The sequence below is a fragment of the Sturnira hondurensis genome, unplaced genomic scaffold (genome assembly GCF_014824575.4).
Source record: "Sturnira hondurensis isolate 20B ecotype Veracruz unplaced genomic scaffold, ASM1482457v3 Scaffold0006849, whole genome shotgun sequence".
Lineage (NCBI taxonomy): Eukaryota > Metazoa > Chordata > Mammalia > Chiroptera > Phyllostomidae > Sturnira > Sturnira hondurensis.
Genome location: NW_028079480.1, coordinates 1186121 through 1306735, shown reverse-complemented (window position 1 = coordinate 1306735; position 120615 = coordinate 1186121). Strand labels below are relative to the sequence as shown.

The 120615-nt window shown below is 41.7% G+C and overlaps 2 protein-coding genes and 1 non-coding gene across 5 annotated transcripts; 2 read left to right on the top strand and 1 right to left on the bottom strand.

Moving 5' to 3' along the window:
• Positions 1-47406: 47406 nt before the first annotated feature.
• Positions 47407-87170, top strand: R3HCC1L (R3H domain and coiled-coil containing 1 like). 2 transcript variants are annotated; one of them, XM_037050788.1, is made up of 7 exons: positions 47407-47489; positions 50227-52022; positions 71617-71792; positions 76851-76921; positions 77817-77912; positions 78417-78557; positions 86379-87170. In XM_037050788.1, the coding sequence occupies exons 2-7, from the start codon at positions 50244-50246 to the stop codon at positions 86444-86446; spliced, it is 2331 nt and encodes a 776-aa protein (XP_036906683.1). In that variant the 5' UTR covers positions 47407-47489; positions 50227-50243; the 3' UTR covers positions 86447-87170. The 2 variants fall into 2 exon arrangements, with proteins under 2 accessions (XP_036906683.1, XP_036906684.1); XM_037050789.1 differs by lacking the exon at positions 77817-77912.
• On the top strand, positions 48142-48305 carry LOC118990327 (U1 spliceosomal RNA). The gene has a single exon (XR_005067202.1). It is a non-coding gene; the product is annotated as a U1 spliceosomal RNA (small nuclear RNA).
• A 3235-nt stretch (positions 87171-90405) lies between the features above and the next one.
• On the bottom strand, positions 90406-110277 carry LOXL4 (lysyl oxidase like 4). 2 transcript variants are annotated; one of them, XM_037050786.1, is made up of 15 exons: positions 110125-110277; positions 105401-105715; positions 104638-104816; positions 103588-103793; positions 102193-102231; positions 101801-102020; positions 100833-101016; positions 100496-100650; positions 99633-99800; positions 98163-98325; positions 96392-96635; positions 95241-95356; positions 93770-93906; positions 93235-93346; positions 90406-91245 (listed from the first exon to the last, which is right to left on the bottom strand). In XM_037050786.1, the coding sequence occupies exons 2-15, from the start codon at positions 105681-105683 to the stop codon at positions 91175-91177; spliced, it is 2277 nt and encodes a 758-aa protein (XP_036906681.1). In that variant the 5' UTR covers positions 105684-105715; positions 110125-110277; the 3' UTR covers positions 90406-91174. The 2 variants fall into 2 exon arrangements, with proteins under 2 accessions (XP_036906681.1, XP_036906682.1); XM_037050787.1 differs by lacking the exon at positions 110125-110277 and adding an exon at positions 109928-110005.
• Between the last annotated feature and the right edge of the window lie 10338 nt (positions 110278-120615).

The window sequence follows — 120615 nt, the reverse complement described above, 5'->3', positions numbered from 1 at the left end:
ATTCGGAGTGGGCAGTGTAGAGATGACTTGCCTGGAAAGACTTGAAAGCTGGTGCTGACTGGGCTGGGAGTTAGAATCTGGAGGCTTCTTCACTTAGGTGCTTGCTGGTTGATGTTGGCTGTCCACCAGGACACCTACATACCATTTCTTCACATTGGCTGATTTGAGCTTCTTCGCAGCATTGTGGCGCCTGTTTCTAAAAGTAAGAATCCCAAGAGAACCGAGTGAAAGCTGTGTTGCCTTTTGTGACTTAGCCTTGGAAGTCAGGTAGTGACATAAGCTTGCCAAATTCAGGGAGAGCAGTGGTTACACTGAACCCACTTCTCACCAGAGTGTCAGAGTCACATTGTAAGACAAACATTATAGAGGGGATAGACTGTCCTGGGAAAGACAGTCTGTCTCAAGCAGTTACTGAACTGAGAAATGGTAAATTGAAAAGTAAGTTAATAAAACTATCACTTTTAAAAATTGTATTTTATTGTTTATGCTATTAAAGTTGTCCCTGCTTCACGCCCCCTGCCCACCTCCACCCAATCTGCTCCCCTAGACAATCCCCATACTTGTCCAAGGGTCATGCATGTACCATATTTTGCTATGCATAATGCACTTCTGTGTGTAATGTGCAGGCACGTGTTTGGCCCAAACTTTCAGGGAAAAAAATCTTCCATTTTAATTTTTTAATTCAATTATTCATTTATTTATATTTAGAAACAAAATCTATTAATGTGTTCCGGGGTATTTTGCATACAGTTACTGCTTTCTAGAGTTACACTTTTAATGCATAAGTATAAATAAAAGAAGTAAAAACATTTATTAGATACAGAATTACTACTACCCATTTATAATGCACATCTTTATTTTTCCCTCAGAAATTTGGTTAAAAACGTCTGCATTATATACTCAAAATACAGTATATTCTTTGGCTAACAGTATCATTTTTTGAATATTGGTGAATAAATATCTTTTTTAATATTAGTAATGCTAATGGTGCTTTTATTAGTTAACTTAGTTTAAAAACTTATACTAAATTTATAAAAACTTTTAAACTCAAGGATATTTAAAATTTTTTTCTTGACTTGGGCTCTGAATAAGATCTTACTTCTCTTTTCAACCCAATTTGCAAGTTGGTCAGTTTCTATACCTGGCTCTTTCCCATCCCCTTTTAAAACTCAAGTTTGCAAATAATCTGATACAAGTAAATAATACAGTAGTGTAGAAAATTTTGGAAATCAGGAAAGAAATAAAGTCTATCTATAATTTCACCTCTCAAAAAGTTTATCTATAGTTTCACCTCTCAAATGTAACCAGTTTGAGGCCTATAATTTCTTATCCATGCTTCCAAAATTTAAACTGTTGTGAAAAGGGAAAGTCGTTTTTTTTTTTAAGATTTTATTTATTTATCTTTAGAGGGGAAGGGAAGGAGAGAGGGAGAGAAATGTCAATGTATGGTTGCCTCTTGTGAGTCCCCTGCTGGGAACTGGCCTGTAACCCAGGCATGTGCCCTGACTGGGAATCAAACCTTGATCGTGTGGTTTGCAGGCCCGCGCTCAATCCACTGAGCTACACCAGCCACGGTGAAAAGGGAAAGTTTTTAAGAAAGTTGGGGCAAACTCATTTGGCAGCAAAGCCCAATCTGCTCTGATGTAAGTCTGTTTGTAATCTATTTATTATACATAGTACAATGATTCATACTTTTCCCCCACAGAAATATTAACGTGTTTAATTGCAGAGCATTGCTCCAGCCCCTGGTTGGACTATTTTGTAACATAAAATATGTACACATTAACATTAAAGTGTGGGGAAAAAATCCAATTCTGTAGCCTAATTGACCCTAAGAGTTTTGGGTAAGAGGTTTTAGACTGGATTTAATAATGTAGTGCTAGGAAAAGATGAATTTATTGGCTTAAGTGGTTCTAAACTTTTTTCATATGAATCTTCCCAGAACTTTTGTGCTTTCATTTTATGAAAAAATCCAGAAATAAAAGAAATAGTCTTGATTTGTTTAATGATCAGTAGTTCTCTTCAGCCAGCCCAAATAGGTGTTTCAAACCCAGTGTGACTGCCTTTCAATACATTAGAATTTGCAGTGACTTTTTAGACCTCTTAACCCTTCCAGTGTGAGTACCAATGATTTGTTAAGAACTTGAATTGATGAGCCCCAGGACCCATGTGGCCATTGTTTTTTGCCACCAATGTTGTAAATGTGACATTGCTGTTCTTTCCCTTTTTGCAGTAGTGTTTCTTTTTTGTGTTGTGCCTCTCATTTGTTTCCTTGAGTAGCCTGAAACTTTTCTTTGCCTTTGACACTTGAGTTCAAGGATGAGGAATTTATCTTTGGCTTCATAATGTCATATAGTTAACTTTAAAGTATTTCTTACTATTTTATCATAAATTCAACTCAATCTTTCTAGAGGGTTTAGTAAATACAGTTATATTTTAACCTCCTAAACAATTGGAGAATTTATAGAATATCTGTGGGCTTCCATTCTGTCAGCTGTCAAATGAACTCTCCAAGGCGTTTGACACCACACTCTGGTGGAAGTTAACCCTGTTCTCAGAAAATCACTCACACACAAAACAAGTTCTAGACTGATCAGTCTTTGAAATTGTTTCATTTCTCCTACTGGATGATCTCTCAGTTGAGGAATGCAAAATATAGCAATGTGTATGTGACATTGTCACATATATTTAAGACTTTGTGGAAGAGGAGGATCCTGAATGAAGTAATAGAATAACAATTTGGAGAAGATAGAAGAAAATTCCACATACAGTGATGAGAAGTTAAAAGCAAAAAGGGGTACAATATGTGAATTTAGAGACAAAAAGGGAATAGGTGTTGCACAATGGAAGGGATGATTTTACTGATGATGAGTACTAAAGAGATGTGATTGATTAGCTTTCTCTGTGTGTGGGGATAATGAAAAAGAATTAGGGGAAGGCTTTGAAAGCTCAGTTCTGAAGGTGACAATAATTCTGTTGAAAGTCATGTGATGTAAAAAATAGTCTAGACAGATTATCCTGGTAACTTTCTGGGATAACCTCAAGTAGGGAGCAGCTGGAGAGTATTTTGATAGGACAGCTATGAAGTAATGTGCAAATAGAAACCGTGATGCCCTGGCTGGCATAGCTCAGTGGATTGAGCACGGGCCTGTGAAGCAAAGGGTCAGCGGTTCGGTTCCCAGTCAGGGCACATGCCTGGGTTGCAGACCAGGTCCCCAGTAGGGGACACATGAGAGCCAACCACACATTGATGTTTCTCTCCTACTCTTTCTCCTTCCCTTCCCCTCTCTCTAAAAATAAATAAAGAAAATATTAAAAAAAAAAAGAAACCGTGATAGTATTTGTGGAGAAAGAACAGTAAGGATGGGATTAAAAGAGCTGTGTAAGAGTCAGAATACCTTAGTTTTGAGTCTGACATATCAAGTACATTGTGGTGTCATTGATGGTGACACTGGGAAAGGATCTTAGGTAGGTCTTTGGGAGAAACATAATGAGTTCAGTTGCTAAGATTTGGGTATTAGATAATTTGAGTGGTAGTTTAAAAAAATCTGTTGCTTTAAAAATAACTAATAGTATAAGTGAATGCTCTGCCTTTTAAAGTAATTTTTTTTGAGTCCATGCGTTTTTTTCCTAGCAAATAAATAATCTGAAATTTCTCTTTCGGAGCTTAACAGAACCATTAGAGCCATATAAGAAAACTAATCTCATTTCTTGGTGGTCATATACCTTGTCCCCCAAAGAGTATTGTCTTGCTTGATTGCTCATCTTATTTACCATACTTGTTTCTAAGTGATATTCGACAGTGTTTAAAAATTAATTTTCAGATGCATAAAATTTATTACTATGATGGTTATCTAAATGACTATCATGGTTGCTGAGAACAATTTTAAAATGTCTTCAGCTGTGATAGCATCTTTAGAATAAAATGCAAGTGCACTCTAGTTAAGAGGATGGGTTTGGATGCCGTCTTTAGTACGTTAGTTACGTGTCTTGAACAAGTTATTTAACTCGTCGGGTTCTCAGTTTCCTTATTTTTAAAGTGGGGATAGTGATAATACTCCCTACTTCCTAGGATTGTTGTGAGGACTCAGAACAGAAATTAGCTATTAATTACCATTACAGTAACTTATATTATTGCTACCATGACCTATTTATCTGTTTTGTTTGTTTTAAAAACTACATGTTCCTGTGTAACTATATCTCATAAATGGAATGGTAGTCAGCCTGAGATAAAATTAGAGCTCAAATAAAAGATAAGACTTGTAAAGTTACGGTGTTTTAGAATGGCCTATAATTTTATGAGATAAGAGTAGAAAAGGCCAAGGATGAAATACTGAGGGAAAACTCATAGTAAGGGAGTGGGAGGCAGAAAAGGAGTCTGCAGGAGAGCAGCAGGAGTTTGTTTAGAAAAAGAAAAAAACACAAGGAGTATATATTAGTATAGAAATTATATTGCTTAGGATTAGATTTGGTTGCAACAAATAAAAGAGACTGATGGAAATTTATTTTTCTCAATGTCAGGAATTCTAGAAGCATTCCAGGACTGGTATTGTCTGTCATGGTGTCCTGTTGTTTCTGTACTATGTATTGATTCTATTTTTTTCCAAAGTCATATTATTGTCTTGAATAGCTACTGGGGCTTTTCTTCTCCATTTCATCCACATTCCAACCAGCAGAAAGGAGGAAGAGAAGAGTACATTTACCTCCCTTTAAGGGTATTTCCTGAAAGTTACATACCGTATCTCTTTTGCTCGTATTCCATTGGTGAAATTTAGTCACATAACTAGCCACACTGTCCTGCCGAAGAGGTTGGGAAATGTAGACTCTTTCGAATGATTAATGCTTGGGAATAAAGAACAGGAGCAATGAGGATAATCCAAGGGTATCTAGATGAACAATATAGAATAGATAACAGAGTTGTCTTTAGAACAGTTTAATTATTGATAATCCTTGATAGAGTTTCTATACGTCTTGAAACAGTATAAAACTACTCTTGTCAAATTGCGTCAAGAATACTTTGTTTTTAGGGTGTAATGCCTTTGTGAATCCTTGTTTAATTAGGATTACCAGTCTCATAAGGAAAAAAAATAGGTGTGTGTGCACGTGTGTATACATGTATACACAGATACGTGTGTTTATATGTGTGCATATGTCCTCATTTAACATTAGTGTGGGCCAAAGTTACTTCTTATGGCAACATTGTGCAGTAAATTGTTGGTAAATAAGCCTCTGGTATCCCTTTGTTGTTTTAGGCCTAGAATTTTACCTACCTTCTATTCATTCTCCAATTTGGTTGTTTTGGGGCAGGGTTTTCAATTTGTCTCTGTGCTTTTATATTCCTACTGTTTCTCGCTGCTGTTAATCTTACTTCCCAAAGCAGATAGATGCGTGAATTTAATTAAATGTGTTACTTGCACTGGCCTGATCGTTAATGAATTTGTAAGGAAGGTCTGACCTACAATCTTACTAGTATTACAGTTACTCAGTTCTCTCCACTTAATTGGTAGTTTTTTGCTTAACATTTTAAAAAATTTTAAAGCATCTGTATTTTGTATGTTTATGTTCTTTCAGTATTAGAAATATGAAGGTCTTCCAACAAAAAAGGAAGGACTTTTTTTCCTAGGATTTTTTTGTCCCTTTCAGTTGAAAATGTTTTTAGGTATTTTTGAATGATGAGCAATGTATTTTAAGATTAGAAGTTCGTATGTTATTATTATATTTTTCAACAGACAATATAGTTTAAAATAAATATAGTTTATAAAGTCAAGTAGTTAAAAAAAGGATTTACAACAAAATATACTTCTTGTTCTATTCCTGCCGATTCTCCCTACTCCCTTTCCTAAAAGTAACCGCTATCATCAAGTCTTTAGGCTATTTCTTCTAGCATTTACATATAATATATGTGTAATACTGATATATGTGTAATACTGATCTTTTCACCAATTTATTATAATACTTAGTTAAATAAAATAGTTAATGTTGTGTTTATTATGCCTGTGCAAATTTTGTTTGCTGATAGTATTTTCAGTAGTAGCCTCTCAGAGCAGTTTTCTACAAGGTCAGTCAAGAAATCTATCAATTCCAATTTTCTTCGCTTTTTAAAAAAAATTGTGGAAACTTCTTTTCCGGAGACCTTCATTGTTCTAATAGGCCAACTGTCTCAGTCTGTCACACAGTAATTTCCCTTTATTGTCATCCTTAGACTTTTCTTTCCTTTTGGGTTTGATTCCCAGTGTTGTTGAAACCCTTATTTTTCTCATTCTTCATTTACCCTCTTGCTTAGGTAGAGCACATTCTCTAGTAGTTGTGTCAAATTAAAAAAAAGATGGTGCTTTAGCCAAGAGCAGGGGGATGACAGCCTCCGACATGCCTGTCTCTGTCACATGGCTTCCATCTGGGTTGGTTGCTTTCTACTCCTGGTGCACAGTCAGCATCCTGGAATCACCATTTAACAGTATTCCTTCACTTCTTTTGTGTTGAATATCCTGTGTTCCCATACCTGTGTCTTTCTTTATTTTGATTTATTTCCTCGTCTGGTGTCAAAGGATGGTGAGACCATCACTCACTATGTAGAATATCTGATCAGGCACAATCTCCCTGAACAAAGCAGATTGTTAACCATACATAGTATTTTGGGGGGCGGTATGGAGTTCAGGGCTTGGCCAAAAAGTCTATTTAGTTTTTTTCTTAAAATAAAAGACACATTTCATTTTCACCGATAACTTTATTGATTTGGGTATTTTGAGTATGTCGGTTATCTCCCATGTAGTAGAACATGGATGACTGTTCTCAGTGTCTCTGTTTGGAGCACTATCAACTTCAGATGGTCTACCCAACTGTGGAGCATCGTCCAGCAAGAAATACCCAGCGTGAAAGTTCTCAAACCACTCTGACACATTCAGTCAGTCATAGCACCTTCCCCATGTACTGTGCAAGTCTTTTTTTTGCATTTCAGTTGCAGTTTTACCTTTCTTGAAATAATAAAACATAATTTTTTCCATCTTCAGTACTAAAGTGGTTATACAAAAATTCACCCATTTGGTAAGTTTTTTTTTAATGCATGCTGATATATGATAGCTGTCACAGTAGAGTCTGACAAAATTATTTCTAATGAAGTTAAAGAAAGCTAAGTGCTCACTAGAGACATCTTATGGAAAAAGTGAACTTTTTGGCCAACCCAATATTAAGAGGCAGAAATGGATTAACAACATCTGTAGATAGATGCTTGGCTACTTGGTTGGCATTGTTGATTGATTGGCACTCAGGGGTGTAGTTTTCTATCTCTGACTGGTTGGCTTGTACAAGAGTGCCTGCTGGAAGATCGTGACGTAGGCAGACGTGGCTTGCGTCTCTGTGCAACCACATCCAAATTACAACTAAAACCGAACAGCCATCACTCAGGAACGTCAGACATTGAGCTGAGTTGGAAGTCTGACAACTATAGAATTAAAGAAACCACATGCACCCAGACTGGTATGAGGGGCACAGATGTGGAATGGGCTGGTCCCACACTCACATGGATCAAAGTTTGGGAGGGATATCTTGGGAGCAAGGAGTCCCAGACTCACACCAGGCTTCCCAGCCCATTTTCCGGTGCCAGGAAGGTAAGTCCCCACAAATTCTGGGTGCAAAACCCAGCAGGGATTGAGTCGGTGGAAGAAACTTCTAGAGCCCCAAGCAGTTCCTCTTAAAGAACTCACACATGGACTCACCTACTCAGACTCACTCCCTCTGAGCTCCAGCGTCAGGGTGGCAGCTTGAAAGGCACCAGTGGTAGACAGGGAGAAACTGAAGTGTCTAGAATCAAGTTGAGCAGAGGCCATTGTCCCTTTGCTAAACCTTCCTCCCCTTCACAGAGCCGGTGCCATATCTGAGACTCCCATCAACCTGGTTAACACTGATTTGCCTTGGAGATCTCTAGAACTTTTGCCTCACCCAAGCTGCTTTTCCATAAGAATGGCTGTCTGGCTCCAAAACCCTATCAAATAAACAACAGTTGGCTTCAGCTAGCCCTAGTGGCAGCCCGTTTAGATTCACAGCTTCACTTCTAGGAATCTCCAATCCCAGCACAAGTAGCAGTCATCATAGATTGTTTTACAACTCACAGGTTGCCCCAGGCAAAACACAGGTGTGGGCTAAATTTAGCCTTCACCACCCAGGAAACCCCAGGGCCAGCACACCCAGTGGACAGCTATAGAGACTACATTGGAGCACCACCACCTTGCCCCTGCACAGCTGATCCTCCGTAGAGGGTGGAAGTTGGTGGTAAGTGGCCACAGCCAGTCCTTGTAGCTGACAGGCCTGGGTAAATCCCTCCCATTGATCTGCCAACAGCAACCAAGGCTCAACCAGAAGAGGAAGGTGTACTGAGCCCACACAAAGGGCATACCTTGAGTACCCAGCTTGGGTGATAGGGGAGGCTGTGCCCTATAGGAAACATACTACGTTAGATCACACTACCAAGACATGGAGTCAGAGCAGTTTGACCTAATACATAGAAATAAACACAGGGAGGCTGCCATGGCTCAGTGAAAAGAACAAATCAAAACTCTGGAAAAAGAGCTGAACAAAATGGAGATAAGCAATCTATCAGATGCAGAGTTAAAAACACTATTTATAAGGATCTTCAAGGAACTTAGAGAGGCCTCCAGCAGCATAAAAAAGATCTGGTCAGAAACAAAGGATTCACTAACTGAAATAAAGAACAATTTACAGGGAAACCACAATAGAGTGGATGAAGCTGAGAATCAGATCAATGATTGTGAAATATAAGGAACCAAAAAGTTACTAATCAGAACAAAAAGAAGGAAAAAATTTAAAAAATGAGGATAGTATAAGTAGCCTCTGGGACAACTTCAAGAATTCTAACATTTGCATCATAGGGATGCCAAAAGGAGAAGAGAGAGAGCAAGAAATTAGAAATTTATCTGAAAAAATAGTGAAAGGAAACTTCCCTAATTTGGCAAAGAAAATGTCCATGCAAGTCCAGGGAGCACAGAGTCCCAATTATGAATGCAAAGAGGCCTACTCGAAGACACATCATAATTAAAATGCCAAAGGTTAAAGATAAAGAGAAAATCTTAAAAGCAGCAAGAGAAAAAAAGTGTAGTTACCAGAAGGCTGCCAGATGGGAAGGGGTGGAGGAGAAAAGGAGAAGAGATAAGGGGATTAAGAAGTACAAGTAAACAGTTGCAGAATAGCCCTGGGGATGTAAAGTACAGTGTAGGAAATGAAGTAGCCAAAGAACTTATGATGCTTGGACATGAACAATGGTGGGGATTGCCTGAGGCAGTAGGGGACACTGAGTGGAAGTGGGCAAAGGGGGGAAAATCAGGACAACTGTAATAGTATAATCAATGAAATATAATTTAAAAGAAAGAGTGCCTTATAAAGTAAGTTGTCCTTATCAGCTGAATGGATTTAAAACTGGTTCTGACAGCTTTTTACTATGGCTACAATTGTTTTTCCCCCTAAATTTGTAAGAACTTGAAATTCTCAATCCTCTAGTAGTTTTCTAAGAAAGAGTAGACGGGATGTAATTTTTTTGAGCCTTTCTATGTCAGAATGTGTTTTTTTTGTGTGTGTCTTCACATTTGATTTCGTTTGGGTAAGTGTAAAATTCTAGATTGAAAGTTTTTTTTTCAGAATTTGAAGGCATTTTTTTCTTCTGTTGTTTAGAAGTCCTAAGTCAACATGAATAATCTTTTGTTTTTGGATCTCATTGGAACTCTGCTATGTTCCTCCCCAGTAGTTCAAGATTTCACAGTGATGTGCTTTGGTATAGGACTCTATTTTTACGCTGTGCTGGGTATTTGTAGTACTTAGAGGGCCCTTTCAATCTAGAATAGTTTGCATTTTTCTTGGAGCTGGTTTGTGGGAAGAGGGGCAGTAGATATTAGTGTTTAATGTGTTCAGGTAATCACCCAGTTTTAAAGACCTCTGTACTTCTAGTCAGTCTCCAAAGTAGGGATAATCTGTTTTACATTCTGCAAAAACAACTTCAAGTCCTTCTTCAGGGATGAGGGGGGAATATGAGGATCTAACTACTCTTCAAACAGCTTTCACCCGTGGCCCTTCCCCACTTCACTTTCAATTCCAGAGGCGAATGCTGGCAGGGCAGTTCCTGACTCTTGTGCAGATTTCTGTGTGTAAACTAGTGGGATCTCAGCTTTCTCTGCTGCTGGGTTGAGATTCGATTTGGCTCTCTAGGATCCGCTATACAGTTGGCATTCATCTGTATATGTTCCGGCTTCCAAAGTTTTGTTACTTTTTTCTCTTCTATTCTGACGATCCTTGTTAATTTATGCCTTAAAAACTTTACTGTTATTTCAAATTTTGGAAAGAAGCAAAATTATTTGTGTATGTCCATTCCACTCTCTTAACCCATGAGACTGACATGATTTGATAAGAATCATGAATATTTTTATGTGAAAAATAATTTTACTATGTGAAAGGCAAAGTAACAGAATATTTAGGTACTTACACAGTAACTAAATATAGGTCTGCTGAGAGGGCATTGTTATGGAAAAGTAAGGATGTTGTGCCTTTCTTGATTGTGTACTATACTTTTCATTTCTAAAAAGAATTTTTGGAAAAGACCAAAAATGATTCATCTTCATTATAAGAAAGTTAGTAAATACCAGTAAGTTTGAGGATGAAAATAGGAATCATTTTAATTCTACTGCCCAGAACTAACCGCTATTAACTGTCTAGTGTATACTTTCTAGTCTTTTCTGTGCATTTACCTGTATATTTGTACAAGTATGTTTAAGCGAAACAGAAACATATCATATATATTGTTTTGCTCCTCCTCCATTTTTTCGCACCATAAAAGATATAATATATGTCTTAAGAATACTTTTGTACAGAATCTAGAGATAATATTCTCATTAACAACATCTAACAGCTACCACTTATGCAGATTATGTGCCAGGTACTGTGCTAACATCTTTTTTCCCCTGTTTAATTTATTTTGACATTTCAGACTACAAAATGTACAAAAAAATTCACCCAGGTACCTCAGGTGTTAATACTGTCTCTCTCTGTCTCTCTCGCTCTCACGTATCTTGAACTGTTTGAGGCTAAGGTGCACACCCATTCCGCTGTATACCCTAAGTACGTGAGAGTGCATTTTCTTTCTGTTTTTAAAATATTTTATTTATTTATTTTTAGAGAGAGGGGAAGGGAAGGAGAAAGAGTGGGAGAGAAACATCAATGAGTGGTTGCCTCTCATGTGTCCCCTACTGGGGACCTGGCCTGCAACCCAGGCATGTTCCTTGACTGGGAATGAACCAATGAGAGTGCATTTTCAAAAAAAAAAAAAAAAAAAAGGACATTGTCTTATGTAACCACAGTACAATTGTCAAAATCAGGAGATTAACATTAATTTAATATTATCATCTAATCTGTATACTTGTTCAAATTGTACCCATTGTCCCAATGATACATTTTTATTACAGAAGAAAATTTTGGATCCTAGAGTGCATTCAGTTGTCATATCTCTTTTGTTTCCTTTAGTCTGGAGCATTTCTGGTCTTTGTTCTTTTTTTTAAAAAATATTTTATTTATTTATTTTTATTTATTTATTTTTTAAAACAGATTTTATTGATTTTACTGATTATGCCATTACAGTTGTTCTATTTCCCTCCCTTCATTCCCCTCCACCCTGCACACCCCCTCCCCCACCATTCCCCCCCTTTAGTTTATGACCACGTGTCTCAGGTACTTTAGATTCTATATTTCCTCTACTATTCTTGCCCTACCCCCTATCTATTTTCTACCTACCGTCTATGCTACTTATTTTCTGTGCCTTCTCCCCCCTTCTCCTCCTCCCACTCCCCTGTTGCTAACCCTCCATGTGATCTTCATTTCTATGGTTCTGGCCCTGATCTAGCTGTCCTCTTGGTTTGCTTTTGTTTTAGGTGTGGTTGTTAGTAACTGTGAGTTTGCTGTCCTTTCACTGTTCATATTTTTTATCTTCTTTTTCTTAGATAAGTCCTTTTAACATTTCATATAATAAGGGCTTGGTGATGATGAACTCGTTGAATTTGATCTTATCTGAGAAGCACTTTATCTGTCCTTCCATTCTAAATGAAAGCTTTGCTGGATAGAGCAATCTTGGATATAGGTCTTTGGATTTCATGACTTGGAATACTTCTTTCCAGCCCCCTCTTGCCTGTAAGGTCTCTTTTGAGAAATCCGCTGACAGTCTGATGGGAACTCCTTTGTAGGTGACTGTCCCCTTATCTCTTGCTGCTTCTCGGATTCTCTCCTTCATTTTAATCTTGGCTAATGTAATGATGATGTGCCTTGGTGTGTTCCTTCTTGGGTCCAACTCTTTGGGACTCTCTGAGCTTCCTGGATTTCCTGGAAGTCTATTTCCTTGGCCAGACTGGGGAAGTTCTTCTTTATTATTTGTTCAAATAAGTGTTCCACTCATGGCTGTTTCTTTTCCCCTTCTGGTACCCCTATAATTCAGATGTTGGAATGTTTAAAGATGTCCTGGAGGTTCCTAAGCCTCTCCTCATTTTTTTTGAATTCTCATTTCTTCATTCTTTTCTGGTTGGATGTTTCATTCTTCCTTCCGGTCCACTCCCTTGATTTGAGACCCAGTTTCCTTTCCATTCAGTATTGGTTTCCTGTGCATTTCCCTTCATTTCAATTAGTTTAGCCTTCATTTGTTTCTCTAATTTGTGACTATAATCAACCAGTTCTGTGAGCATCCTGATTACCAGTGTTTTGAACTGTGCATCTGAGAGGTTCGCTATTTCTTTTTCGCTTAGAGTTATCGGCTCTGGGGCTTTGAGTTCTTGAGCCATATTTTGGACTGTTTGGGCCTGTTACGTATGAGGAGCGGAGCCCTAGGTGTTCACCAGGGCGGGGCAACTCAGTGGCTGGGTTGTGATGCTGTATGTGGGCGTGGGGTCAAAGAAGAGCAATGGCGGTTCCCTCTGCTGCTTCCTGCCACTGGGGCCTGCTCTGTCTGTCTCACTGCTCTCTCCTTTGCTGGTTTATCTGTGTGCGAATGTGTGACCTCGGTCAGCCTGCTGCCTTGCGCCCTCACTGGTTTCGCCCGTTGCTACCCCACACCTAGGATCCGTCCAGGGCTGCCTGGGCACCTGGGTTGGGGGATCTTTCTTGCCTGACCCTGCTCTGCCGCTGCCTCCACCCCTCTTACCAGTCTGGCTGAACGGTTCCTTGTTGTCAGACTTCCATATAGTTCAATTTTCTGTGTTTTGGCTGTGTTTTTGTTTACTAAACCTTTGTTGTATTTAAACTTGGTTGTGGGGGGGAGGCACAGTGTTTCCACCTATGCCTCCATCTTGGCGGAAGTCCTCGGTCTGTGTTCTTGTCATGACATTGACATTTTTGAAGACTGCAGGCCAGTTATTGTGTAGAATGTCTCTAATTTGGCTTTATCTGATACTTTCTTTTAATTGGTTGATTCAGATTATTCATTTCTGGCAGGAGTACCACAGAAGAAATGTTATAACTTCATTAAGGTAGTGTCTGTTAGATTTTCCAATGTGAAGTTATTATTTTTCCTTTTGTAGTTTTTTGGTGGCAAACTATATATAACAAAATTTATCATTTTAATTGTTTTTATTGGGATTAAATATATTTACATTTCATTTGTAGTTTTGAAGTGTCTTTGACAAAATACTTGAGACTATGAATATTCTGTTATTTCTTGAAATTTTACTTACTAATTTTAGTATCCATCAGTGATTTCTGCCTGAATCATTTTCATGATGGTTCCTAAATGATGATTTTCTAATTCCATCATTTCTTCTATGCTTATTTATAATACTCCTTTATTTCATTACTTTTTTTAAAGATTTTATTTATTTATCTTTAGAGGGGAAGGGAAGGAGAGAAGGAGGGAAATATCAATGTATGGTTGCCTCTTGTGAATCCCCTCCTGGGAACTGGCCTGCAACCCAGGCATGTGCCCTGACTGGGAATTGAACTGCTATTGTGTTTTGCAGGCCCGCACTCAATCCACTGAGCTACACCAGCCAGGGCCATATTTCATTACTTTTATGCTGTTTTTGGTTGGCCAGTAGGAACCCCTTCAAGTTGATTCCTGTCTCCTTTTGGCTTGCTCTTGTCATTAGAGCACTTCCTCACTTTTTTCCACAGCAGGACATTCTAGATCTAAAACTTTTGCAGCCTGAGCTTTGGAATGAGTTATTACTTCCTTTTAGTAGAGAATGGCTTTATAAGCCAGGATCTGGACTCTAGATGTCTTCATTGCTTCTGCGTGTCATTGCTTCTAGGCCCTCTCAGCAGGTATCTAGGAAATAGATACATGTGATAGATGTGTGTGTCCACACACATTCATATACATTTTTATCTTTCTGCAGAAAGGAATGAATTTATATTGATACCACCGATTATAATCCAACAGTACAGAATTTATTCTGTCCTTCGTTTTATATTTATAACTCCCTCTCTTAACAGTGAGAAACCTAGCCTCATTATTCATGTTTTTACTTATTGGCTCAGTTCTAGAATACCAGAAAATAAATTAAGAATTGCTAACTCATACCACTATTTAAAAGATGCTTTATAAGTAGAGTTCAATATTTGTTGATAGTTTTTTTCCCTTTAGCATATAATCTAACTCTCCATTGTCCAGTAGGGTAGGGTAGCCACTAAACACACAAATTGAGATGTGTCGTAAGTGTAAAATATATACTGGATTTTGAAAACTTAGTATGAAATAAGAAATTAATATTTTAATACTATATTATTATTTATATTTTGAAATATATTAGCTGTATCAGATAAAATAAAGTAATAAAATTAATTTTTACCTGTTTTTACTCTATTTTAACACAGTCACTACAAAATATTAAATATGTATATGGCTCTTAGTATGTTTCTTTTGGAGATTGCTAATATAAAAAACCGTGTTTAAAAGTTACATGGATTAGTTAGTTTTCTCTCCCCAACATTCTTCTCTCCCCAATGTTTTTATGTTAGTTATTTGAAATACACTTCAGTTCTATTTGAATTCTAAGTTTTTCTCTTCATTCTAGTTAATCTTACTTATTTTTGAGTATGTGAAACATTAATGTTGTTCCAAAGGTCAGAATTATATTAAAAATATATCCTTAGAGCATTGTCACCCAGTTTTTTAGTCCTTTCCTTTCTACTCTGTCCACCTACCTTCTATAGGTATCCAGTCTCATTTTCTGAATTATCCTTTCTGTGTGTTTTTCCCTAGAAATGAAATACAGCTATATTTCCTCCTCCTCTTCTTTTTTTCTAACACATAAAAGATAACATGCTATAGATACTCTTTTGCACTTCCCTTTTTTCACCGAACAGCATGTTTTGGAATCCATTCCATATCAATTTTTAGAGTTTACCCTCTTCCCTCCCTCCCGTCGTCTTTTCCTTACTCCTAGAGTCGGAAAGTTCTCTCTTAGGAGATGTTATCCATTTTTTTATGGATAACACCCAGTGTTTTGCATTTACAAACAGTACTGCAGTGACTAATAGTTTTAGTTACTTTGTTTGGATCCCTGATTCAGTTGGAGATAATTTTAAATAAATGTTGTGTGACCTTAATAATCTTTGTACAAATACTAATTTGTTGTCTCAGCATATACTCTTTAAAAAGTGCGATTTTGGCCATGGCTGGTGTGGTTCAGTGGGTTGAGTGCCAGACTGCAAAGCAAAGGGTGGTTGGTTTGATTCCCCGTCAGGGCACATGCCTGGGTTGCTGGCTAGGTCCCCAGTAGAGGGCGCAAGAGAGGCAACCACATATTGATGTTTCTCTCCCTCTGGTTCTCCCTCCCTTCCCCTCTCTCTAAAAATAAGTAAATAAAAAAAATTTTTTTAAAGTGCAATTTTACCCCAGTGTTTTGAGATGTCACCTTTAACATATATTAAGTTTCCATTGAGTTTATTTTTGAACTTTCTGTTTTTCTTTTTTTGTTAGTCTGTCTATTCTGGAACCCTTATCACAGTTTTAATTATATGTATATCAAGAGGTAGTTTTTAAAATTTTTTATTGTTTTATTGGCTGTTCTTACATGTTTGTTTTTTCCATTGAACTTCAGTAGAAGCTGTCTCCCAAAAAAGTCTGCTTATATTAAGATTTTATTGGGATTATGTTAAATTTATAATTTAATTTAGGGAGAATTGACATCTGTATGATGTTGAGTTGTGGTGAATTTTCTATCCTAAAACAAGGAATATCTTTCCATTTATTCAGTTCTACTTTTGTGTCACGGGACTGTTTTAAAGTTTTCTTTTTACTGGTTTTGTACACTTGTTAAATTTGCCATTTTTATAAAACTTATTAATATGTTTTATAGATTTTTATTTCAGTGTTTGTAGAGCTACACTATTCTTTTTAATGTATATATTGTTTTAAATAATACATAGGTGTACCATAATTTATTTACTCTGACCCATATAGATGGACATTAAAGTTGTTTACTCTATATAATTTTTCACTCTACATTCACCAAAACAGGGACTTACAGCTTTTTAAAAAATATTTGCCAGTTTGATGGGCAATAAAGAATATATTTATTTTAATTTCTTTGCTAACTGATGAGGCTAATTTTTAATCCATCCATTCAAACATCCATTCAGTGTATTTTTACTAAGCATCTACCATGTGCCTATAAGAACTATAGTAATAACTGGAAATTGGATATCTTTTTTTGTGTGAGGGAGGGGTTTGTTTGTTTGTTTGTTTGTTTTTAAGAGAAAGGGGAAGGGAGAGAGAAAGAGGAAAAGAAACCTCAGTGTGAGAAAGCAATGTCTACTGCTTGCTTCTTCTAGGTGCCCCGAGTACAGGTCAGACCTGCAGCCCCAACATGTGCCCTGACCAGGAATCAAACCTGCTACCTTTCTCTTTGCTGGTCCATGCCCACCAAGCTGAACCACACCAATCAGGGCTCATTTTGTCTTTTTGATCATTTGTATTATTTTGTTTGATGTCTGTCTCTTTTTTTTTAAATGACAATAGGAATTTCTGCTTCTCAGAAGACTGAGAATGAGAGATGACATTTCTTTACTCTGTTTTGTTGATGAGCTCCTAAAATGTATTTTTGTGTGTATGTATTTTCATTGCACAGTATATGCTAAATCACTGTGTTAAACTCTTAGTATTCACGAAATGAGTATGTTAAGTGCACAGTTATCAAAGAAGTGATAACTACATATTTTTATAAAAATAACTCATTATTTTTCAGGTGAGGCTGCTGTGTTGTCTATCAGAAGGGAACTTTTATATCATTTTCCTTCAGACAGAGTCTATTTGTTCTAGAGTTTTATTATTTGAAAAATGTCACTTATTTGGTAAGTCCGTTAAGTATACTTATGCATGTTTTATAAAAATATTGTTCATTTACTGTAAATATTTGTTTGCTTATATTGTTTCTTCTCCATCATTACATTTTATAACTTTCATGTATAACAAGTTTTAAAGTGGTAATTTCCTAAAAGATCCAGGCTCTTTGGAAGATTTTCTTTCTTCGCTGTCTCTTTCTTAATTTTGATGTTTGGTATAAAGAGAAAGGAGGATGGTTAAAAAGTGGAATCACTTCTCAAAGGTGGATCACTAGTTTTGCTTCCTTCAGTCTCCTTCCATTGAAAAAACTGAGAATTAACATCCTTCCTTTTAAGCTCTAGCTTCCCTATAGTTCATGTAGGGATCAGCAAAGATACATTGGTACTGTAAGGATTAAAGAATAGATAATTAAGCTTTTAGTAAAGCATAATAAAGGAGAATGAATCTATCAGAGAACTTGGAAATGAAAAATAGATATTTAGTGAAATTGATTTCAGTTTTTAATATTACTCTATAGGTGTCCATTTTCAATTAAAAAAAATTTTAAGAGCCCTGGCTGGTGTAGCTCAATGGATTGAGTGCGGGCCTGTGAACCAAGGGATTGTGGTTCGATTCCCAGTCAGGGCACATGCCTGGGTTGCAGGCCAGTTCCCAGCAGGGAATGCGTGAGGGGCAACCATACATTGATGTTTCTCTCCCTATCTCCTTTCCTTCTCCCTCTAAAGATAAATAAGTAAAATCAATAAAAAAATTTTAAGAAAGCTTATTAAATTGGTAGGAACTGCTGTTTTGTGACATGTTTTTCTGACCCACATCCTCTGATGATCTTTGCAGTCTATTTCAGCTTCTGACTCTCATGTGTAGCCAGTGGCAACTGGGAAGCTGATGTGTAGGGTAAAGGTTTTAGTAATACAAAAGGGTCAGCCACAGCAACTGTTAGAAGGTAATTGTACTTGTGTGCTACTGAAGCACATGGCAAAAAAATTGGATAGAAACCATAATGGAATGTTATTGTTGATTTGCAGAATTTTCTTTTAAATGATTTTGCATAGCAAGTGAGAAGTAAATGTTGGTGTTGACAGCTGAGCTTAAAGTATTCTCAAATGGACCCTAACACTGAGAAGCCATAGGAACAGAAAAAGGGGGAAAGAAGATTCTCTTTTGATATGTGTTTTGGTAATCTCTTTGCTTTTGTTAGCCTCAGAAAGCTGACTTCAGGTGTTCCTAGATGGTGTGTATGGTTCATATAAGTAGAGGCGTGGAATTTCATTATGCATGACTCTGAAATGGTCCAGATTTCAGAGTAGATCAAAGTGGGTTTTAATCTTGGTTATTTAAAATCTCCTTGTACCTGTCTTATTAGGAGTATTATTTTTTTAAGAGGTAACTAATTTGCAACTGGCTATAAAGAGTGACATTGTATCTGGGAAAATGCTGTACTAACACACTGCACTGTCCCACAAGAGTACTTCCCAAGTCCCCAAACACAGTGCTGACAATCTGTGACAGCCTGTGAATTGTTGTGGAGCAGTTGGGGGAAGATGGGCAGCAGCCGAACAAGGTGGTTGTGTGGAAATTATAGAGGAGATGGGGAGAAAGAAAAAAGTGAGGCAGTTCGGGTTCTGTGGGCAATTTGAATGGAATCTACTCTATTAGCTCTGATAACAAGATGAAATAAACAGAGTGTATGTAGGGGTTCAAGGTGTTACTGTTTCATTCTGTCATCAAAATTGTAAAGTTAGGTGTTCTTTTGATGAGAGTATGGATTGGATAGATTTAAAAATTTTGAACAGACTAGAAATAACACTTCATCCCAGGAAATGAGACTATAAAAGTCAGAGTAGTAGGGATGGGGTTTATCTTTTCTAGGCATTATTGCAATGGTAATAAGGCCAGTTACCATATCTAGAGCCAAATGTGTATCCTCTTGTTTGTTTGTTTAACATGTGTGTGTATATACACATACCACCAGCTGTTATTGTTTCAGAGGCAGCCAACTATAACAGTATTCATCAGACATCAAGCCTAGAATTTCTGGATATTATTTGGATCATGGAGTAGAACTTAATGTGGGGCAGATTGTGGTTCAGTCCTTTCTTTGATTATGAGAATGGTTATACAAAGTAAGTGTATTTGATGGTTCCACTAGGTATTATGTCTAATTCTGAAGAAGGGATTAGACTTGGGACACATCCTTTGGAGCCCATCCCATCTTTCCTGTTGATCTTGTTTCTGATTTTTGGTTAAAATATGTGTTTTGGTTAAAATATGTGCTTGGTCATTTGATACCATTAGATTAAGTAAGCATAAGAGATGTTAGTGTGAAGATTGTGTGCTAGCTTGTCAACTCTACACAGGTGGTTCATATTCAAAGAGATGCCAGGGTAAATGAAAGGGCAAATGGAGTAAGGGAAGGTATGGAATAGTATCATTCTGTAATAGTATCATTTCTCAGGAGCTATCTATAAGGTCTAGACTCAACTCTCCATTGCATAGGATATTGAACGCCTAAACCTGGTGTTGCAGTCCCTCCAGCTGAAAACAGTCTTTCTAGCAGAATCTTACACTACTTCCCAACACTGAACTCTATCTAGGCTAGTTTCTATAACTGTCTCCAAAGCAAAAGTTTTTGACTTATTGCCTCTTACTGTATTAGGCTATTCCTTCTACTTGGGATGTCTCCCTTCAGTTCTCTGTCTTCTGAAGGTCTAGTTCCTTACTGTGTGAGGAACATGTCGCAAGGTATATAAATGTCAAAGCACTATGTTGTATACCTTCAACTAATATAACATTGTATGCCAACTATACTTTAATAAAAAATAAAATAAATTTGGAAAATGAAGGTCTGGTTCCAATTTCACCTACTTTATGACTTATTCAACCATTCTAGGGCCTTAGTGATTTTTCTTTCTGGCTGTTTATCATTTACTGCTTTTCTCTTTATTTGGCAATTACATACCACCTTAAAACAACTTCAAAAAATTCTTACCCTCCCAATTAGGTAGAGACAACTTAAAGGGAAGGCTACATTATTCATGTGGTTCAAACCGTGTTATTACTTGTAGTCCTACATTACAATCTCCTTTGCCCCTAACATAGATGTTAGTACAATATATGCACTTAATCTTTGTTTGTGAGAAAAGGTAATTACCTAGTCTTAGCTCTTACCAGTCTTATCTTTCTTTTGTATCATTAGAATACTAGATAGATTAGAATGCAGTTTAAGTACCTCAGCGTGTTTTTTCAGCAGATTATTCTTTTCTGAAAGCTTTCTGCAGCATTCTGTGCTGGCCTCCTGATCCTTAAAGGGGCATTTCTCTGAAAATACTGTTGTATTCTAAGGTAAGTATTTATTATTATTGAAACTCTAATTAGTAAACTTTTAATTTGCATATAAGAGAAACTCTTATTTATTAATTATTTAATATTTTCTTTGCCTGCTTTAAAGTGCCACTTGCTTTGAAGTCTTGGGGTCTCAGTTTCTTACCAGCCGCATTTGGCCTTTACATTTGCTAGCATAGCTGCAAGGAGGGAGACTATAGAGTTGTAACTGTAGCTCTAACATATGGTCTCCACCTCTATTATAATTATTCTCTTGTTTCTATTGCACTTGAGTGTTTTTTTTTAAATTATGCTATGCTTTATCCTGTTTTTTAGAAGGCATGCATTGTAATTAACAATAGTTTAAGTGCAGGGACTTTGAAATACTAATCAACACTAAAGCTGTAACTTAAGTTTCAGATATGTAATCTGTAAAATTGAGATAATTGCTACTACCTGCTAGTATGTTAATATATATGTAAAATATTTAGCACAGATTAAGTCTGTGCTTTCAAAATTTCCTCAGTGGTTTATTAGCTGTAGTCTCTGTATCCAGAATGAGGGGAAAGATCAAGTTTAATGCATGTCAAGTTTGAAGCACAGCCCCCCAAAACCTTATCCGTTTCAACTCTTTTATTGTTACTATAGGATATCTGTGTAACTGAGGATAGACCCAGGAGAGCCACTGATTTCAAGTAAATCTAGAAACATAGACCAACCTTTAATGTGTAGTGAGGGAAAAAGTTTTAAAAGCAAGTTTCTGACTTCTCTTTTTATCCCCCCAATCCCTGCCCAGGGTAGATACACTGAGTAGGAAGCAGACTTTTCTCTCTACCTTTCTATTACATATTATATTGCTATCGTTCGGTTATTTTAAAGCTTTGATCTGACTGCCTTTTGAGATGGCCTATAATAATAGGTGCTAACATTAAACTTGGTGAACCATGGGGTTACCATATCAATGGAGTGTGAAAGAGACTGAGCTGCAGGCTGGTTCCCAGCCTGTAAGGCATGAAATCAGTTGTTGCTGGTGCATGACTATAGCCAGTGGAGTGTAAAATAAGTTGGGGCATGAATTGTGTTATGTTTTGAGAAAAACCTTTCATGCCATAGTTTGTTTATGTATTTTGGTGTCCCCAAGATTCTACTGGAATCATGTATTCTGTATCTTTCATTTGTTGATGCTCAAGATTTTTCATGCAGTGTTTCTTCCAGTTATATAAGCTGTATTCTTTGTCCAACTGCTTGAAGAGAGGCAAAGGCTATAATTTCCAAGGAAGACTAATAATAAAATCCTGCACCTATTATAGTCTGTTTAAGATTACATTTGAAAAACCATCTGTAGTAGGTATTTGATGTACAAGTTTCTGGTTTGAAGCTTCTTCCAGTCTAAGAACTCTGTTATCAGTTTCACTGGTCATTGTTCTCAGTGAACAATGCTCTGGAGAAAGGGAAGTACGCAAAGAAGGGTAAGGTTTGGAATGATTGGGGGTGTGCTACTAAGAAGTATAGAGATTATTCCAATGGGGAATAGAAGAGAGGGAGTCCTCTCCTGACACCATATGGCTTTGAGGGTGAGGCAAGGTGAATGAGGAAGTTTCAGAGACAATAGCGAGTTTTTATTATCGGCACTTTTGTCTGGAAGGTTATTTATTGGGAATAGGCAAGCCATGAAAGCATGAAAGTTCTTTCATTGTAGTTACTGTATTTTGCTGTGTATAATGTGCACTTTTTTGCCCAATTTTTGAGGGAAAAATAAAGATGTACATTATGCATGAGTAGTATTACTTCCATATCTATATAAATGTTTCTAATTCTTTTATTTATGCTTATGTGTTAAAAATGTAACTCTAGAAAGCAGTGATATCCATATGCAAAATAATATCCTAGAATATGATCATCGGTTTTGTTTCTAAATATAAATAAATACATTGAATTTAAAAATTAAAACAAAAGATTTTTTTTCTCTGAAAGTTTGGGCCCAAAATGTGGATGCGCGATATACATGGGAGTGCATTATACATGGCAAAATATGGTAGTTTTCTTGTTTCACTGCCACAGTCTTTGAACTCTCTTTGGTTGCTTTGCATTTATATAGATTGTAATCAAATTGTGAGTACTTATGAAATGAAAATACTATTGTGAGAGACCATCTTGCTGACTGTCAGGCAGTCTAGGATAGTAGTTAAATGCAGGGTCTTTGAAATCCTAACCAACACTTAGAAGCTGTGTGATATTAGTTGTTTAAGCTTCAGATTTCTCATCTGTAAAATTGGGATAATAATAGCCACCTCATTGTATTCTAGTGAATCAAATGAGGTAATATATGTAAAACATTTAGCACAGTTCCTGTCATGTTGTAAGCACTCATTAGATGGTAGCTGGTTATTTTTTCCTCTTTCTGTTCCTCTTCTAATATTGATACTACTCTACCACTAACTCACTTTCGCTCGTAGGGCCTAAACCTTAATGAAACAGAAAATGTAATTAGACATGGTTCACAGCAGCAGATTTTGAAAAATATGTCATTGTTCTCTAGGCATTGTTTAATAGATCTTTCTTAACCAAATAGAAACTCTATAAAAATACTTACTTTTTTAATGAAAGGAATGGATTGTTGTGTTGGCTTTAAATAGTTTTGCAAGTGTGTATAAAAATTGATTATTGTTAAACGTACTTGGCTAGTACAAGTAAAACAGCCTTTTTATGAACTTAGGGAGTATATAGAAATAAGAGTTCAGAGAATTGTCATTCAGTATTGTTCACCTAACACAAGTTATTTTTTTCTAGGCAAGCGCTTTTTTGGGATTCTGAGGAGAAATGTTTTATCTGGTGCTAAGAATAGCGGTAGTAGAGTTCTTGTCCGGGAATGAGGCACCTTTTTGTGGGAATGGGATGGGGAGGTCATCCTGATCAATGATATTAATGAGGGTGAGCATTACTGTGGATAATACATTTGGTTTTGATGTGCATTATGTGATTATTTTTGCAGCACAATTAACTTTCTGATTAAACTGTGCTCAGCTAGTATATCCTGAACACATAGTCTGTGGAAAACTGGTTAAACAGTTATGGTAGTGATAAAACTACTAAGTTACCAATTCAGTAGCTGTAAGTCTTAGATAAATCCCTCAATCAAAATGAGGTTGTTTGAGGTGAGTTTCAAAGATTAGTACGGAGGCCTGGCAATTAGGGAATGCAGCGGTGACACGCTTTGGCCGCCAGAGGGTGAAGTCCAGTCAGCAGACTTGTGCTCTGCATTTGACCAGAATGTGGCATCCTTGGGAATGAAAAGGACATGTTGGTCATCTGTCCATTTAGTTTAAGATATGGCGACTCTTGCTTTTTGGTTATATTTGTATCAAATATCTTTCTGCTTTTTCCTTTACAGCCATCTAGATAGGACTGGGACAAATACATAAAGAAGGGAAGATTAGAGGTTTTTAGTTGTCAGGGATTAATTTAAAAAAAATTTTAAGGTTTAATTTCAGAGAGAGGGGAAAGGAAGGGGGGGAGAAATGTCAATTTGTGGTTACTTCTTGCATGCCCCCCCACCAGGGACCTGGCCTACAATCCAGGCATGTGCCTCGACTGGGAATTGAACTGGTGACCCTTTGGTTCCCAGGTCCACACTCACACTCAATCCACTGAGCTACACCAGCCAGGGTGGATTCATTTAATTTTGTTCTCTAACAGTGAGTGACTCTCAAGGGATCCCATAGGCAACTTTGATGGCAAGCACAATAGTGTATGGATGACCAAATTTAATTACTTGCAGCCGTTTTCTTTACCAAAACACGGCTTACGCACAGGTGTCACTCTTACCCTCTTTCCCTGTGAAATTTCAAAGATGCAAGTGAAATGTCAGAGAAGTGTGATAGAATGAACACAGCACTTGTAATTGAAATCTAGGTTCCAGTCTTGCTTTGCTACTTAGTATTCACCTAACCATGGACACCTTAGATCCTCAGTTTTCTTATTCAGAAATTTAGGGCATTGAAGTCTGACTTCAGTAATGTAATTCTAAGATTCTACAAAAATTCTTTAATGTTTATGTGAGAGGCAGTACTATTTTTGATGTATTATAATTAAATAGTATATTGTATAAATAGAACATAATTTCTTTTTTGCCAGGAACAGGGCTATAGGTATTATTGAGGAATAAATATTGAAGTATTAAACTACCATTACAGCATGAATGACAGTTGCCACTCCGCTGAGACATTGTTTTGACCCCACAGACGAATACAGACAAATTCCCTGAGTATTAGGCCCCAGGTAGCAACAGGTCAGTCAAGAGGGGGAAGCTTAGGAGCCATCCCAAGCTGATTTAGGTTATAGTTGGCTGTGAAGCATTTAGAGAAGTCATTTGGGATATATGAGCTAAGAAAAAAGAGGGCATATGGGTTCTGGGACTTTGTCACAAAGCTGGAGTCAGTCCATTTCTTCCATTCACATAAGTGGAAATAACTTTGATAGAGTCCAGTTATATGAGTCTGAATTGCTGTCTCAGAGCACAGGATAATGTGGAAGGAACAAAGAGGGCATGGAGTCCAAACAGTCAAGCTGAGATGAATGTTTAGAAGGTGACAAAGCAAATGGATGCTGAAGTGTGCTTATGAAAACAGGTAAGGGTTAGTACTTATGATTTGATGTATACACAAGAAAGTAGAAGCCAACCAGGCAGATTAGATAGAAACAGCATTTTAGGATTATGTGCAGAAGACAAAATTTTAATCTATTCCAGTTTTATTCGCCTTCCTTGATGTTGGTAGTTCACTTGGTATATCTAAAGCACTACATGTTTGAGATTAGTGATTATATCACAGATAAGCTTCGTAGTTTGTCTGATTCTAATAGCTTCACACTCCACTGGATACACAGATTCGCAGATCTTGCTCACTAGTACTGCAGAGTTCATTTCACAAAACTGGCTACTAAAAATTTTGGCAGGCAAACTAGCTTTTCAAGTGCTCCTAGGAATGAAGCCCAGCTGTTCCCTTTGGGCTTTGAGCTTTGAGCTATTGGAATTCATTGGGTTAGCAGCTAGATAGAATGAAACTAACATTTTCAGCCTAGTTCTTGACAGCAAAGCAGAGGTGTTAGAATTTCTGTTTTAGAGGTTTACACTGCAAGTAACTTAACCTGATTGTGTGTCTTAATATTACTGGGCTCTGACCACTGAAATATGGCTTGGATCGATGGTGGTTTGGAGAAGGTAGGAAGAGGGCTATCCATCATTCAGAGGCTCCATCTGATAATGCTGCTTTCACCAAGCAGCCATCTGCCCATCTATCCATCAGTAGGATGAAATGAGATTTAGCGGAACAGGCAGCTGTAACTCTGAGACACTTTCTAACCAACAATTGCAGTTCTGCCCCAAGTCTGACCACAAAGCACAGTGCTGGGGTTTGGCGGGATGTGGCAGCAAGTACAGTCTCATTCCCGTTACTGCCAGCCTAGAGGGTGTTCAATATGAGGCTGAAGCACAGCCTTATTTCCCATACAAAATTGACTAAATTTGGCGTGCTGATCAAACAGTAATTCTCTTTCAGCTCCATACTGTTTTACAGGTTGAGCAGACCTTTCTGATGGATAATTTTTTTGTTTTACTTGAAGAAGAAATGGAATTAAGATGTGATTTCATCTTGCTGGAATCCCATCACACAGTTTAGCTTTTAACCTGTATATTATATTGGCAGAATGCTTTGTAAATGGTAGTGAGTCCGGAAGACCACCTTTTTCTTAATTGAGGAATTGTGGGTACTTCTGCTGTCAATTTCCAGTTTGTCATGGTAATGAGAAAATGAGGCTAAATTAAACTCACGGATAATTCAGTGATTTTATTTTATACAAATTCTTTTTCCTCTTGAATAGAAATTTTTTACCTAGGTTGTTACGTAGCAGAAATTGAATTTTCTTTCTCTTACTCTCTACTCTTTATTAGTGGTACCAATATGAAAGGAAAGAAAATGTGGACAGAAAAATTGGTAAAAGATTAGAAGTAAGAAGCTGGATTATACTAAAATGGATGGATAGTCAGGCTCTGTTAACTGTTACCCTCCTGGTTCTCCTGCTTTTTCAGGGCACTGAGCCTTCTGAGAGCCTCCTGGTGGGTATAGTTCTGTGCTCATGTTGCTACCTGGTACCTTCCCTAATCATTGGCAGCGTCCTCTACTGTTTTTTTCAGTGGCCACGTCAGACCTCAGCTCCTGCTTTTTGTTCTGAAGCCTTGCTTTTCATTTCAGATTGGGGGAGGGGTCTGGAAGCCTAATGTACCGGAGATGCCTCGGAAATGAGTGCCTTGGATGAATTCCTGGGCCTATTGATCCACCGGCAGTTTATGCATCCTGACATTCATAATCTCAGTAGGCTGCTGATGTTCCTGATTAATGGGCCCAGGGGCTGTCCATCCGTCACTTCACATTAATTACTGAAGAGGTGTTTTTCCAGTGATTTACCTGACAGTGGGCTGTGATAAATACCCCTAAGTAGAGTGGGCAGTGATTAATCATGGGGCCACACCCCTCTTCTGCTTACCCTTCACCCTAACCACAGGCCAGCATTGGGACCTGACCAGAGAGTACCCCCTCCCCATAAGCTATCTATCTTCATAATTGTTTGTGGATGCATATTTATTAGGGCATGGGACCTGGCAGATAGCATTCTAGAATTTGTGCCAAAGATGATGAAAAATAAATCTTCCCAGTAGGAAGAGTAACTGATGTGTTTTTACATAGGGCAGAGAAGTGTTATATAAGCTGCCTTTATGTTACTCTAAAGAAATCTGATAGAAATATTGCCTACCTACTATGCGTGGACTCAGCACCAGGATGGTTACTCTGTAAGCTTTAAAGGGAAGAGAAAACAGTTTTTGTTTTTGTGATATTTGTGGTCTATTTAGGGAGATTCTGTGAATAAATATGAATCATAAGAGAGCATTTCAAGGCACTAATATAATCATTGGGGGAATTGGGATAGAACTCCAGGGTTCCATTTCTTACTTTGTGGCCTTAGAAAATAAAATTTAGTTAAACATGTGAGTTTTTTTCATGTGTCATGTCAGGTACTGTATTCAACAATATAAAGATAAATGTGACCCAGTGGCAGATCTGAGTGAGCAAAAGTCCACTGTTCATGGCTTAGGTTTATCAAGCTATAAAATAAGTTTTCCCAGGAAGTTAAGTACACGAATTTAAAATTAATTAATTTAAAATTTAAGGTGATTTAAAATTAAAATTCCACATTAATTTTTTCTCTCTGAATATTTATTGAGCTCCTGTTGTGTTCCTGGGGATGCAACAAACATGAGAAACATCATCTGCCCTTAGGAAACTGTATTGAGGAGGATAAGATGACATTTATAAGTGAAACATTTAAACAAGAATATAAGGTAGTATTATGATGACAAAAGCATACCATAGATAATGAATGCATAAGAAATCACAGAAGGGTGAAATCAGTGTGTCTTCAGATAGTTAAAGGAAAATACTGGATTTGAGATACGCTTTTTGAATAAGTAGTAACTAGAATTTTTTAAACTGAGATAATTCAAAGAGGGCATTTCAGAAATTGGCACGAGCCCTGGCTGGTATAGCTCAGTGGATTGAGCGCGAGCCTGCGACTCAGAGGATCGTGGTTCGATTCTCAGTCAGGGCACATGCCTGGGTTGCAGGCCAGTTCCCTGCAGGCCAACTCCCAGCAGGGGACGCACGAAAGGCAACCATACATTGATGTTTCTCTCCCTCTCTCCTTCCCTTACCCTCTAAAGATAAATAAATAAAATCTTAAAAAAAAAAAAAGAAATTGGCACGAACAGACTGTGAGGCCACCCAGTTATAGAGGGGAGGATTTGTGTCTAAGAGTGCTAGAAATAGGATTGGAACAGTAGATTGACACCAAACTGGGGAGAACCTTGAATGCCAGGAAGGCTTAGTTTATATCTTGTAGACTCTAGTGAGTCACTAAGGTTTTTGAGCAAGAAATTATGAAAAAAGGTGTGTTTTAGAAAAAAATTACTATGCGTGGACATGCTTAATGTCATTTGGGCTTGCCATAGTAAAACTACCCAGATTGAAAATATAGTTTCATATAGCTCCCTGAGTGCAATGCAAAGAATTGTGTGGTTTGGTTGTATATGAAGTAGATAATAGAGTTGATAGTTAAAGGAGACTAAGTTTTATACTCTTCACTCATGTGAAGTTGAATAAGTCATGGAAGTTTCAAGTATTGACTGCAGAATTAAATTAGGAAAGACTATATAGCCTCAGGTTTAAGAAAGAAATTGATCTTTAGTCTTAATAATAAAACTTCATTAAGATTGTACTAGTTACTCACATTAGATAGGTATATTTTCAAGCCAAGAATCAGAAATGAGTCAGTGCTGTCAGCTGTATTTTAGTATGAGTTTCTATGGAATGTGGATTTTTATGAAGAGTGAAGATATAATTTATATACAGTAAAGTTCATCTTTGGAAGAATTCTGTGAATTTTTATTTTATTTTATTTATTTATCTTTCGAGGGGAAGGGAAGGAGAGAGGGAGAGAAACATCAATGTATGGTTGCCTTTCGTGAGTCCCCTGCTGGGTGTTGGCCTGCAGGGAACTGGCCTGCAACCCAGGTATGTGCCCTGACTGGGAATCGAACCGCGATCGTCTGGTTTGCAGGTCCGCGCTCAATCCACTGAGCTACACCAGCCAGGGCTGAATTCTGTGAATTTTGACAAAAAAATACAATCGTTATATAACTCTCATATAATTAAAATATAGAACAGTTCCATCAATCCAAAAATTCCTCTGTGCCTCCTTGTTGTCAACCCCTAAGTTTCTGGCAAGTACTGATGTATTTCTTGTCTTTACAGATTGCCTTTTTTAGAATTTTATATAAATGGAATTATATTTCTCTAGTGATAATGATGTTAGCACTTTGTGGTGTGCTTATTTGCTATCTTTATAACTTCTTTGATAACGTATTATTGTTCAAATTGTTGTGTTGTAGATATTGAGTTTTGAGTGTTTCATTATATATTCTGGATAAAAGTCTTTTATCGGTTACATGACTTGCAAATATTTTCTCCCATCTGTGGTTTCTTTTCACTTCCTTAATAGTGTCTTTGAAGAGCAGAAATTCTTAATTTTGCCAAAGTCCAGTTTATTGATATAAACATTTTAAAATTTATGAATAATAAATTAGGCTTAATTTTATTATTCATAAAATTAAGTTTTTATTTATACAACTCCAAAATTAGCTTTTGGAGTTGTATATAAGAAATCTTTGCCTAACCCAAAGTCACAAAGGTTTTCTCCTGTATTTTGTCTAGTAGTGTTACAGTTGTAGGTTTTACATACAGATCTTTGATTCATTTTAACTTAGTTTTTGTATTTATTATGAGATATGGATAGAAGTTATCTTTTTTGTTGTTACATACCACCCCTTTTTAATTGTTTTAGCACCATTAATTATAGATACTGTTATTTTTCTTTGAATTTACTTTGTATCTTGTTACAAATCAATTGATCGTATATGAGTCTATTTCTAGACTTTTTTTTTTCCATATCCACCCTTTCTGCTGTACCACACTGGTTTGATTACTTTTAAGTTTGAAATCAGATACTGTGAGTTTTCCAACTTTCCTTTTTTTTTTTCAAAATTGTTTTGACTATTGTAGTTCCTTTGCATCTCTGTATCTATTTTAGAATCAGCTTGATAATATCTGATTGAAATTTAATGTCACTTTGGGGTGTTCTGTGGAGAAGATTCTGTGAGTGGGTGAGAATTCTCCTTGTTTCTGTGGTTGTCAAGGGTTCTATATACTCATGGTAGCCCACATTTGGCCTTTCGCAATTTTTAAAATGTTTCAACTGAGTTCTTACTGGCTTATATGGTGTCCAGCACTTAATACAGGTAAAGAAGTGAGCCTGTCTTCTTTCTTTAGATTTTGAGTTAGTTACTTCTTTGATGAGTTAAAAAAAAAAAAACTATGATTTTGCACATTATCCACCTTTTATTTTGTTTTAAGGGTAAAAATGGTATTCTTCACTTTTCCATGAAATAAGCAGAATCCAGAAATTCCAGTTATTTATTTGAGGATGTGATTTTGATACAGGATTTTTGTTGATCAGAATACCATTTAAATCTGTCCCTTTTCAATTTCTACCTCCATGTTGTTTTGTTTCCTTGTTACTTCATTTATTCATTCTGTAGAAAAACAAACAACATTGAGTCTGTGCTATATACCCAGGCTCTGTGATAAAGAGGTGGGGATACGATGATGAGTAAGAAGACATAATTCCTTGTCTAATAAGCATATAATGTGCTGGGGGTGACTAGACAAAGAAGTAATTACAATAAAATATAAGAGCTGTAATAGGAGAAGTATATGGCAGAGGCACCCAGTCTCATCTAGAAAGATTAGCTAAGGCCCTCAGACAAAGAGCTGTGGTGGAGACCTAAAGGTTATGTAGAAATTAGATACTTAAGATGGTTAAGAGGCTGCGGGGGATTAGACTGGTTAAAGGGAAGAGACTGTGGAGAGGCTAAGATGAGAAAAAACTCCATAAAACAAACAACGTGGAGAGTTCGGGAACCTGAAAGGAGTTTGATGTGGTTATGCAGGGTGTGTCAAAGAAGGTCTGCAGTTCTGTGTATGCGAGACACCAAATTTATTTTTGTATTATTATTGTATTTTCCATACAAACAACTATAAACCTACTTTTGCCCCACTCTGTATAGCATATAAGTACAGGAGTGACAAAAAACTAAGAGAAATTGTTTGTAGCCACATCAGGAAGAGTTTTGTAAGATATATTTAAAATGTTGATTTTATCACAAGAATTATGGGAAGTCATTGAAAGGTTTGGGAGGGGGGGAATGTTTGAGCAGCTAATTGTTTTTAAAAGGGTTATTCTGGAAGCAAGGTGAAGATACATAGAAGGAAGCAAAACCGACCAGTTAGGTAGGTTTTACAGTAACGTAGGCAGTTGTATATGTTCTTGTAACCTGGAGTGTCATTAGAGATGGGGAAAACTGAACAGATTAGACAATCCTGGGTATGAATATCAGTGGAACTTGTTGAATATGGAGAGTGGAGGGAGAGGGAAAACTTGAAGTATGGTCAGTAAAATGAAAATCTTGGTATGTTCCTGCAGCACTTCCAAGTTTCCTTTCTTCCTCAAGAGAGAGAGAGAGGAAAATATCCTTGGTTTACTTTAATAAGTACAACCATTCTTGGTCCATGATTCAAAATTTATTGAGATTTTGGGTGGAAATAAGTCAGAAGTGGGGAAAAAGAAACAATATTTCAGTAATGGGTAAGTCATGGTGAATAAAATTCTCTTCCCTGGTTGGTTTTTTTTTTTGAGTATTGAGAAAAACAGAAGACAGTTTGAGTCTTTCAATGTTGATGTTTAGCCTGTTGGCATATAAGCAAATAAAATCTGCCAATCAGCTTCTTTGCTCTTTGGGAACAAAAATAACATGTAACTGATCTTACCAAAGAACTGTTCCATGCAGAGACAAACGTAGTATATTTAGTTACGTAATTTTCTTGGTTTTCTCAGATGTTTTTACTCAATATTTATTGTAGGGGATAGTATAGAAACCTTTCAGAACTTGCATTACAGAGTTCAAGTTTTCTAAGACTCCATAGTCATATAAGGTAATGACCTCTACCACTAATAGCTGTGGCAAGTTTTATGCAGAGGAAACACAGTGGCGGGTGCCAACAGAGTTTTCATGATATTGAGAGGGCAAAGTCTAATTTTCAGAAAAGGGAAAGTTAGTGATAAAAAGTCCCCATGTGATTCAAGATTTCAAAAGTGGTTAAGATGGGAAGGTGGGTGTGGAGTTCAGGAAGGGAAGTAATTTTCTTTTACTTCTCAAAATGATGAATTTAAAAATAAATATGGAGACTTCTGCCAAGATGGAGGCATAGGTGGAAACACTGTGCCTTCTCCCACAGCCAAGTTTGAATACAGCAAAGGTTTGGAGAACAAGGACACACCCAAAGACCAGAAAACTGAATTGTACAGAAGTCTGACAACTACGAACTGTTCAACAGGGATGGTAAGAGAGGCGGAGCCAGCAGCGGAGCTGGGTCGGGCAGGACAGATCCCCCGACCTAGGCGTGCAGGCAGCCCGGAACCAGTCGGGGTGTGGGGCAGACTGACCGCGGTCACACATTCGCGCGCAGTGAGACGGACCGAGTAGGCCCCAGGGGGCAAACCCTGTGGTGGAGGGCTGACGGTGGTGGTACACTCGCCTGCAGTGGAACGAAACACGTGGGCGTGGTGATGGTGATGGCTGCTGCGCCGGGGCCTCGGCGGCAGGTGGCATATGGGAAGCCATTGTCCCTCTTTAACCCCGCCCCCACATACAGCGTCACAACCCAGCTACTGAGTTGCCCTGCTCTAGTGAACACTTTAGGGCTCCGATCCTGCTATAGAACAAGCACGAACAGCCCGAAAGATGGCGCAAGAAGAACTCAAAGTCCCAGAGCCGATAACTCTCAGCGACCAACAGATTGCCAGCCTCTCAGAAGCCCAATTTAAGACACTATTTATCAGGATGCTCACAGAATTGGTTGATTATAGTCACAAATTAGAGGAACATATGAAGGCTAAACTAATTGAAATGAAGGGAGATGTCCAGGAAACCAATAGCGATGGAAAGGAAACTGGGACTCAAATCAATGGAATGGACCAGAAGGAAGAACTAAACATCCGACCAGAAAAGAATGAAGAAATGAGAATTCAAAAAAATGAGGAGAGGATTAGGAACCTCCAGGACATCTTTAAACGTTCCAACATCCGGATTATAGGGGTACCAGAAGGGGGAAAGAAACAGCCACGAGTGGAACACTTATTTGAACAAATAATAAAGAAGAACTTCTCCAGTCTGGCAAAGGAAATAGACTTCCAGGAAATCCAGGATGCTCAGAGAGTCCCAAAGAAGTTGGACCCAAGAAGGAACACACCAAGGCACATCATAATTACATTAGCCAAGACTAAAATGAAGGAGAGAATCCTAGAAGCAGCAAGAGATAAGGGGACAGTCACCTACAAAGGAGTACCCATCAGACTGTCAGCGGATTTCTCAAAAGAGACCTTACAGGCAAGAAGGGGCTGGAAAGAAGTATTCCAAGTCATGAAATCCAAAGACCTACAGCCAAGATTGCTTTATCCAGCAAAACTTTCATTTAGAATGGAAGGACAGATAAAGTGCTTCTCAGATAAGGTCAAGTTCAAGGAGTTCATCATCACCAAGCCCTTATTATATGAAATGCTAAAGGGACTTATATAAGAAAAAGAAGATGAAAAATATGAACAGTGAACAGTGAAAGGACAGCAAACTCACAGTCATTAACAACCACACCTAAAACAAAAGCAATCTAAGAGGACAGCTAGATCAGGAGTGGAACCATAGAAATGAAGAACACATGGAGGGTTAGAAACAGTGGGGTGGGAGGAGGAGAAGGGGGGAGAAGGCACAGAAAATAGCACAGATGATAGGTAGAAAATAGGGGGGAGGACGAGAATAGTGGGGGAAATATAGAATCTAAAGAACTTGAGACACGTGGTTATAAACTAAGGGGGGGAGAATGGTGGGGGAGGGAGTGCGCAGGTGGAGGAGAATGAAGGGGGTAATAGGACAACTATAATGGTATAATCAATAAAATATATTTTTTTAAAAATAAATAAATATGGTGTATTATAATGTTATTAGGCAATTGTGATCTGGATTATTTAAAGTTCTTTGCTGAAGATATACTTTGGCATGCAGAGTTGTGAGCAGTGAAGAGTTTGAGTATCAGTCAAAGATGGGTTTCCATTCTGGCTCCCACACTTACTAGCTAGATGTGTGACCTGAGTGTTAACTACCTTATCTATAAAATGGTAATAATAATTATACATACTTCAAGGACTTGTTATGATGATTAAATGAGAAAATACATATGAGTGCTTAGGACAGTGCTTCATTCATTAACTTTGTTAGGTGGGGGGGGCTCTACCCGCAGGGCCCACCCTCCCTCCCCCCACCCACCTGCCATGGATAAGAATAAGTCTACCAAGACATGATCTGCTTGGGGAGGAAAGGTGGCTGATCTCTCAAAGGAGAAGGGCCAAGAACCCTTTCCTCAGTGGATTTTCATTGGATTCATTTTGCACAGGAATATAGGTAAGGTTCATTAATCATTGTCAGACAGTAAGGATCAAACAATAGATAACATACAAAGAACTATGAGGGCTTATTCCGAGTCAGGGTCTGTTAGCTAAAGGGCTACAAAACTATGGGAAACAAACTTGTTTCCTGCTTCGGCCTTTATCATTTAATTGAGAGTATTCTTAGCAAACCAGGTTTCACAGGAGTTTATATATTTTTTCTTAGGCCTGATTTCCCTGGGAACCCACCCTTTCCAGCACAGGACTGTATCGCCCTCTGTCATTGTTTCAGGATTAAGTCAGGCAGGGGAAAGTAAGGCAGCCAAGAGATTAGGAGACTTCTTGCAGACAGAATGAGGACTCAGGCTATGTCAAAGCCAAGGGGCGAGGGTCCATCACCCCCTTTTTGCTATAGCCCCCCAAGTTCTCTGGGGCTCCCCATGATCGTGCCTGTCTTAGGTTGTTCCCCCCTTGGGGAATCTTACCTGTCATTGGCTAACCAATCAAGCATTGGGGGCCAGTTATGGATGAAGTAAAAGGAACAGAAGTCGAGCTCCTGTCAGGGAGTTAAGCTTTGTCTCTTTAGTGGCTCATGATCTGAAGGTCTCTCACTCAGCCTTAGCCATGGGGCATTACAGCTTCTGAAACCAGGCAGGGTGGTTCCCAACAGTTAGGGTAGTATAAATTATATTCCCATGTACAATTTGTTAAATCTAACAGACTGCAAGGTTTTGGCATTCAGAGATTATTTAGGGCTACGTCTCAGAAGCAGTGGTCCTGAACAATCCTTGGCAAGTAGATCCTCAAATGGCAGTGGAGAGTCTTGGAGAGTCTTGGGTTTAGCTTCACAGACAGGACAGACACAGTCTAATCATAGGCAAGGCCAGACCTCTGAAAACTTCCTGGTCAGTCTTGCTGACCCACTGATGTTCCTCTGGCTTTTCATTTTTATGACTTTCGAAGAGGTGAAGGGAGGTAATTAGGGTTTCTGATCTCCTAATCGTTGCATTTATTAATGTCTTTCCCAGAGGATTGTCAAAGGTATTAAAGTGGTTGGCACTAAAACCCACTGGTATGTTCAGAGTGCCATTAGGCGGTTAGAGGCACAAACATTGGAGTCAGACGATCTAGATTAGAATCAGCCACATTCTAGTTTTTTCACCTTTGGCATTTTATTTAATATCCCTATGCCTTGTCTGTACGATTGGACTGGTAATATCATTTTGTAGGGTTGGGAGGCTTAAATGAGGATGTTACTATTTTGAATGTCACCAAGTAAGCAAATAATATCTGGTAAGGGACCAAAATAGGTATCAAAAAGTTCATATATTAAAGTTTTTATACTTTACTCAAAGGAAAAGCATCTCAGATCTTTAGTTAGAAATCTTTCCCCCACTATTTTGTATATAATTTGCACATGCTGGAATTTAACAATACTCATTAGATTGAGAGAGAAAAATGCTTAGAGTAGCAAGAAATGACAGGTGGGGAAGAGAAAGAAACAATAAAAAGCAGGTACTCTGCTTAAAAAAATAGTAATTTGGATGTCCTGATATAGTTGTGTGTTGGTGGGAACAGCATGTCACAATAAGGCTTTGTCACTGTGTACATGGCCAGTTTAGTAATTTGAATAGAGCTGATTGTCTCCTCATTCTGTTTCCCATTAATTAATGTTTCCTGCATTAAGGAAGGTCTGTATAAGATCCTCTAAATTATACCTGGTTTAAAACTTTTTTTTCTGTTACTTTAAATTACAACATGTATTTTATAAGTCTGGTTTGAATAGAAATTAGAATAAACCTCCAAGTAGATGTAGGAACTATTTTACGTTTTCAAGTATGAAATATGTCATTGCATTAACTAGTGCAAGTTCATTTACGGAAGGATGCATTAAGAAAACTGCAGGAGAATCAGTTGTTGGTTCATTTGCAGATTTTATAGTTTTTAAAAATGAAGCCATTTCTCTGCTATCCAAGTGTAATTTTTCATATTATATTACAAGTGCCTCTGTGTTGTGCTGGATAAAGTAAAGTATATTTTAAAGTGAAGCTCTTTTGCAGAGGAAGGACATTTCTTGGTTATTTGCAGAATGTACTTGACTTTGGGAGTGGAGGATCTTGAAAATGTGGAAATTGGATATATTCCTAATTTTATTATTTTGATAAAGACTCGTGATTAGGTGGTATAATCTCCATTTTTTTACTTATGTTTTACTTTTCCTTTATTTTGTTCTACAGCCAGAATTCCAAATCATTTAAAATAGAATTGTTTTCATCCCTGATATGAAAGTTTCTGATGTTGGCTATGCTGTTTTAGTAAAATGTTTTAAAAACAATCAAGTGAAACAATTTAGCGAGTAAATTGATTTTGAATTACAAGAATCTAAATTTTTTTAATTAAATGAAATAGATTTAAAAAATAAAAGTACAAATAGTATTTTATGGAACTTTTTCAGTCACATTGTCTGTATGAATCTATATGTACTGTCTGGTGATGTGAAATGTTTTTATGGAGGGCAAAATAATTTTGAAAAAAACTGGCTTAGAAAGTCTTTCTGTACAGAAATCTGTTTTTAGCAGATAAGTCTCATTCATAGATGTTTTTAAAAAATAGAAAAAGGTCTAGATACAGCAAAATGTTAATAGTGATTATTTTTGTGAGGCGAGGGTACAGGTTTAATAAAAATGTGTATTGTATAGTGCTTTTGTGTTAGGGAAAATATAGGTATTTGACCTTTTTTGGTTAGTTTTATACTTCATTAAATTATTTCATAAAACTAGATGTCCTCTATTATAGAGCTTTGAGCCATCTATTATCTTTAAAAAGGGTAACTTGTTTAAAGAAGTCCTTTTTTCCCCCTACTTAGAGACTTCATTCTTCCGGTAGTAGCCCATAGTGTCCAAGATAAAGAACTTTGTAATCTGTTTTGTCATTAGAACACTGAGCCCTCTATAAAAGTTTGTAAGTGAATTTAACTGCATCATTCACAAGATCACCCAGTACTCCAAAGATATACTATTGGCATTGCTAAAGAAGCAAAATTTGTGCTCCTTAGACTGATTGAATTCAAATAACTAAAGAACTGATTTTGTGCAGGCTTTAATGAATCCTGAACTTCGCTAAGGCAAAAATAACTTTTAAGAAAGATGTTGAATGTGTGAGCTTGATTTATGTAAATTCTGAGGCTCAAGGTGCCTTAACTGTCCCGAGAATAATTGAACAATTCAGAATATCATATTCTATTTAATACTCCCCTTGCATTTCTAATAAAGATATGACAAAGCAGGAATTGATAGACTTTCTAATCTTATAGTTGCTAATTTTTGTCCCAGTGTTCGAAAACTATAGGAAATATGTATGTCGTCTGTTACTACCCTAGACATGCTGCATGTCTGTTACTACCCTAGACATGCTGCATGTCTGTTAGCTTTTAGACTTCTTTACAGATTTTCCTCCTTCTACTCTTACTCCTTAGTCAATGCCTCACACTTTTGCTAGAGTGATCTTTAAGTCAGATCATGTCATTCTCTTGGTGAAACCTTTCAGTGAGAGTCAGCATGTTTGAAATAAAAGCTCTTGCCTCGGCCTGCAAACCCCTTCTTGTTCTGGCCCTTAGCTATCTTACTGACTTCTGTGCCCTTCTTACTCTGCTGTTGTCACACCTGTTTTCCTGTTATTCTATGGACATTCCAAGCTTGTCCTGCCTCAGAGCTTTTACACTTGCTCTTATTTTTTCCCCCTGGAATTCTCTTTTCCCTGGATAACTTGTGTGACTCACTGACTCAATTCAAGTATCGGCTCAGGAATTAACTCCTCAGAGTAGTCTTCACCGTTTTACCATGTTGTGTTCCCTTCTAAAATAGCCACATACACCATCACATTGATCTCTCTCCCTGCTTCATTTTACTCCATTGCCTTTATCAGTGTCAGACATTATATGTTAAATGTATGTTTATTTTTTTGTCTCCGCCATTACAGAGTATGCTTCTTGAGGCCAGAGTTGTTTGTTCATTGCTTATTTTCATAGTGCCTGGATGGGACTTGGTATAAAACAGGTATTCAATAAATGTTTGTGGAATGAGTGAGGCCTCCAATCTTAATTGGAGGTTGGGGTACATCACCTATTGGAAGTCTCAGTTGCCATGATTTAACATTTGGTGCCAAATTCAGTGTTATTACATTGTAGATACAATGACAAAAAATAACCTTACATTGAAGAACTTAACAGTTTAGAAGAGAGCTGGCCATGCAAACCCATAATAGCAAAGCAGTATGATAATTGCTTTAATGAAGGTGAAGGTGTATACTGGGAACTTGTAGGTAGGACCTTAATGTATCAGGGGAGTTAGTGACAAAGTTATAGAGGAGGTAACCTTTATGGTAAGAATTGAAGGACAGGTAGAGACTTTCAGGTAGGTATCCAACTGAGAAATGGTATGCCTTAAACCACAGGGGTGTAAGAAGGCAGCTGGGTATGTTTCCTGTGCGACCAGAAATCGGAATTGATGACATTGAAAGTTTGAAATCAGAAGTGGCGAGATGAGGTTGGGCAGATGGGCAGTTCTAGGGGTGGCAGTGGAGCTAGATCACGTAGGGTCAGATGTGCTCTGCGGGATACTTTAAAGTTTGTGCACGCTGAAGAGCCGCTCAAGAATTTTGAACAAGGAAATGACCAAATCTGATTTGTATTTTAGAAAAACACTGGAAGCAGTGTAGAAGTAGAATGAACAGTGCTTGGTAATTGGTTGAAATGTCAGGGATAATGACTCCTAGGTTTCTGGCTCGAACAACTGGGTTGTTAGTGATGCCATTCACAAACTATGAAATTAAGGAGAGAAGAACAGTGAATCTTTCTGAGGGGATGGCTAGAAATTAAAAGTATATCATCATCTTAGTGCTCAGAAATCTATTGGTTTACTTGTGTCACATAATATTTTATATATTACACTTAATTATAAATGTGCTAAATCTACTTTTCAGATATTTTTAATTCCTTTACAGATAGATATATGTGCTGCTGAATTGAAGGATGTTTGCATCTCTTAGTTTTGCCTGTTTGTAAATAAACCAATGACAATAAGAAATGTTTTTGATAGTATAGTGATACAAAGGAAGTTGTTTTATTAATAATATGCAAAGAAATGATTCTGAATCTAGGGTCCTCCACAGTTTTAAACTTAATAAAAAAGCCCTCTTTTCAGGGAAAAAAAGTTACATTAGAAAAAATGGTCCTAAATTTGTTGAGGGTAACTTTTTACCACATACAGATTGTTCTCTAATCTGTCTTGTTTTCTGATTTATGAAACGTAAGTAGACTCTACTTTTTAATGCTTTGGGGGGGAATCATTTTGAACATATGAAATAAAAAAGTGTGTGTGCAGAGATAAGCTTATCTATGCATTAATTTTTTAGTTCTTTTCTTGGTTTGGCATATTTCCTTGTTTCTAAAAGTGAAAAAATATGAAACAGGTAAAGCACAAGAGAAAAAAGCAGACTGTTCATTCTTGTGACAGTACAGATATGTCACAAGATCAGAACTGTCCCATTAGAAATATAACATGGGCCACATAGTATTTAAAAAAAATTTTTTTCTTTAAATTTGTGACCCCATTCTTGTCTCTCTTTTTTTTTAGACTTTTTTTTTTTAATTTATTTATTTATCTTTGGAGCGGAAGGAGAGAGGGAGAGAAACATCAATGTATGGTTGCCTTTTGTGCGTCTCCTGCTGGGAACTGGCCTGCAGGGAACTGGCCTGCAACCCAGACATGTGCCCTGACTGGGAATCTAACAGCAATCCTTTGCTTCGCAGGCCTGTGCTCAATCCACTGAGCTACACCAGCCAGGGCTGTATTTTGAAAATTTTTTATTGATGTATTTTTAGAGAAAGGAGAAGGGAAGGAGAAAGAGAGGGAGAGAACATCAATGTGTGGTTGTGTCTTGCACCCCCCGCTACTGGGGACCTGGGTGCCCAACCCAGGCATGTTCCCTAGACTGGAAATTGAACTAGCAACCTTTTGGTTCATAGGCCTGTGCTCAATCCACTGAGCTACACCAGCCAGGGCCATGTATATTCTCTAGTAGCCACATTTAAAACTACAAAAATAAATAGATGACATTAATGTGCTTGTGTAACCCATTATATCCAAAATAGTACCATTTCAACATACAATTAATACAAATATTAATGAGACGTTTTACTTTGGGGGGGCAGTATACCAAGTCTTTGAAATCCAGCAGTATTTTACATGCATAGCACATTTCAATTTAGACTAGCCACTTTTCAAGTGCTTAGTAGCTATGTGTGGCTAGTGGCTATTGTATGGACATTGTATATCTAGATCCATTCTTGACCAGAAAGTAAAGATTGCTCCAACATTCTGTAACATTTGAAGGTGTCTTTTCAACATCAAGTAATTTATGTGCTGCTTATTTTATTGTCTTGTCAAGTATGTTAAAGAAGTCATTCTTTTCTTCATTCATCTTTTCCCTAATTATAGCGATTTTGTCTAGTAAAGATCTGTTTATCAATTTTCATTGCCTTTGCTTTCTTCTATAGCAATTTATAGTAATGGTCTCATACTAAAACAATAGCAAATCTTTGAATTTTAGTGATTTTGTTTGTAATTACAAAAATACTCCATTTATGGCCCCGGCTGGTGTGGCTCATTTGGAGCAGTATCCTGTAGACCGAAGAGTTGCAGATTCGATTTCCAGTCAGGGCACATGCCTGGGTTGCGGCTTTGGTCCCTGGTCGGGGATCATACAGGAGACAACCTATTGATGTTCCTGTCCTCCCTCTCCCTCCTTTCCCCCTCTCTAAAATCAGTGAGTGTATCCTTGGATGAAGATGAAAATAATAATAATAATAATAAAAATACTACATTTATGTTAACAAACTTCAACAGTGCTGTGGTATATGTATAAAAAGTTAATAATTCTTAATTCTTTTCCCTTATTGTTTTACTCTACCAGTTTTAACCACTGTTAAGAGTTTAGATAATAGCCTTTCTCCACTTAGGATATACATTTATGAGAAATTCTTGTGAAGTGAGAAAATTAGTACTCTGAAAATACCTTCATTAAAATGAAGACTAAAGTTTTATAGTTATTAATGAAAAAAAGATTTGTTAGGGACAATTTTCTGAAATGAAAACATTTATTTTACTGTATATGTAATAAAATTTATGTTGTAATTACAGCTGTGCTAATTCTTAGAATTAACAAAGAATGATGTACTTTCTTGGTATAATTATTCCACTAAAATTGTGAAATAGTCTTATAGCATCCTTCACTTTGTTTGATTTTCTTAGGATTTATCATATAGACTAGACTAGTGCATCAGTTTTACCAAAACAGTGGGAGCTTTAGCAATTTCTCAAGAGATTTTTCTTACTCCCTTGACATTTTCTTCCTTTTTTTTGCTGGGTTTTCCCTTCTTCAGTCATTCACTGGTGTGATTCTGCCTTGTCATTATTCCCCAAGGGTCTTGTTGTAAGATGAGCACTTTTTTCAGTATTATTTTCATAGACTTCATGAAATCCTGCGCTCTTTTCAAGTTTTGCATTTTTCACTTTACAGTTGAGTTGCATGTGTTTACTTTGTATTATTGGATTTTTATAACATTAGACTGTTAGAGACTGGTGGGCAAAGCCAGGATACATAGTTGAAGTACATGTAAGTGTCAAGTAGAAATGGGTTCTGTATTACAAGGGCTTTTGATTCCCTGTGCAAGCTTGTAACTTAAGGAACTCAACAATAGCTAACTTTATTGAGACTTTTACCATGACTGGCAAATATCTGTATGTGCATTATTTTATTTAATCTATTGATTGTCCTTGTGACATAAATGTATTATTATTGTCGTTTTATGCTTTGAGTAAGGCTTAGAGTGGTAACTTTTCCCACAGTAAATTTAAGTAATATGTCTGAGGTCGAAGCTAGTCAAGTCTGGAGCTATGTTTCTGACTCAGGAAGGATAGCCCATACTTGACGTCACGCTCATGTACACACATACACTTGTGTGCAAAAAAATGAATTGGATCACAATTTTTTTCATTTAGGATTATGTTTTGGATATCGGTCCATTTGGATATATGAATGAGCCATAATTTTAAGATATTTCTCTTTTAGATTGTTTACATTTTTTGCTTATTTTTTATTTTACTAAGGTTGCTTTTCTTGGTAACTGAAGGTTTAGATTTTAATAACCATGTGTGATATCGGAGTGGGGGCATTGGACCTGGGAGCAGTGAGTTGGAAACTGAGTTCACCTCCCAGAGCCTTGAATCTCAAAGCATTGTACTCTCAGTTATAGAAAGAAAATACAGAAGCTTGTCTGTGTTCATCTGGGTTCTGAGTGAAAGAGAAAGTTTCCTGAGATTTTGTAGCTATTGTTTTACTCTCCTGTGAGTTTGAGTTTTATAATTTATACTTACTGCATGGGTCCAGGCCAGAAAACCTCAATCTTAATGCAGAACCACTCCATAGAGGAGCACTTGTCTGTCTGTATGGAATTCCCGTTGCTGTTGATAATTCCCCACTGATGTTGAGCTCGATACTCAAAGTTACAAAAAAAAAATTGACGGTGCCTAAAACAAAAGCCGGAGACCCAAGAGACAGCAGAATTAAATTCTCAAGAACTTTAGAAAGTAGAACTATTAAATAAGAAATGCTTAGCACTTATTATACAAAATCTAAGTAAAAAATTAACTTTAAAATAAATGCCACAATTATACTATTATATATTAAATAATAAGTGTTAAAATATTAAAGATAAAAGAAGATAACAAATATAAGAACAACAACAAAACTATTTATAAGACCAAAGAGATCAGGGCAGGGTAGGGGACAAATAGGACTTTAGTCACTAAAATTTAAAAACTGAATGACTAGGATAAAATGCAGAGTAGACGAATGTGAAGAGAAAACTGTTGATGTTCTAGATGAATATGAGAATACTGCCCTGAATGACTAGAACTGGTAAGACTCAGAGCTAAAATACTCAAAATAGTGTTGCCCTAGTAGAGGGCAGTCTACAATGCTAAACACACAGTAGACACTTGAGAACACCAAATTTTTAAGAGAATATCTTGAGAATTACCAAAGAGGAAAAAGAGATACCTGCAAAAAGCAATGACAAACTGACAACAGTTTTTTTAACAGTAACAATAGAAATAAAAATTTATTAAAGGATGGGAGCATTTATTAAAAGATGAAAACTAAGTACATGTGGCCCTGGCTGGTATGGCTCAGTGGACTGAGTGCCAGCCTGTGAAGCAAAGGGTCACCAATTCGGTTCCCAGTCAGGGCACATGCCTGGGTTGTGGGCCAGTTCCCCCAGTCGGGGGCATGCAAGGGGTAACCGCACATTGATGTTTTCTTCCCTTTCTCCTTCCCTTCTCCCACTCTCTAGAAATAAATAAATAAAATCTTTTAAAAAATTTATGTATAAGCCTGGGCTTACTTCTCCTTAAATGTTTGGTATAACTCATCTGTAGTACTGTCTGGGAATGGTAATTTTTGGTGAAAATGTTTAAAAATGATAATGTTAAAGGTCTATTGAAGCAGGCTTATACATAAATCTTTAACTTACATAACATTGATATGTAAGTTAATAAATGTTACAGTAACCTTGATAACCCAATCATGTAATTCCCAGTACTAGAAAGGAAAATGATACATGAACATACACACAAAATTCTCAGTAGAGTATTGGCAAGCAAGTCAGGCAGTTTTCCTGACATTGGATATTCTATATTTTTCCGTGAATTTGAAGTGCCACATTTGTCATACAATGAATTCCCAGGTAAGTGTGGGTCCATGTGAGTTTTGAGCAGGGGAGGGTATATTTGCGTGCTTCACCTGCCATCTTGAATTGAAATTTGAATTGTTGAACCTTGCATTCAGGATATTTGCATAGGTATTTTAATATATACTGTACATAAATATTTTTCTATCGTATAGTTTTGCAAGTCATTTGAAGCAGATGTCAGGGTCAGAACTCAATATATTCCTCATTTGAGGCATTTCATTGTACAGAATATTTTAGTTCAAACAAATGTAAGTTGAAAATAGATATTAAATATATTGTCTACGTATTTATCACAAAATATGTTTTTCTCCCACACTTTCTCACATGTATGCTTGTTAATATGAAATGACTGTGCCTCGTCTCCTTCCCAAAGGAATTTGAAATGGCTTTAAAAAGGGACAGAGAAATAGACATTACCAGACACTTGGAATGGGTTAATCATTGTGCTTAAACACCAAACTTAATTCTGTGCTTTCTTCCTTCTTTTTATAAATGGGACATTTGATGAGGTGATAGTTACTTTCAACTTCAATTTGTAAAAGTTAAAAAATGTTTTTAGTATATTGACCAACTATGAAAGCTAAGATTGGGGGGTACCTAATTGAGGGAATCTTAATTTCTGTGGTGAGGAAGGATATATAGTTTCCTTTTTTTTTGTGAAAAATGCCAGGTGTTGACTAGTAAATGTGAAGGGACTTGTAGAGTTGGAAAATCATCATTTTGCCTCCATTGTAATAAATTTTGGATCAGACTAGAATCATTAGTATATGTAAAATCTAGGGGAAAATTTTGTTGAGGAGCAGGATATTTACATGCTTATTAAATGTTGCCCCACAGACTATTTATTAATTGCAAGGGGGAGAATATAACACAATAATTATACAGTAGAGAAATTGGACGATACCTTGACCAGGTGATCAAAGTTGATATCACCACTGGAGGAGAGATGGAAATCATGTTCCTCCAGATGTGATGCCTTGATAAGAACACATGACCACCTCTGTACTACAGTAAATGAGGGGTGTTCAATTAAAAGGGAGGAGGAGCTAGTCTTTAGAAAATGTCAGAGTCGTAAAAGACAATGAAAAGCTGTGGAAACTTGCTAGAATATGGGAGGCTAAGGAGACATGGTAACTACCCGATTCTAAACTGGATCGAGTATTGGAGAGGGAGATAATGTTACAAAGGAAAGTAGAGAGTCATCTAACAAAATCAGAATACTTACATTAGATCTGATAAAAATGTCAGTGTCAGATTTGCTGATATTTTTAACTTGTAATTGTTTAAGAGGATATGCCTATTTATAAGAAATATACTCTGAAGCATTTCAGGGTAAAGGGTCGTGATGTCTGTAATTTGTCCTTAGAAGGTTCAGGGGCAAAAATTGTGTGTAGAGAGAGGGGCGAGAGGGACATGCATGGTTGTGAGAATGATAAAGCAAAAGAAGTAGTTGGACAGGTACTGATAAAACCACTTAGAACATGGTAAACAAGTTAAAACTTTTAAAAGTGAGAAAGAAAAGATTAAGTGCTTTTAGTAAATACCTGGGTGGGAAAATTTTAATCCAAGACACATTTTAAAAATTGCATATGACAGGCACTCCTTCTCCCAGTATTTTAAAGGCCTTTCATGTCTACATTTGTAAAAGAAATTTATGAAAACACAACAGGTTTTTAAATTGAATTGGCATTATCTTGAAAGTCCACAGGGTGGGGATGCTACTCTTTTCTGTGTCTGAATTATTATGAAAGGATTGTCACAGCCAGTTTTGTATTAGAGCATCTCCCACTTGACTGAGAAAGGTGATTGTTCGAATTTAGGAATTTTGCAACCTGATTGTTAAACATAGCTAGTATTAAAATTTAAATTGCATAGCTTACTATTATTAATAGATGACATTTATAAAAAATAGTAAATACTCAAAGTTCATTGCTTTATAGTTATTTTACTACATAATACTATGATCAATGACCTTGAATTATTTTTGTATATTGTACCTTTATAGTTGAAATACTGTATCATGTGCTACTGTGAATCTTTTCCTGTTATTGTGTTGAATGATATCACAGTGATATCTTAAAATTAGCCAAGGTGGGAATATTTACACCACAGAATTTGGCAAATGTTATAAATCCAAGTTTGATAATTGTTTATTGATTGCCTAGACTTTAAGTGATGGAGAAAATTATAATAACACAAACTTAAATGTGTCATGCCTTTAGTTATTACATTGTGCATAGCTCAGAAATTGAGGATATATTTGATTCAAAAATGATTATCACTTCACATTGTTGATATTACTGACATAACAAAAATATCAACCAGTTCGCCAAACTAGACTTGGAAAAGCCAGTTGCTAAACATTTACTAGCACACTGCTGGTCATGGCATACTTGAATTTAGTGTTTTGATAAGAAATAGATAAAAGTATAAATTTATTATTTTGTTATTCAGCTCTAGGAAATTGTATCATGACAATATGTGGGCATTAACTTAAAAAAAAGGAGGATTGGGATTTACAAGTTATTAGCTGTAGCATCTAATGTTAAATTTGAAGTCTTTGATATGTGTCTGTTGCAGACGAGAAATAGAATCGTAGAATTTAGTTTTAAGAATGCTTAAAATTGATTCAGACCAACTTATCTTACAGACAGAAATTCGTTCACAATGTATTTAAATGATTCTAGATACAGGGTTTGTTACCTAAAAATAATGTTGGAGAACTCTAGAGGTGGATGGAGTTCTTTTTATATTGAGCTAAACTTTTTTCCTTTCTCCTTTTTAAAATTTCTACCAGTTGGTTCTGGTACTGCCTTCTAGAGAAATACAGAAGCATAGAAACCTGGAAGAGAACACTTGTTCTCTTTATCAGGCATAAAGGTAACTGTGATGTTTCTGTTTAGACCTCTCTGGGCAAGAAGTAGACAGCAGACCACTCAGTTCCTTTAAACATACATCGTATCATATATTTTCTAGACTCTGTAATCTAAGACTGTGTTGCCTTTCTAAACTTCCACGATAGTTTAACTCTTACTGGCTTTGTAGATGAAGTTTAAAAAAGCCTTTAGATTTTTTTTGTGTATGGGGAAATTGTATACAAGTCAAGTCTTTTGTATTAGATTCTTTTTAACCCAAAGCAGATCTTGGTGTTTATTCATTCTTTTGTCATGATATTTCTTTCAGCACAGCATTTCAAATTGTAAAAATGATACTGAATTGTGATTTTACAATTTTTGGTGTCTATTAATCCTGTTATGTATCAGTTACATACTTGATAAGCATTCAATGTCTATTGTTGTTTAACAATAGACACCCAAATTATTTAAAATAATTGAACTTCAAAGGGCTATGGGGACATAGTCCTCCTTTAAATAACCTTTTCTAAATTTACCTCTATCCATTATCATTACTTTTTTGTTGTATACCTATCCACTTCTGTTTAGTATATCACGTTTTACTGTCTTACATACAAAAGTTCATCATAATGTATTTTTTCAGATGTTTGCTAACTGAGATCAAGATACACTGTGTCCTACTTACCTGGCAGGGGAGTTACCATGATCCTGGAGGTGGGTTTCCCAGGGAGAGGTTTATCCATTGCACTTGGGATGTGCTGACCCCTGTGATTTCCCCCAGTGTGGGAAACTCGACTGCATAATTTGTGGTATTGGGAGATGGCGTTTGTGCTGACCCCTAAAAATAAAAGATACACTGTCTGTGGCATCGCCTCCAGTACACATTAGTATTTCTGTTTTTGAAAAGTAGGCATTTTTAAAAAATCCTGGGATGGCTCAATGTTAAAGCCCTATTCTTCCACAAATGGAAAAAAAGATAGAAAATCTATGAAGATTGATGGGCTAGTTAATTAGGACATCAAAAGAGAAAAGGGACGTGAAGAAAACTCAGGGCAGTTGATGATAAGGGTCATGCTATATATTTGGACTGAAAAGAAAATAGGCTGTGTTGCCCTGGATGGGTGACTTGATTGGCTGGAGCACCGTCCCATACACCAGAAGGTTGCAGGTTTGATTCCTGGACAGGGCACATACCTAGGTTATGGGGTCCATTGCTGGTTGGGACACTTATGGGAGGCAACTGATTGGTGTTTTTTTGCTCACATCCATCTCTCTCTCTCTCTCTTTCTCTCTCTCTCACATCCATCTCTCTCTCTCTCTCTCTCTCACACACACACACACACACACACACACACACATTCTTTTTCTCTCAAATCAATAACTATATCCTAGGGTGAGGATTAAAAAAAGAAATCAATCTGGACCTTGAGAGCAGAAGTTTTTTTTTTTTTTTTTTTACCTGAGGAAGTACATGTATTCTGAATCAGGTAGAATCTTAGGGATCTGGAAAAGAGTGGACAGGGTTTGTTGGCCTTTCTTTTCCTATTATTATCTCTTTCCTTTGAACTGTACATGGTGAATATTAATGGGTAAATTGAAAAGTGTATGGTTATTTGTGTGTGTGTGTGTGTGTGTGTGTGTACTACCTCTTACTCTTTTTGCTCTGGACAAACCAATACCTATTTCACTTTTTTGAAGATTAAAAGAATAGCCCTGGCTGGTGTGGCTCAGTGGATTGAGCACGGGCCTGCAAACCAAAGGGTCACTGGTTCAATTCCCAGTCAGGGCACATGCCTGGGTTGTGGGCCAGGGCCCTATTTGGGGGCATGCAAAGGCAGCCATACACTGATGTTTCTCTCCCTCTCTCCCCCTCTCTTTCTAAAAATAAGTAAAATCTTAAAAAATAAAATTAAAAAATTTGTAGTTAAAAATATAACTCAGTATGAATTGTGTAGCACATAGATGAAGCTTTATTTAACCTTTGTTAAATTTTTCCCCTTTTTAAATTCCACTGAGTACCTTATGGTAGAGCTTGTCAGGGAGTTACTAGTGTGAGCTGTCTCATCACATTCCTTTGTCTCCACCCTCCTTCCTCTCCAGACCCGTTTTATTGCTTCTGGAAGAAAAAAATTTATAGTAGGTCATTTGATTAAATAGTATTAATAGAATAATGGCTTTCTCTCTCTCCCACTATTTTTTCTTCCTAAAAATCATAGTTCAGAAGCAGTCCCTGATTCATTGCCTCATTTTCTAGCCTGCATTCAAGTTATTCCCATTTAAGTTACTCTTTAAATTTTTTATATATATAAAAATATGTTGAGCAAATGTGTTGTTAGGGTCCTCCTTGAATATATTCTTCAATGAAAATTCTGAGCTCTTAGAATATGGAGATTGTTGTGTTTTTTGAGTACTTGATAGGTGCAAAATCACTGCTATAATGATCTATTTTAATTCAGCCCAAAAAAGGCTACTTGTTTAAAAAGTAGAGAGCACTCGAGAGGTAGAGATAAATGATTTCTTCATAAAATGATATGAAGAAAGAGGATACATGGATGAAATTCATGGACTCATGAATTATTTTGGAATTTATTCTTATTACTTGCTTACCTAATGCATGAATTATTTTATGGCATGTTTTCTTCTTTTCAGCTTCAGGGTTTCTATAGGATGGATCAGTAGGACCTCTGTTTACTCTTTAAGAATCTCTTGATTCAATACAGTGTAATTAGTTTCTGGTGATTAAATCAGTCTCTCTCTCGCAGATTGCGGCGGCGGCGCCATGCAGCAAGAAGCAGCAAGATGCAGGGTTCGAACCAGAAGGCCTGACATGGCACTTTATGTTCCTAAAGCTCGAAGGGGCGTAGCACTTCTCAAGACAAGAGATGAGGGGAAAAAATATGGTCTGCCTGACTCTACGGGGAAAGAACAAAAAGAAGATTGCCTCTCCCCAAAGGAGATCTTTAGAGATAAACCCGAGGCTCAAAGATTAAGTATTTATCCCGATAAAAAGGAGCATAGTCATAGAGAAGGAAAGAAATCTTCAACAAAATTAAGAAAAGACACATGCTTTCAAGACAACAATAAAGATAGGGTTTGTAGTAAGAGGGGAGCGACAGAATCCAAAGAAATATTATCCCAAGAACATCAGCAAGGAGTGCTAAATTCTGGGACTGTACCTAGTGAACTTTTACAAAGACATTTTAAGCCAAAGAAGGTGGAGTGTTTGGGGGTTGAAACCACAGATGTGACAAGACAAGAGAGGTTGCTTCTGTCTCAGTCTTGTTCAGAAATTGGTGAGTCTTCGATTCTAAAGAAGCCATTCCAAAATGTGGAATTCTGTGATTTCAGTAGGCCTGAACTAAATGGGGAAACATTTGAAAACAGAGATTTAGAAAGCAGGATTGAAACTGATGCCAAGGTTGTAGAGATGCAGTCTCAATTTCCTGGAGTTTATCATTCTGTTTTGAGACCTGAGAGTGTGACTGCACCAGTAAAACTAAGCTCTGATTCTGGAACTGTACAACAAGGCATGCAGACATCAGGTGGAATGTTGAAGCTCAGCAGTGCAGGCACGACCACTCTTCCTGTTCCTGGAAGTCCAAAGGGTGTTGCTGCTCAAACTTGTGTAGACTTTGAAGCTGAGAATGTTGGTGATACAGCTAATAGTACAGATTTCACCTTGGGTCAGAAAAGCATAGATTCCATTCCTGAGACAATGAGTCACATCTCTCATAAAATGACTTCAGTCAACAAGCTAGAGAGCACAAATGGCATTTTTGATTCACCAATGATTAGAGACTGTGAGGAGAATGACAGCACTGCTAATGAGTTATGTGTAAAGTATGAACCCTCTGAGTCAGCTGCCCTTGCTTGTAAAACAGACACAGGTGATGGGTTTAAGACTGTAGGTGACATTACAGGTACCATATCTGACCAAATAACTATAGACAATCCTTGTGTCATTGCAGTTAGAATAGCTGATGAGGGCAGTAGCAACACAAGTAGTTTCTCAAAATATTTAGAAATGAGTACAGATATAGCCCCTCTTCATGTAGCTAGAAGTGGGAAGGACACTGAAAATTTCAGCAACCTGACTGCTTGCTCAGATACTTATGCTGAGAGTATTTCTTCTAGTTTCACCGAGTCAACAGGAAAGTTGATAGCGAACTCGTCAGATTTTGCTTCGGCCTTGCCTTTAAAGAAGATTGCCAGTAGTAATTGTGACATCTTTTTGGACTCTGAACTCAGTGTGTTAAATGGGACAAATGCACTTTCAGATAGTGCGTTGGGCAATGATCTAGATGGTACTGATGATATAACAGAGGCATTGCATGAACTGAAAACTGCTGAAGAGTTCAAATCAAAAGAGGGAGATGACTCAGAGAATATAGAACTTGGTACATCCTTTCCTGATATAGAATCAGTTTCTATAGAGACATCCATGGACCCAAAAGCTACTGAAACTTCTCACGTGGAGGGAAGCGCTGCTACTGAGGAGAGCTGGGAGTCCATGTTTAATGATGATGGTGACTGCCTGGATCCACGCCTTCTACAAGAGGTATATGTATAGTGGAAATTGCTTGTTGCTTAGATAATTTGTAGATTCATAGAACTTTGGATTTGGGGGGTAATTTTGCAGACATTTGTGTACCTTCACCAATTCATTCATTTACAGCCAGTGTAAGGGTTCCTGCAATAAACTTCTAGGACTGTAGATTGAGAAAAGAATATCTGGTAGATCTTTAAAAAATAAAACATACAGAGTTGAGTGATATCTATAATAGCCAAGTTCTGAGTGATCTTAGTGAACAGATTAAAGATGAATTTAGTGAATACTGGCTGTCTGTTTGGGAAGTACAGAGGGAAACCTCTTCAAAGGGGCTTTTCTGTGTTGACAAGATGTATCTTACACAGGCCTGTTTGAGGAAAGGAGAATAATTTATTGTTTTATTTTTCTAGTCAATGTTCAGATTTTTTAGACACAGTAGAGCAAAAGAAATAGAGAAGACAAGAGAAAACTAAAGGAAGATACGGGTTTTTTAAAAAAGTTGTCTATGCTGAGTTAAAGAATAAGTGATTATTGAGTCTGTATAGAAAATATAAGTGAATAATGACATGCTTGCTGATTAGAGTTCATAAATACAAACTGTTAAATTCTTGGAGGCCTCTTGCAAATTATCTAGTTCAATCTTTCCATATTCTTAATTTAGACCTTCGACATTTAAATTTCTTACTGTAAATAAGAACCACTCCCCTTTCATTCCTTATAGTGGGTTTGTATAACCTTTGCCTGAAAAGGGAAAATAAATGATTTTCCTATAAAATCTCTAATTTTATAAATGAGGAAATTAAAGCTTAGTGGTTATATCTTTAAGAAAGGCAGAAACAGGACTATAGTCCAATTCTGTTTTAATCCAATGTTTATGTTCTTTCTACCAGACTACTTCCTCACCTCTAAAATAGAATTCTGTTTGAGTAATTCCAAAGAGGCTTTTAAATAAGTGATGCGTCTTTGTTTCTGAGAGTTAAACCAGAAATATGGAAAAATGATGACATGCATGTTAAGGAGAGACATAGACTGAAGAGATCAGCCCATTGGACAGAACTTACTTTCCAGCACCAAGCAGTTCCCTCTCACTCGTAGGGGGTGTTGGCATGCAAACCTCCTAATACCAGCACTTCTTATATTCAAATCAGGAAACACTGTGTCCCTAGCATTTCTCAGAAAGATACAGAGAGCAGAAAGTATGTACAAGTGACAGTCATGAACCTCCTGAAGATGCATGAAAATTCTTATATGTATGTACAGTTCTTAATAGCTTTCATCAGATTCTCAAAGGGAATGGTTCCCGTAGTATGGTTCCTGGACTAGTAGCATGCGCATCAGTTATACTAGAAATGCAAACTCTTTAGCCCAGCAATGTGTATATTTACAAGTTTTTCAAGTGATTCTGATGCACATAAAGTAATAATACTGCTAAAAGGTAATACCCATACTTAAATATATCAGAAAGTGAGTGTGGTAACTAGAAATGGCTGTCAGCCCGTAATAAGAAAAGCAATATTCAGCAGAGATTTTAGACTCAAATTAGATTCAGAAATACCAGTAATGGGGGAAGTTGGATGAATATATAAAATTTATTAAGGATTCAAGCATTAAGAAAAAATTTTAATCTGAGTCAGGAAGGGCTGTTCACAGGAGTTGGAAAAGGGGCTGACTGCCTAAATGGAGTAGAAAGCACAGGTACAGACAGGAGAGAGAGAACCGTTTTCTACAAAAGAAGGGCATGTCATATAGAGCCTTTCCCACATGGTAGCTCTTAAATATTCACTGAGTAGATGTAGGTGATACGGCAGAGTTAGACCTCTGTTTTCAGGGTGACCTCCACGCACTTTTAAAACATCATTGCTGCTAGAACTTGGGTTCTGTGTGGTAGCTTAGGAATATGGGTTTTGCACTGAGGGGTGCAGGGGTTCTGGCGAGTGACTAGTGTTTCAAGTCTTAACACTGTGTAGGTGCAAAAGAATTTAGGCAATTACTCAGTATTTTGGAGAGCCATAGTAGTATAGCTGAAGAGGACACTAGTGTGACCAAAAGCTGGGAATGGCAGGAAATGGAGTATGTAGTGTTGTAACTGAAGACAGCCAGTGTTTGAGTGTTGTATTTGGATCTCTTTGCAGGTTCTTAGTGTAGAGAGTGAGTCTATGTTGAGAGATGAGGATGGATGAAAGGACGAAAGAAGGATATGGATTCAGAATGTTGAAGTGGATCCAACTTGTGACTTTATTTTATATATATATATAATTTTAAGATTTTATTTATTTATCTTTACAGGGGAAGGGGAGAGGGAGAGAAACCTCAATGTATGGGCTGCCTCCAATTCATCCCCTGCTGGGAACTGGCTTGCAACCCAGGCATGTGCCCTGACTGGGAATCGAACCCTGATCCTCTGGTTCGCAGCCCTGTGCTCAATCCACTGAGCTACACCAGCCAGGGCCAACTTGTGACTTTTAAATTTTGGTCTCATGTGCTTTGGGTATTAGAAGATGTAATAATAATAATGTTATTTTTAAAATGTCACAATTCCAATTATTAATAGTCCTTTGAGGACTATTAACACTTAATTTATTATTTATATTACTCCAAACATACTTCATTAAAGGCTAAACCAGAGTGTCTGCCTACCTTGAAAAGTGTCCAACCTAAGATTTTGGCTTTTCTCTCCAGCTTGCCTGTTTCTTTGTTGACAATGGCTAGACGTGTGGAGGATTGTCTAATACATCTAATAGGCAGAAAAGTATGCTGTAGAGCCGGGTGTGGCAGCCATTGGCATGTGAAACAGTTTCCTGTGACGTTTGAACCTCTAAAACTGTGTAATGAGTGTAGAGAGCATAGCTAGGTCGTTACTGAAGTCCTAGAACTGCAACTCTTGATGAGTCTCTGTAGATTACATTTAATTTTCTAAAGCCATGGTATGGGTTGCCCAGAGACTTAAGTAATTGATACAGAAAGGATTGTGGCAGGATGTCTTTTAACCCTCAGGTCTTGGTATAAGAATAAATGAATTATTATTGTCTGGATGAAACCTCCACAGTCCCTGTGCCTCTGCTGATCAGCAGACTTACCGATAGCAGGGTTAGTAGGATACCAGAAATGTCACAGCGATATTGACAGGCACTGGCATCTGGTCCCTTCACTGGCTGTGGCTGGCCTTGATTTGAATATGTAGATGGGAATAAACAATAATGTAAGAGTATATTTTTGTTACATAATGTATACCATGTATAAAAATGTAACAATGGAAAAGAGAAAAGTAAAGAACACCGCCTATGCCTTCTGCTTGTGCTATCCATTTTTATGTAGGCAATCCAAAATTGGAAGGGAAAATTCATAATCCACTAAAGACAAATTATATGAAGTACAAAGGGAGTAAAGTCCTTCATATCCCACCCTTACTAGTTAGTAGCCCATCACTTGGCAGTTAAATAACAAATGTCGAGCACTTAGAGTTTGATAAACTATAAATTATAAATAACTAGATATACAAGGTCTGTCCAGAAGGTATCTAGCCATGTAATATGAAAAATAAGAGACATTTGTGGAAGAAGATACAAGAGAGAGTTCCAGCCAAGATGGAGGTGTAGGTAGAAACCCTTTGTTTCCTCGCACAACCAAAAGAAGGATAACAACCAATCTAAAATCAGTAAACAACAAGAAGTGCCAGGGAATTAAACTGAATGGAACTCTGACAACCACAGAATTAAAGAAACAGTCTTACAGAACAACCAGACGGGTAAGGTGAGGATGGAGAGAACCTGTGTGATGCAGTGGACCATGGGGGTGGGGCTGGCTGCTGCCAGGCACTGGGCGGTGTGGGTGGGGCTAACTTAAGGGGAAACTGAGACTCAGAGCTGGCCATGGACTACCGTGGTTGCTGCGTGGGAGAAACTCCCAGTCTCACAGAAGAGTTGGTTGAAAAGTGGGCTAGAGAGAGCAGCAGAGCTGCCTTGTTCCCTCTCTGGCCCTTCCCCCACAAGCAGCGCTGCAGTTCAGCAAGGAGGGTTGCCTTGCCCTGGTGAATACCTAAGGCCCCTCCCCCTTACAACTTAACAGAAACATGTGCCCTGAACAAAGAAATATGGCCAAAACAGAGCAAAACTTCAGAAAGAGAGCTAAGCAGTGAGGAGATAGCCAACTTATCTGATGGAGAGTTCAAAGCCCTGGTAATCAAAATGCTCACAGAAATGATTGAGCTTGGTGAAAAAATGAAAGAACAAATGAAAGATACCCAAAATGAAATAAAGCAAAATATTCGGGGAACCAGTGGTGACAGGAAGGAAACCAGGACTCAAATCAATAATTTGGAACAAAGGAAAGAAATAAATATCCAACTGGAACAGAATGAGAAACAAGAATTCAAAAAAATGAAGAGAGACTTTTGAACCTCTGGGACAACTTGAAATGTTTCAATATCCAAATTATAGGGGTGCCGGAAGGAGAAGAACAATAACAAGAAATTGAAAACTTATTTGAAAAAATAATGAAGGAAAAACTTCCCCAATCTGGCAAAGGAAATTGACTTCCAGGAACCCCAGAGAGTCCCAAAGAAGTTGGATCTAAAGAGGAACACATCAATGCACATCATCATTAAGTTACCCAATATTAAAGATAAGGAGAGAATCTTAAAAGCAGCAAGAGGAAAGGAAAGAGTTATCTATCTGCAAAGGAGTGCCCATAAGGCTATCAGTGGATTTCTCAAAAGAAACCTTACAGGCAAGAAGAGGCTGGAAAGAAGTACGGTATTTGAAGTCATGAAAAGCAAGGACTTACATCCAAGAATACTCTATTCAGCAAAACGATCATTTAGAATGGAAGGGCAGATAAAGTGCTTTCCAGATAAGGTCAGGTTAAAGGAGTTCATCATCACCAAGCCATTACTATATGAAATGTTACAGGGACTTAGAAGATAAAAAAATATGAACAGTAAAATGACAACAGACTCACAACTATCAACAAATGAACCTGAAAACAAAACAAAACAAAACAAAAACCTAGCAAACAACTAGAACAGGAACAGAATGATAGAAATGGGCATGACATGGAGGGTTTTCAGTGGGGAGAGGGAAGGGAGGAATAGAGGGGAAAAGGTACAGGGAAGAAGAAGCATAAATTGATAGGCATTAAATAGATGGGGAAAGGTAAAAAATGGTATAGGAAACAGAACTCAAAGAACTTAAGTACAACCCAAGGACATGAATTAAGGGGGGGAAATTGGGAAAACTGTAGTAGATAATCAATAAAATACATTTAAAAATAAATAAATTGTTTATAAAACCATCCAAAAAAAGAAGAAGAAAAAGATACAAGAAACATTGTACATAAGACAGTAATGCCTAAGTTCCCTTCAAATTAGGCATCTTGGGACTTAACATAGTTCTCCCAATTGCCATCAGCTGCCCTGTTGTATTTTCCTTAATGTCATTGACAGTCTGAAATCTCTTCCCTTTCAAAGTTGATTTTAGTTTTGAGGAAAGCCAGAAGTTGCAGGGCACCAATTTTGGGCTGTATGGGGGCTGAGTCATGTGGGTGATTGGACGTTTTACCAAAAACATTCATGAAATGTGATGAATGTAGGCACGTTGTCATGATGAAGCTGCCAATCACCAGTTCCCATAATTGCAGCAATCATCTGAATAGCTTCTGCAGAGGAATGTTCAAGGTTAATGCAAAATTTCATAAAGATTCATTGCTCTACTTGCTCAGTCATTTTGAATGTGATGGCCACACAGTACACATGCTCACTCATTGGTGTCTACCGCCCCCACTGACTAGTACAGTGAAGTTGTCATTGTTCATGCATGCACATTCAAGTCCACTCTCCTTGGCTGCTAGGTTACATCGATGTCATGCACACTGTTCTCGTTATATTGACAGTGGTTGGACTTTTCTGGGCAGACCTCGTATATTGCTATCATCACTAACTACTCTGTTAAAGGCCAACTTTTTTCCTCTGCTCAAAGATTGTTTATATTTTAGAGAGACAAGATGTAACCATGTGACTGAATAGTCACATAAAATCTGAAGAACAGTTAATATAAAACAACCATATAAGAGATGTCCGTACACTGAATTTGATTATCTATGAGTAATCTAGACATTGGCTTCAAAAGAGGAATAAATCTTGAGGGCTAAACTGACTGATACTGTTGGTGAGGCCATGGAATTAGATAAGAGATTATAATTCCCCACTTCCGTTAGATTATTCTATGTTCCTAATTTCTATTTCTATTTTTTTATAACAAATATACTTTATTTTTTCAGCAGTTTTAGGCTTACTAAAAATAATTGAGTGAAAAGTATGAAGACTTCTTATATACTCTCTCACTCTTCTATTGCTATTTTAATTTCTGTTATTCGTGATATCTTTTGTTAATAGTTCCAGCTCATGTTAACGGACTTAATATTTGATATTTATATTTAAATGTCTGAACTAACATGTTATTGACTGCCTAAGTGGGGATTTATAGACTTACCTTCCAGAGGCTGTATATTCTAATGGAGTCACTTGGGACATCCAGAGAATAATTTTATTAAATTTGTTTATTGTTCATTTCATTAGTGGATAATATTCCCTCTTTCTGAGTCAACATTAACTAGAAAGAGGGAACATTAACTGGATTCCATTGTTCACAGTTTTTTTTTTTAAACCTGGTAATCCTAAAATTAAAAATCTTCTTCTGAGTTTTGTTAGATTTGTTATATAATATTTTTTCCCTTTGAATCTACATTCAAACCAGCATCATTTTAATTTATGACCCCTTTTCTCAAAACTAAAGAAAGGTATAAACATTTCTGGGCCTACAATGTCATTAAAAGGAGGGATTCTTGTCTAAAACTTCAGAGATTCCTGATGTGCTTACTCTATCCCTGGCAATATTTTAGTGAATCCCATGAGATGTGGTACGTGGGGTATGGTTGGGGCAGATGGTATTAGGATCAGTGATATAATTCATAATATTCATTCATTCAATTCATTCACTGTTTAGTGACTGTAGTTAAGGAGGGGAAATGGTAGGGTTGGCAAAGAGAACCAGAGTGTATATCCTACCTTTATCGGGGAAACAAATAGACAACAACTATATTCAAAAATTAGAAATGTGTGTTAAAATGCCTGGTTAAAGATCAAAACATACCTTTTGGGAGAATGAAATCGCACCCATAGTTTGATTTGAATTCATTGAATCATTTGTACCAGAAATTGCTCGTCGGCATGCTGGATGCCTTCAAGGCATGCTGGGCTTTGGGATGGAGTGTTAGGAAGGAGAAAAGTGACTCAGCTACAGGCTTGACAGTTGAAGTTGGTAGCCAACAGTGTAAATATATTTAAGTGTAGACTTGTGTTGTGATGAATTTGGGGTTAGATTTTAGGTAGGTGTAAGTTTGCAATAAGGCCTAAATTTGGGACAGGATATTTGTGTTAATCAGCAACCTTGTATAGAAAGTCTTTGTGGATTGACCAAGGGCTGAGCTTGTTAAGAAAAAGTCACAGGGATTGCCCAGGCATAGTAGATACTCATCGTAAAGCACCAAGACGACATTTCTGATCCTTCAGATGATGGGTCATACTATTATATTGCCTACCTGGAACAAGAGTGACTCGTTTCTTAAACCAGTGGGTTTGAGTCTGCTTTTTGAAGGTTAGAAGTACATATCTATGCCTGTTGCTGAGAGGATCAGGTAGTCAAGGACTAATAATCTATAAAGTAATAAACAAGAAATAATTTTGACATGGGAGAACAAGCCTGGGTGTGATGCAGAATTTTAAATAGCTAAGTAAGGGGAGCATAGGAAAAAATGAATTAGGGACTAGAGAAATCAAGCAAGAAGTGGAATTACAATAAATGCTAAGTTTGTGATTTTTCTTAGGTCCAGTGGACCAGAGTTAAGTTTGTCAAGCTTTGGAAAGTTTCAAACTTCTAGCATCCCCCCATTTGACTTAGTTTTATTATTTCAGGCTAGTCGAGTCTTACGTTTCTACTTCATCAAGAGTCCCTTTTCATACAGTCTTTCCAAACATGCTGGGAAGAGGAGTAAGTACAGATAGGTCTCCCTGCCTTCTCAGTCTTCCTCTTGACTATAAATTTAATCTACTACAGCATTTTCACTATTCAGTGGGTCTATATACATCTTTCAAGAATGTAGCATCGGTCTGCCATGTTAACCTTTCTGTCCTGTCTGAGTAGGAGCTAGGTCTGTGTCAAATCAGGATACTCAGTCCCTGCCCATTCATGTGTCACTACATTGCCATTCATGGGAGAGAACCAGGCCTCAAATTTATCCTCTGGTATTGGGGTCAGCCAAATGATCATCTAAACCAATTGCTGGGGCACTCTACCTGTCTCATTATTGTAGCTAGCTAGCTTCTTACTGTGTTTTTTGCCCATCTCCTTTTCTGTTTGATGTTCATTTTGCTCCTTTCTTCTCTTCTACTGTGCCTTAATCTAAAGCTATGCCCATGGCTTTCCCACACTGGTGATAACCAGTATTGAGATGTTGCTGTTAGCTGTTGTAGAGAAATCATTGCATGGCACCTTTCATGGCATTCTCCCTAGTCATTTTTATAAACGGTTTGAAGCCAAAGTTTGAATTTGATTGTATCTAAGGCATTATCTGAATTTGAGTGTATCTAAAGTATTACCCTTGTACAGTTGAAAAGGACTAATGCCCAAAGGAGTATAGAAGAGGACTGGAAGCTATAACTTACGCTGTATATTAAACATGGTGGTATTATCTTTTTAGGGAACTTTTTTTGGATGTTTTTGAAATTTGGACATGAGAAATTTGAAAAGACTTAAAATACATTTTACTTTTTAAAAAGATTTTATATATTTGTTTTTAGGGAGAGGGGAAGGGAAGGAGAAAGGAAGAGAAACATCAATGTGTGGTTGCCTCTTGCACACCCCCAACTGGGGACCTGGCCCGCAACCCAGGCATGTGCCCTGACTGGGAATTGAACCAGTGACCCTTTGGTTTGCAGGTCGGTGCTCAATCCACTGAGCCACACCAGTCAGGGCTACTTTTAGTTTTTTAAATGAGTAGTTTTACTTTCCTACCTGGCAGAGTTGGGAGGTTAGTTGGTAAAGTATTTTAACATTCTAGCTTTCATTTTATTCATATTATCATAGATCAGTATGAAAATTATTAGCTGTTATTCTCAATTTTCTGTAGTATTGGAGCACCTTAGATAGATTAAAATTCAAATAATCAAAAGCCTTATTTTTTGTTTATAGCATATGGCTATTCTCCAACCAAATCTTTTGATTTACCAAGGTTTATAATAAATAATGAAATTTAAAATTGATTTTCTTCAATAGAAAGTGATTTAATGAGCAGCTAAGAAGCAACAAGATAATAGTGGAAAAAAAATAGAACCAAAAGACTTGAATAACTTAACCTTGGTAATTGAGAATCAACTATATATGGGCTAATTCTATAAATAATTATGTAAGTAGACATGGTGACATTTGAAGCAACTGCTGTAATGTTATACCCCCCAACTTGTGGTCAAGTCTCTGTTGTCTTTGTCCCTGTAATCCCCTCATGCTCTCTATATTTAAATTTGTTAACAGTCATAACTGTAGTTTAAAGTGGTTTATTATGTTTAATTGTGTATAAGTAAAAGTATCCACAGGGATGTTTTATTCCTGCCTTCTAAGATCTGAGCTAGGATTCTATAATAGCCCTTGAACTTTAAGGACTAGGAACTAAAACTTTAACTTGTCCAAGAGATAGAGCTATACAAGTCTTTTTTAAAAGGTGGGATGATAGCATTAAGGGGGAACCTGTAACATAATGTAGTCTAGCCCTTTTGTTTTATAGGTAAGATAACTGACGCCCCCCAAAAGTTGTTACTTACTTAGCTAAGGTCAATGCCGAAGTTGGCACTAAAATCCTACTCTCTGGGTTTCATTGAACTGAAAATATGATATTGTAGAATAAATATGTCATTATTTTATGTATTCCTAAGAAAGAAAAAATTTAAACTTGCACACAATGCTTACCCTTTAGAATTTTAATTTTCCCATATTGGAAGGACTCTTTTAGACTTAAATTAGTTTTTTTTATCATATATCATTTCTTACATAAGGAAAATGTAGGTGAAATTAATTGGTTAAAGTTTTCCTAAAAGTTTATATTCACAGTCCAATTCTTTCTAATAACTTCTTCACTCAGTCATTCATCTTTATTCCTTTCTATTCTTAAACTGCTCTGTTATCAAAAACAGAAGATACAGCAGCACTTTTTAAAAGAATACATAAAAGAACCAAAAATCATTGTTGCTGGACTTTTAAGTCACCTTTTCACTTACATACATCTAGCTATTCTTTTATCTGGGATTTGTTCCCACGCCGCTAACCACCCTTTGTGCAGTTTGCAGTTTTCGTACTGATACTTTATGCTCATGCATATGAATCTTAGCAATGTGCAGTATGGTAAGATGCATCCTGATGTCTAACATGTGAAAATGTGAAAAACTGTGCATCTTAGAATTGATGAAGTATGGTATATATCCAACTGCTAAGTGTTATGATGTGGTATAGGGAAGGGTGAAATCACCAAATATGAGTCAGTAGGGAAAGCTTCAAGAGAAGAGATAGATTGAAGGTTCTTAAAGGAGAAGAGGATCAGGAGCAGACAAACCATTCTAGGCTGTGAGAACAGCTTGTAAAAAATACGGTGTTCCCAGATTTAGGTCCTACATTTGTCACTATGAGAAGTTTAGATGATTTATTTTGAAATTTTGTTGTTTTCCTTTGATAATTTCTTTATTTTAAAATTTAAAAAAAATTACATTTTATTGGTTCTGCTATTACACTTGTCCTGAATTTTCCTCCTTATTCCCCCTCACCAAGTGCCCCCTACTCCCTCAGGCAGTCCCCCCAGTGTTGTTCATATCCATGCATCATGCATATAAGTTTTTGGCTACTCCACTGCCTATACTGTGCTTTACATCCCCATGGCTGTTCTGTAACTGTCTATTTGTACTTCTTAATCCCCCCACCTCTTCACCCATTCCCCACACTCCCCTCCTCTCCGGCAACCATCAAAACACTCTCTGTATCCATGATTCTGTCTGTTTTTCTTATTTACTTAGTTTGTTTTTTAGATTCAATTGTTGATAGATATGTATTTTTTGCCATTTTATTATTCATAGTTTTGATCTTTTTCTTAAATAAGTCCTTTTAATATTTCATATAACAATGGTTGGTAGTGATGAACTCCTTTAGGTTTTTTTTTTTTCTTGTCTGGGAAGTTCTTTGTCTGCTCTTTGATTGTAAATGGGAGCTTGCTGGTTTTTATCATTTGGCCGTAGGTCCCTGCTTTTCATGACTTTGAATATTTCTTGCTAGTCCCTTCCAGCCTGCAAATTTCTTTTGAGAAACCAGCTGTCATAATCTTATGGGAATTCTCCTGTAGGTAACTAACTTCCTTTCTCTTGCTGCTTTTAAGATTCTCTCTTTATCTTTAACCTTTGGCATTTTAATTATGACATGTCTTGGAGTGGGCCTGTTTGCCTCCATCTTGTTTGGGACTCTGTGCTTCCTAGACTGTCATGTCTATTTCTGTCACCAAATTAGGGAAGTTTTATTTCATATGTTTTCAGGTAGGTTTCCAGTTTCTTGCTCTTTCTCTTCTTCTTTTAACACCTCTGTGATGTGAATGTTGGAATGCTGAAAGTTGTCCCGGAAGCTACTTATACTATCCTCATTTTTTTGGCTGCTTTTTTCTTCTTGTTGGTCTGATTGGTTGTTTTGTTTTGTTTTGTTTGTTTGTTTTTTCTTATGTTCCAAATCATTGATTTGATTCTTAGCTTCATCTACTCTGCGGTTGTTTCCCCGTAAATTGTTCTTTATTTCAATTAGTGAATCCTTTCTTTCTGACTGGGACCTTTTTTATGTTGTCATAGTCCTCACTAAGTTCCTTGAGCATTCTTATAACCAGTGTTTTGAACTCTGCATCTCATAGATGCATTTGTTGGAGATAAATGGAGATATGCATTGCTTATCTCTATTTCACTTGGGCCATGTTTCTTTGTCTCCTCATTTTGGTAGCCTTGCTGTGTTTGTTTCTATGTATTAGGTAGAGTTGCCTTGACTCCGAGTCTTGATAGTGTGGCCTAATGTAGTAGGTGTCTTGTTGGGTCCAGTGGCATAGCCTCCCCTTCCACCCAAGCTGGGTGGGTACTCAAGTTGTGCCCTTCATGTGGGCTCTGAGTACACCCTCCTCTTATAGTTGAGCCGGGGTGTACTCAGCAACCCTCTTATAGTTGTGTGGTTGCTGTTGGCAGATCAGTGGGAGGGATTTAGCCAGGCCAGCCAGCTGCAAGGATTGGCTGTGATCACTTACCACCAACCTCCATCATCTGTGGAAGATCAGCTGTGCAGGGGCAGGGTAGTGGTGCTCCAACATGGTCTGTAGTTGTCTACTGGGTGTGCAGGCTCTGGAATTTCCAAGGTGGTGTAGGCCAAGGTCAATCTCAACCTCTGTTCTGCCTGGGGCCATCCTGCCTGAGCTATACTGAGATGGCTGCTACTTGTGCTGGGGTTGGAGATTCCCAGGTGAAGCCAAGCTGTGAATCTAGGCTGGCTGCTACTAGTGTTGGGTCTGGGGCTCACTGAGGCCAGCTGTTGCTTTTTTGGTAGGATTTAGGAAGATGTGAAGCAGGATCCAAGACCAGCCATTTATATGGAAAAGCAGCTTGGGTGAGCCCGTAAGTTGGGTGGGATGGAGTCTGGGCAGCTCCAAGGTGGGTCAAAGGTTGTTAGCCATTGATGGAGTCTCAGATATGGCACCATCTTTCCAGCTTTGTGGGGTGAGAATTTAGAAAAGGGACAATGGCCTCTGGTCATCTTGATGCCAGGCACCTCAGTGTCTCCTCCTATGCCACTGGTGCCTTTCAAGCTGTTACACCAGTTTTGGAACTCAGAGGGAGTCATCTGAGTGGGTGAGGCCTTGTGTGGGTTCTGTAAGAAGAACTGCTTGGGGCTCCACAAATTTCTTCCACTGACTCAATCCCTGCTGCTTTTTGCAGCCAGAAGTTGTGGAGACTTATCTTCTTGGCACTGGAACCCTGGGCTGGAGGGCCTTGTGTGGGTGTTGGACTCCTCGCTCCCAAGATATCCCTCCCAAATTTTTATCCAATTATTTGTGGGTGAGAGACCAGCCCATTCCACATCTGTGCCCCTTTACCAGTCTGGATGGATGTGGTAATTTCATAGTTGTTGGACTTCTGTTCAACTCAATTTCTGATGGTTCTGAGTGATGGTTGTTGTATATTTTATTTGTAATTTTGATGTGGTTGTTCAAAAAGGCAAGCTGTTTCTGCCTGTGCTGCCATCTTGACCAGAACTATAACTTCTTAATTAAGATTTTCTACGTGATTTAAATAACCAGGGCAATTAAAGTTTATTTATCATAAAGGGAAAGAAAAGTGTGTCAATTTTTTTTTAAATTTCAGAATGCCTTCCAGAATTATTTTTAAAAATGTATGTTACAAAAAGCAAATCCCTATTGATGAGAGCTCTATGTAGAATCAGTCTAGTTAAGCATACATTTGGACAAAGTAATTAACCTGAAGCATGTGTGTTTTATTTTTTTGACAAATATTTACTGCATATCTAGTTTATGCAAGATAATATGTGCAGTGGGGGAAATGTAGGGGTAAGTATGACATGCCCCTGATAGCTGAATTATAGAATCAGAATGTTTATTAGGAAACTAAAACCCAACCTTTCTTTCTAGACTTAACTCCCTGGATTAGTTTGCGAAGGCTGCTAGAACACAGTGCTACCCCAGACTGGCTGTGGCAAAGTACTACAGAAATCTGCTTTTCACAATTCTGGAAGCTAGAATTCCAAAATCATGGTGTCAGCGGCGTTGGTTTCTTGTAGGACTCTCTCCTTGTTTTGTAGATGGCTATCTTTTCTTTGTGTCTGCTCTTGGTCTTCCCTTTGTGTTTGGGTCCAAATTTCCTCTTACAAAGATTAAGATTAAAGTTTACCCTGATGACCTTATTTTTAACTTAAGTACCTCTTTAAAGACCTTATCTCCAAATAGAGTCACATTCTCAGGTAGTTGTGGTTAGAACTTGAACATGAATTTGGGGGCAGTAGAATTGGGCTCATAGTATTTCCCTAGGTCCTCATGTTATTTGATGTAACCACACTTAACTGTTTAGTGCCTACCACACTCCTTGCATGTCTTTGCACACTTTGTTCCTTCTACCAGTGGTACCTTTCTCTGCCTTTTCTATGCACATTTTTCTACTTAGGCGGTGAAGAAGAGTAAGCAGAATTTGTTATTCTCTATCCACTGGTAGCACTTCTTTACTTTTAGAACTTTATTACATATTAAAATTCTTTGTTCAGTATTTGTCTTATGTATGTTAAACATACATTAAATGTCACATGTGTGGTCAGTTAGTCACAATGAGGTTAGAGAAAGAGACAATGATGTTAGAGGAAGAAACAGGTCACAGTGAGGTTAGAGGAAGAGAAAGTTCAACTATTTGTGTAATGAGCGTTATGAAAGTAGTACAGGTGTGATAAATGCTATAGCAGTGTAGAGGAGGAGTCAGATTATACATGCTTCAGGGTATTTTGAGGAGAATTAATGGTAGAGGTGATATTTGAGTATATCTTTGCAGAATGATGTGATATTTTGAGGCATACAAACTGACAGGTGTCAGCACTTGCAAAGTAATGAGACCAGAGCAATAGGCAGGAAGAAACAAAATGTGAGTATTATTCTTCGGTTGGAATGTAGCATATTATAAGGGATAACATGAGGTAAAACAGAAGGTAGTGTATTAGTTTACTGTAGCTGCTGCACTAAATGACCAAAACTCTAGAGTCTTAAAACAACACATTTATTATTTTACAGTTCTGGAGATCAGAAGTCCAAAATGGATCTTACTGGACTAACATTAGTTGTTGGCCAGGCTCTGTTCCTTTCTGAGGCTCTAAGACTACTTTCTTGCCTTTTTCAGCTTCTAGAGGCTGCCCACATTTCTTGACTCATGGCCCACCTTCCATCTTCAAAGCCAGGAGTGGCCAGCTGAGTCTTTCTTGTAGTGTGTCACTCTGATACTACAGCCTCTGAGCTTCTCTGCCTTTAAGGACCCTTGTGATTACACTGGGCCTGCCCAGATAATTCAAGATAATCTCCCTTAAAGTCTGCTGATTAACAACCTTAATTCCATCTACTGCCTGGATTCTTTGCAATGTAAAGAGTTCACAGGTTAAGGGAATTAGGATATGGACTTCTTTGAGAAGCCGTGATTCTGCCTACCATACATAGGTTGGGGCCAAATCATAGGAGTTTAAAATATAGCCCTTGAAGATTTTTGATAAAAGGATGATGTAATCAAAGCATTGTTTTGGGAGTCTAATCTTATAATCTTTTTGCCATTTAGAATATAGAAGGGGAAAGAAATCAGCAACTTGGTGTGGCCTTTCCAGTTTTGCCATTGATCCTCCCTCCCTTAGTTCTTCTTCCCTGTTTCTCCTTTTCTTCCTTTCTTCCTCCTAGAATAGTCTGCATTCATAAATATTTAATCAGAGAGAATTAGTTGTCCTGACCATTGCTACTGACACTATTTCTGATTCTGTTCACTGTAAGGTCACTTCGTTGTGTTACAGGAGGAATATAGACTTGCAGTCAGGAGACCTGTATTCAAACTCTGTCAGTAATTTGATTTGTAACCTTAGGGATATTCTTTCATCTCTGTGATGCAATTCTTCATCTTTGTAATTGGGATAATGGTAGCTCATTAGATATGCACATCTGATAGAGATATAAAGGCAATTGTATTTCAGAATTATATAGCATAAGAAAGTAACTGACTTGTGATTTCAGAACTTTTTGCTTTTCCTTTTGTATCTCAAAAAACCACAGATCAAACAAGAAACAGTAAAAAAAATAGAAAGCTCCGTGGTTCATGCTTTGTCAACCTTGTACTCTTCCCACCCTTTTTTCCCCTCTACAGATAGGAATCAGGATAATTATATCACAGCAAGTCAAGTGATATGTTTTACAGACCTGTTTTTAAGACCAGACTACTAGGTTGTAAGAATCTTAAAACCCTCACTTTGGGGAAGACAATTTAGTTGAGTGTTTTTGTTTGTATGTATGAAGGAATATACAGATTTCACCTGTGCTTTATAAGTGGCAAGATAGACCACCGTTTATCTATCATCTTATCATAAAATGTTTGGGATTCGTAACTTAAAATTGTTTGCTCTGAGTTGTCTGCAAACTTTCCATTGATCTATAATACATAGATAAGAATGAACCAAATTCTAAACCTCTTCCTTTTATTGTTGCTCTATTTCTTAGCCATAAAATGTTTTATATATATATATATATGTCTTACAATATGAAGGTTTCACATTAATGGCATAGCAAGTGTTGCCTCCATACCTACACATCATAGTAAATGTTTCAGTTATGTATAATATAGAAATATGATGCAAGCTACAAATAAATGTGAATCTTGTGTATAATTTAAAACTTGCAGGTTGCCATATTAAAAAAAGTAAAAAGAAACAAGTGAAATTAATAATGTATTTTGATCTAATTTACCAAAAAAAATTTCAACATGTAATCATAATGTAAGAAATGATTGAAATACTTTTAAAAATTTATATTAAGTTCTTGAATCCAATGCATACTTTATACATAAAAAAGTCTCAGTTCAGACTAGCCACATTTCAAGTACTCATGCTAGACAGTGCAGGTCTTCTGCCAAGTTACCTGCATAATCGGTGCATCGGGTCTTACAATCTGTGCTTGAAGGTTCTGTACTGCCATGTCCCCCTCCCCCCACCACACACGCACACAGTCCTGCTCACTTCCAGCTTCATACTATGTTTGTCTCTTAGACTTACCTTGCTATGCCACATATTCCTTCCTCTAATCTGTCAAGGTCCCCTTGCATATTTTACTGTGATTTTCAGGAGAGAACACACCATTAATAATATGACCTCTTACCTACTACTGTACCTCCACAAAAGACGTTTTACCAGTACAAATGTAAGCTGATCCCAACAATATTCTAACCTTGAGGAAAGAAACTTTGTCATCTTAGGAAAAGATAAGAACCACTGGAAAAAAACAGTGGAGTCTCAGAGTTAAACTGGCAGGAGTATGTAGTTTATAGGCTTTATATCTATTGTTCCATGAAATACAGAATAAGAATTGTGTGTTTTGCTAATAGTAACACTTTGTGTTTAATGAGTCCCAGAAGCCAGAATGCTTACTAGTTAGCTTAGAAATGGGATATAATTATACAAATTCAATTTTGCCGACTAGGTTAGAGCAAAAGACCTTAACCAGGTTTTTTTGTCAGATCATCCTGTCTCTTCCTTTCAATTTATAATCAAATCTTAGGATTTATATTTTCAAGGTTTTTTTTTTATAGTGGTGCATTGTTTACCTCTCACAATGCATTATTTAGCCCCAATTTTTAAATGCATGGACACACAGTACTTTGTTTTGTTTGTTCATTTGTTTGTTTTTTGCAAAGTAGCTCTGAAAGTCAATGACAGAAATCCAAAAATGAGATGAAGGAAACAATCCCATTTACAATAACATACAAAATATTTAGGATTAAACAACAAAAGACATAAAACTTGTACTCTGAAAACTGCAAAACATTGGAGGAAATCAAAGAAGACCTAAATAAATGGAAAGGCATCCCATGCTCATCTCTTTAATGAAATTAATATAGTTCCCAAATTGATTTACATATTCAACACAATATCAGCTGCCCTTGCTTTGTACAAATCGACAAGCTAATCTGTGTGGAAATGCAAGGAACCCAGGATAACCAAAGTGGTTTTGAAAAAGAAGTACAGAGTAGGAAGACTCAAACTTCCTGATTTCAAACCTATTATAATAAAACTCCAGTCAGCAAGACAGTGTGGCACTGGTAGCAGGGTGGACTTGCAAGTGCTTAAAGACTCCCCTTGTTTCTGGGGCTCTGAGTTCTTCTAAACTGATACACCAACACACTCTAGGCTTTAAAGAATTTGTTAAAAGGTTAGCTGATAATCTTGCCTGCTTGTGTGGTGGCTACTTCTTGGCATGATCTGCCAAAGGCTAACAGTTTATATATCCTGCTTCTTTTTGGAGGGACTTGTCCTTCTTGTGGATTTTAGTTTTCTTGGTTGTCTTTGAAACTCAGCTGTCTAGTGAACTCAAGAAATGTTATGATTTTAACTATCAGCTGGTATTATTGTTACAGTGAGGGGAATATTCTGTTTCTACTTTCTGCATCCTAAGAGTGGAAATAGCTTGACCTGTAATAGATTCAGCACTCAGTTAAATTTTGTTTAAAGTAGGTCGAATTCATTGAATACATAGGTTCCAGGTAGTATACTTACTACATGATTTCATTTAAGCCACACTCCTGTCTTTGAGGTGTAGTTAATATTCTTATATTTTTAGATGTAAAACTGAAGCTTAGTAGAGAAAAGGAACTAGAGACAGCACAATAAACATAAACATAAACAAATATAAACATTTTTGTTGATTTTACTACATCACCTTTCCCTCCTGAATAAAATAATTGAATCCATCTTTTAGTTCTCCAAGGAAAGGAGATACATCCTTGGCATTGCAAGTTCTCATTTTCCCGTTTGATGGGAAAGGAGGCACAATATAAAAGAGGGAAAGCCTGACGGGATCTCGTTGGGCTTTTGGTTCACAGTGAGAAGACACTCTCGGATCTGGAGGCTTTCAGTGGTCAGTACTAGCCTCTGAGTTTTGTAATGGGTGAAAGACAAAATGGTTCTCATGGCTTTGTTGCCACTTTGCATTTTCCCGTTTCCCTTCTGCTTCCAATGTAAAACAGTTAATAGCCTTCAGCTTTTTTCATAGGATAGTTGAATTTTAAGGTGTTTGTTTGTTTGGAAGGAAAATAATCAAATTTCATTGATAAATATGTATGGGAACCCCGCATGCGTGAGAGTCAGAAACCCCACATACATGAGAGGTTCCTAGAATTTTAACTATTTTTTATTACTGTTAATTCCTTTACTAATCTGCTACATGGGAATTCCTTTAGGTAGCTCTCATGCAAGGAACCTTAAATATAATTATTTGAGCCACTTAAATGTGCCTTAACAAATTCCTTTGTAAGCTACATTCAATAAAAGATGAACTAACAAAGTGTTTTTCTTTTTAGAAATTTTTGTTTTTGTTTACTTCCAAAAAAGAAACTGTGAGATGGGTCTGATCAATAAGGTCAAATGAAACAAATGTTATTAATTCATCTCTTCAGCTATTTTCTGAAATTTCATTTTCTAAGATGTCACTCACCACATTAATCATTCGGCATTTTGTCAGACACTAGTTGATAGATTCAAGTTAAGTTCCATGTGTTGCCTGTCTTTGCTAGAAATTCAGAACCTTTTCAGATATTCCATGTCTATTATAATATTGTCACTATTACACTTATGAACAGCTTTAATACAGAGATAATGTTAAAGGTTAAGGAACAGGAACATGGAGACGAGGAAGATTGTTTAAATATGGGAGGACATGTTATAATGCCCTGGCAGTCACTAATGTGCTCTCTCCTGTTCAGTTATCAGGGAATGTGAAGAATAGAGAAAGGATCCAGGAACCTAAATTTGATTATTACAACAATGAAGTTCCTGATATTGATCTCAGTGATTGTGAATTCCCACATGTCATTGAAATTTATGACTTCCCCCAAGAATTTCGTACTGAAGACCTCCTACGGGTTTTCTGCAGTTATCAGTAAGTATTTGCGAATGGTTGGGGATGCTAGGCAAGATGGGATGAAGTTTTCTTAAAAGTGGCTTCTGAAAATCATCTCTTTTGTTTTCATATTCCTTGGTAACTTTAGCATCAAGTTTGTTTATTGTCTTTTCTAAGTTAGAAGTATTCTGTATTAGACCACTGTTCTAAGTTCCTTAGAAATGCCAAATAGTCTTTCTAGACCCATTTTAGCTTTTAGGAAGAACAACATTAATGATAACTTCTAAATTTGTCCTCGTGGTGCATTTAGTTCATTTATATTTACTATAAATTATTGATACACAGTTGGCCCTTGAACAAGATCGGGAGGAGCCAGGAGTGCCAACTAACCTACAGAGTCAAAAATCCACATACAACTTTTGACTCTTCGAAAACTTAATTATACTATCAGGCTACTGTTGACTGAAAGCCTTACTGATAACATAAACAGTTGACTAATACATATTTTGTATGTTATATGTATTATTTACTGTATTTTTACAATAAAGTAAGAGAAAAGAAAATGCTGTTAAGAAAATTATAAGAAAGGGATAGTACATTTATAGTATTGTACTATATTTATCAATACTATCATTTTTTTACAATTCACATGTAAGGGAAATGTAAGTTCAAAAGGTCAGGTGTATTTGGGTGTATGCCTTCCATCTTTTTGTGTGTGTTTACTTGTCCCATCTTTTTCTCCTCTTTCTTGCCTTCTTTTGGATTGATGAGGTATTTTTTTCTCATTCTGTTTTTTTGGGGAAATGATACTCTGTATTTCTTGGGTGATTACTTCAGAAAGTACAAAATGCATGATTAACTTCTCAGCAGCTAAAATTAATATTTTCACACTTTTACCAAATACTGTAAGGGCTTTTAGCGTCATGCCCCAATTCCATTCTTTACCTCTTTCCCTTCTCAATTTATATGCTGTTATAATGGAGCATTTTGATTCTTTTTTTTCTTTTTCCTTTTAAACTTCGCATTATTTTATATAGTCAGCATTCAGATTTACCTACTTTCTGTGCTCTTTATTTATATACTCTTGCATATCAAATCTTTCATCTGAAATCTTTTTCTTTCTGTACATCTGGAATGTATTATTTAGCATTTACTTTAATAATAGTCTGCTGGTAAGAAACTTAGTTGGTTTTTGTTGTTTTTTAATGGGTTTTTTCAACTTTGTTCTTTTCTTTATTATTTTTAAATCTTTTTAAACCCTCATCCAAGGATATGTTTATTGATTTTAGAGGGGGGCACAGGAGTGAAGAGAGAGAAACATCCGTCTTTTGCCTCTATACATGCCCTGACTAGGAATTGGACCCGCAGCCTTTTGGTGTGTGGGACAATGCTCCAATCAGCTAAGCAACCCAGCCAGGGCTCAATTTAATTCTTAAAAGACATTTTTGCTGGATGTAGAATTCTAGGTTGTTAGTTATATTTCTCTTAGAAACTTGAAGATAATTATTCTACTGTTTCCTGGCTTTTTTGTGGAGCATGAAAAGTCAGTTTACAGTTTTAACTACTGTTGCTCTTGAATGTCATTTTTATTTTTCTCTTTGGGTGCTCTTAAGGTTTTCTCTTTATCCTTGGTGTTTTTCATTTTCCATATGATGTGCATTTGTGTTTGCTTTTATTTATTCTTTTTGAGATTATTTTAGCATCTTAAATCAGTGAATTTTTTTCATTGGTTTTGGAAAGCACTCAGGTACTACCTCTTTAATTATTGCCTCTGTGCCAGTTTCTCTCATTTACGTTCTCTAAGATGCCGAGTAAATGTATATTAGACCTCTCAGTTGATTTTCATGTAACCTCTCATATTTTTCATCTCTTTGTTCCATTCTGAGTAATTTCTTTAGCTCTAGTTTCCAGTTCACTACTCTTTTCTTCAGTTGTGTTTAATTTGCTGTTAGATCTGCCCACTGAGTTTTTAGATTTCATTTTATGGTTTTTATTTTTCAAAGTTCTCTATCTTTTTCAAATCTGTGGTTAATTTCTAGTTTCTTGTTTTCTCTAAATATTTTCAAGATTTAAAAAAAAGTTAGGTATATTAAACATAGACCTTCTATAGTTTGTATCTGGTAAATACTTTACCTGAAGTCCTTTTAGTTCTATTTCTGAAAATTCTTACTCATTGCTTTTTTGGAGATTTAGTTCTTTTTTTTTACCACGAGCTGCCCATTTTCCTTAGAATTTTATTTATGAGAATTGAGGCCTACAGTGAAAAAAGAGGATTTCTCCTGAAAGGACTTTTTTTTTCTGCTAAGCACCAAGGGCACTAACAGTCTAGGAGCACTGTAAATTAAATTATTGATTTGAGGTTATTCTGACCACTCAGAAATAGTCAAGTAGAGATGATAAAAAATGATTGTTACATGTCTCAACTAGTTTATTTTAACAACACTTATTAAGTGTCCATTCACTGAACAGTCTTTGATGTTTTGATGTAAGAGGTAGTGCCAAGGCCTTTTTAAAAAGCTATTGGTCTATTGGTAGAAGAGTTCTTGTATGTCACTGTCATATATTTCAGTTTCATTTAAGTGGAGTAAGAACGTCACCATACCTTTAGGGTCATCTAGGGTGTATTGCTAATAGGGTAAAGTATTTTCTCTGTCTTATATAACTGTTTTGCCCAAATATAATTGTTAGTAGTTTCTTAGGGTTTTTTAGTGGCTTCACCTTTCTCTGGTCTTCCAGAGCATTTAACTCTGAGGTTTTATAGACATGGCAAGTCTTCTATTTCACACTCACATTTCACTGATTTAATTTTGTGCAATTAAATTACACAGTGAAATATAAATCAAAACTGATGTAAGTGGGTTTGAAAACAGTTACACTGACTCTAGGTATGTGCATCATTCCTAAATATATAGGAGAAGCTGAAGAATCGGAAACATACCTCTTTATCTGTAACTTGTAAGAAAAAACAATAAGCTCCAGAAATAAATAGTTTAGGAAGAATGTTATGAAAAGGTTTTCAGAATCTGAAAGAAACTTAATATCAAGGGAAGAATTATACACTAATGTCCCAATCTTGATAGTAAAAATGAATCAGGTCTATTGTCTGATATTACAATTTTAAACTTAAAATTCAATTCTGGTACCTGTTGAATTTGTAAGATTTTTTTTATCAGGATAGCCTCCAACTTTTACTTAAAGGGCCAGATAGTAAATATTTTAGGCAACTCATCCATTGGCACAAAAGCAGCCGTAGACCATGTGCAAACAAATGAGCATGGCTGTATTTAATAAAACTTTATTTATAAAAATAAGTGTCCTGTTGAACAGGCGAAACTAGCTAGCAGTCATGTACCTCACTTATATTTGGTTGGTGGGGGTGCGTCAGTGCTATGAAAGAAAGAAGGGGTGACTGGATCCTGGAGGATAATTAACAATCTCTGCCATAGATCTTAAATGTATAGTGTAGGTCAGTCCATCTAATTTATTAGTTATGTTAAGACTTGGTATCCAGATGTTCCTTACAAAATGTATAGTAGATTTTAAAAAGCAGTCAATGAAATTAAATCACAAATTAGAACTACCTTAAATTGTCACTAATAATGATGATTTTTAAAACCAAGGGTCAGTTTTGTTGATGTCTAGACTTTCCTGAAGATTAGTTAATTCTAGTGAATTAACTTTTTAAATTTCTTTTTAATCTTACCTGTAAAATACCTTTTTTTCTTATCAAATCCAAAAATATCCAGAAGAGAAGCATTTTAAAGGCTTACACATTTCAAAGTCTAAAAGACTCTCCAGAACCCATATAGATCTTTTTGTGTCCTTTTGTAAACTATCTTATGATAACAGATTTTTACTATTGAATTTTCTCACAGTCTCCAATCAGTGATTTTATTCCATGGTTAGACTTTCCCTTACATTTAGGAAATTCTCTAACTAACCATCAAATCTTCCTTTATTCCTTTTCTCTCAGAGGAATTTTTCTTCACTGGCTGTTAAAGAGGGAAAATGTTTTAGCAGTTGTCTTTTTTTTTCTTTATAGTGCTTTATAAAATAGAAAAGGTCATGGTGCAAAAGTCTATAATAATGCCTGTGAGTCAAATACTACAGGCAGCTTTGTGTTTTAATCACCATCTTCATTAATATTAATAATCTTCCTTATGACTATTGCTATTAATAATAAAAATAAGTGCCATTCATTTACTAAATGCCCAATGAATGCTCAACAGTGTACTTTTTGCCTCGTATGGGTGATCTCATTTCCATTTTACAACTCTAAGGAAGTGCTGTGTGCACTCCTATAGGTGAGCCAACCTAGCTTCAAGAGGGGTTAAACCAGCCCAGAACTCAGGATGGATGGCAGAACCTGAGTCCGCTTATATCTGATCCCCAAACATACCAGGCTCTTTCCACCGTACTATATTGAGTCTATGAGCAGTTTTAAGGTCCTATTCGAAAAAAATAAGTGTCATGTCACCATCCTGGTAGTCCTTATCTTCACAATATAACTCTGCTCCAAAATAAAGGTGTTTTTTAAAGACTAGGTCAGGCTCTCTGTTTACAGTTGTACTTTCTTTCCATTACTTGATTTTTTAATTTTTATTTATTTATTTATTTATTTATTTATTTTGCTTAGGCTGACCTGTCTTTCTCCCCTTCTGTGTCTCTGTCTGTGTGTCTTTGTCCTGGAGCTGACATATGCATTAAATGCAGGTGACCTGCTCTGCTACCTCCTCTCATATTCTTCTAACCCTCCTCCGCATCCCCTTTATACCTCTTTGTGTTCTGTGTATCTCTTGTAAATAGTGCGTTAAATAGTTTACCTTCCCAAGGGACGTGGGCGGATTAATTAGTTGATATCTATAAAATAGCTGGGAATGTAAAATACTCCCGGGTAGTTCTTTATGATGATACTGCTTTTAAAATTCAGTGGCTTCTTCTGTCCTCCAAGCTGTTTTTCGTGTCATTATCCCCATTCTACCTGTGTGCTGTTGAGTGTTGCTCTCTCATCCTGAAATGCTTTATGAGACTGCATTTGAAAGAGGTTTCATAAAGTAAATTTGATGAAGTAAAATGGTGATTGTTTTTTTGTTGCAGGAAGAAAGGATTTGATATTAAATGGGTGGATGATACACATGCTCTCGGAGTATTTTCCAGCCCGATTACAGGTATTACCCAGTAGATTTCAGTGTTATTTTTATTGTCTATTTTCTTCTGCTACTTGTCCTTATTTCCCTTTTTTTCCCAGCCAACTGCTATTTTATTCACCTAGTATAAGTAATTGTCAGACGCAGGTTTTTGAGGCGTGGTGTTTTTGTGCCCATGTGTTTCCTTCTCCCTTTTCACCTTAATCCAGTGGTGTTTTGAGAAACAGTCAGCTTGTTTCAAGGTTATTTGCTGCATAGTGGTCAGTTATAATAGTATATAACATTACAAATAGAGATTTAAAAAGCCTATGTGAATAAATTTTACAGTACTTAAGATCTTTTCCCCAGACACATGAATTTGCAGTAGCCCTTTAACCTATCCAGTAAGAGGTTATATTACCTACTTTCTAAATATATGATTGGGCCTTTTCACATGTATTATTGCCCTGATGATAGATGTGATGCAGAGGCATTCAGAGAAATTAGAGATTTTAGATCCTGTCTGAACCACGTAGAATAGAGCTCTGCAAAATTATTCTCTGAAGGGCCAGATAATAAATATTTTAGAGCATATGATTTCTGTCACAATTTAACTTCGCTGTTGTAGCAAGAAAGCAGCCATAGACAATATGCAAACAAATGGGCATGGTTCTGTTTCAGTAAAACGCTATTTACAAAGTCAGGTGGTTGGCTGGATATGATCACAGAGCCATTGTTTGTTGATCCCTGATCTAGAATAATAACTGCCAGGTTGTTCCTTACAGATTTTCTAGATATTATTATCTCCTTGCTTACTATGAAAGGGGAAAAAAGCATAACATCTGGGGAATGCTTTCTAAAAACTAGTCTTAAATTTTCCTTTGCATCTCTCTCTTCTTCATGTCTACTACTTCCTTACCTTTATTCCTCTTTGTAGCCCGTGATGCTTTGGGTAGTAAACATACCATGGTGAAGATCCGGCCCTTGTCACAGGCCACAAGAGCAGCCAAGGCCAAAGCTAGAGCTTATGCTGGTGAGCCTATAATCCCTGGTGGGGGGTGGAGGGGTCTTGTTGACATTGGTGTTAAACTGTTTTTTTCAGCACTGGTGTAGCCTCCAGAGTTGTAAAGACATAATAATCACTTAGTGTTAAGAGGAGTATATTTTTAAGGAAAAAAAGAATATAGAAAAGGCTGAGTAGGATATGTAGCATCAGAGCAGCCATTTGGAAAGAATGGGAGATGCTAACTTGAAGTTATGCAGCAGTCATTTTCTGATGACATCCTTATCTACTCTCTACCTCTGTGTTTAGCTGTTTGATAAGAGTCACTGGAAGAAATTGTGTTAATACAGATAAAGAAGCTAGGGTTGTTTGTGCTTTGCCATGTTAATTTCCTCTGATCATCTATCAGGCCCTATTAATTACTGCCGATGCAGCCTTTGGTAGTCTATTTTGTATGTTAATTACTGAGCTAAATCACTTAGAGCTAGAGTGTTTTCCTTACTTCTTCCTGCTCCCTCCCTTTCTCCCATTCAGAGTTCCTTCAGCCAGCAAAGGAGCGTCCTGAGACTTCTGCTGCCTTAGCCAGAAGGCTAGTCATCAGTGCCCTTGGGGTTCGAAGTAAGCAGAGCAAAACTGAACGGGAAGCCGAGCTCAAGAAATTGCAAGAAGCCCGAGGTGAGTGGAAGTGATGGCTTTCTTCTCAAGTCCCTTTAGAGCTCACTTTAAGGCATGTGGTTAAAAAAAAGAATGAAGCTCATTTCATTTTTGTCATTTCCATTTCCTAGACGCCTCCCAAGTATATTGAAATTGTCTGTCTGTTCCACACACCAAAGCATCTTAATCCATTTACCTACTGTTATTTTCCGAGATAGGTTCAGTGTCCTCAGCTAATCCATAGCTTTTTCTATATAGCTCTTGCTCCAAACGTTAAGAAAAAATTTTCTGTGAAAATATGATAGTCTTCTAGGTAGAGAATATTATTTGCTTTGGTTCTACTGGGCCATGATTACCATGGTATTACCAAACGGTTTAGATCTTAAATAGAAGACAAATTAAGGAGAAGCCAGCCACTGACATTGATGATGATAACTGTAGCAGGTAATTTTTTTTATAAAGATGTCCCTGAGTGGCTCTATTAGAGTACATCTAGATTAACCTAGCTTCTGATTATTTTTCAGTATCTAAGAGTTTCCAGAAAATATTTCAACTGATCCACAAGCAGGATTTGTCTTTCTCTATAGTTTGGAGCTGAGGTTAAAATCTCTCTGTCCACATGATAGGCTGTTGACTTGTTTGTAAAGGCTTGGAACTCCAGCTTTGTACTTAAGTACTTTTTATCAGCCTTCACGCTTTCGACAGTCTCATTGCCTTAGCTTACAATCTGTGGAATCTGTGAAGGCAATTTATTCTGAAAATTCCACTTACTGAAAAGTAACTTCATTTTTCCATTAAATAAATTGAAGTTTCAAACTCCTTGTTTATTGCCAGTCTAACAAGGCCATTAATACTTTCTGTCCACTCTGCTTTGGTGATAGCAGGCAGCTTGCAGACTCTCGGCTGCACTGGCCAGATAACCAGTGACAGAGTGTGTCATGGCAGGTGCTAGAGTTTCAGAGTAGAACCCGACTAATCTTTGAAACCTTAATGATTATAATGCGGCAGTTTTGACTTTTCCAATGCATTGTTCACTCAAAGCCATGTTATAGACTATAGAAACAGGAGGATTCATCTGCTTTTTATGGATGGCAATAACAGAATTAGATTAAAGGAGAATATGCCATGTCCTTAACTCTATTAATTGGTTGTCTTTGAAGAAAATGCTTTTTCTATGATAGCCACAATTATCTCAAAGGATCAGTGGAGGGTAGTAACAGTGGTATCTATAGAAGCATATATGACTCTTTTTTCAATGTATCATGCTTTCCTGTGTATTTCTACAGATTCTGCAGCAATAGTTTTGCATGGGTATCATTTGAGTATTCCCCTGTAGGCACATCAGCATGCACCTCCACTTGAGAATTTGTTTTAAGTATCCAGATATACGAAGGACATTTCAATGATGCAATTAAAAATGAGAAGTGTTGGTTAAGTGGGTACCCTGTTACTTTTTAAATGAACGCCTTTAGTTGTGACTAGAGACCCACTGTACTAAGTTCCTACTATTTATTGGTGCTGAGGCTATACAGATTATAGGGGATTCTTTCTTTATTATGCTTTAGAGCTTCCCCATTTTTCATGTCTGAGAAAATATATATGGAAAGTTCCTGATTTGTCTTTTTCTGACTTCTTAATGTACAAAGCAGATACTCCGGTACCTGCCTGTGTGGGCCCCAAGGCTGCTCAATGTGGCAAATTATTTTTTCTGTGAAAATTAGAAGTACTGTGTAGGTGTTAAGCAGAACAGATATTTTTGTTCCAGACCTTCTTCCACTAGACCGGGCGGAATCAGTACAGCATAGTGGTTACCATTGTAGACTCTGGTATCAGACTTCCGGGGTCCGCGTCTTAGCTCTGCTGTTTACTGGCTGGCTGTGTCACCTTGGGCAAATTAGTTACTCTCAGGAGGCCTCTGTTTTCTCATTTATAAAATGGAAATCAAATGAGATAATACATAGAAGATACTTAGTCATCTTCAAAAACCATAGAAATGCTCTTCCTTCTGTTTCCATAGGGCTCTAACTAATATGTGACAAATATTAGCTACTCTTGTTTTTATTAGTAATAGTAGAAATATTATATGGTGAGTCCAGTGCATATTTTTTGTCATTACTCTTTTTATTTTAAATTTCATATAATACTCTATAAACTACATTTAGCATTCACTGAGCACCTGCCCTGTGTAGGAGAATTAGATATTTTGTTCCACTCCTCAAGATTTACAAGCTAGTGGAGATATCTTAATAAGGAAGAATATGAACTTGGTATTTTAAGCAGTTGTTTCTCCTCTCACTTTAGTTCTGGAGATCTTAAGATTAAAAGCCATGGCAAGGTTTTTGTTGATTAAAAGGATTGGAAGGAAACATCAGGTAGTGTAACATGTTATATAACTCTGTGATGGATGGTATTATCTCCAGTTTAGAACTGGCCCAGAGGAGTAACTGGCTGAAGGTCACCCAGCATTTGAACCTAGTCCTCTCTAATTAAAACCCACGCTCCTTCTATTATACTGTAATCTCTCTTGAAGGATTTTGGGGCAATTAAAAATTTTTTCCCAGGAAGAAATATCGAGAAATTTTTAAGGCCTTCAGAAAATAAAATATGACAGGCTTCCTTGTTATCTCTTTCAATGATTAGCAGTTTTCACTGTCAGAAAATTCTTCCTTAGGTCTAACTTAAATCTTTATGATGTTGGGCTGGCCAAAAAGTCCGTTTAGTTTTTTCTGTAACATAAAAGACACATTTTCACCAATAACATCATTGATTTGGGTATTTTGAGTATGTTAGCTATCTCCTACATGGTAGGACATTGATTGTTCTCAATTAACGTCTCAGTTTGATTGCTGTCAAAACTCAGCTGTTTTACCCCAACTGTGGAGCTTCATCCAGGGAGAAATCTCCAGCATGAAACTTCTCAAAGCACTTTAGACACATTCAGTCATAACACCTTCCCCATACACTGCACAAATCTGTGTGTGTTTCAGTTGTGTTTTTGCCTTTTTTGAAATAATAAAACATAATATGCTGAAAATGTTGCATATATTCTTCCATCTTCAATATTAAAATGGCTATACAAAAATTCACCTCTTTTGATGTTTGAAAGATTTTTTGCCTTATAAATGATAAATTTTTTTTAAATGCATGCTGATATGACAGCTGTCACAATACCATCTAACAAAATTGTTTCAAGTGAAGTTAAAGATCACTAAGTGCCACCAGAGCCATGTTCCCGAAACACCCCACAAACCAGCTTTTTGACCATCCCAGTAGTTTAGTCCAGATTTCTCTCAAGGGCAGATTATTTAGGAATGTGGTTTTGACATTAACCAGCTGTGTGGCCATGAGCAAGTCTGTGTGCCCTAGTTTCCAACAAAGTGGGTTACCTAGCCTCGAAGAATTTTTTGAGTACATTGTAAGTTAACATTTATAAAAATGTTTAGAAAAGTACAAATTCAGGATACTGTTATTTATGTGATTCTTGGGAAATTAGTGTTCATTATAATAATGTGAATCAATAATGACAAATATATATTGTACTATGTACCACCGCTGCTCCCCACCCATTATCATGACAGACAGTGCAGTCAGGCATGGCATTCTTTCTTGGTGAGTTTTGACTTGACCATTGTTAACCGATCAGAGTTAGCATGGGAATTGAGATCTATGTGCCATCTTGATATAGGCACTTCTATTAATAATAATACTGTAGAATAAAAATAATACTATAGAATATCTCCTAGCCTTTCTTTTCCAAACCCTTGAGGCGCTCTGATGTCTGGCACAATGCATGGTTTATAAAAAGATACTCAGCATACATGCATGTTTATTGACTGAATACATGAATAACATCAGTTACTTTAATTTTTTTTACATAAACCTTACTTTATTCATGATTCTACTCTCAACCTGTCAAGTTCTCCATGTGTTTCTTCATAAAATCCAGAGTTGAACACTTCATCTGGAACCCTTCTAATTAATGAATTTGGGATTTGTAATTTGGAGGTTTAAGCACTTTGCTGCTAAGTTCCTCCACTCTTTTGGTCTTTTTACCTTTTTTTAATGAAAAGTCTGTGTGTGTCTTAGTCCTTAAAAAGAAGGTTCAGAAAAATAAAACTGCTCAGGGAAGAATTGAAAAAGATAACATCCAATTCATTTTAAGCAAACTGTATTGTATATATGAGGAGGATAAGAACTTTGTTTCACAAACCTTTGACCATGGGGAAGGTATTTTTCAGTCCAGCAGAGTGCGTAACAGATCAGGGCTGCACCGAGATGGGAAATGGAAACAGAGATCGCCCTAGACTGCTTTGGGGTTTTTTTTTTTTTTAATTTTCAATTTTATTTTTCAGTTAGAGTTGACATACAATATTATATTAGTTTAGGTTGTACAATATATGGATTAGACATTTATATAACTTATGAAGTGATCACCCGATAAGCCTAGTACCCATCAGACACTGTACATGGTTATTACATTAACATTGACTATATTCCTATCCTTGTCTTTTTCATCCCTGTGACTGGAAATTTGTACATCTTAATCCCTTCTTTTCCACCCCTCCCTTCAACCCCTTTCCCACGTGATGCCCATCAGAATGTTTTCACTACATCCTGTGTGCTTTGGATTTGGCTTAATCATATGCTTTAACCCAGTGATTACCCTGAATGATAAAACCACTTTTTAAAGACCAAACTCAGGATTTCATGTAAAATTTGCCCACATACCACTTACAAAACACTTGATTCCCACATGAAATTGGAGATAGGTATCATTACTTCTTAGAATAAGCCACCTTCTCATCTTCAAAGCCTGCTATAATTTTATTTCGTAACTTAATTCCATTTTACTCTTGGGGATAGGTGATTAAGTGGCCATTCATAAAAGGCCACCTTTTAGGTTACAGGCCTGAAAGACAGAGTGAGTAGACAATAATTTAATCACCTACTTGGATGAATTAAATCACTAAGAACTTAAAAGTAAAATCATCTTTAGAAGATAATCAACTATAACATTAAAGAAAGTAATTACAATTGCTGCCTTCTGAAATCCTTTCCAGGCATTCCATGATTCTGCCTTTAAAGGCAGGGCTGCATTGCTGACTCTTAATCTAGGTCTTGTGCCATTTTCTTGGTGTCTCTTCTCCCTCGATATGAAGTTCCCTTCATTTCTAACCACATTGCCTTTCATTTTAATGTGGTCTTTTTCTCTGAGATGCATTATTTACCCATATTTTTTTGTATCACCTGCTGTTTAATAAACTTACATCCTTGGCCTAGATCATAGATGACAACGTTAATCCTAAGACTAACTGACCGTTTCACCAAGTATTGCTAAATAAATAGCACATAGTTCTTTGTGATGATATTTAATACATTGTTAATCCACTCTCCAGAGTTATATACCCTCCGACACAGTATCGATGATATAAATACTTTGTAAGCCAAAAAATCTAGAACCCTGCTAACATTAAGAGGTTACTTATTATTGGGCCTTTATCTGCCGTATCTGTCAAACCATAAAAAAAGACAATTACATTAATTTGACCAGATTTGTGCTTCAGTTCTTCATATTGGTTATTGTTCTGTAGGTAGATGCAAGTAGATTTTGTGATGATTTTCTCCATTATTAGATGTAGAAGTAAATTTTGAATGTAGTAATTAGTATTTTTTCTTTAAACATGACACCAAACTGGCCCTCTTTTAATCTCCAATACTTTCTGTTCCCTGAGTGAGAAGTGGTGATTTCAGTCCACTCATTTTATATAATCATTTCTGCTTATTTAATATACTGGAGAAATGAAAGTTTTCAGGGCTGGTTATGTGAGTGCTTTAGGTTAATCATTTCATACTAATTCTTCTGTTCCTTAGTTCCTTGTACTTATGGCTACTGTTGAGCTTTCTATTTCACTTACTGTTTTTAATGGTTGGAGGTAAGTTAATAAGAGCTCTTTTTCATGCAGTCTATTAGCTGTTACTTGCCTTCCTTTCCATTTAATATAGGGATAGCATGTTTGTTTATCTTGCTGTCATTATGTGCTCCCCCCCCACACACACACACACCTCCCCCCCCCCCCTTTTCTTCGTAGATTCTTTCAGGTGTCAGAATAGTGGAAAGTATGCTGGTTTAAGAATTATGGACCTGGGTTCCAGCTTCAGTTTTTCACTGATTACATAACCTTAGGCAAGTCACTTAACCTGCCTCCAAGCTTCCACTTCCTCTTTAAAATGAAAATATTTTGGTCTTACCCTAACTTAAAATTTTTTATTCTATTTATGTTCTGTGTTTCTAAATTTATACCTCACATTTTCACTATTTCTTTGTGCTTCTCAGTTTGTCTCCCTGATCTTACTGGTTATCTCATATGGTTTACAGCCAGAATCTTCTTCCATTTGGTAATAAGAGATCTGCAGTATTTTAGTAGAAAGCATTAGGGTGGGCAATATTTCAAAGTTTTGAAATTTTCTAATTTTAGAAAGATTATATGGTTATCTGGATATGTGTTCCATAACACCAAAACCAAACACATTAACATGGTGTTTCTTCAGCAGAGTGCGTGACAGTCACTCTAGGTGGTGCATGTGAAGACTGTTCACGTCCTTTAGGTTTTCCTCCAAATGAGTTTTGGCCCAAACCTTAAAAAAAAAATGTTTGCAGAACCCCTTTGATTTCAGAATTGTGGGTTCTGGGCCACTCATCCTGTGTTGCCTTTCTGATTAGAGTTTTCTGAGTTTATTGAAAACTTTGAGTTCTAATAATTCACTTTTCTCATTTCTTCACTTTTCTTAGAACCCAGAACCAGTGTTTGATTGCTTTCATCTAAGGATGTCTTTGTCTTTGGAAACTTTCCTAACTTTCCTGCTTGTGAGAATCAGAGTCACAGTGTCTTCCTAAGAGATGAGGTGTTTCCTGGAGAATCCCAGCCCAGGTCCAGTCTGTCTTAAAGCCTGATGCCAGGACACTGAGTCACCTTGCCTTCAGCTTGGAGTTTGCCGAGTCCCATTTTTGCCATTTTGCTGCTGTATTCTGATCATGCCACAAGATGGTGCCCAAATAGCAGTGAATTTCTCTGTCTCACATGTACAAGTGCCAGTCAGCTTCCTAACATAGTTCTTTGCCCTTAAAGTACAGTCAAATATAGTAAGGAATTTTATAAGAGATTCATTCTGCTGATTTGAAAAAGATATGTCAAAATAGCAAGTGTTAACTCTAAACTCATCTTGATTTCTATAATCCCCCAGGTTTATGACTTGCAAATCTTCACACACGTTATCTGAAATAATAATACCCCTTCGAAGGAAACACTTAGGCTTCTCATCTACATTCATGGTGTCAGGATAAATGTCGAACCATGAAATGAGAACTGGTATTGTGGCACCTAATGAAGTACTTGGGCCACCGAACTCTGTATGGTCTGTATTTTGTTCACTTCTTGGTGAAAGTGTTAAACAGAAGTCAGACTTTTATGTTGAAAATTGAAGATATATTGCCCAGATTTGTGCAGTTTTTATTTTTAGAAATAGTCATTTGTTTCTCTTCATTATTTGTGGTTATTTTTCCATGTTGGAATTGTGTATTCCAGGAGATTTCTGGCTCCTAAAAGTGTTCTGAAAATACTGAAATTCAGTTTGTCTCTGAAATATTTTTTCCATAAGATTGTAGTAACATTTCCACTTAACAAAGCACTTGGAAAGTTAAAGATATTAACTCTTGGAATCCAGTTAGAGAAGACCAGGAAGTGCAGCTGTCTCATAATTAAACTTGTCTTATAATTTGGATTAAGGAAAAGTCACTGGTTATATGACATGTACCACCACTTTTAATGTTGCCCTAATTTACAGAGAGAAAACGGTTGGAAGCCAAGCAACGAGAAGACATCTGGGAAGGCAGAGACCACTCTGCAGTTTGAACGTCAATCAGTGAAAGGGATAATTCCATGAATTCAGAAAATATTTCCATTGTCTTCAAGATAAGAAGATCCTTCCAGAATTCTGTGTACATGCAGATGTGCTTGTTAATGAAAGAAAGATAAAGTGATCAGGACAAGGACTGACTGGTGTAGAAAGAAGACGGAATTCCATCTGTCTTCATTCCTAAATGCAGTTCTTGGGCATCACCCTTACTGTGTTGGGCAGAGAAGGGAGCCGTCAGCTGGGAAGAAACTCGGGAAATGTGACTTCCAGGAGTTCTCTGGACAGGGCAAGTTATGTTAGCATGACTGACCCTTCCAAGCTGTTTTAAGCAAATATAAAACAGAGGATTCAAACCTGTGATGATGGGAGATTAGGGCCCTGTAAGACCAGGGGGTTTTTAGTACCTCACAAAGCTGAGAAAAACAATATTGAAGAGGCGGTGGGAGCAGCTAGTCCAAAGAGGCAGTATCTGGTATATTTGGGATCCACAGAATCTACACTGCCAGTTCCAGAGCTCCAAAACCAGTAGCCTACAGCAGAAGTGGGTATTTGGACTACAGAGTTTGTACTGAGCTAGCCCAGCGTCTGGGGCTGCACAGCAGCCAGGGGCTGCGGCTTCGTTCCTCATAGGAAGCCAGTCTTGGGAGCTGTGTGCCGGTTCCAGTTTAAGCAGTGCTATCATGTTGTGAGAGGAGATATTAAAGTCCGTTTTGACCTAGATCACTCTGGTGTTTGTCAGTTTTGTTATTCCCACAAAGTGGAGAGCAGCTCTCATCTTCATCCCTCTAATACTGTGCATGGGTTCACTGGGTCTGTTGATTTTATTGAACCCCACTGAGCAGAGAGTCGATCACCTCTCTACCCCAGAGTATACCACAAAATCACCTCTCCTGGGATGGTGTGTGGCAGCTCGTTTCCCTTCTTGCCCTCCTTGTGCACCACCTCCTTGTCCGGCCTCTTGCCTTTTCCCATCTCTGTCATATCTGACATCCTGCAGAACCAATTTGTCACACCATGTGTTGCTGGTGTGATCGTCTCAGCCTGTGCCAGAGGCACTTGGCAGGCAGCACCACCGGACCATCCATTACCATGGAAAGCAGCCAGAATCAAACACACACCTCTGGGCAGTGAGAGATTCCCTCCTAAAGGACATGGACAAGTCAGCTGTCGTCTCAGGCTTTATCCATTCCATATCTGCATTCCCAGTGTTTTTGGAAAAGAACTCCGCACTGAAGAAATGATAGTGCTAAACCCTAAGATGCTGAGGTAGCAAGAAAGTGTTTCATTGTGCCTTCAGGTGAGGCAGTAGCCTCATTTTTGTGTGATTTAGTGCCCGAGACAATGATGGATTATTAGCATTGCCTAGAACATGGTGGAATGGGGCTTTTTTCACACATTTCTGAAATGACATTGGCCTTGGGTCTTAGTCCTGACACAACTATCCCTGCTGCTGTTCTGGTCTTGGAGCCCTCTTGCAGTTCCTCAGCATTGTTTTCCTCAGTCTTGGTCAGTCCCGAGAATGTCCCATGTTCGTGTTCAGTGTTTCCGGTCTAAGTTTGGGGGATTAAATAAGTCCTTCTCTTGATTCTGTCCCAGTACTTAGACCAGCACCCCTGTCTTTGGCTTGCAGCTGCACAGCTGGTCTCTCTCTCTTCACTGAACAGACTTCTCTGAGATAGATCTGCTGGAACAATATGGCTGCATTTGAAAGGAAATGCAGAGAGGTGTAGCCAGGCTTCCTACTGAATGGTATACCTTTGAGGTGTAGCTTTGCTGTGCTGATTCTTAAAGGCTGAGTGACCTTGGTTAGTAAAAAAGAGATGATTGTCCCTATTACTTGCCTTTGAGGGGGCTTCCCCTTTCTGACAACATTTTAGCTTTTAAGAGCATTATTAATAGTAATATATTGCCCTGTGTTTTTATAGTCCTTATAATTTCTAGAAGTAACTTTTGTTTTCATTCTAATGCATTGTACTAGGTGGCTAGTAGCTTGTGTGTGTGTGTGTGTGTGTGTGTGTGTGTGTGTCTCTAGGTGTGTCTAGCTAACAATCAGCCATCCTCTTTCAGATTTATCCTTATAATCAGACCCAGAGAAAGGATGTGTTTTTGTTTTGGATGTTTTGTTTTGTTTTTTGCCAGTATTGAAAGCCATGCAGTGCTGCTGCTTCTTCCGTTAGTAGAGAATGTACTTTTTAGTTATCTTTTTCTAGTAGGTGGGATTGCTGGATACTGGCTAGAGATAAGAGGGCCTGCCGTGGCCCAGCATGGACTACATGGGCTTGACCAGGTGGAAATGAGGTCTTTGACCACATCTAAGCCATGCCTTCACAAGCTGAGCTGACTGGAGAGTACCCTGTAGCTGCCACTGGCTCCTTTGTTAGATGTTTGAGGAGATGAGAAGATATAATGCACTCTGCTCTGCACATATATTGCTTCGTATATGTTGATGTCTGAATCCAGGATTACCTGGAATTTGTAGAAGAAAGTCTTTTAAAATAGAAATAAATTAGGCTTCTGAAGAGCAAGCTGACGTTCCTAGCACTTTAGTTTTACTGGAACTAAAGTATGCTGAGGTGAAAATCTTGTGACATTTTTGGTTCTGTCTGGAATTCGGTGGTTGGTATTCTGTTAACATTCCTCATCTAGTTACAAGTCATGCCAGCCACCAGTCTTCCCATGCCCTTTCCTTTCAACTCGGAGGTGTAACAGCACAACCCTTGTCTAGTTTTTTTTTCTAAGAATTAGAACTGGCTGCTCCTATCAGACCTGGGATGTGGGCAGCAAGACTGAGACCAGAGCTGGTGGCCAGCTGCCTGGCCTGCTTTCCTGGCCCTCTTGGAAACTGGATCCAGCAAGAAGCTGTGGGTAACCTCCCTGCCTGAATTTAACCATCAGTCACCACATGCTCCCCCACTAGCTGCACATTCTTTCACAGACCATTAGCTGCATGTGCAAGTATAATGTTGTTACTGTTTGGGAGATGTTTGCTGGCTCCAACAGGAAATCAGTCCTTCCCTTGTTTACCTAAACTGCTGTGCCAAAATATAATGCTCCCTCTACCTAATGAAGGAGATGAGGGAGTTGAAAGAGAGAAGGTAGAGGAGAAGAAGGAAGAAAGCACTTCTTTATACTCATAGAATGTACCCCAGAGCTTGTCCGTTTTTTACTAAAGAGGGGCTGGTGCTCGTGGTGTGGGGAGAGAGCTCTATTGTAGATCTACCTCGTCTGCTCCCATTCATTTTGACTTTGCAACCTTGGTTATAAAAATTGACAACCCTTGGACTTTATTTCTGGCCTCCTACCTTTCATCCCTTAACCTTTCCAATCTGTGTTTCAGCACTGAGCCTGGGGAGGGAACTGGGAAGCAGACAGGCAGTAGGCTCCTGTCTGATCAGAGAAGTGTAGTGGGGCTGCCCGTGCGTCTTGGGCATCCCAGTCACCAGCTCAATGGGAGCGAAAGGGGTAAAGTTACTGCGCTGGGCACTGCAAAGAATCAAAGCCAGTCTTGTGTTTTTCAGTCCATAGTGAGCAACCTTTATTGGCACTGGGGTGTCAGACCTGTAAAGGTCATCTCTTAAGTGTCTAAGTGGAGGAAAGATTACGAATCATGTCCAGGAAGACCATGGGATTTTATACTGCCTGAGCAAAAGCATATCACAGTCGCATCAAGAAGGGATGGTGGCCTTTCCTAGGTTTAGTCCTTAACTAAATTAAATACTCCCCTACAGTTACACTGTTCCCCACTCTCTCGACCTGTCTTATTTCTACAGAGGTGAGCAGCTTGTTTGACCAATGTTCTTTCATTGTAAAAGTTTATTCAAGGCAAAGTTCACTTCAGAAACTTGGTCAAGACCTGCAATTTAGGCCAGTCCTGAGATGCACAGTGATCTTGAGGGGATACTTTGGGGCCTGTCAGGTATATGGCACATAGTCGTGTTTATTTTTGGCAGGGGCCTTCTCAGGGGCTATGGTCCATATTACCCAGCAGTCCTTCTCCTTGACCTTCTCTTGCTGCTCTGCAGGAACTCCCTGTCTGGCCACTGCTGCAAACTTGCCCCTTCTCAAGCACTCAGTAACTGGTGGTGTTGGCCCACCAGGAGATAAAGGGATGCCTGAGGCCTAAGCTTTCAGGGATATTAGAAATATCCATATATGCAGTAGGATTAAGGTAAGGGTGCTGCAGAACAGAAAGAGTATGACAGGTGAATTCTAAATGAGGATAGATCAAACAAGGGAATGAATTTACAAACTTCTCTGCCAGTTGTGACTTTGACACAAGTTTTGTTGCTTTGATCTTGCACAGAGCTAATTCCACCTCCTGTGTATGGGTCCTGTCTTCTGCTCCTCCAGGATCTTTGCAAAGCACCCTGTGGATGGTAGACTGGACCATCCATCCCTAAGGAACTGATTGCTCCTGAATCAGGAACTCTGGGGCAAAATCTAAGAAAGATTGGGTCTCCTTAGGAAGAAGAGCTTAGCTGAACAAAGCCTGGAGGTCATAATCTGTAAACCAAAGGCCCTTAGGGGACAGGCCTAGAGCCATCCCAAGGGAGCAATACCATCCTGGTTTGGTGATCCTGCCATCAAAAGGCTTCCTGAGCAGTTCTTGGTGCCCCTTGGCACTGGCCCCTTTCCCTCTGAGTTAGGGTTCTGTAAAGGGCATGGCTCCAGTAAGCTGAGGTATCTGATGTGTGGGCAGCAGCTGGGAGTGTGCAGTGATTGCTTCAGATGAGGTTGTTCCTGAGTCGCTGCTCCTGCTCCAGGGAGAGCTCTGCATTGGCTCTATATGAATCCCCTGTGGCCAAAGGAAAGCAGGTAAGTAGCCAACCCTACCACAGTCTCATCCCTTCTCTGACAACTTCACAAAAAAACAGACATCCTGCTGAGTTCTTCCTTTACATCGGATCTGCCATGGGCACAGATCCTGCCTGGTGTGTAGTTTCAGGGACATGAGGAAGAACAGGCTATTGGGTAGAAACAGAATAAGGCCGTCGGGTGCTCTCCTGCTCCCTCCAGATTCATTCTCTATCCTGATTTGTCCTTTCTGTGCCCTGAAGAACTGAACTGTGCCCTAGATTGCCTCACACTGGCTCCTTCATCCTCTGGTTTCTGGTTGATTTGGGTCAATGGGAAGCAACAGCAAGAGATTGCAGGGTGGAGGAGAGAGAGGCGGGGTGTTCTGTTTTGGCAGTGATGGTCTGCTCTAACCCCAGGCCAGGCTCTCCCCCAGCTCTAGCTTTCATCTGACTCCAGGACACCCTCTGCCCCCTTAAGTCTAAAGGTGAAAACAATTTTCCACTCTTGGCTTATCCCTGGATGTCTCAACACCTCTTACTTCCTTAGTCTCACTTGCAGCTCTGTAAATAGTCCATTTAATAAATAACTCAGACTCTTATCCAAGCGTGCTGTCTCTTTTCTGCAAAGACCCTGACGGGTCTGAACTGCATTGTTTTTCTTTCCCTCCTCACTGTCTTGGATTCCTTGCAGCATGCTGCCAGCATTGTGGAGGATCTGCTGTTTCCTTACGTGCAGCCTCAGATTCCAGTTGCCGATTCCTCTCATCTTCCTCTCACTGAATGACAGCGAAATCTACTCAGTCACACAAATTTCTAACCTTAGACTATTCTCTGCCTTCTCTCATCGTCTTCCATCTGTTATCAAAGTTATTTTTTGAAACATAAATCTCATGTTTTTGCTCCATTGACTAATTTATCAACGGTTCCCAGAGCCCACAGGATGGAATCTCTTCTCTTAGCAAAAACTATGATAACCCTCTGCAAACAACCTTAGTGGGTTTGAAGTGCAATAGAGAAAAATTCTCAGGTTGAGATTACCTCACTGTCTTACAGCTAGGAAGTGGTTGGAGTTGAATCTGGAAGCCAGTGAAGCCTTTTGATGCCAAATCCTATGGTCTTTCTCCTCCCTTCTCTCGAGATCCAGCTTTGAATTTCCTTCATGTGGTTACTTTCTGTCTCTGCTTGCTCAGCATTTATAGTTCATCCCAATTTGGGGTACTCAGTAGTACTGGGTTATCCATTTGCACGTCTGCTTACCCTACTAGAGAGTGAGCTGTGCATCGCACTCCTGTTTCGTTCCTACTGCCTGGCTCAGTGTTCAGCACAGAAGTGGGTCTTAATAAATGTTTGTTGACTGAATAAATGTCTGTCCCACCCCACACACACCAAGTGTGGATGTGAACACCATGCATAGCACATACAAACATTTTTAAACTTAAAGATGGAGGAATTGCTACCTTCCTTTATAGACAAGTAGAACAACCACCTCCTTACTCTGTCCCCACTGGGTCATTCCTTCCTCTTTTGTCTGATGCCACCACTCCCACAAGTGTCCTGGGCCCTGTTTTCCACGGTTCCCTTCCTGCAAGCAGTGATCCCAGCTGGAGACAGCAACCTGGATCTGGGGGACTTCTACTTTTGCCTGTGAGGCAGTCAGCTTAGAATGAAGGCAACTAAGAAAGACCATGGGAAAGGGAAGGAAAAAGTAACCAAATGGGCAAGGGAAATCCTGACTTGGCTTGAAGTAACAGGAAAGAGTAGGAATGATGGGAAACTGAGTTTACAATCCAAACAGCCCTAAGGACAAAAGGGTATAGAAGTAGCAACTATTGGGAGAGGCTTGATAGTCTGATCAGTTCTGGAAATCCTACTGGGAAGAGGTCAAACCTATCCTTTTACACACACCTTCAGGTCACACGCAGGTACACTTAGAGTCTCCCAGCTCCCCAAGCCCACACAGGGCCGGTCCCCTAGTGGCTCACGTTTACCTGTGTGGCAGTTGTGCAGCCAGACCCGCTGCCCGTCATACTTGCAGCGGCACTGCATCGCGTTGTTGGAGAAGTCTGACTCGGCCACCTCATATTTGGGATTCACAACCACCTGGAACAAGAGGAGGGGACAACTGAAAACAGGTGATCTGACTTCTGAGTGAGTTTATAGTGAATGTAATAATCCTTTACATTTTGTGTAGTCCTGCAAAGCATGCTTTTTTTTTTTTGGCTTCATTAATTCTTGTAGTCAACCCAGTAGATAAGCATTAATGTCCCTATTCTACAGATGGGGCCTGAGAAGCTGTGACTACCTACTGCCCATTCAGTCAGGACTCAAAACCCAGGTTCTCTGGATCCTGATTCCATGTTTTTTCCCCTACCGCATACATTGCTCCCTTCAAGTGCCAAGACCTGTTGGAGACCCTGACCTTATGACCCTGACCCTGACCTTCCTTCATTTGACCTCAGGGAAGTTTCTGGAACATTTGAAGGAAATAGAGTTTCTGTGGAGAATCCCTACAAGCCCCCTTACCTGAAAAATATAGTCCCCAGGGCCCACGTCTGTGATATCCACCCACTGGCAATCAATGTCATGCCGGTAGGTGTCCCAGCAGCCAACGGTCACTCCCTGCTCTCCAAAGTTGGCACATGCATAGCGTCGCTGCAGTCCTGTAAGGAAGAGGACTGAGTTATTGAGGCACTGGTTTAGGTACTCGGGACCAAGCACTCTGCTAGGTCGTCCATGTACTTCATCAGTCATTCCTCTGACCAGCCTGACCAATCAGACCCTACGTGGAATCAGATTAGGGACCTGAGGGTCAGTTACCATGTTTTACTGTGTATAATGTGCAATTTTGCCCAAATTTTTGAGGGAAAAATAAGAATGAGCATTATTCGTGGCTACAATGGTTACAAAACAGATGTAATAATTCTGTGTGTAATGCACACAAAAATGTGGGAGTGCATTGTACATGGGAGTGCATTGTACATGGGAGTGCACTGTACATGGCAAAACACAGTAAATAACCTGCCACGGCATCAGAGCCAGAGTTCCTACTGACCACGAATCCAGCACTGTAACAAAACCCATCTGTGACAGAGGTTATTTCTTCTCATGCTTGCAGGGGTGTCCAACCTCCTGGCGTCCCTGCGCCACACTGGGAGAATAGTTGTCTTGGGCCATCCATTAAATACATTGGGACACGTAGCCACACAACAATCTCATAATGTTTTAAGTAAACCTACGATTTTGTGTTGGGTCCCATTCACAGCCATCCTGGGCTGCATGCGGTCCACAGGCCGCAGGTTGGACACCTCTGCACTAGTGGAAATCCTCATTGGCCTAGAAAATGTGGTTGGAAAATTCCAGCTCTTCTGTGCTGATACATTTGTCCGTCCATCCATCTATCTACCCCTCTAAGGAGGCATTGTTTACTGTGAATTCCTAAGGGCTAGGAATTGTGGGTATGCAAATTGGAATCAGTCTATGCCCTCAAAGAATGTAGCAGAGATCAGACAGGTCTGTGACTATTACCCAAAATATAGAAGAGTTGAGTATTTTAAAACTGGTTTAAAGTGTGTTGGGAATGTAGCCCTGGCTGCTGTGACTCAGTTGTTTGAGTGCCGGCCTGCAAACCAGTCACCTGATCGACTCCTAGTCAGGGCAGGTTCCTGGGTTGTGGGCCGTGTCCCTTGAGAGGGGCGCGTGAGAGGCAACCACACATCGATATTTCTCTCCCTCTCTTTCTCCCTCCCTTCCCCTCTCTCTAAAAATAAGTAAAATCTTTTTTTAAAAGTGTGTGGGGAATATAGAGGAAGTATTGAGAGACTTTCCGCCTATCTCACAAGGTAAAATATTGATCTTTTTGCATTGCCCTGACTGCTGTTTGTTAGGCGCCAAGCCAGAGTCTCCAGGTGCCAAGGGTTATTGAGCAGGACAGAGAGGACCCCAAAGGGGTGAGGAATATGACACAGGAAGGATATGCTGGCAGGAAATGACATACCTGTGGGGCAGTTTGTGTCCTCTAGACAGAAGCTGGCCTTGTGCCCTTCGGCCACCTTGGAGCCATTGAGAGTAAGTAGGTCGTAGTGGGTGAAGACCTCAATGCTGTGGTAGTGCCTGCGGAAGAGGCAGAGCTGTCAGTCTGGCAACGAGAGTCCGTCCTCTCTGGAGAAGTTCACAGGGAAGACTGAGGCACTGGGCGCCGGCATTCCCCGGAGGAGGAGGTTATAACAGCAGGGCAGTGCCCTTCTGTCCAACCCAAGATTAGCGACCTGTGGCCGACTTCCTGGCTCCCCTACCCAGCAGCAAGGCACAGCCTCCCCCTCACCTAGGGTCTCAATTCAGGTGAGCGGTGAAGGCTCTGTCCCGGGAGCCTCCCGCAGGCTGGCGCCCAGACTCGGGGCCTAAGTGGGAGGTGGAAGGAAGGGGCACTTGGGGGCACCAACCTAGAAGCTGAGCCGCTGAGGAGGGAGCTTACTCTGCTCCCCGTCAGCCTGGGAAATTGCTACCATTGTTTCCAATCCAGTTCTAATGACAACTCTGTTCATGCTACAGGGAAGGGTGCTTATTATCTCGGCGAGGCCAAGTCCCAGAGTCGCTGCCCATCCCTCTCAGCTTTCCCCGCCCGCGGATGTGTCCTAGAGAAAAGCCGCCACTTTTCCACTCTGCCTTTGTCACAGGCATGGTCTCTCCTTCTGTCTGGGCTGGGGACTCCTGAAAGGAAAGAATGCTCAGTGTCCCCTTCTAGTACCAGTGTTCACACTCTCCTTTGAGGACCTTGATTTTGCAGCTGCAGAAACCAGCAAGCTTTTCCTGCGGAGCCAGCATCCAGAACGGGCTGTCTAAAGACAAGGCCTAAGGTTCAACGCAGAAAAGTCCAGTATCCTTCTGAGAGAGACCAGTTCTGCTGGCGGTAACTGCTCGGTTGGATGTCACTGTGGGAAACGGACCCCCTGACACCCTCGGCATGGGGACATACAGGGTCAGTGAAAGCGCAGTGGAGAGGACAAGCTGGTGTCACTGGGACTCCCCGTTGCCTAAGTGCACACCCCTCCTGGGAAAGTGTGCCCGAGGCCAGAAAATATCAGGCTGATCTGGCCCCTGGACTCCTCATTTTGTCTCTGTGGAGCCAGGGCATGGGCAGGCACTAACCTGTGGCACTGGTGCCAGATCCAGCTGTGGCGTCCTGTCTTGGGGCGGAAGTCCGCCCGGCCCAGGTTGTGGATCTGGGAGGAAAATCGCAGCAGGCGCCGGTGTCCATAGGGCCAGTCCATGTGGTCCGCAGACTGGGAGAGGCAGTTCTCCTCGTGGGCGCAGTAGAGCAGGCTGAGCGGACGGTCCTCCAGGTAGGCCGTCTCCTGCACCAGCTGGGCGTTCATCACAAGGTCTGGAGCACCTGGGCCGCAGCGGGCACGGTGGGGGTGGAGAGGTTGATGGGCTGCTCAGGGCTCCTCCCATTCCCTTCCTGCCACGGTGTTTCTGTTACCCTTCCCGGAAGCCACATGTGTCTACCATCGCCATCCCTCACTCGTGACGGTTCAGGGATGTGGAGATCCACAGCTGTTGCATGTAACAGCAAGAGAGAAAGTGTGCCTGCTCTCAGCGCTTGTCCATGTCAAAACAGGGGTCCAGTTCAGATTTTTGGCCGAGGCATCACACGGTGAGCCTGTGTGCTAACCATGGTTTATTGGATGGGCACTGAGGGTGGGGGTGGACATATGGCTATATAATGCCTGTACTGTCACGAAACATGCTCTGGAAATTCCTGTGGTGTATTTTGTGGAGAGCCAGGGTGTGCTCACTGACAAACCCTCGAGTTCCCAAGGGAAAGAAAGAGAGCTTTCAGCGAGAATAAGAAGAGGAGAGAGTAAGAGAAAGCAATGAGAAAAATCAGAGGACAAAGAGGGATGGCCACAGAAGGGGCAAGGTAGCCGTCCCAAGCTGTTGCGAAGCCTCAGATGCGTTGAGGAGCGGAGCTGCCATTCCAGGCAGAACAGAGAGGGGTACATGTTCTCAGGAAGGGGAGCCGGTGGGGAGCAGGCCCCCAGTGTGCTGTGAGCCTTAGTGTAGGCCCACTCCAGTGTCCCATCGCCCTGCAGGGCAGGGTGTGTTGTAACGTCCAGGGTTCCTCCAAGGGACGCTGGACAGAGAGAGCCCTAAAGCTCACTGACGAAGGTTAAAGATGTCTTGGCATTGAGGCTTGGTTGGAAAAAAGGTCCAGAGGCCACTTGGGTTGGTGCCAGCCTTCGGACTGGGTGGGCGTAGTTAGCACAGGCCTGGTTGGCAGGTGCCAAACAGATAGATGCCGCTGCCGCAGGAATTGGTGCATGGGACAGGCTGATGCCTAAAAATGGTCTTGGCCGAAAGCCTTTTGGGTAAATCCACAGCTCAGGAGAACACACAGGGAACCTTAGGCCCACGTGTTCTCACACGTATGTACCCTCTGCAACCGCTTTCAGACTTCCCTCAGTACAAACTGCACTAAGAAATATATTTCATGTCATGACCTAACACAGCTACATAATTCCAAGAAAAAAATACTGCCCTTACTAATAGAACTCATTCTGTTGTTTTCTGTTCTGTTTCTTTTTTATTTTTAAACTATAGGTCATGTCACGAAAATTGAAAAATATCGTCGTATATCCTTACATTTCCACATATCCTCTGCTTCAGTCCTCACAATAACTACATGAGACGGGCAGGGCAGGGTTTGTATCCCTGTGTGAGCTGTGACCTGGCCAGACACAGCTGGTAGATGGCAGAGCTGGGGTTCCAAGCCCAGCCCTCCTACAACTCCCCCATCCTGCTATCCTTGGCCTGGACCAGCCCTCAGAGCCCTCCCTGAGGGAGAGAGGTGTAGGCTTGCTTCTGGGGACCCCAGGCCTGTTTGCCCCATGGGTCTGTGGGCCCTCCCATTACTCACTGTCTGTGCAGGAGACTCCAGCAGAGAAGCGCCCTGTGCCGTGGGAGCAGTGCACGGGCCCGTGCCTTTGACACTGCTGCAGGGCCAGCTCTGTGCCTGAGCAGCGCACCCCACTCATCACCACTTCTCCGGCCCCTGCTGTCCCCTGCCAGTACCAGGTGTCCTGAGAAAAGAGGCAACACCACCCAGTCAGGGTTGGGAGGCACCTTTGGGATCATCTCCCTGACTCCCATCTATGGCTTGGACCCCACCAGACTATCCCTACCGTGCTGTGCCCAGCCTTAGCCTGAAAGTCTTTAGTGATGGAGTCCATGCCACTTTGGGCCTCTCCAATAGTAGCCATTTCTTCCATGGATTGAGGCAAAAATACACTGCCTGTGGCTTCCACTGTCCCATGTGGTCCTGCTCCCATCCCTCTCCCATGTGGCAGCCCTCAGCTATTTGAAGAGGAGGGTCCCATTCCCTTCCTGCCCACCCAGGCAGCCTGTCCCATTTCCCAGCCCCAGGTGGTCGGTTGTGCTCAGGGTTGACCCGGTTCTCCAGGTTGGGTGTGCCCAGCATTGCCCAATAGGCCAGCATGGCTGCAGTTGAAGAGGTTTGTCCATTGCAGCCATGCCCAAAGCCTCTTGATGTTGTGTGCTTGACATCTTTGACTGTATTTGACGGTATCCATTTACTTCTACTAGGACTGCCGCTCGCCTGGTCCCAGCCAGCATCATTTTCTACCTGGGCTCCTGCAACAGTGTATTTCCTGACTCTGTTTCCCTGTATTCACTTTAGTCCCCACCCCAACCCTTTGCCGAAGAGCAAGAAAGATATCTTTTAAAAATATGCACTATAGGCTTTCAATGGCCTTGCCCCTGCCCCTGCCTCCTGGACCTTCACACTTCACACCCTTCGCCCTCGAAAGCCACGCTTCACCTCTGGTCCCTGATTTCCTCTACCGAGTAGAGCTTCCTCTGGCCACAGGTCATCGCATGGGCTGTCTGTTCCTCCTCCACCTCATCTGCCTAACTTGTTAGTCTTTCCTACAGACACAGTCATGCGCCTGTTGTGTGAACACTGCACTAACGACCACCTCCCTCCCTTGGTGGACCGTTCTGTGAGGCAGGAACTACGTCTCCTGTATCCTCCGCAGCCAGCATTAGATCGGCTCAGTTCCACTCAATAATTAATTGCTGAATGTAAGGATGAATGAGTGAATGAATGGTTAGCAGCTTTAGCACAGGAAGGTTTAGAAGCAGACAGGGACCTACCTTGATAGCATGGTNTGAACACTGCACTAACGACCACCTCCCTCCCTTGGTGGACCGTTCTGTGAGGCAGGAACTACGTCTCCTGTATCCTCCGCAGCCAGCATTAGATCGGCTCAGTTCCACTAATAATTAATTGCTGAATGTAAGGATGAATGAGTGAATGAATGGTTAGCAGCTTTAGCACAGGAAGGTTTAGAAGCAGACAGGGACCTACCTTGATAGCATGGTTGGCGAAACCCAGGCCGAGCTGTCGGCAGGCCACCATGGCTTCGGTGAGCCCCCAGTGGTCACTGCACACGGCCCCCCAGCGTTGGACCCCGTTCACCTCCACCTGTACCTCCACCACACCCTCCTCAGGGCTGCGCCCACCAGCCAAGCGCACCTGCAATGGTCAGACATGAATGAGGAGCAGGGTGGCCTTCGGAGGGGGCAGCTCGGGATGCCCCGGCCGCCCACTGTGCGGCCCTGACTTGGCACGCCCCTCTCCAGTCTGTGTCCTGTGTAAAGTAGGACACTTTACCAGACAGTCCCTAATGTCCCTGCCTGCTCTAGAATCTGACTCAGAGTGCCTGTTCCCGGGCCTTCTATCCCAGCCCTTGCCCTCCTTCTCCCTGAAATCCTACCATTAATGACGACCTGCCAGTTGCAGAGGATTGCCTGTCAATAGTCCCATTCGCAGTGACACTATGAGTCAGTCAACCTCTCTTACAAAAGAGAGAACTAAGACGAGAGACACCAGAGACTTGAGTCCCCATTAGCATGACACTTGAGCCTCTCCCTGACAGCCCTGTGGCCCTCTGCCCTAGGCTCCTTCTTTCTCAGCTTCACAGGGATCCTGAGAAGGTATAATAGGAGAGCCATCCACCTAGAGAGGTGCTATTGCCCCAAGGGGCTGTGGGCCAGGCCAGGGGAGACTCAGGAGAGGGGTGTTTTTTCAAGCTGGCTCCAGCTGGGGCTCAAAGCAGAAGCACTGGCTGCCTGTCATGTTCCCCTCCCCACTGGCCCCATGCGGTGTCCTGGCTTCTCCCAGGGCCTTCCCAGCCCCCAGCCTAAGCCCATGCCCAGACCTGAGCTCACCTGATTCTGGAAGCCCATGTTTGGGACATTGCACCTGACAGCAGCATCATTCTCATGTTGACAACCATTAGGGGACCCTTTCAGGGAGGGGCATTCGCCGAGGGTCCGCTCATACCCCTTGCAGCGCACCTCACTCAGATGGATGAGCCCCAGCCCTAGAGCGTGAGGGAGAGAAATGCCATGTGAGGCTTTATATCTGTAGTCCCACAGCTGTGGCTTCCCCTCCACAGAGCGGGGAGGGGATTTATGTCCAGGGCCCTGGCACCGCAGGGCCACCAAGGGATGGACCAGTGGCACATCTAGGCCCTCCCACCCGGCCCCAGTCCTCCTCACTCACCTTGGCCCAGCTGGGCCCCAAAGAGGGCTTCCCGAGCAGAGCCGAAGCCAAGCTGGCGACACACGACGCTGGCGGAGATGAGGTTCCACCCATGATCACAGACTGTACCCCACTGGCGGTGGATGAGCACTTCCACCCGGCCCTCGCCCACCTGGGCCCCCGAGCGGAGGCGCACCCTTGGCTCCTGCTGGGCGAAAACCAGCGTCAGGGGGGCCAAGGAGGGGGCCCAGGGGCCGAGCCACTGTGGGAGTCTGGGCCAGGCCCCTTCGAGCTGGGCAGTCAAAGTCGCCTCGAGGAAGCTCTGTTTCTTAACCTCCCTCTCTTCAGTGACAAAGAGCCACTGCCATGTGATGGTAAAGCAACATCCAAGGAGCCTTGGGATCGTCTCCCTGGGCTTTACAACCCCACCAGGCAAGTTCCTTCCTCTCGCCAAGCCCCTGCTTCCTCTTTGCCCTTTGGGGTTAAACTAGATCAATGTTTCCCGAAGGGGTTTGTGAAGCGGTTTGAGAGACAGGCAGGTACACGGTATTAATTAGACCGCCTCACTGAGTGGGGAAGCTGTTTCCGCTGTATTCTCTTCCGCTCCTGCCTGTTTCATCCAGGAGACCACCTCCTGGGGGCTGCCTGTCTGTAACACCTCACCAGCACTTGCTCATTGCTTTTTATAACAAAGGGCCAGGCTCAGGTTCAATATGGGATATAGCTACAATGTAATTACTGTTTTTATGGTTACTTTCTATTCATAGCAGGTGATGTCAGCTTTCCATTTATGGTAGGGTTATATATGGTTCCTTTTAAATAAATCCAAGGCTCTCCTCCCGGTTGCACTGATACCTTTTTGATAGGGCCCACTGTCCCTCCTCTCCTGCCTGTCCTGAAGTTCCTTCCCACCTGTCCTTCCCCGAAAGGCAGAGTCCTGCTGAGAGGGGCCTGTGCCTCCCTGCTGGGGTGCAGACCAGGAAACCCACCTCTGCCCTGGACTCCTTGAGCCCAGGCTTGGCTTTTGCAGGGCGGAAGCGGGGCCCTGCCACACAGCTGACCACAGCGTGCATGCCACCCAGGCAGGCCGGCTGTAGCTTGCCACGTGCTGGCGCCACCTGCACCTGGCATTTGGCTATGTGGGGCTCCGTCCCCAGGCAGTTGACCCGGTGGATCCAGAAGGAATTCTTCTGGGTCAGGCTCTGCAGCCTGGAAGACAGGGGAGACTGTGGGTGGGGGAGGGGTTGAGGGGGGCTCAGGACTCAGGAAGGCCAAGGCACTGGGGAGTTGGGGAGGAGAATGGGAGGGGAGAGGACGGAACGGGAGGGAGGCCCTTCCTGCCACATCCTTTTGCGTCCTTCCCCCAGGATACGCTCCTCACCTAGACTTGGGATCCTTCATCTTCACGTTCCAGACCTTCCTGGGTGGGAGAAAACAGGTGTGGTGTGGAGTGGGTGCAGAAATCCTACCCCGTCACCCTGGCTTCTCACAGTTGCCCTTGAGTTTGCACCGGACTTCAGACTGTGTAAGCTCACTCACAGATCTTATTTCAGCACTGAGCTTCGCAGCAGCCCCCAGAGGGTGACCCCCTCCCGATAACAGGGATCTGCATTTTGCAGGGACTAACTGGACTAACTAACTGGACTTTAGCTCCCTGGACTAACCCCAAAGTGGGGTCCCAGGGGGGTAACTGGCCTGTCCCTGGGGCAGGCAGCCGTCAGCTTACCCTCTCCACATTCCAGATGAAGGGGCACCTTTAGGAAGCACCCTGAAAGAAGGGACCCGCGGGAGAGGTCCTCTGGGGACAGGCGCAGATTGAAAGCCTTGCTGGTGGCGGCTGCCCACCCAGAGGCTATAATCAGGGCTGCCCTCCTCGTGGGTGGTAAGTGGAGGCAGGTCAGCCAGACTCAGATGGGCAGTTAGTTCCAGGGGTGGGGGTCGGGGCCTCCATGCCAGTCACCCCCAAGGGTGGAGCAAAGTGGCCAGTCTTCAGGACCAGGGACGTAAGTCAGAGACACAGGACAGAGCGACTAAAACTGACGGGCAGGCAGGGGTAGATGATGCCTCAGATGTGCTGCAGGAGGTCTCCCCCGTGATGAGAAACATCCAGTCTTCACAGACTCGGAGCTGGGGGAGCTGTGCCTGGCCAACCTCGACAGGCTGATGCAATCTTGTGACAGTCCAGTCATGTTTCTGACAGAATGCTTTATGTCTGCTCTCCCCACAGCTGCCCCACCCCACAGCCCAGCTGAGGCCCGGCTGGCAGCAGAGCTGAGGCCATTCGCCGGGGCCGAGTGGAGATGATTCCTCGCAGGTTGGACAGGTGAGGCGCAGCTGCCCTCCCGGGCCCCGCAGCTAGTTGCTGGCAGAGCTGAGGGCAGAACTCGGCATGTCTGACGTGAGGGCAGCATCGTAAGTGTCTACAGTAAAGTCTGCTTCTTAAATCAGGGACACGATTTTACGTTCACTTGTCATTATTTTGGGAGTGTTCTGTACTATATGGCCAATTCTTTTTATCAGTTAGTTTCTGACCGTTTCTAGGCATCTCCCGGGTCTCAACGTTCACCCTCACCTTCCTCTCACGTATTCTGCAGATGCATAGCCCAGGAAACCCAGGAGCTTGGCTCCTTTGGGCCTGTTTCCCTCCCAGGCCCAACCCTCACCGCATGACCTGTCACAGACACCCAGCCTGCCAATCTCACCTCTGCAAGGTCCCACACGTCACACATGCGTGCACACAGCCTCCCCTGTGCCCTCCAGCCAGCTGCCCTCCTACCTGTAGTAGTGGCTGTCGACAGGTGCCTCGCTGGGGAAGCCCAGCATCCCGCACACCACCCTGCTGTTGTTCCTGGTCCAGCCCTGGTCACACACCTGCCGCCAGTGGCCGTCGTACCTCACCTCCACAGCTCCCTCGGTCACCGGGCTCTGCCGCTTGGCGCTGGCAAGGATGGGCTTGAGCCGCACCTCCTCCAGCCGCCGGCCCTGCAGGGCGCATGGTCACCATGGGCCCTGGGACTCCTGCCCCTGCTGAGCCCACTGCAGGTCTTCATGTGGGAGAGCTGGGGCTCAGAGTGCTTGGAGACCATGCACCCCACACAACCCCCTTATTGGACAGGCCAGGAAACTGAGGCCCAAACAGGGAGGCATTTATCTAAAGCTATGAGGCGAGCACAAGGCAGAACGTTGGTTTGTTTAGGGCCCTTTCCTCAACTCTAGAGAGAACCAGGCAAATTCGTGCCCTCGCTGGGGTCAGGATGGGAGCTCTCAGAGTTTGGGAGGCTTCCACCAGGCATAGAAGGGGTGCTGAGGATGGGCGAAGGCTAGCTGCTCGAGATCGCCAACTGGATCCTTTGCCAATAAGACCCCCCACCCTAGCCCTGGGTGACTTAGACCACGTCGAGGTCACTTAGTGGGCCAGGGCAGGCTGTCCTCGTGGATGATAGGAGCCAGGACTGGCCCTGCCTGCCCCCGTTGTTTGGCTTGGGCTGTTTTTAGCTCGGGGTTGTTTGTGCTGGGAAGAGGCAGCAATTGTGGCTGGCCTCGTGGGTGAGGCAGCCCCTTGCCCCCCTGCTGCCTCCCTCAGGGGGAGCAGCCTCAGTGCTTCCCAGCAGGCCCAGCCTCTGCTTCCCTGGCCTGCTCCGCCTCAAGCTGGGACCCTCGGTCCATGCACCTGCTCTGGGCCACTGACGGGAGTCAGGACCCAGGGACGCATCTCGGCCCATGCTCTGCTCTCTCTTCCCTCCCTCCTCCAGGTTCATCACCCGGGAGGCTCCCTGTCCCCTGACCCAACACTTAACTCCGGCCAGGGCCCTAGAAGCGTCCTCACCTGGGGCCCGAGGGCGTTGGACACTCTCTCAGAAAGATAGCCACGCTGGCGCTGGGGGTGACACACCACCCCGACGTCCTCCGAGTGGCTGCAGTCACTGACGCCCCAGCCATTAGACTCACACTGGTCCAGGGAGCTTTCTGTGCCCAGACAGCGCACATTGTCCAGCCAGATGGGTCCTGAGGGGGAGCGGGGGTGAGGCTCAGGGAAGAACAGAAGCAGATCATGGGCTAGGATGACGGGCTGCATGGGACCTTGCAGTCACCAAGTCTCCTCTCAAGCCCCAAGCAGAAAGTGGGGTGAAGAGAAGAGAGGAGTTGGTTCTGCAGGGATCTTGGTATCTACAACCCTGCTTACTGCCTCCTCTTGGCATCCGGTCCCATAGAATCTGTTTATAAAACATGCCAAGGAGGTCTAGTAATTAGACTGACCTGGTTACCCATTCGCTCATCCATCTATTTATTCATTCAACATTGGCTAAGCACCCACTGTGTGCCAGTCACTACGTGCAAGGAAGTTGAGGATTTGCTCGTGCTGATGGTAATAGTGGTGGCCTCGTTGCAAGAACGGACAGGACGGTTGGAGCAGGGGTCACTGTCAGCTGAGGCACTGAGGGGATGCCTCCTGCAGGAGGTCCTTTGAGCTGGGTATGGAAGGACCAGGGGGATCTAACATGTTCTGCTGGAGCCTCAGTGAGCCCAGCCCCCGAGAGAAGCCCACTACCATTTCCTTGTCATTTGGCTTGTCGGCGCCACTTACTCACCCTCCCCTGGGCCATACTTGGCACTGTGGGCCCAGGTCAGGGCAGTCTCAAAGCCCAGCTGGCGGCAGGCTACCGTGGCCTCCCGGAGACCGAAACTGTCGTCACACACAGTGCCCCACTGGCCCTGGTGCAGCACCTCCAGGCGGCCCTCCTCCGGCCTGCTTCCTGGGCCCACCAACCGTATCTTCGCAGTGCCCAGGGACTGTGGCCTGCAGGGAAGGATCTGGCCCAGCAGCAGGAGCAGCAGGAGCTGGGAGAGGGCGTCTCGTGGCGACCACATCATGACGACTTCAAGGGCAGCTGAGGCCAAGGCACCTGGGGAACGAGTAGGCATGACAATGATGGCCACCTCTACCCCTGACCTCAGGCCTCTCTGGCAGAGACAAAGCATGGCAGGGCCCCTCCAAGTGTGTGTGCGTGTTTGGGGGGGGGGGGTCCTGGTCTTGATTGAGTCTGGACTCTGAAGTTAGTCAATTTGGTTCAGATCTACTATTCGTTGTCATGTGACCTTGAGGAAGTTTATGTTTAACCTTTCTGAGTCTCAGTCCCTTCGCCGGCAAAGTGGGATAGCTCCTGTCTTGCAGTGTTGTTGCGTTAAATAAAATACTGCATGTGAAGTGCATAGCTCAAGCCTACCACATGATAAGTGCTCAGTAAATAGCTATTCCCGATACAGTGTTACATGTAAATTGAGGAGATGACCTACACTTTGAGTCATGGGGGACCCCCTGGGTGCCCTCAGGGCCAGAAATATCTACCCCAGGGGAGCTGCCTGGCCCTCTTTTTGATGTTCCCAGCACCCTGGCCACCCTAAGCAGGGCAGGCACATGGAATGCTGGATGGAAAGGGTCACTTGAGGGGAATGACCTCCACCACTCACTGGCTATGTGGCTTGGCCAAGTCTCCTAAAGTCTCTAGGCTCTAATTCTTTATTCTCAAAGTGAGGTGGTCGAACCAAATACAGGGTGGGGCAAAAGTAGGTTTGCAGTATAGGAAAATAATACAATGATTAGTAAATAATAATACAAGAATCCACTTTGTGTTTCACGTACTCACAGATGTAAGCCTACCTTTGTCCCACCCTGTATTGTCTGATATCTCCTTCGGCTGGGAGAGTCTGTGATGCCCTCAAGCCCTACCTCTAGGTCCGCTCGGTGCGTGATTTCTACGTTGATTCAACAAACATTCGTGGACCACCAGCTTCGGGCCGATTATTAGGCCAGGTGCTGAGACACAGAAGTGAAGATGGAAACACTACCCCTGCCCTCACGAAGCTCGGAGAAGAGGAATTAGGGAAGGCTTTCAGAGAAGGGCACCTAACCGGGCCTGGTCAGATGAATACCCGTTCTCCCAGGTGGGGAAAACTGGCATTCCAGGAAGAGAGAACAGAATGGGAAAGGAGGAAGGAGGCGAAGACGAAAGTTTGTGCGAGAGCAGGAGGAGACAGGGGCAGAGGGACACGCTGGGGCCAGATGATTAAGGGCCTTGTGCACCTTGAAGAGTTAGCCCGTCATCCTACGGGAAGCGAGTGGTGGTGGGAGGGTTTTAGGCAGTGACCCTCGCAGAGAGAGAGCTGCTGTCCTCAGGAGGCTGTAATCAGATGTTCTTTGGGTCCTTAAAGGGGGTGGGGTTGGGGGCTGGTCCTCTCTCCCTCATACAGTAGCCCCCTGGTCCTGGGGCCAGGGTGGGGCCGGAGCATAGAAGAAAAGTTAGAGCTGATGAGAGCTCTCACAGTGTCTGTAGCCATCAATGCCCCGGTCCCTCCATCGCCAGGCTCTGCTGCTGGTGGGAGCTGAGGCTGCTTGGAGCGGTGGATGGAGAAAGCGGGTGCTGGGCTGCCTGTTTTGTGCTTGCTTGCATCGTAAGAGACCGTGTTGTCAGCGGGCCCCACCACTCCTTTCCCCACAGGCTGGTATTTGGCTGAATCACTCATCCCTTCCTGCACCCAGCCCCACTGCCTCCAGCTGCCAACCCTCCTGCTTTGGCCGGCCCAGGGACTGGGTCACCGGCTGGGCTCGGGAATGCAGCTCCACTGAAACAGGGACTTTGTGTTGTGCCCCACTGCCCAGAATAGAACCAGGTGTGTAGGTGGCACCCAGCAAACACCCGTGGCTGCACGGGTGGGAGGTGCCGCAGCACAGCCCCGAAGGGCACAGACTGGGAGTCAGACTGCCTGGACCCACGTTCCACCTCTGCCAGCTGGTTTCGGGGTGGTCTGGGGCAAGTGATTTAATTCCTCCAAGCCACAATTTCCTCTGTAAAGTGGGGATAATCCAGGCACATGCCCCATAGGATTCTTGAAGGTTCAATGAATTAATACGTTTTAAACCCTCAGAAGAGCAAGCTCTCAAGTGACAGTCACTATTAGTCACAGCAGCTGGAACAGCTGCTATAGAACCATTGGACTAGGTTGGGCCCAGCTCCCCTTTGGATAAAGAAGGAACGGAAGCCACGTTGGAACACACAGCGAGTCCTCGGTGCCCCTCTCTGTGACACTCTCCCGCTTTGCCTCCTTTACCTCCGAGCCCTAGTTCTCCTGCCCCTCCTGGAGCCCTGTGTTGCCTCTTGCCCTTTCTCAGCACTGAAGCCTTGTCCTGCCTTGACCCCTCCCGTACTTTCTTTCTAGACTTGCACACTGTTTTCTTCACCCTCTGGGGGGGCCCCAGTTAGCTGTCGCCATGAGCTGAGTGTTCTCCCCTGCTTAGGATGCCCCCATTCTCTCCTCCAGCTCCCCTAAGGAGGAGGTGGCTAGCTGGGGACTAAGCCAAACCAGAGTCACTGTGTGTAGGGACCTTCCACAGATGACAAGAAAGGATAGGAAGGATTGGGCTCAGGATTCTCCAGCTTGTACGACCTAGTGGTTACATTGGGTCTGACCTGAGAGTGTACCTTGCTCCCTGTCCCCAGGAGTCATGCTGCTCCTCACTCTGCCACCAAATTGTTATGTGACTTGAGTCACGTGCTTTCTTCTCTCTGAGACGAGGTGGCCCTGTCTGACATGCTCCCATGGGCTATGGAATAGGTTGGGCAGGTCTGCCTGTGGGGCTGTAGCTGGTGTCCCACAGCATCGTGGAGATCTTATTAGAGGCTGTGGACACTCCTGGGCCAACCGGCTCCTTCCCCTCCAGGAGGCCTCCCTGGAGGCAGGGGTGGGCTTCTGCCGTGGACCCTGGTGCTCTGTCAGAGCAGCTCCCTTCCACGAAAGCTGCCCAGGAGGTGGATGGGCAGTAGGGGGACCTGAGAGTCGGGTACAGGGGAACCCCTCTTGTGAGCCTTCCTGCCCACTGCAGGTCCCTCTATAGCTTTGGCTCACACCAAACCTGTCTCCTCACATTCTCTAGCATATCCTTCAAATTCCCAGCCACCAAGACTGTGCTGTCACTGTTCCTTCCGCTCGGAGCGTCCTTTCCCTCCGTTTCAGACCCGTAAGTTCCTACAACACCCGGCTCAAACGCTACCCGTCCCATTACGCCTTCCCAGATGCCTCCTTCCTAGCACTTGGTGTGTTGGCTTCCCGTCTCCACAACCAGTCTCCACAGTGTCTCCCCATAACAGGGCCCCCCAGCGCTGCGCACAGAAAGGAGGTCCAGGCCGAGGGGCCTCCCTTAGAGAAGCAAGCAGCCTCAAAGTGGCAGCTCTTTTCCCACCTGAAGGAGACAGGGTGAGGGAAAGGATGGGAGTGGAGGTTAATAATAATAATAAGTATTACTCCATAATAGGAAAATATTTTTGGAATACTTATCTCCACTTTACAGATGAGAAGATGAAGCCCAGAGATGCTAAGTAACTTGCCCAGCTAGGACTCAAACCCGGGCAGACTGACTCCACAAGCCAGGCTCAGCCACGAGAGATGGAGGTTGGAGGAGGGGGCAGAAGGAAGCGAGGCAGGGAAATGAATGAAATTCCACCCTGTTCCTAGTTGATTTACGACCCACTGTGGTGTGCGGACACTGGCGTAGGTTCCAGTACTCGGTGCAGCCAAATGACGGATCGCGGGCCCTGCCGGCTTGAAGCAGAGAGGTGCCTGCTCCAGGTGCTGCTAAGGGACTCTGGCACCTGGCCCTGCTAGGGAGGACCAGGAACGCCCAGAGGTGTCAGCGGGAGCACTGGGGATCCTGTCCCGGAGGGCAACAGCCTCTGGGTCACTCCAAGTTCCTTCTCTACCTCTCTGAGAACGAGGTGGGGCTTCTCCTCTCAGCCCTGTTACTATCCCTGGGATCACTGATTACGGTGACCTGCAGAAGTGCCAGCCCGTGGTCTCTGAGCTCTACCTGTCCAGGCATAGGACACGTGGTAGGACACGTGGGAGTCGAAGCCCTCAGCCCACCCTCCAGCCTCTGCCTACCCCTCCCTTTCTCCTCTCCCCCTCCCTAATCAGCTCTGATCTCCTTAGTTGGAGAGCCTGGCTCTGCCCCCCTGCCTCTTTGTCCCCCAAGTCACAGGAGTGACATTTGTTTCTGCCTCATACCTTCCCCTGCCTCTTCCCTGGGTGAGAAGGCAGAGAAATGGTTACAGCCGGCCACTCACAAATTAGACGCGCAGGCACCCTGAGGCCAGGGCAGTCCTGGGGCCAAGCTCCTCAACTTGGTGACTTCTGTTGGAAGCAAGCTAGTAAGCAACTGGGAGCGAGGCTAACTGTCCAGACACCCACATCCCTCCCAGCGCCCAGCCTTCAGGAACCCTCAGAGGCTTGCAAACCCACAGAGAGACGGAAGTAGACTTACAGGACAGCCACAGACAGACCCAGGGCCAGAGCCAGGGCCAGGCAGGGGCTCACCAGCTGGAGCACGGTTGGTCCGGGGCTGGGCAGGCGCTGCAGCGAAGCAGCGCTAACAGGCCTCCTGGGGCGCCTGGGGTCCTTTTATCCTGCTGGGCCACGGGCGCCCCCCACCCAGCAGGGCGTGGAGGAGGCCCCGCAGGCCCCGCCCCCGGGCGGCCCGGGAGGAGGCCGGTGCCCCGCCCCGCGGCCCCTCCGCCCTGCTCCCCTAGCAGGCAGGCCAGCCGGCCAGGGTGGCGAAGTGCCAGCCCTCAGAGGCTGTGTCCCTGGCCTCACGGGCCTGCGGAATCCCGGGATCCTTAAGTTGCGGGGGGTCAGAGGGGAAGGAGAACTGTTTTCCGTGGAGGCAGCTGGCTTGCTGCAGCAGGAGGGGTGGTGGGAGGATCTGAGTTCCAGTGAAAGGACAGTGGCTCCGTGCCAGAGGGCTGCATCTGCCAGAGCGCAATTCTGGCCTTGCGAGTCCCTGTGCGGGGCAGGGAGGCGCAGTTTCCTTCTCTGCAAAATCAGGTGATAGGCCCACGCCCAGAGCTGACATGGGGATTACATTCTGTGGCTCCCGGAAAGGTGCCAGTGGGCCCTTCCCATAGAGATGCCTCCCAGTCGGTCCTAGGGTGCCTGGTTACTTAGGACAAGGCAGGCTTCCTTCCGGGGGTGTGGACGGCCGTAAGGGGGCTGCGTTCAAAGGATCCAGCTAGTGTGGCGCAGGTGTGCTCTCTCTGGAGTAACAGGCCGTCCTCTGTGTTGCTGTGGTCCCTCAAAGTTTATTCCATGGGCTTGAGGCCTCTGTTCTGCCCATTGTGCAGTTGAGAACATTGAGTCCCAAGAGACACAATGTGCTCCCCAAGTCACCAGGAAACCTTAAACCCTCCACTACCAGGCCTTACAGAGTGGAGTGGGGTAGACCCTGGACAGGCTTGTGGGGAAGGGTGCGTGTGAGGGGTGGGGTAGGGGGAAGCTATGGAATAAGATGAAAGCAGAAAAGGCTAAAAGAACAGAGTCCGCAAAATTAGTTGAGCACCCAGGTGCCAGTCTCTTTCCTTCACATTCTTTCCCGCGGTGCCGGTCTGTCCCAGTGCCTCAGTGCGCCCATCTGTGAGATGGGGAGCTCTAACCTCCATCTTCCTCCCTGGGCTCAGGCCAGTACGCTCTGGCTTCCCCTCCTCCCTCCCTTGCCTGTCATTCCAAGGGCTCGTCCATTCAGCAAACCTTTGTTGATTTTCTCCTGCGTGCCACACAGGGGGCTGGGCTGCTAGACCTGTCCGGGTGGGTGGGTGGGTGGTGGGAGGGGCCTCCCGAGTCTGGTCCGGGAGGCAGATGTGTGAACAGACACCACCACAGACAGAGACCCATTAGAGCCAGGATGGCAAGGCGGGCCTTTCTGATCCCTGGGTGACACACTGACTTGGCTGCCAGAGGACTGCCGTCCCCCCCTGGCTGCTCACGTCTCAGATGTCCCCCCAGTGCCCTTGCCCTGCCCCAAGTGGGTCCAAAGCATTCCCTGAAATGAATCAACAGGAAAGAATGCTCCCAGCCTTGGGTCAGTAGCAGCAACAGCAGGGCGGCCCCGCCCCTCCCCCAGGGACAACGAGGTAGCTATGGGCTGTGGTGCCAGGTAGGCCTTGGCCCCTCCCCATGCCTGGCCACCTCTCATGCCCAGCCAGCAATAACACGGAGGGCTCGGAAACGTGGTGGGCCCCGCCTGCTGCCAATCACCCGGCTGGCCTGGCCGCCCAGAGCTAAAAATACCCTGGAAGCCAGGGCTGGCCCAGGTTAGAGCCCAGTGAATGAATGGACATTGCCCGGAAGCCCTTCAGCAGCAAAACTCTGGGCAGGGGCGGAGGCTGGGGAGCAGTGGGAGGAGAGATCTCCCAGGGGGTCCCTGTGAGCACCTTTCCTTGAGAAGTGAGGGGCCCAGGCCCAGGCCCAGGCCTAGCCCCGCAACGTACTGGTGGCAGGACTGTCTCAGCTGAGTGGCCATCTCCTCATCCTGAAATGCTGTTGCTGTGGCGGTCAAATGGGACAATTTGACTGGGGGTCCCATTCATCTTAACAAGCGTGGACGTGATGGAGACTGCCCACCTCCTCCTTCCTGCCTGACCGCTCCCGGCCGGGGTGGCATTGAGCCCCTGGCTGCCCTCCTGATGTCCTGGTCGGTGTCCACCTCGACTCTGGGAGCCCCTCACACTTCTTATCCATCTCCACCCCCAGATTCCCCCAGGTGCTCAGCAAGTGCTGGTGGGCTGAATAAGTGGGCCCACTTTGGGCTGGTCCTTAAGCCAGAGCCGGGGACATGGACACAAGCCAGATGCAGCTGGGGAGAGAGCCCCGCCATCAGCCAACCGGCAAGGCATCGTAGCCACCGTCAGGGCTGGCAGGGTGCGGCAGTTTTCGGTCTGTTATTTCATTTAAGCCGCTTCAAACCACTATGGATGATCCTGCCATCGCCCTGCTTTTACAGATGATGAAACTGGGTCACAGAGAGGTTGCACGATTTTTCCAAAGTCACACAGCTGTTCCTGGCAGAGGGTAGCAAGGAGTAAACTGCAACGGAAGCACAGGGCTGTGGGAGTCCAGAGGAAGGAAGGCGGAGGATCAAAGGCCTCATAGAAGGAGCAACTTGGGAATGAGGTGGGAGACTGGGGTGGTCATGGATGCTGTTTTGGAAGCCATGGAGCACTGTACAGGTATCAGGAGTTACCCCATCTTCCCTCGCCCAGACTACTGGGGTGTAAGCGTCACCCACCGTCTGCCCGCCCCACCAGGGTGAGGAGCTGAAAGGCTGATCAGCAGCTAACATTCGCTGTGGGGTATTCCGCAGCCCCACCCAAACCAGAGCCTGGGCTCTCCTCCCAGCCCCGAAGGTCAGAATCTCCTGCAGAAAGCTGTGACCTAGGATGGTGCCAGAGGCACCCGGGGAGAACCCAGTGAGAGTTCCCAGTGCGTGTCTGCTGAGGAAAACTCCCCCCGGAATGCCCCCCCCCCCAACCCATTGCTTTCAACACTCAGTCAGCCCCACCTCAGACTCCATATGGAGGAAATGATACGGCTTGGCAATCAGGGACCGGAGTTCTAGTTCTGACTGTCTGCACTGTGGCCTCAGGCAGGTCATTTTGCCAAGCCCAAGGTGCAGCCTCCTGCGTCCATTTGCTTTGCCTTGGACCCCTGCCCCTCTGACATCCGAGGTCCCAACTGCTCTCCTCTCCGCCCTGTGTCCTGGCTGTCCCTGACTTCAGTAAATCCTGCACAGATTGATCTTCCTAATGTGTCGTCACGTCCTAGCTCAGGTCGGTGGCTCACTATTGCCTGCAGACATGGAGATTCCTGTTTCCTCTTTCCTCTTCTGACTTCATTTTCCATAGTCTACTTATCCTTTAGGTCTCGCTCAGGTTCCAGCTCCTCTGTGATTCATCCATGAAACTTTGCGTGAGTGCCCTCAAAGTATAAGGTGCTGGAATAGGAGCCAAACAGGACCCAGTCCCTGCCTGGAGTTGCTCACCAGCCCGTCGGAGAGATGACTCGAAGGCATGGCAGTGGCGGGAAGGAGCCTGGCAACAGGAAGCAGGACCAGTGGGGAGAAGAGACCCTTTTGACATAGGATGGGCTTTTGCTTTGCTAAGAGCCATTTAACCAGGCACGGGGCTTTTGTTCGGGGGTGGGGGTGGGAGCTGAGGGGAGTTTGAGAATCTTGTAGGTGGAGGAGTGAGGAGGTGGAACCTAGCAAGGCTGGAGGTGCTAGCCAAGGAGATGGTCCCTGGGGAGAGGGAGAGGTGGGCTGGCTATGGTAAGGAGAGGAAACTGGGGGGGAAGAGCTGAGATGGTTAAACAGAAATGCATGAAGTTTTGCAATGTCTCCATCCCTCGTTCCTCTGAAAGCTTCAGAAAAATCTCCATTCCTAACGATGTTCGCAGCTCAGTGGGCCCATTCCTCCACATTTGTAGGGCTGGGGCCTCATACCATATGTCCAAGTGTTAACATTCAAACTAATTCATTGTCAAATGAAACATACACAGTCTTTCCTCCTGCCTTGACAAACACACCTTTGGAAAGACCTAGAAGGCTGCGTTTGAATGCAGCACTTTCTGCCTCTTGGAGTTCTGTGCAGAACATGTTATTACAGTGAGTGCCTGTCTCCGGCCCCGAGCCCCCGTGCGTCCTGCCCTCGGCTCCATCCCGCGCAGCCAGGGCCCCTGTGCTGCGGCAGGAAGGGCACACAACAGCCTCTGCCCAGACCTTCCCAGCAGCTGCCCTTTGGCCACGTTGAGCCTGGGGACACCGTGTCCGCACTCAGGAGGAAGGCCGGGAGCAGGCTCAGGCCTCTTGGGTCAGGACTGCTGGAGTGCAGGTTTGGAAACGAGCCGAGGGCTCCAGGGGGCACATACCTGCGCTTGGCCTGGGAATTCTGTGCTCTGGGACGAGGGCCACAGTGATGTCCTCCAAAGCAGGAGGGGCCAGAGCAGGGGCCCCTTGCTGAGGCCTAAGGACAGTTGTGGGGGTGGGAGGCAGGAGGTGTAACATGAAGATAGGACAATAGCTTGGGGTGGTTTCTGGTGGCTGGGTGGGGGCAGGGGGTGCGAGTCACTCGAATTGTATTTAGAGAGCAGTGAGCCATTTAGCCCCAGAGCTGGGGTGGGGGGTGGGGTGCGCTGAAGCTTTCTGAGGAGGGTTGGGGGTAGAGGTTGGGTTTGATCAGAAGTGGGGTGTAGGAACCTTAGTCTTTCTTGGTGCTGTTTTGAGTTATTTGACTCTTCATACATTCCTATCTTTCATGGGAAGGGGTGGAGTCTGGGGAGGGAGTTGGACAGGGAGGATTTTTATAAACCGTAAGCTGCTAAAAGTCAGAGAACCCGACTTAGACTCCCCCCAGTCACAACTGTGCCCCTCCTCCCCGCCCCCCCCACCAAGAAAGGCCCTAAGTTCACACAGAGGTTTATGCGTTCAATTTGATTTGATAGCAGCAGCTTAAGGCTCATCTCTGCCCCTCAGCATTCTCTCCCCCCCTGCACCCCCCACTGGGAGATCCAGGCTCTCACCTTGTTACTCAGTTTCCCATCTTTAGGCCCTTCCTGAGGAAGGACCCTGTGGTCGTTGTCTCCAGTTCACTTGAGAATAGCTCCCTTTCCCATTCTCCCTCTGCCCCCCAATGCCACCCGCAAACCCCCAATTTCCCCATGTCAGCAGCTAAACATAGGCACAGTGCCCGGACATGCCCCCGTTCAGGTAAATTACAGTCATCAGTTCTGGGGGGTGAAATGGATTGAAGACTCCGTACCACAGCGCTGACGCCCTCAAGGTCCCTTCAGAAACTCGTGCAAGTCTGCACTGACCTTCTCACCCTCCAGTAATTGAACCTCTTTTTCCTCAAGCAATAGCAGACAAGTTAAATTAAAAAGCACGTCTTATTCCACACTGTTTTCCTGGATCTTTTAAACAATGAACACAGTGAGTGCGTGCTCCTCCCAGCGTCCTATGGCAGATGAGGCTGCAGGCCTGAGTGGGCTCGCCTGGGGACCCCGCAGCCTGCGCTTCTCCCCCAGCCCTGGGTCTTGCCTCTTCTTAGCTCCTGTAGGAGGATTGTTGACTATTTGGGGGAAGCACCAAACTGGGGGCTAAAGTGTTAGGAGCCACTCCTAGCCCGGGATCTCACATTTGTAAATTATCTGGAGTTAATTGAGGCAGTCAGGGGACAGAAAGGTGCATGTGACCTAAACAGAGTTTTGTGTTCTCGTGCACCTGAGTCTATTGATCTACAGCTTTGCAAACATCTTAAAGGTTCTTTAAGTGAGGAACGGATTTTATCTCCCCGGCTAGGAATATAAAAGATCCTTCAAGGCTGGGACTGACTAGACTCCAGAGGGTTAATTTTCCTGTTACCAGTGTTCGCTTCCAGGAACCAAGAGGGGGCAGCAGGGAGCTGTTTCGGTGGGGAGTTTTCCTGACCCAGCTTGCTGGAGCCAGTGGGGGTGAGGGGGCACCAGGATGGAGTTCCAGGGAAATCTCTGGATAAAGCAGGAGCTGAGCCAAGACCAGGCCCAGAGAGCTGGGGGCAAGATGGGGGACCCATCAGCATAAAGGCCAAACCAGAGGTGAGGGTGGGGGTACAGGGGAGAAAGACAAGCCCCACCAGAAGGCAGGGCTAATCTCCTGGGCCTGTTCAGAGAACGTCAGACAGGGCAAGAGGCAGACCTGGCGACCTCACACTCCAGCCCAGCGGTTCTCCGACTGTGGTCTTAGACCAGCAGCATCAGCATCACCCAAGAACCTGTTAGAAATGCCAGTTACCAGGCCCCGCCCCAGACCTGCTCATTCAGAACCTCGGGGATGGGGCCCAGAATCTGTGTTTTAACGGGTCCTCCAGGTAATTCCAACTCCTGCTGATGTTGGAGAACCACCTCCCTAGACCACACACCTTTGGAAAACGTTTGCATTGACAGAGTCTGGATGCCTTTTTTCTTAGTCCGTCTGGCTGGTGGGCTCAGCCTTCTCAGGGACCCTCTCATATTATGAGGAGCCTCCTCCACATGTGAAGAACTGAGTCTTTGGGGATCGCAGCCTTCTGTATCCCAGTTATTCCCAAATAGATTTTCAATCCCCTCATGGTGGGGTGGGAGGGGCGTGTCTTCTGTTCTACATAGAGTTCTACAAGGGTCGCTGTGTCCCCAAGGAGTATGTCACGGCAGGGGTGTGTATGGAGGGAGTCCTCACTGCTGTCCTCAGGGAGCCCTACCTGTGCTGGGCGGGGATTGGGTGGTCAGGCCAACATCCAGATGCTGACAGGATCTTCCTCCACGACAGGAGTTTCGCCATCTGCTCAACGCCGCAAAAGCCCACACCATTGTGAACACCAGACCGAAGTCTGAGATCTGGGAGGCCAGTGTGCCCACAGGTTTCTTGGTGCCCCTCAGCTCTCGGCAGACCAAGGGGACCTGGACCCTGTGCCAACGGTCCTCTCCTTCCCCAGTCGCTGGTCTTGGCCTTCGCTGCAGGAGTAACTCCCGGACCATTCTGGACACCCCAGCAGTCACAGGTGTCACACAGCTGCAAGGCTGTCCGTCTGTTCACAAAGGAAACTGCCTGGAAAGGACAAGAGGAGCTTCATTTCCCAGCCGTTAACTAAAAACTGCTTTTCTTAGGACAGCTTGACCTTTACCATGGTGACTAAACTATCCAGAAAACATAGATAAATGACATCTTCTTTTAGCACTGAGTGCTGGTAAACAAGGCGGAAGGGAAGGAATCCCACCCAGATACCGGCCGCAACTCAGCGTCTTCGGGGGAATAATGTTCTCTCCTCGTTGCTGGTGAGTGGGCTTCAGCCTCTGCCCACCAGCGCGTTCTGAATTACTGTCACTGTGGGGGTGGTGTGAGGGGACCTGGGCGTACTGCCTCATGCCTTTGGCAACGATTCGTAAACCAGAGCCAACAGGTGAAAGTGTTTCATTCCAGTTGGGATGTTATCCTGGGCTGAATGTTGGGCATGGGCCCATCGTATGGACACAGAGAACACTTTGCTAGGCACGTTGGAAACACAAAGAGGTGAAGGCACACACAGCTCCTGTCCTCAGGGTAAGTCACATAAGTCATAAATTATATTTACACCATTGTGTGAATGACATCATCCAGTGAAATCTGTTCATACAGATGAGATCATTCGTTTACTTATTTGCCCAACATATTTAGGAGCACCTATATTATTTATGTAGCCACTTGGGGAATCTAGAAAAGTAAATATGACCCACATTCCCCAGGCTGGGCCATGCTGGGGTCACAGCAACGGTAAAGGCCGAGTTTCCCAGGTCCTGGTCTCTCTTATCCAGGTGGCACTTCCTGTACCACCGCCAACCCCATTCGAATTCTCAGCTTACACCCAGTTTTCAGGGGTGGGGGTCAGCGTGTACTCTCACAGACCAGGCTGAGCCTCGGTTAAGGGCAGCATCTCCCATAACCCCAGCTGTGCACCCTCCTCCGCCCCGCCACCGATGTCCATCACCCAGGATGCTTCCTGAAAAACGTCTCAGGGTGCGTGGCTAGTGCTCGGGGCTTCCAGGGCCCCAGTGACACGAACGATGAATATTAGGTCTTTTGTTATAGCCCCACAGTTGGTTCCTGAGGCTTTGTTTATTCTTTTTTTTTTTGTCTATTTTCACTATATGGTTCAGATTAGGTAATAGCTGTTTTTCTAGTTTTGAATCCATCAGTTCTTTCCTCTGTCCTCTTCCCTTCTGTTCTTAAGCTCATCCACAGAGACCTAAAATTTGGTGGTTGTATTTTTCTGTTCTAAAACTTCCTTTTGGCTCTTCTTTATATCTCCTTTTTTTCTGAGACTTTTTATCTTTCCATTTGTTTCAGCTGTGCTTGTGTTTGTTTGTGGAGGCGTTTTTATGGCGTCTGCCTTAAAATCTTTGCTAGATAGTCCTCATATCTCTGTCGTGTTGGCGTCCGTTTCTCCTGATGGTCATTTCATTCGGTTTTGGAGCGCCCCGGTCCTCAGGGTGATGACTTATTTGGGGTTGGTACTTGGACACTGTGGGTATTGTGTTACGGCCCTCCGGATCTCGTCTAAAACTTCGGTTAAACTGGCTTCTTCTGACAGCGCATCAGCAGAGGACGAGCGGGCACCACCTGTTACTGCTGGTCAGGGTGCAGGTCCGGGGTGCCACCCAGCCTCCCCTGCCTCCTGAGGGGAGGGCTCCTCATTACCGCTGGGTGGGGGCGGCTCATGGAGAACCGCATGGATGCTCCCCCAGCGGAGAGGAGGCCTTGCCACTGCTTCTCACCTGGTCTGCACTGACATCGCAGGTAGGGGTGGCCTAGCTGCCTCCGGGTGGTGCCAAAAGTCCTGACCTCCCACTAGGCCTCCTCAGAGCCCATCCCAGTGGGGAGGGGGAGCGGAGCCTCCTTACTGCTGGGCAGGAATGAGATTCAGGCTCCACTGACACTGTGGGAGGGGTGGGGGTGTGGGTGGGAAGAGACTCACCACCACTCAGGGGGAGTCAAGTCCCAGCTCCCTACTCGGCCTTTCACGATACCACCCTGCTTGGGGGCGGGAATTAGTATCTCGTTTCGGCCTGGGGAGGGTAGCAGCCCTGGCTGTCCACGGGGCTTTTGCTGGTGAGTGTGTGTTCCCCAGGTTGGGGCAGGGGAGGGGGCCTCTCCCTCCCCATGGCGTTCGCTGGAGTAGAGCAGTTACTGTCTCAAGTTTCCTGTCTTGATAGGCTTCCCGGTCCTCTGTCTGGAAAAGGAGAGTAGGCTGTTGTTGGGATGTTTGTGATCTGTGCCTACTGGCACTGCCGGATGTCTGATTTCCTCATCAACAAGTCTGGGACATGGGAGGCAAAAAGCAAACTCAGGGAATTCAGCATCGTGCTGTTCCTTGGGTCCCAGCATCCCTGGCTGGTCTGCCTCCTCCTTTCCACGTTTCCGAATCTTCTTATGTTTTTTATTTATTTTTTAATACAACATGGAAGGTTTTAGTCGTACTTAAACTTGCACTGAGTGGGAGGGATAAGAAAATTCTAGTTCATCTTTTTGGAGGCAGAGGTCCATCTCCCTTCCTCTTTTTTCCTGAAGAATTTGTGTGGAATTGCTATTATCTCCTCCTTCAATGTTTGGTAAAATTTTCCGGTGAAGCCGTCTGAGCCTGAGCTTTTATTTGTTGGGAAATTTTTTTTTAAGATTTCATTTTTATTTATATTTAGAGAGAGAGGAAGGGAAGGAGAGAAACGTCAATGTGTGGTTGTCTCTTGTGTGCCCCCAAGTGGGGACCTGGCCTGCAACTCGGGCATGAACCAGTGACACTTCAGTTCGAAGCCTGTGCTCAACCCACTGAGCTACACCAGCCAGGGATGTTGGAAGATTTTTCAATGTGAGTGTCTTTAAGATACCTAGGGTTATTTGGGTTATCTACTTCTCATTGAGTTGAGTTTGGCTGTTTTAGATTTTCAATAAATTTGTCCATTTCATCTAAGTTGTCAAATTTATAGGCATAAATATTTAATTTTTTTCTTATTTAATTTTAACATCTTAGGACCTGTAGTGATATCCTGTTTTCATTCCTAATCTTGGTAGTCTGTGTCTTCTCTCTCTCTCTCTCTCGGTCAGTCACATCTGAGGAGGACAAGCATACCTACGAGGCATCTCCCTCACCTGAGGACTCGGAGTGTTATCCACTCAACAGCCTGGATTTCTCACTGGGGTTGTGGGGTTTGGGGGGTCTCTCCTCTAGTAAGCGGCTGGGGGTGCTTCTGCCAGCCCAGAGTTTTGGGTGAATCCGAGGGTTCATAGTCCTATGCACATGCCCCTGTATGCCCCACCCTGGGTTTCAGGGCCTATTCCTTTCCTGTCGGAGTCCTCCCTTTAGCATAAGAAACCTGCTGAAACTGCGCATCCATGCCCTTTGCAGTGTGGCTGCCCTTGGGTGACAGCCTGCGCCCAGTTTCC

Excerpts from the sequence above, each read along its gene's own strand:
- LOXL4 (XM_037050786.1), bottom strand. The coding sequence starts at position 105,683 with ATGATGTGGTCGCCACGAGACGCCCTCTCCCAGCTCCTGCTGCTCCTG. Across the intron at positions 103,794-104,637 it reads CCAACGCCCTCGGGCCCCAG|GGCCGGCGGCTGGAGGAGGT; the intron begins GTGAGGACGCTT and ends TGCGCCCTGCAG. Across the intron at positions 93,347-93,769 it reads CTGGGGACTATATTTTTCAG|GTGGTTGTGAATCCCAAATA; the intron begins GTAAGGGGGCTT and ends CTCTTGTTCCAG.
- R3HCC1L (XM_037050788.1), top strand. The coding sequence starts at position 50,244 with ATGCAGCAAGAAGCAGCAAGATGCAGGGTTCGAACCAGAAGGCCTGAC. Across the intron at positions 76,922-77,816 it reads ATTTTCCAGCCCGATTACAG|CCCGTGATGCTTTGGGTAGT; the intron begins GTATTACCCAGT and ends TCCTCTTTGTAG. Across the intron at positions 77,913-78,416 it reads CAAAGCTAGAGCTTATGCTG|AGTTCCTTCAGCCAGCAAAG; the intron begins GTGAGCCTATAA and ends TCTCCCATTCAG.